General features: G+C 50.8%; 1 protein-coding gene across 2 annotated transcripts; it reads left to right on the forward strand.

The window, feature by feature from the left end:
• The first annotated feature begins 11,703 nt into the window (after positions 1 to 11,703).
• Positions 11,704 to 100,902, forward strand: CHST15 (carbohydrate sulfotransferase 15). Of its 2 annotated transcripts, XR_003508982.1 has the most exons (10): positions 11,704 to 11,939; positions 56,167 to 57,213; positions 57,820 to 58,159; positions 60,022 to 60,168; positions 63,416 to 63,572; positions 81,246 to 81,402; positions 87,815 to 87,962; positions 89,888 to 92,537; positions 96,235 to 96,991; positions 98,199 to 100,902. XR_003508982.1 is itself a non-coding variant. In XM_027529588.1 (8 exons), the coding sequence occupies exons 2-8, from the start codon at positions 56,668 to 56,670 to the stop codon at positions 90,076 to 90,078; spliced, it is 1,686 nt and encodes a 561-aa protein (XP_027385389.1). In that variant the 5' UTR covers positions 12,965 to 13,049; positions 56,167 to 56,667; the 3' UTR covers positions 90,079 to 92,274. The 2 variants fall into 2 exon arrangements, 1 of the variants encoding a protein (XP_027385389.1); XM_027529588.1 differs by lacking the exons at positions 11,704 to 11,939; positions 96,235 to 96,991; positions 98,199 to 100,902 and adding an exon at positions 12,965 to 13,049 and having other exon boundaries at positions 89,888 to 92,274.
• The last annotated feature ends 20,994 nt before the right edge of the window (positions 100,903 to 121,896 follow it).

Below are 121,896 nucleotides of genomic sequence, written 5' to 3' on the forward strand. Positions count from 1 at the left end.
ATCAGAGTCTTTTCCAATGAGTCATCTCTTCGCATGAGGTGGCCAAAGTACTGGAGTTTCAGCTTTAGCATCGTTCCTTCCAAAGAAATCCCAGGACTGGTCTCCTTCAGAATGGACTGGTTGGATCTCCTTGCAGTCCAAGAGACTCTCAAGAGTCTTCTCCAACACCACAGTTCAAAAGCATCAATTCTTTGGTGCTCAGCCTTCTTCACAGTCCAACTCTCACATCCATACATGACCACAGGAAAAACCATAGCCTTGACTAGACGAACCTTTGTTGGCAAAGTAATGTCTCTGCTTTTGAATATGCTATCTAGGTTGGTCATAACTTTCCTTCCAAGGAGTAAGCGTCTTTTAATTTCATGGCTGCAGTTACCATCTGTAGTGATTTTGGAGCCCAGAAAAATAAAGTCTGACACTGTTTCCTCTGTTTCCCCATCTATTTCCCATGAAGTGATGAGACCAGATGCCATGATCTTCGTTTTCTGAATGTTGAGCTTTAAGCCAACCTTTTCACTCTCCACTTTCACTTTCATCAAGAGGCTTTTTAGTTCCTCTTCACTTTCTGCCATAAGGGTGGTGTCATCTGCATATCTGAGGTTATTGAGATTTCTCCCGGCAATCTTGATTCCAGCTTGTGTTTCTTCCAGTCCAGCGTTTCTCATGATGTACTCTGCATATAAGTTAAATAAACAGGGTGACAATATACAGCCTTGACGAACTCCTTTTCCTATTTGGAACTAGTCTGTTGTTCCCTGTCCAGTTCTAACTGTTGCTTCCTGACCTGCATACAAATTTCTCAAGAGGCAGATCAGGTGGTCTGGTATTCCCATCTGTTGAAGAATTTTCCACAGTTTCTTGTGATCCACACAGTCAAAGGCTTTGGCATAGTCAATAAAGCAGAAATAGATGCTTTTCTGGAACTCTCTTGCTTTTTCCATGATCCAGCGGATGTTGGCAATTTGATCTCTGGTTCCTCTGCCTTTTCTAAAACCAGCTTGAATATCAGGAAGTTCACGGTTCACATATTGCTGAAGCCTGGCTTGGAGAATTTTGAGCATTACTTTACTAGCATGTGAGATGAGTGCAATTGTGCGGTAGTTTGAGCCTTCTTTGGCATTGCCTTTCTTTGGGATTGGAATGAAAGCTGACCTTTTCCAGTCCTGTGGCCACTGCTGAGTTTTCCAAATGTGCTGGCATATTGAGTGCAGCACTTTCACAGCATCATTTTCAGGATTTGAAATAGCTCAACTGGAATTCCATCACCTCCACTAGCATCATTAGTTGTTCCCATAAGCATCATCAAAAGTCTCGCACACAACTGAACAGGAGAGGTGGTCTTCATGAGCCCCAGAGTCCTTTGCCGTTTTTTCTGCTACGCTCAGGCATTTCAAAAGCTCTTTTCGAGTCTACAGAGAGCCACGGTTTGGCCTCCAGGGAGGAGCGCCCTGGTCCTGATCAGAGGCAGGCTCTTTACATGTCAGTCAACACCTGCATTGTATTCTAGCCATTTCACAGATGGGTACACAGAGGTGCCGAGGGGTCAAGACCTTGGCCAGGCTCATCGAGGAAAAGCGCCTCAGGGTGAAAACAGGAACCAGAAGTTCTGCTCCAGCCTTTGTAAATCGTGGCTGCACCCGGCCTCTGCAGAGAGAAGACGAAAGCCCTGCTAGACCCAGAGAGAAGGCAGCACTCCCCCCCAAATCATCCGGCATGAAAGGGACAGGCTTGGGATGACAGCCACACTTGTGGGATCTTCTCTGCCCAGCAGAGAGGTTCTGAGCGCATTTTATTAAACAGAGGACCATTCAACAATAAATATTTCTCTCACACGGCCAGAGAAGTTACCACAGTTGGCCCTTTCCCAGCCTGGCTGAGTCAGCAGGAAGTTAGCCAAGGTGCAGAAGACCTTGTGTTCTGTGGTGCCGGTGTGTTGATATTTTTGAACTACGGAGCTGGAAAGCAATGAGGACTGGAAAACACCCTCGAACACCACGATCCTCGTGTGCCCCTGATCCTGGAGAAATGAGTCAGGGTCCTAGGGTGCCAGGAGCCTCCCGAGGGTAGAAGGATGGGTGGGTGAATGTTACAGGGCGTTTGGGAAGAAGGGGCCCAGCTGTAGCCCTCTCAGCTACAGTTCCCTTATCTGTAAAACGCGGGTAGGAATGCATTTCCTCAGGGCTGCAATAAGGCTGAGATCTTCTGCCGAGTGAAGAGGGTTTAGTAGGGAAAGCACTGGCCTTGGACTGGATCCTTCCTTTACAGTTAGGACTGCTTAGCTGAGTCCTTGGGCAAGACCCTTTCTCTTTCTGAGTCTGTGTGTGCTCAGTCTTGTCTGACTCTTTGCGACTCCCTGGACTGCAGCCTGCTAGGCTCCTCTGTCCATGGAATTTTCCAGGCAAGAGTACTGAAGTGGGTTGTCATTCCCTCCTCTAGGGGATCTTCCTGACTCAGGGATCAAACTGGAGTCTTCTGTATTGGCAGACGAGTTCTTTACCACTGTGCCACCTGGGGAGCCCTTTTCTGAGCCTATTGCTTCTTCATATAAAGGTGTCTTAACACATCCAATATGGACCTTTAAGAGGTAGGTGTGGCAACCCACTCCAGCAGTATTCTTGCCTGGAAAACCCCATGGATAGAGGAGCCTGGCAGGCTGTAATCCATAGGGTCGCACAGAGTCGGACATGACTGAAGCGACTTAGCAACAACAATAGCAACAGCAGGGACCCAAGCGACTCATTGGAAAAGGCCCTGATACTGGGACACACTGAAAGCAGAAGACGACGGCAACGGAGGGTGCGATGGTTGGATGGAATCACCGATTCAAAGAACATGCACTTGGGCAAACTCTGGGCGATGGTGCGAGACAGGGAAGCCTGGTGTGCTGCAGTCCATGGGATTGCCAAGAGTCAGACACGACTTGGCGACCGAACAACAACAGGAACCCAAAGGACTGAATGAATGTGGAAGTGTCTGTGAACTGTAAAGCCCTAGAGAGACCAGGTATGACCTTTTCTTAGGTCCAGTTGTTATCGTGGCCTCTGCCTGGGGCACATCCTCACTGAGGTCAGGCAGCCGCATGTGGGATCTTGTTTATTTGTGTTAGGCTTTTAGTAGAGTCTGGGGACAGCTCCTTCATCAGGGCTTAATAGAAAAAACAACAACAACAACAACTGATTCTGTTGTTCCCTTCCCATAATTAATATTCCAAATAAGAATTATGTATTCACTTTATGAATATTTGATACCTCCACTCTTCAAATATCAACTCAGCTCTCAGGCTGAATTGAAAGAAGTAATTGTTTTTGCAAGAACTCCAATGGACCCTGATCACACCCTGAGAAGGGATGACTTAGTTTGGTTGACAAGACGTGTCATACAAACGTCTGAGTCATGGTCCCTGAAGCACCACTCAGCCCCTTTGAGGTGAACATTGAAGGGATGGACTTCCTGGTCCCGGGCCCTGTGAGGCAGGAGGGAAGCCCTGCATGAGGCTGGTTTCAGGGGAACCCCACGGCAGGGCATCCGGGACTCACAGAGACCCAGTCTCTGGAGGATATCAGTGGCAGTGGGTGAAGTGGGCGACTCATCTCCAACTCAGCCCCCGGTGGGCACCTGGGGAAAAATAGGTCCTCCTTCATCTTGGCACAAAGGTAGTGGATCCCCCAGGCTGAGGAAAGAGAGGACAGAAGGCTCCTTCTCCAGGGGATCTTCCTGACCCAGGGACTGAACCCTGGTCTCTTGCATTGCAAGCAGAGTCTTTATTGTCTGAGGAACCAGGGAAGGCCCAAAGGAAACTGTTATGTCTTCTTAAACCCATCTCAGTGAGAAAGCCCCTCTGGGTACTAGTCCTTAAAACTCTGACACTTGCTAATTTTCCTAAGAGGGAGTATTTACAGGGAGAAAACACCCATCAGTAACCTTGCTGAAATATGACCACTTTGCTGTCTTTTAATTATATGTACTTTTGGACAAATTTTTATGGTGAATGATAGTGGTTTTCCCATTTACGATGAAACACATGATCTTTTATAAATACATTTTCCCAATCTCTTTTTGCTGTTCAGTTCAGTTGCTCAGTTGTGTCTGACTCTTTTCGACCCCATGGACTGCAGCATGCCAGCCTTCCCTATCCATCACCAATTCTGAGCCTACTCAAACTCATGTCCATCGAGTCAGTGATGCCATCCAGGCATCTCATCCTCTGTCGTCCTCTTCTCCTCCTGGCTTCAATCTTCCCTAGCATCAGACTCTTTTCAAATGAGTCAGTTCTTCGTATCAGGTGGCCAAAGTATTGGAGTTGCAGCTTCAGGATCAGTCCTTCCAATGAATATTCAGGACTGATTTCCTTTAGGATGGACTGGTTGGGTCTCCTTGCAGTCCAAGGGACTCTCAAGAGTCTTTCAATACCACAGTTCAAAAGCATCAGTTCTTCGGCACTCAGCTTTATTCTGTGGACACGTCCAAATGCAGCCCAGAAATAGAGATGGGTGCCTGACATCCCACTCTCTAGCTCCAACCATCATCAGCCCACTCTTCCCACACTCCATTATCGAAGCAACTTCCAGCCGCCTTACACTTTATCTGGATATATTTCAGTATGTAAATTGCTTCTATGTAAGCATAGTGAAAGAACGTGGCAAATGAATCACTGTACAGAAGGTTCCAGATAAAGCAAAACCTGCGAGCAGCCTGGATGACTGGGGGTTGGGGACCCTTGTGCAGACCAGCTTCTTACTGAGTGCATGAAAAGCCTGCCCCCGCCAGGCCTCTGCTCTAGCCCTGGCATAGGCTTGGCACTTGGTTCTCCCTGTCCATGTCCTTTCAGATGGTGTGCCTCTAGAGGGCAAGGCTGCTGTTCTGAGAGCTCTTGCATGGTATCTCTGGACCTGCTCAGGAAATGTTCCCTGAAGAACTGATGCGGGCAAGAGGAGCTAACCTTTCAGATTTCCTAACAATGAAGTGTGGTAGGCTGAATTTTAAATGAACCCCATCACCTTTGTCCCTGGGGTCACGTCTATGAATGTGTAGGTTACATGGCAAAAGGAACCTTTGAGATGCAGTGAAGGTTACTAATCGGTCAACCTTATCAAGATAAGGAGATTATCCTGCATTATTAAAATCTTGGACTCTCCTTGGTGGGCTCTGTGTCATCACAGGAGCCCAGAAAGAAAAAGCACAGGGGTCCCAAGCATAAGGAGGACTTGACATGCTGTTGCTGCTTGGCAAATAGAAGGAGCCATGTGAGGAGAGGTGTCGGTGGCCTCTGAGAGTAGAGACCAAACCCAAACCAGCACCCAATGAGGATGTGGAGTCTCAGTAACCTCAAAGAAATGAATCCTGCCAACAACCTGAAAGGGGCTTGGGAGGGCTTTCACCCCAGGACCTGCAGGTAAGAGCCCAGCCCTGCTGTCCCCTTGGTTTTATTCTTGTGAGACCTAGAGCAGAGAATCTACCAGACTTCTGACCCACATTACCGTGTGGTAGTTAGAAGATGCTGTTTGAAGTCACTGGGCTTGTGGTCATTTGTTACGCAGCTGCAGGAGACTAATACAGGTAGAGAGCGAACCACCTTCCATCACTCCTTGTGATGGGTAATCAAGATGCTGATGACACCTTGGCTCAGTCCCAAGAGAGAATCCAGTTCCACCCTCATGTCATGGGCAGGGATGTGAATCCTGGGGAAGGGAAGGGGCCATACTCACACTGGATTGTAACGTCAATGAAGAAAATTGTAAGGAAGCGACTTTTCTCTAGTTAACCCTTCATCCGAGAGCAGATAGTCCCTGGGAACGCCTGGTGATGCCACTGACCTAGAACTCATCTCAGCATGACCATGTCTGTTGTCCCTGGGCCACTTTGGGGGGCAGTGTGAGCAGCGCTGATGGGCACGTTGGAGCTGGGAAGGGAGACAGCACAGAGAGGGGCCTTGGACCCTACCTGGCACTGTGGGCTGGACTCACCTTTGGGTGCAAGGGAGGCATTGTAGGTGTTTAACTGTGGGGCCGACATGCTCAGATTTGTGTGCTGGAAAAGATGCTGACTGTGTGTGTAGAAAGAACCAGTTAGTGGAAGGCAAGGAAAGGAGGCAGAGAGTGTAGATAGTTAGAAGCTGCTGAACGAGGCCCAAGGAAAGAGCGGGAAGAGGGTTGTTTAACATACAGATCCCCACACACCACTCCCAGAGTTTCAGATCCTCGAGTCTTACCCTAGACCTACTGAAGTGGAGTCTCTGGTTCTGGAGCCTAGGAATCTGCATTAAAAAAAAAAAAAAAGCAACCAGGCTTCTAAAATCAGCAGGCTTGAGAAGAAGATGATGTCTAATGGGAGATGGCGGTGGGGGGGGAGGGTAGTGGTATAAGGGCCAAGAGTTAAGGATGACACTGGGGTGCCTGCCTCAGGCCTCTGGGCAGGGGTGTGTGGGGAATTCAGAGAACTGGGGTAGTGAGGGGTGAAGCAGGTCTGGTCTGGGTTGGACCCAGCAGCAAAGGTGGGCAGGGAAGGGGGTGCAAATTACCACGACCTGCTAGGAGCCTCTGAGCGTGGCTGTGTCACTCCCCTGCATTAAATGCTCAACCGGGAAAGTGGAATATATTTAGAAGGCTCAGGTATTTCACAACTAGGGCAGGCAGTGCTGCTTTAAATTTACCAAATCAACAGCTAATTTTTGTGTTGGGTGGGTTGGAGATCTTATGACAGAAACAAGTAAGTGAAAATGCTATCGGCTGTAAACTTTATTGGCTAAGTGTCTATTATGCAGCTAAAAACATCCAGTTAATAGGCGATGCCCGTCAACAGCTGGTAGCGACAGAGTCTTAGACGGTGATAACAATGACATTATGTCTCTCTCATCACCCGTAGGTTCTTCGTATCGCCAATTACTGGCCATACGCTGACTCGTGGAGGATAAAGAGGTGATGACATTGTCATCACTAAAACTGCTTGGAGTCCTCTTCCGATTTTCCTTCAGAGGTTTCTGCCTATGCTTGTAGGATTCCCAGGCTTCATTGGTGGGGAAAGCATTTGATTTTAGAAAATAGTTTGGTGGATAAGTTGCTAATCAAGCCAGGAAATTCCAACTGGGGCATTCACCGGAAATTGACTGAGCGTGTCCCCTGCCTCAGGCTCTGAGCTAGGGGTTGGGAGACTTACACGACCCTGTTCTCTCCCTTAAAGGGCTTACGGTCTCTCAGATTTCCCTGGAGGGATCTCCAAAGTAGAGTTCTAAAGCCTTCAGCTATGGGAGCATCTTGAGAGCAAGTGAACTGACCCCCTGGGCCACCCCGTTAGAATAGGCAGCTCTTATGTAAATACACCTGTTCTGGTGTTTGTTTAAAACTGGCCTGTTGCTTTCTTCACTGAAGTTTTGAAACAGAGTTCAAGTCCACAGCTTTAAGGTATTTGCTCTTATCCTAAATCTGGTTGAGGTTTTGGATCGAGTGTAGGAAATTTTCACAAGAACCTAAATTTCACGTCGATTTGTGATGGATTAGCATACCAAAATTGGCTTAAAGTGCACTTAATGGATGCATTACTGCAGAAGGGATCTGTCTAACCGGAGTATTTTTAAATTTATGAAATTGAAATGCACTTCAGGTTACCGAGCAGTCTAAATTCGTCAAAGTCAAAGGGCTGGAGGCAGGTCGTTGCCGGTGGCAGAAAGCTGAAGCCACGTCCACCGAAACAAATTTGAGAGCTGGTGCACTGAGGCCCAGGGACCCCCATCGTCCCCGGGTGGCCCTCCCCAGCGCAGGAACTCTGACTCCAGTAGCTTTCCGCCCCACCCCCACTCTCCCCCACTCCAGGCTGTCCCTGTGGAAAGAGCCTCACATTTGGGAATCAAGTATCCCAGGCTCTGCTAAAGCGTTAACTGAAAATTAAGGGGTTAGGTGATAAGTAAGTCCTCTGACATATAAAAGGGGACATTCCTGGGACTTCCCTGGTGGTCCAGTGGCTAAGACTCTGCGCTCCCAATGCAGGGGGCTGGGTTCGATCCCTGTTCAGGGAACCAGATCCCTTGTGCCAAGACTAAGATCCTCATGCTCCAACGAAGAGCAAAGATCCCACATGCCGCAACTAAGAGCCGCTGCAGCCAAATTTAAAATTGAATAAATATTTAAAAATAAAAGGAGCATTCCATTCTGATTGGAGGATCTGGGGAGACCCCAAACGCTCTGGTCTCAATGCTCCTATAGTGCAGTGACCGAAAGCAACGTTGTGGCTGTTGAGTTGGGGCTTGTAATGAGCAGTGCCCATGGCCTGACCTTGTCTCCTTTCCCCCCAGGTGGTCTGTTCTTTCCGTTTTCAAGTTGTTGGGCCAGTTCCTGGAACTGTGATTCCCATCTCTTCATTCCTTTAAAATGAACTTCCAACAGCCATGCGTCTTGTATCAGCAGCGTTATAAGATCCCAGAGCTGCAGCTTTCAAGGTCCTTCCTCCCTCCAGGTGGGGAAAGTGAGTGAGAGAGGGGCTCAAGGTCTTACAGACAGCTGATGGCAGAAGTAGAACCTGGGTCTCCGAGCCTCAATATTTCCTGAGCAACTCACACGCACGAGGCCAGGAGACTGACACAGCTGTGTCCACCTCTTTCCTCTACTCTCACTGCGCTTACATGATGGGTGTGCCCGCCGTGAGCTTGAATTCACTGACACTAGTGCACACTGAAGGTATAGAGAGGCCTTTGGTCTTTGCCTGTGTGGCTTTGTTTCTGAGCCCCGGTCTCCTCACCTGAAAAATGGGGATTCAATAATAGTGGCTCACGAGGCTGTTGTGAAGGTCAAATGATACAGCACAGGGTGAGTGCTTCGTGGGGTATGTCACATGGTAGGGTGCTGTAGGTCCGCATTCTTAGGAGGGCGTGGAGACTTAACCGTCTTAGTAGCTCCCACCTTCACGCTAGTGTGTGGCCCACAGCAAGGGTTCAGGGAATGTCTGCCAGATGAATGAATGAATGAGTGAATGAATGTAACTTGGGGATCATGGCAGGTCCTCGGTCTTCCAGTTTTCTGATGTGCGTGCACTGTCTCATAGAATCTTTACTCAACTAATATTTGTTCATGAATTCAATTAACCAATTGAATAACAGTTCTCATGTGACTGTTACATGCAAAGCCACTTTCCATAGCACTGATTACTGATAATAGCTAACGTCCCTGAGCTCTAACTAGGGTCTAAGAATTGTGTTTGGTGTTTCTCAGTCACTGAGTCATGAATCTTCACACCAGCCCACTGAGGGCATGCATCAGTCAGCTACTGCCACGATAAGGCTGTGTAACAAAACTCCAGCATACACCTTGCAACACGCGTTTCCCCCTTGTTCATGTGTTTATAGGTCAGCTGAGGCAGTGCAAATTCCAGCTGTGTGGGGGAAATCACTTGGCTCCAGGCTGCAAGTTGAGTTGGGTCTGCTCCACGTGTGTTTAGTTTAGAGCCTTGCTGGAAGCAGCAGCGGCTTCTCAGGATGTGTTGGTGTTGTTCTTATTAAGGATTCAAAGCACAAGAGAGCCAGCCCAGGCCTGCAACACACGTCGAGCCTCTGATTCAGCCACATTCTTCACAATCTCATTGTCTAAAGCAAATCATGTGGCTAAGTCCAAGCTCAAGGGATAGGGAAGCATGTTCCATGAACTATGACGCTGTGACAGGATATCGAAGTGTAAGAACCTGCATGCGGTCAATAATTCAACTTACTGCATGTAGTGGCTGTCATAGGCCCCAGACGGAGGTGAAGAAAGAGGTGACTTGTCCAGTGTCCCTCAGCTAGTCAGTATCAGCAGTAGGGGTTGAACTCAGACAATTTAATTCCAGAATTATGGAGGCCTAAGTGTGCATCTGGGGAAGAGACATTTGTTTTCTTAAATTACATTTTTTTTTCACTCACTAGTTGCCAGTGTGATGCACCAGCCTCTCGCACAGACATGTATCCGTCTGTCCATCCGTCCACTCATGCACACATGTCTGGTATTTGGGTGTTCTCTCAGCTCTCCAGAGTAACAGACTCAAGGGCAATTCTTGATTGATTTTTTTTTTTTTTTTTGGAAATTAAAGTTGAGAGGAAAAACTGCCCTCCAGTTAATCTCAGGCACGTGTATAAATACCTTTAGAAAGTCCCTGGTGGAATCTGTATCAAAGCAGCAGCATGACTATACTTAGAAACAATTTGCTCCATGTCAACCGTGATTTCTGACACCTGAATTTGAAAGTGACCTGGGTGGGCCCTGAGCCATCTACGCAACAGAGAGATGTGTTTACTTGGAAGGAGGAGAGGAAAGACGGAGGGATGTGTGGCCGTGGAATAATGTTCCACACACCCTTACAGGAGGGGATTTCCTTCTGGGTGTTTCCACAGAACCTTCCCTGTGTTTGTTTAAACCCATTGCACACTCTGGTCTGACAGCTGCCTGGCCCAGGGCCTTCCTTGCAGACGCATGCACAACCAACCTTCTTTAACAGCACCCTGCTCTGTGCCCCTCCCCCCCCCACACAATTACTTGAGTATATAAACCTCACTGAAAGGCAGGCTTTTCTTGGGAGCTAATAAATAAGCCCCAAAGCCATAACGTGTGTAAGACCTTGAAAAATGGCATCATCATCTATTGGGAATTGTGAACCCTGCAAAAAGCAGCTCATTGTATTTTCAGAAAAAGCTTTTTGTTAAAAAAAATAATAATAATGAACAAAACCCACCAAGTGGAGTGTATATGGAAAAAGCAATCTAGTCTGAGATTCTAAGGCTGGTCTCTTTGCTGCATTAATCTCTCCGTAGATTTTATGTAAGAGGCATTATTTGCAGGAAAACAAGATACCGTTTTGAAGAATTCCCCTCTCATCCCAGCTTCACATCTGCAGTTATAATCCTCTGATTGTGACCCCCGCGTTAGTTGCCATGGATGCTGAGCAGAAGTTTATGACCTCAGGGTGGGCTACAGTTTCTGGGGGTGAGAGGAGCCTCAGGCAATAAAAATCATGTTTTTCCAGAAAGAGAGGAAAGGGTTGGGGTGGGGGGAGATACCCTCAGGACGCATCCCTTAGCGGTGTGTCAGCACTTGACACGGAGAATTTTCAGCCCCACTTCTGGTCGCTCCTAGGACAAGATGCTGGACTGTGGTCAAGGGGACTCGGCCGGCAAAAGGCTATGTGACCGAAGACAAGGATTTTTTTTTTTTTTTCCTGCCCCTTAGACCTGTTTTCTGAGAGGCTGGGCTTGAGTCTTTCCGAATTCAAAGTGTTTTCTTCAACTGGTTTATCTTCGGTGGAGAGTCTCCAGGTCGGCCACGGGTGCGGCACTTCCTTGACTTCAGGCAGCCCGGTGGTTTCCTGGAGCAGCCGCGCCCGGGGCCACTGCTCGGTGCGGGGCGGGGGCGGGGGGCTGGGGGGCGGGCTCCGGTCCCGCTGAACCTTCCTTCTCCGTGAAAGCAAGCAGGCTGGGCCGTAGAGCCTGAGAGAGCGGTCTCCAGTTGCAAAACCACAACAGAGGGCTTAGAACCCACCAGCGCCGTGGCCTTGAATATCAATGCACGGGCTGGCTCCAGACCACCAAGTTCGTTAAAAAAATGTCTCTGGCAGGGTGTCACTGGCAGACTTGAGGGGTTTCGGTTTGCTCTCATTCGGAATCACCGCCGCGCACATGCCGTGTTGACTTGGAACGGGAGGGGGCGGGAACCAAACCCACCGCTCGGCGCGCACGCCTTGGTCTCACATTCCAGACCCAAGCTGATGTGTGTCCGCGCGACATGGGGCGGGGGGGCGGGTTCTCTTCGGATGTTTCATTCGCCATCTGCACGTCACTCCCAAAACTTTTCCTCCCTGCGCTCGGGGAGTCAGGTTGACGCGCCCCGCATGCCGGGCTCCGGGCGCGGGGCTAGGCGCGCTCCCGCGGAGCCGGAGCCGCAGAGGCTGGGCTGCCCCCGCCGCCCCCAGGCTGGACTCCTGCTTCTCAGGTACAAGTTGGGTGCCAGGCGCGGCGCGGGGGCGGCCACAGGCGGCGGGTGGGTGTCTGGCCCCGAGCTCCGGCGCCCCTCCGCGTTCCGGCCGGGCAGCGCCGGGGTCGGCCCGGGCTGGGCGTAGGGAGTCCGGGCCGGCCGAGGCTGCGCGCAGCCTCACTCCCCACGGCGCTCTCCGCGCGGTGGCGGCGGCGGCGGCGGAGGCGACGACGGCCCAGGCAGACAATGAACTTGCGAGCGCGCGCAGAGCCCAGGCAGGTTTGGGCCCCGCGACCCTCGGCCCAGCCTCACCGAGGCAATCGGCGTCTCCAGCGGAGGGCGTCCCCTCGCCGCCGATCCCGGCCGCGCTCTGGGCGCCCCGCGCGCCGGGGACCCCGCGGGAAGGGATGCTCGGCGGCGGCGGCGGCGCCAATGGCTCGCACGCCCCCCTCTCCCGCTAGGGAGAATGCGATCGGAGCTCCGGGACCGGGGACTCGGCGGCGGGGTGGTGGCGCTGCGGACAGCTGCCTCTGGGCACGCACAGGCCGGCTGTCCAAGAGAACGGCCCCAGGAGTCGGAATGGGGGTGCGGGGGGCGCGCTCTGCAGGCGGAGGACCGACTGACCGACCGATTGGTGCTTTCTCCCTAGGAGCGCGCGTGGGGTGAAGGTGGGGGTAGGGATTCCCCAGCCAGGCGCTCCGCTCCGCGGCGCACTTCGGGGAAGTTTCCAGGCGCGGCCCGGGGCAGGTTGGTGTGTTTGCTGTCCGCCACTCTCTCCCTGACACGGGTTCGGGGCCACCTTCCTGCCCAGGCTCCAATCCCGCGGCCGCCCCGGGCGGGGAGGCGTGGGGTGGGGGATCCCAGGCGCGGAAGCCCGTGGGACCGGGTTCCGGGAGGGGGACCGCGTGGGCGGGCCTGGGAGGAGACCCGGGCGCGGCGAGGCCCGGAGCGGCCTGAACTTTTGCTCCCCGCCTTCTTCCTCCGGGCCCTCCGCCCCCTGTCCCCTCCCAGCGCCCCGCCGCAGCTCCGGAGGCGGTGTGACTCGGGAGGAGCCGGCGCTTCCCGGCGGTGGCGGAGGCGGCGGCGGCGTCCCCAGCCGGCCTGGGCGCGGCGAGCCGAACGCTGCAGGTCTGAGCCGAGCGGCGCTGAGGGGCGGCGGGGGCTGCGGGGCGACGGAGCTGCGGGGAGCCGGGGTGGCATCAGCCCCTGAGAGGGGGCGACGCCGCCGATTGGGATGGAGCGCGAGTCTGTTGGGCTATAGGTGCGGGTGTAGAGGACTCGGCGGCCGTGGGCTGATGGGGGACGGGTCGTGGCGCAGGTGGCCCCCTTGGAGTCCTCCTAAGATCACGGGATGGAGGCGCCCGGGAGAAGCGAACCTCGCCTTTGGGAGAATGAATGAAGCGCTGTGAAAGCGCCTTCCGACTCCCCCGGGCGAACGGATTGGCCGGCGTGCGCGCGCGTGTGTGCGTGTGTGTTTAGGATTCGGAGCCGCCAGGGTCCTGGGCGCGGCTGCTTGACCGCCCCGTCGCGGTCCTGGCCCCACGTTGCCCGTCCGCCCCGCAGCCCGGGTTGGCCCGCGGGGGCTGGAGCGGCGGGTACAGACTGAAGGCTGGGGCTCGGGGGCTGGCTGTTGGCAGCTGAAGTCCGCGCCTGGAGTAGGGAGGTTCGAGAAGGAGGCGATAAAGCCTGGGGCTGAGCCCAGCTTCCCCGCCCCCGGTCCGTTTTCCCATTCCCCGAGGCCCTTGCTACATTCATGTTGGGTGAGTTGATGGCACGGAGTTTGGGGGAATGAAGTTACATCTCTAGGAAACCCCAGGACGCCCCGCGAAGGGATGTGGCGCGCCGTCTTGTGAGGCTGAGCCAAGGGGTTTGCAGGGCCCCAGATCTTATCAGCTGCGGTTCTAGAAGGACATCCACCAGGTGACGGAGCAGAAAAGCAGTGGGGGGGCGCACCTCCTGAGGCGCCTGGGGGGAAACTGAGGCCTGGAGATTTGCCCCAATTTCCTCTAGAACTGCCCCCCTCCCGTTCCTCCCCCACACAGCATTTTCCATGTCCAGCTTTCCTTCTCCCCTTCCCCCAGTGGCAAAATCAGGAGCCCTCCCTTCCAGAACATGGTTCTTGTTAATTTTACCAACAGCATGTTGAATCCGGATGTCTTAGCATACAAATCATATATGATTTTGTTTAGAATAGCATGGGAATAAAATGCCTTTTAACTGCTGCTGCTAGGTAGTTTTTAATCAAATAGGTTTTTCAAATGGGTTTAATCAAATAGGTTTTTCTCTCTAACGCTCCTGAAAGATTTCCAGGAGAATGTCCTGCCTCCTGCTGGCTGGGGGAACTGAGCCAGCAGGTGAAGCAGCTTGCCAGGCTCTCTCAGTGCATAGGTGCGCAAGTGAGCCAGAAGTGGAGCTGCAGGGGGCTCTTCTCCCCCTTCCAGGTCCAGCTCCCTGGCCCTCCGAAGGGAATTCAGCAGTGTTTTTGTGTTCTTTCTCGGGTGTTGCATGACTGCAGTGAGCAGCATTAATTCATCCAGGACCTTGTGTTTGGAGGCAGGATGGAGAGGCTGATTTGTCCAGAGTGGATCCCCTGCCTGCCTTGCTGTTCTTTGATGATCAGATGGCCAGAGGTCCCAGCACTGTCACGGTGGTTGCTGTGAGGCCTCTGTGTCTGCACCTTTCTTCTTTTCTGTTGCTGTTGCCTGTGGCCAGGAGAAGGGAGGTGTTTGGTTTTCCCACTGGCCCGAAGAAGAGAAGATTAATCCCAGTGTGTGGAAGAGGCAGTGTTTGCAGGAAAGTTTGGGAGAGGTTGGGAAGTGGACTTTGCTTATTTGGTGTCTGGAGAAGGCGCAGAAGAGAAGCCCCAAGTTTACCATCTAGTCCACAGGAATCTCAGGCTCTTGGAACCTGCTCTAGTGGGTGCTTCAGGTTAGAGCTGGGCTGTGATTAGACCGTGGGTGTCCAAGGCCGCCTATGACCTGGCTGGAGGTTGCCTGGCGCACTGGCTTCCAGTTGAATCCCTGCTAGCTCCAGGGGATGGGGAGAGGTGGGGAGACTCCGGGGCTGCCCTGAGCAGGTGAGCACATGCCCTACCCAAGAGGGCAGCTTTGATTCAGCTTTACCCAGCTGGGAGAAAAATTGACTTGACAAGTCTTGTTAATTTTCAAGGAAATTCTCAAGCCTGAACATTTAAGTGTGGGCTCAAATTCTACAGGGAAAGGAGACGGTTGGGAGTGGGTGCTCTGCCAAGAAGTCTGAAGCTTGACATCTGGTCCTGAGTTTGCATATTGGGAAGGGTGTCCCACCATCAGAGAGGTGTAACACATGATAAGGATATGGAGACCACAGCCCCAGGCCAAGGGACTAGAATGACGGACGCCTCTGTGCCTGTGGCCAAGTGCCAGCCTTCATGTGCTGTGTGTCACGCATCCATTCAGTAGCTGTCTGATGAACTCCTGTCTCAGTTGGTAAAGAATTTGCCTGCAATGTAGGAGACCCGGGTTTGATCCATGGGTCAGGAAGATGCCTTGGAAAATGAAATGGCAACCCACTCCAGTATTCTTGTGTAGAGAATTCCATGGACAGAGGAGCTTGGTGGACTACAGACCATGGGGTCACAAAGAGTTAGACACGACTGAGGGACTAACACTCTCACTTGCCATATGGAAAGAGGCACTCTGCATAAAACTTTTCATATTGTTTCATTATTCAATAGTATACACCGATACCGGGATAAGACAGAGTTCCTGCCTTTCTAGGAAGGGCGCAGGCAAAAATGTCTGTGCCAGGTAGATAGTTGAGCAGTGAGCTGCATTAACAGCTGGGAGAGTAAGGCCAGGAAAAAGGCCAGTGAGGGATGGGTGGCCTGGGAGGAGTCTTTTCTTACCATTGTGAGAATTGAGGCTTGGAGCAGTGAGTCTCAAGTCACAGAGCCCAGAAGTGAAACATCAGCCCAGATCTCCAATGCTCTGGCTCCTGGGTCGGCTCTTACATCCCACCCTGCCAGGCTGGAGCCTCTTGGAATCTCCCAGATGAGTGGACATCCCCTTTGCTGGGCAGCTCTTGCTTCCTGCCCCCCAGATCCAGACCCTGTCCTGATCCCCAGGCGTCAGCAGTTCCAGGATTACAGAGGTACTGTTTGGAACCTGTTCATATGAGAGACGAGTTTCCTTGATCTATGAGTAAAAGCAGAAAGTACTTAGAAACCTAGCTGGCCTGGGAGCGTTGTTGTGTGAGCATTCCCTCACCAGGCGTCTCTTGAGCGGCACGTGATGTGGAAGTGATGCTTTCAGTCATCAGCTGGTGAGGATGGTGCACCACCACCTGAAAGCCGGGCTGCTCGGGACGGTGGCTGACTTCCGCCCTAACTGTGCCGCTTCGCTGCGATTCAGAGCCTGTCTTCTCACTTAGCTGACAGCATATCAGGGGACTGTTCTGACTTGCACAGGGTGTTTCTTTATTGTTCTCAGGTGCTGGGGTCTGATTTCCTTCCTGAGAGGCTCCTCTGTTAAAACGAAGTGCTAGGATGGGAAGATTTGTGTGTAGACCTGGGTCTTCACAGCGTGAAATGAAGCGCAGAGGTGGTTGTTATCTAGTGTGTGTATCCAGTGTCCACATCTAGGAAGAAAAGTAAAGGGTCTGTGTTCATTCGGGCCAATACATAATATTTTTAAGTACGGGCATTGGGGAGGAAGACGTTTGGTCCTAACAGCTGTCCTTTGCTGGGTCCCTACGGGTTCCCAGCTTGCCCTATGCCAGCCTGGTCAGACAGGTCTCCCTTTGTCTCAATCAGAGGGCGGGGAGGCTGTTGGAGACCACAGGGCCCAATCATTTAGCCCTCCGGATGTGCAAGAGGTCGGATCACAGAATGGCAGTGGAGGAAGGAGGGACTCGGGGTGGGGGTGGGGAAAAGCAGTCATGGCTCTCAAAGGGGAAGGCGGTGATGAATCAGCAAGTGGGGTGGGGGGGTGGCAAAGGAAAGCAGGTTCTCGGTCTCTGTTGATTTCGAAAGGGATGTGGAGGAAATGCGAGCAGCCTGTTTCATCAGCACCAGCCAAACGCGGCATTTATGTCTTCCTCCAGGTGCAAGCCCAGGGCCAGGTGCAAGGGGGCCACGAGGCAGAGCTTAGAGTAGTGGGCCAGGCAGAACTTGCACGAGTCAGACTATGTAACACTGCCCAGAGCGCAGCAGTTGCTAGGTTAGTGCGGCTCTGAGATTGGAGTGGCCTGAGAGCTGGGGCCTGAGAGCTGAGCCAGGTGTTATTCGCTCTGTTGTGTCCTGTTCTTTGCAACCCCATGGACTGTAGCCCGCCAGGCTCCCCTGTCCAAGAGATTCTCTGGGCGAGAATCTGGAGTGGGTTGCCATTCCCTTCTCCAGGGGATCCTCCCCACCCAGGGATCGAACCCAGGTCTCCTGAGTCTTCTGCATTGCAGGTGGATTCTTTACCATCTGAGCCGCCAGGGAAGTCCTACACAGGACACTTAATACCTGCTTGGAGTGGTGCCTAGCATACAGTAAGTGCTTAATATACATCAGCTCTAGAGCTCATTACTGGGGATGGGAGAATGTTTCTGAGCTCCCTGAAATTGCTTGCCCAGCTTTCTTTTTTTTTAAATGTAGCTGTGTATATTTCATGGTGGAGGAGGGGAGCATGACTTTTAGCATATTCTACCTCAGAGAGCTTCTCTGACACCCCAGGACGCCTTAGCTTCTAGTCAGGCTGATTGCTTCATCTCTCCCGGCAAAGAGAGGGCTACATCCACAGCCGCCCTCTGAGATGTTTCCAGCAGACGCCGTGGACAGGTGGCCGGGCGGTTTGGCTGTGCTCCTGTGTAGTGGTGATTAAGCCGAGGGCAGATCAGGGGATGTTCTGGGGAGGCCAGCTTTCTAATGTTGCATTCCTGAGCCCCACTCCAAGCTTCAAAGAGTTCTGAGCGGGTGTGCCGGGGCCTTCTTGCCCGGGCAGGCTCATCCTGACACCTATGCTATGTTTCTAGAATTTGTCCGGGTCCAGGCCTTCTGGGTCTCTGAAGCAAGAAAGGCTGGCAGATCCTCAAAAGCAGAGAGTGTCATTATAATGGAAACCTGGACCCTTTCCAGAACTGTGCTTGTGATAAAAATATTGAGACAGGCCGCCTCATCATCCAGGTGCCTGGAAAATACCCCAACATGGGCACATAATTAGATTACAGGGCTGTGCTATGCTCAATCACCTCGGTTGTGTCTGACTCTTTGCGACCCCACGGACTGTAGCCCATCAGGCTCCTCTGTCCACGGGGTTCTCCAGGCAAGAGTACTGGAGTGGGTTGCCATGCCCTCCTCCATCGGATCTTCCTGACCCAGGGATTGAACCCACGTCTCTTACGTCTCCTGTGTTGGCAGGCTGGTTCTTTACCCACTAGCGCCACCTTTCTGTTCAGATGCTCAGTCGTGTCCCACTCTTTTCAACCCCATGGACTGCAGCACGCCAGGCTTCCCCGTCCTTCACCACCTGGGCAGGCACAGTTGTTTTTTCCTATGACGGGTGGTTTCACATCTTCTCTTGAAATGGAATATGTGCCTGCTGACCCTTTTTGCTCCCTGTGATCGAGATGATATTGGTGTGACCTCAGAGGGGGAGAGGCCTCCGGAGATGGTGGGTCCCTTCCTCCAGGGTAGCCCTGGATCTCGGGGAAGTTCTGACCTGCTCTGCTTGCCCTTGTAGGGAGCTGCCCTGAGGGGGCCGGGGGCCCATAGCGCATTTGCTGTGAGGTTGGAAGGTGCATTTCAGAGTCTGAGAGGCCTGTAAAGCTGTGTTATTGTCTCACTCCTTGTTGAAAGGGGTCTGGACTGCTGTGTCTCCCCTTTGTGACATGCGTTAGCTGATTCGGGCTGAATGAGGCGAGTTTGACTAGCACCTTCATTTTCTAATCAACCAAAGGTTTGATGCCCATCACACGGATGTGGATTTAGCCTGAGTGTGGAATCCCTTGTCCCCTTGGAGAGGCAGCCTAGGTGGTGGGGTGAGCCTGGACGCCACGTGGACCTGGGCTTGAGTTGCTCCTGTGCTTCTGTGTTCCATTATCGTGACCCTGGGCCAGTGGTTACATCTGCTTGGTCATCAGTTTCCTTATCTGTAAAGTGGGGTTGATAATCTCTATCTTGTTTTTGTAGCATAGTTTGGGTACCAGGAGTACAAATGGGCTTCCCTGATAGCTCAATTGGTAAAGAATCCGCCTGCATTGTGGGAGACCCCGATCGATTCCTGGGTCGGGAAGATCTGCTAGAGAAGGGATAGGCTACCCACTCCAGTATTCTTGGGTTTCCCTTGTGGCTCAGCTGGTAAAGAATCCACCTGCAATGCGGGAGACCTGGGTTTGATTCCTGGGTTGGGAAGATCCCCTGGAGAAGGGAAAGGCTACCCACTCCCATATTCTGGTCTGGAGACTTCTCCATGGGGTCCCAAAGAGTGGGATACGACTGAGGGACTTTCACTTTCTTTTCACAGTACAAACTAGGGTCCAAGGGAGCCCCCCAAATTAAACCCCTCTTTCCTGGCCAAGTTCTGAACCAATGGAGAGAGGGGAGGAGAAAGATGCATAAAGAGAAATGCAGTATTTGGTCCCAACTGAAGTGGATCTTGGAGAATGTGATTGAACCAGTGGGCATGTGGGCATCGCATACCTGAAGTGAGAAGCGGGCAGTGAGGCCCACTGACCTCTCCTGAGTCGCAGGCCAGTGGGAAAGCAGCAGCCTCTTCCGGGGCGGCTGCCACTGCCCCCCTCAACCTGGTGCAGCCAGCAGGGGGCAGTGCCTACTCTGTGTGGGAAGAGATGAGGCCAGGCTCTTCCTTGCACGCTCCTGGGATGGTGTGGACCTCACCAGGTGGAGACACAGTGGTGGTACACAGGCAGCTCTGTCTCCATGAGGCAGGAAACATCAGGAGTGGGCAAGAAGAGTCCCCCGCGGCCCCCCACCTCCCCTGACCCCTCCATCCACCTAGAGCAAATGATAGGTGCTGAGCCCGGGGCCTGACCCATGGAGGGGTCTCACACATGGCACCTGTTAGGTGCAGAGTTGATAAGGACAGCATTAGATATGCAGTCGGTAAGGACATCAAGGTTAGGAGGTAAGCCTGTCGACTGTGTTGCTACCTGCAGAGCATGGCAGTGATGAGTTAGATTGAGGTAATGATCAGCCTTTGACCTCAAGGCTGCATTCTAACTGTAACACAAGGGTAATTTACAAGGAGGGGCAGAACCACTGGCAGACTGACCGCCTGGTAGCCTGAGTGTGAGAGCCTTTCTGCCTTCTCTCGGTCCCCCACTCTTGATTCCCCCTCTCGGCCTGAATCTTCATCCAGCCCCCTGCCCCCATCTCCTCATTGCCTTCTGGAAGTTTTGCGAGTAATTCTTAACCGTCTTTCCACATCCTTCCATCCAGATGTCACTGTTCTCCTCTGAGTGTCTGCAGGGATCCTCTACTGACCTTGACCTTGACCCCATCCTCCTTTTTACTATGATCTTTCTAGTATTCCTGGGTGTGGTCCACTCACCCCAGCCTGGTGAGCCTCTCAAGGGTGAGAGGCTGTCGGGGGGTCCGGTCAGTCGCTAGAGACTGTCGTTTGTTGAATTAACACATCAAGAACCAGCTTGTCCTGGAGAAAGGGCTGTGATGGATTTCGTGTGGGCCTCTGAATGTACACCCAAAGAAGACAGAAAAGTAACCCCAGTTTGGTAGCGTGGTGCAGGAGAGTTAGTGCTTATCAGTAAATTTCAGAAGGAGTCAAGAGCCTAATGTGCTAAACTTGGCTTTCCTGACATTAGGTTTTGGGCTATTACACAGTTTTTTTTGTGTGGCTGGAGAGTCTTGGGGAAAAATACTATGGAAATTTGTATTTCAGGAATAGAAGCAGGAGCCATTAACTCAGGCAAGAAATGTGGGAGCTGTTAGTGTTTCTTATAGCCGGTATAAATAGCTTGTCATTAAGTTCCATGCTCCTTTGTTTGGAATGTAAATATTTGCATTAAAAATATAAAGTATGTCCTGGAGTGTATTTATAGAGACCATAATTTCCAAACCGAAAATCAGACTATTGGTCTACAGAGGATTGTTCCCTCTGATTCGTGAACCTGTTTATATAAAGAGCCTTCCAAATGTACACACGCAAGCTGCATTTGCTTTGTGCACGTCAGGGATCTCCAGGATTACAAGAAAGCGGTGGCCCTGGGGAACTGGGCCAACCAGTGGGGTTTCCCAGTAGACACTTGTGATCATGCCATCTGTTAAGCTGCAGCCACCCTGGGCAGGGCGAAGTTTTGGCCCAAGTCCCGTGGGACCGGCCGGCTTCCCTGCCTTCAGTTTCCTGGACATCCAGGTGGGAGTTGGCTGCAGCTGGCTAGTCTCTGGGTCGTGTAACCAGACACTCGATTTCAGAATCGCTGTTGCTTTAAGAAGATGTGGAGAAGAATTCAGGATCGGTGGTGCTCTTTCCATGGTCTCGTTTCTGGTTCAAGGTTGAGGGCCTCCGTCGGATGTCATCCTCCGGCAGATTCTTGGGGCCGTTTAGCTTTTTCATTTTCCATGATGAACAGCGCAGACTTGTCAGACGTTTGCCGGAGACAGGATGTCAGCACGTATTTGCTCTTCTTTGGAATGAGAGACTGGGGGCTACAGTCCGGCTGGGCCGGGGCCTCTGCTCCTGGCATTGTGTGTGTGTGTGTGTGTGTGTGTGTGTGTGTCTGTGTTGGGACGGAGCGGGTTTATTCTCAAGGGGGCAGCCCTTGCTGGAAAGCCTCTCTCCAGTGTCTCAACAAATACAGAGTGAAGGTCGTCTGGTCGGTGGGAGCGGGCCGACCTGGTCCACAAGTGAGCTCTGAATCCAGGCTGTCCCCCACCTGGAAACCCCCTATCATCACAAGGTGATGAAGGACAAATGAGAGGGGATCCAGGGGGATCTTGGCAGGACTGGGGGTCCCCCCACTGCAGCCTCTGGTTGGCTGGTAGCAGCACCTCCTTTGCCTGGCATCCCAGGCAGCCCAGGACCCTTCTGTGGGGTGGGGGCCAACTCCATCTCTCCCCCCATGCGCTGTTGCTTTAGGACCAGGACTCGGTTGAAATGGCAGGAATCCTTCTCGGTCTCGTACGGGGCATCGTGTCCTGGCTGTAGGAGCTTCAGGCATCTCTCTGCTCGGGATCCCAGGATGCCAAGCCACACTCAGGGGAGCAAGTAAAACAGGGTGGTGATCTGAGGGGAGGGGCGAGGCGAGCCGAGTCATCAACCTGACCATGCCCCGTGCACCATCCAGGGTTAAGCACTCAACTTCCCCTGGTTGCCTCTTACTTTGACCCATCAGTATTTCTTATCTGAAAGAAATACCCTCTGGGCTTAGAAATGGTGAGTCCTTAGAGAGGACCATCTTCCTGTTTACCTGGATGTTCTTGAACTGTGGGACACTCAGAATTTCCCTTTCTGTGGTCATCTGTAGCCGGACCCACATGTTGTGACCTTCCCTTATTCTCTCACAATTCTCGATCAAGGTAATAGTTCCAGGAGGCCCCAGCCAACCCCATATCAGACCAGTAATCCAGCCGCGCTGTTTTGAAAGTCAGAGGAAATAGCTGCTTTTAGGACATGTTGAATTTGCTGAAGAAAGTTGTCAGGAGCGCTAAATGAGAGGATGAAAGAACGCTCAGAATAATGGAATTGGGATCAGCCTGACATCTGTGTCGCCCTAACTTTGAAAGCTATTTATACTTGTTCCGTAGCAGTTTCTGTGAGAAATTAGAAAGATACACAAAAGGGAAGAGGGAGCTTAGCAAATGTGGCCTCTTCATTGGAAATAGCTTCCAGGCAAAAAGAAAGAAAATCCTTTGCTCACCGGCTGGCTGTTGAAAATCCACGCATCTTTTGCATTCTTCACAATTTGTTTCTGAGAATAAAAATGATGTATTAAAGAGTAGATGAAACCTCAGTTGCCATTTCGATGGTAGAAAATAAATTTGCTTTTGGCTGTTAAAACTGAAATAAATCAATAGAAAAATGCAAGCCTGCCCACTTTGAAGTCAGCAGTTTTGTTTTTTTTTTTTTTTTGTGGTTTATGTACCTTTGGATCAGTTATGAAGCTGTGGAACTGTTTAGGGAGAATGTGTGTGTGTGTATGTGTATTTATGTTATGTATATTTACTTTACAATGTTCTCATCTGATTTATTTTTAAAAATCATGCAAAAGTTTTTTTTTTTTTTATTCAACCTATCCTTTTTATAAAACAGCTTTCAGTTCAGTTCAGTCACCCAGTCATGTCTGACTCTTTGCGACCCCATGAATCGCAGCACGCCAGGCCTCTCTGTCCATCACCAACTCCCGGAGTTCACTCAGACTCATGTCCATCGAGTCAGTGATGCCATCCAGCCATCTCATCCTCTGTCGTCCCCTTCTCCTCCTGCCCCCAATCCCTCCCAGCATCAGAGTCTTTTCCAATGAGTCAACTCTTCGCATGAGGTGGCCAAAGTACTGGAGTTTCAGCTTTAGCATCATTCCTTCCAAAGAAATCCCAGGGCTGACCTCCTTCAGAATGGACTGGCTGGATAATGAGATGTAATTCACATGACATAAAATTCACCATTTAAAGCATACAGTTCAGTAGTTTTTAGTAGGTTCACAGATGTGTGCAACCAGAACCGTGTTTTCTTTTAGAGCATGTCCTCATATTAAAAGGAAACCATACACCTCTTAGCTGTTAGCCCCTATCTCCCCATTCACCACCCCCACCCTAAGCAACCAAGAATCTACTTTATCTCTATTGATTTCTTTATTCTGGACCTAAGATGAATGGAATCACATAGGATATGTTTTTTGTGTGTGTCTGGTTTCTTTCACTTAACACCATGTTTCATGGTTCATCTATATGGTAGCTTATATCAGTACTTCATTCCTTTATATGGCCACATGATATCCCATTGTATGAATAGGCTGCGTTACATTTATCCATTCATCTGTTGATAGGGTGGTTCCACTTTTTGGCTCTTAGGGATAATGCTGCTATAAACATTCATTTATGAGTCTTTGTGTGGACATGTTTCCATTTCTAGGATTAATTTTTTTGAGCTATCTTTACTTGCTTTCCATAATTCATTTACTTTTTTGTATGCTCTTCTCCTGGCCCTAAAGGAGGACTGATTCTCAGATGAGGTTCTGATTCCCTTGGCTTGTCTGAATGTTAGAGCTTGCAAAGGCCTTCAGGGGAACATAGTCCTGCCCCATTTTGCAGATGGAGAAACTGAGGCCCAGAGAGGCCACACAGAGTCAGGATTGAATCTGGGTTTTCAGAGTCGACTCAGTTACACTCAACACTCTCCCTGAGCCCTTTTACTAAGCGGCAGGTCACCCTCTTGATTGGCTGGGGATGGTAAACGCAGGCTGGTTGGGCGGACAGGCGGTGACCGCCTGGCCCTCGCCTGCTGTCCTAACACCCTCTGACCTGCAGAGGCCCCGCAACAGCTCATCTTCCACCAGCTGCCAAGCGAGAGCTGCAGCTCGTGGCTTGTGGCGCCAGTGCCTCCCGAGTTCTTTCCCTGCAGCAGTGGGAGGCCAGCGCTTATCCGGGGAGTAATTAAATTAGGAACCAATTCAGAGAATGAAATTTTATCTGATCTGGCTGAGCCCATAAACACGGGGCTGTGCTTGTGACTCCAGGGTACATTATGAAGTTGATTTTTAAAGAGGCTGGGCCATAACAAGGAAGGAAATGCACAGGGCCAGCCGGCAGCTCTCCCGGGCAGGGGTGCTGCAGTGGCTGGGGGTGCATTCCCGGGTGTTGAGCCGAGTCCCCAGGCCAGCTTCTGTATTGTGACTGGAATGTTCTCGGCGCTTAGGAAGGCTCACCTGTTGAGATCCTCCTGGATGCATTTCACGCTCTTATTGTTGACACTGCAAGGCACCTCTATAACTACAATCAGAGGGAACTTTGCCGGAAGCTTGTTGGTTCTAAATGCAGGTTCTAAATCTAAAGCCCTCTGGGGCTTTTTGAAAGAAAACGCATATTCCACTTCTGTGTGAGCTCTTCAGGGGTGGGCCCCTGGCGTCTGTGTACCTGTGCGCTCCCGTGTGCACGCGTGTGGTCATGTTTGTACGTGGGTGCGAGCGTTAAGCTCTTTAAGATGGGACGTAGCAGTGATCACAGCTGTTCTTCTGAGAAGGATTTCCAGTTCTTCCATGGCAAAGATGGGGGCCGGTAATCTGCAGACATCTCAGGAGTGAGCCTCTTTTATCCTCAGTCTGTCCTTGACTGTGACTTTCTTTGGGTTTTTTGGTCAGATTTCCTGGATGTAACTAGCATACGTGTTCCTCACTGCAGCTTCCGTGGGATTTTAGCTCTAGTTTTCTTTTCTGCATGAATGGCCCTCATCTCCACAGGGGCCCAGCCAGAGGCCCAGGAGTCGCCTTTGGCCTTTAGCATGTCACTGCAGGAATTACCTCCATTCCGTCTCTGCCTTCAGAAGGTTATTTGTCCCTTTAGGATAGGAGGTGTGTCTTATTCAAGGTTACATCCCCAGGACGCGGGCCATGGGAAAGAATGGTTGGCTGGACGGACAAGTGGCTGAAAGGAGGAAAGGCAAGAATACTTTGAATTGCCCCTTGATCCTGAAACTTCGCTCATGAAAACCATTTGGGAGCCTGATCCTTCATCTTCAACTCTTCTGACTCAGGCTCTACACCCCCTTTAAGAATCACCCTTCAGTGATGGAGGACCTACTGTGTGCCCAGCGCTAAGAGCTGAGACTGTAGCAGTGACTTGACGAACAGGGTCCATCTTAGACAAGTTCATAAATATCAGAGAACAGACAATAATAAGTGCTATATGTTAGGGGGTGACTGTCTGGGTGATTGGAGAAGGCCTTTCCAGAAAGGTGACATTTAAGCTGATTCTCGAACGACAGGAAGGCACCATGGAATGTAGCTCAGAAAGAGCATCCCAGAAGGAGGGAACAGCCATTGCCAAGATCCCAGGAGGGGACCAGTTGATGGGATGGGATCGGGTCGGTCTGGGAGAGCAGGTCAGAGAACTTGGTTGAATGAACCCAAGTGTACTATTTGAAAGTACATTTTTCCTTTGAAAGTGTTAGTCGTTCAGTCGTGTCTGACTCTTTACAACCCTATGGACTGTAGCTCCCCAGGATCTTTGAAAGTGTTAGTCGTTCAGTCGTGTCTGACTCTTTACAACCCTATGGACTGTAGCTCCCCAGGATCTTCTGTCCATGGGATTTTCCGGGCAAGAACTGGAGTGGGTAGCCATTCCCTTCTCCAGGGGATCTTTCCGACTCAGGAATCAAACACGAGTCTCCCACGTTGCAGGCAGATTCTTTACCGTTTGAGTCACCAGGGAAGCCCACCAGGGAAGCTCCTTTACAGCTTCGCTTTCTCACTGTCTCATCTCTGGGTAAAGAACCCTTGCCCCCTGCTGGGCTGGCCTGCAGCTGCTGTGGTTTCAAAAGGTAGGGCTAGTGAGAAGCAAAACCCCCATCCTTTTTGTCTTCTCACTGAGGGTTTGGCTTGTGAGCAAGTTATTTTTATATAAGCACATGCTTGATGGGAGAAGTCTTGGGTGGGCAGCTGAAACCACACTCATGAAAACAGGACTGAAATAGTCCGTGAAATCCCAAAGGTGAGCATGTGGCTGTTCACTTGAGTTTGGTGTTGACTCCAGACAGCCTGGTTCAGGGAGAGGGCACCCTTTGGAGAGGGACCGGGGCATAGCAGTCTCCCCAGCTGGTGCGGCCCCTGCCTTGAGCCTTGCTTTCTAACCCTGACCTTGACCAAGTCCTATCCGTCCCTCAGGACTTGACGTCCTCTGTGCCCTCATGGGGAGGTTCTTCCCCCACCCCACCCATGGCTCCCCACACCTGGCCCTGATGTCTTGACATGTTGACAACTTGCCAGGAGTCCCCTTAATCTTTTGGCACTCCTGGATTCTGCCCATAATTTTATTTTAGTTTTTTAATTTGAAGTAATTTTAGACTCATAAGAAGTTGCAAAAATAGCACAGAGTTCCTGTGTACTCTTCAACCAGCTTCCCACAATGATAACATCTTACATAACCACAGAACATTATCAAAACCAGGAAACTGACACAGATACAATTCCATTACTATGCTACAGGCCTTGTCTTGCTGCCATCTAATTTCATTAAACCTAGGGAGCCTCAGCGCTTTGGAAGCACCTTAGAGTTTCATGAACTTCAGTGTTGTCATTTATCTTTTAGATTGTTTTTGGATCCCTCCCAATTGGCCATCAATTAAATCAGTTTTTATCAGATTAACAAATTCTGAAAGACCCATGGTTTATGCATTTCATGCCTCTGTGTGCCCACTGGGAGCTTTGTAGGTGCCTCATCCCTGGGTATGCGCACAGCCTTCTTCTCTAGATCTGAAAAATTCTCAGAGACAGTTCAGTTCAGTTCAGTAGCTCAGTCATGTCCGACCCTTTGCGACCCCATGAATCGCAGCACACCAGGCCTCCCTGTCCATCACCAACTCCCAGAGTTCACCCAGACTCACATCCATCGAGTTGGTGATGCCATCCAGCCATCTCATCCTCTGTCGTCCCCTTCTCCTCCTGCCCCCAATCCCTCCTAGCATCAGAGTCTTTTCCAATGAGTCAACTCTTCGCATGAGGTGGCCAAAGTACTGGAGTTTCAGCTTTAGCATCATTCCTTCCAAAGAAATCCCAGGGCTGATCTCCTTCAGAATGGACTGGTTGGATCTCCTTGCAGTCCAAGGGACTCTCAACAGTCTTCTCCAACACCACAGTTCAAAAGCATCAATTCTTCGGCGCTCAGCCTTCTTCACAGTCCAACTCTCACATCCATACATGACCACAGGAAAAACCATAGCCTTGACTAGACGGACCTTTGTTGGCAAGGAACCTATAGTATATAGAGAATAGTTTGGTGAGATGGAGAAGGCAATGGCACCCTACTCCAGTACTCTTGCCTGGAAAATCCCATGGATGGAGGAGCCTGGTGGGCTGCCGTCTGTGGGGTCGCACAGAGTCCGACACGACTGAAGCGACTTAGCAGCAGCAGCAGTTTGGTGACATGGGCTTCACTGGTAGCACAGTTGGTAAAGAATCCACCTGCAATATGGGGGACCTGGGTTCAATCCCTGGGTCAGGAAGATCTGCTAGAGAAGGGATAGGCTACCCACTCCAGTATTCTTGGGCTTCCCTTGTGGTTCAGCTGGTAAAGAATCCGCCTGCAATGTGAGGGACCTGGGTTTGATCCCTGGGTTGGGAAGATCTCCTGGATAAGGGAAAGGCTACCCACTCCAGTATTCTGGCCTGGAGCTTTCCATGGACTGTGTAGTCTATGGGGTTGCAAACAGTCAGACATTACTGAGCAACTTTCACTTCACTTTGGTGAAATAGAACCCAGGACAGGGAATTGAGAAACTTGAGTTCTGATAATAGTAACCTACATTTGGGTACTTAGTATGTGCTCGATTTTGCATTATTCCATTTACTCTCAGCAACCTTGCGACAGACATGATTAACATCCCCATTTTACAGATGTGAAAACTGAGGTTAGAGAGGGTCACCGTACCTAAATTTTCGTAACTTATGAATGATAAGAGTTGGGGCTTGAACCCAGGCAGTCTGACTTCAGAGGTTGCTGACTCTTACCTTGTGGGGCTGCCCTCACTTTTTCAGGCCTTTACACATCTAGTTCCTGTTCTCACTGACTGCTCTGTGTCCTCAGGCTGCTTCCTTGACTTCTTTGAGCCTCTTTCCTTATCTGCAACATGAGGGACTTGACTGAGAAGATGTTGTGTCCCTTCCATCTTTGAATGGTGAAAACAGGTATATCAGGAGAGGAGGAAACACTCCAAAGATCTGAAGGAAATTTCTACCCTGCCCCTCGTAGGTCATTTTAAGGTTGGGAAGATCTCTGCAGCCTCATGTGGTTTGATGGGGAAACTCCATTCCAATTGAATTATGCTCTAGTGCCTTATATTTTATTGTTTTTCACTGCACTGCATGGCATGCAGAATCTCAGTTCCCCAATGAGGGATTAAGCCTAAGCCCCTTGCAGTGGAAGTACAGAGTCCTAACCACTGGACTGCTGGGGAAGTCCCTTGCCCTGGTGTATTTTAATTACACCGCATACAAACGGATTTCTTCAAGATGCAAAATCCCCATGCAGCCTGCTATGTCTGAAGCCCCTACATTCAGCTCTGGGTCAGAGTGATGCTTATAATAACCAGAAGGTGCTGTGTGAAGCTGCTCCCGGTCAGCCTCACGGGCAGCATTAGTTACCAGATGCCACCAGCACGGGATGTGCAGACGTTATCAGCTGATACGTAATTGATTCGGCATCCTCTGTAAAGGCAGGTTAAAATTAAGCTTGTTGGTAAATGGTGTTTAAACCTTGGTGTCTGGGGACGAGTGGCAAAAACTAACGGAGCAGGGCACTTGTGGAAGGGCTTGATTTTTTTTTTTTTCCCCAGATTGTGGAATGAGCTCATCCCTCAACTACGGTAAAGATTTTCCTATTTAAAGGGGCTGGAAGCATGTAAGCTTCCGATCATAAATTTCATAGGAGGGGCCTCCACTTGAGTGCCTATGAGATGGCTAGACTGTGGGATGGCTGTGTAATCACATTAGCTTGATAAATTAAAGGTCCCCGTATTGTTTAAATCATCAGGCCCAGCTGTGTTAGAGAAGATACTGCGATGATTCAGAGCTATGATAAATGGGCTTGTGGAAACTCCTGGTATAGAATGGAAGGTACTAAGTCTGCAGTGATCCTGGAAAGGTCCCTGCTGAAACCAATGATGGGATTAAACCCCAGGCATCTTGCCATTTTCTAAGTATCCATTTGTATTGATATTTAATACTTTGGACTTCCCTGGTGGTTCAGCTGGTAAAGAATTCACCTGCAATGTGGGAGACCTGGGTTCGATCCCTGGGTTGGGAAGATCCCTGGAGATGGGAATGCAAACCTACTCCAATATTCTTGCCTGGAGAATTCCATGGACAGGAGTCTGGCAGGTTACAGTCCACAGGGTTGCAGAGTCTTAGCTGTTACGTGTACCAGGAATCAGAGAAGCTCTTTGGATGTGATTTCTTTCCCCGTTGTATTACTCTTTCATTAACTCCAGAACTGGCGCTATAATTTGTAGACCTCAGTACAACATAAAAATGCAAGCCCCTAAAGGATCTGCCTGCAATGCAGAAGACCTAGGTTCAATCCCTGGTCAGGAAGATCCCCTGGAGAAGGGAATGGCTACCCACTCCAGTATTCTTGCCTGGAGAATTCCATAGACAGAGGAGCTTCAGTTCAGTTCAGTTCAGTTGCTCAGTTGTGTCTGACTCTTTGCAACCCCATGAACTGCAGCAGGCCAGGCCTCTCTGTCCATCACCAACTCCTGGAGTTCACTCAAACTCATGTCCATTGAGTCAGTGATGCCATCTAGCCATCTCATCCTCTGTCGTCCCCTTCTCCTCCTGCCCCCAATCCCTCCCAGCATCAGAGTCTTTTCCAATGAGTCAACTCTTCACATGAGGTGGCCAAAGTACTGGAGTTTCAGCTTTAGCATCATTCCTTCCAAAGAAATCCCAGGGCTGATCTCCTTCAGAATGGACAGGTTGGATCTCCTTGCAGTCCAAGGGACTCTCAAGAGTCTTCTCCAACACCACAGTTCAAAAGCATCAATTCTTTGGCACTCAGCTTTCTTCACAGTCCAACTCTCACATCCATACATGACCACTGGAAAAACCATAGCCTTGACTAGACGGACCTTTGATGGCAAAGTAATGTCTCTGCTTTTTAATATGCTATCTAGGTTGGTCATAACTTTCCTTCCAAGAAGTAAGCATCTTTTAATTTCATGGCTGCAATCACCATCTGCAGTGATTTTGAAGCCCCCAAAAATAAAGTCTGACAGTTTCCACTGTTTCCCCATCTATCTGCCATGAACTGATGGGACCAGATGCCATGATCTTAGTTTTCTGAATGTTGAGCTTTAAGCCAACTTTTTCACTCTCCTCTTTCACTTTCATCAAGAGGCTTTTTAGTTCCTCTTCACTTTCTGCCATAAGGGTGGTGTCATCTGCGTATCTGAAGTTATTGATATTTCTCCTGCCAATCTTGATTCCAGCTTGTGCTTCATCCAGTCCAGGGTTTCTCATGATGTACTCCGCATATAAGTTAAATAAGCAGGGTGACAATATACAGCCTTGACATACTCTTTTTCCTATTTGGAACCAGTCTGTTGTTCCATGTCCAGTTCTAACTGTTGCTTCCTGACCTGCATATAGGTTTCTCAAGAGGCAGGTCAGGTGGTCTGGTATTCCCATCTCTTTCAGAATTTCCCACAGGAGCCTAGCAGGCTATAAATCAATGGGGTCACAAAGAGTCGGACATGACTGAGCAACTAACACTTTATGAAAAAATTATTAAGAACTTCAAACTGGGCTTCCTTTGTGGCTCAGCTGGTAAACAATCTGCCTGCAATGCGGGAGACCTGGGTTAAACCCCTGGGTTGGGAAGATCCCCTGGAGAAAAGAAAGGCTACCCACTCCAGTATTCTGGCCTGGAGAATTCCATGGACTATAGAGTCCATGGGGTCGCAAAGAGTCAGACATAACTGAACGACTTTCACTTTCTCAAACCAGGGAGAGCAGAGCATTAACCAAGTGCCCCTCTGGGCACCAGGCCCCGTGTGACTGCACAGGTGGTGGCCCATGGAGCTGGCGTGAGACCACCCACGTGTGTCATGCCCACCCTAGGCCACCTTGACCTACAGCAGCTTGTGTGCACCGTAGCTTGTGAGCACCAGGAGGGCCGGGCTGCGGCTGCATCACCTTGGTTTGCTCTGCGGGCTCTGGCGGGGTTCCTGACCCCCGTTCATGCTGAGGAAAGACTTGCTGAGATGAATCAGGACACAGAAGGATTGTCCTCATCTGCTAGTGGGATTACATGTGGCTTTCTCAGATTCCGTGCATCAGAAATCTGGAAAAATCCACCTTTGGGCTCTTCAGAGTGGATGGCATGAGGACCAAAACTCCTACCATCTGCAGCTCAACTTGGAGGAGAATGCAAAGCGCTACTGGACATCTCACAGTGGTTTATGTGTGTTTCTATTTGCAGCCCCGGGGCCTCGGTCCTTAGAGAACCAGCCCCATCCCTCTGGACTTTCATCTCTGGTTGTCCCTGACTTGGGCTCTGCCCTGCCAGCTGAGTGGAAGACCCCTGGAGAGAGTCCAGGATTCCAAGGCCTCCATAGGTCAGCCTCGTCATTTCCCAGCCCTGGAGTGAAGCCGTGGAGATGGGAGGGGGTGGACGGGGCATCTGGGCGAGGAAGCGGACCCCGGCTGCCGAAGCATCTCTCTTCAGGAGCCAGGGGCTGCAGGGCTTGGAAAAGCCCACTTCTTTGTGTGAAGTCTTTGTTCTCTCTGGCATGTTGAGCTGGGGCTTGTACGGGCTCAGTGGGTGCCTGTTTCCTCTTAGAAGCCAGTGGAGAAGCGGAAGGTAGCATCCCTGGGCTGGCTGCCAAAGGGAGGGGAGGTTCCAGCGGAGGAGAGCTGGGACTTGCTGGGTTTACATTGGAACCGGAGATCTTGAATGAGGATTAAAGTTATTTTATATTGAGGGAGGAGGCTGGGGGTTGCTCCACTCAGAATCCCTAAGGACAGCTCTTTAGAGCTGTGTCTCGGGGCGGGAGTTGGGGGAGGGTGTGTGGGGAGCTACTGTGGATTCCCCCCTCTTTTGTTCTCAGTTTGTACAGAGGTCACCAGGGGTGTGAGCTCAAAGGGAGCCAGGATGCCGTGCTCGCCTTTCATTGTCACAAGCCGCTGGGTCTGAATGGGGCTGCGACACTCCAAGAAAGAAGCTGTCTTTACTGCCCGTCCTGGCTGGGGTTTCAGAAAGAGCTGCTCAGCAATCAGAGTGGTTCTGGAGGCCACATCTACTCTTGCTGAGCCCGAGACAGTCTGCGGTACCTGGGTGTCCGGAATCACATCCTCCCATTCAAGGTTGTGCTCAGCCAGGACTTAACTCACTCAGGAAATGACACGTTATCGCACCTTGGTCTGCAAACAAAAGCTGGCTTTACTTATTTTCCTTGTGAAGACATCCGCAGTCATTGTTTTTACTTTGAAAAGAAAAATAACAGGAAGAAAAGCCCACAATATTTTTATTAGCTGGTGTGGGAGATTTAGATACCTTTAATGATAATGTTGGGTTTAAAACTATTGGGGAAAAAAACCTTGATGCATAAACCAAAAAAGAGAGAGAGAGAGAGAAACATGAAAGATGAACATGCAAAACCTCACAAATACCTCTTACCTCTGCAAAACCTCACAAACACTGAAGTGGCCAGGATCTTGTCTGTGGGGTCCACCTACTGTGTCTATGCCTCACCCAGCCACACTGCGTGGGTCCTGCTGACGAATGAATGAATCGCAGTCCAGATCCCTGTTTTGGGCTGTGAATTGGCTTTCTTGGGCGATGACCTCAAATGGAAGGAAACTGTAAAGATTGTGGTCAGTGCTTAACATAAGTCAGTCTCCCCTCCAGCCCTGAGAGGTAGATGACCGATCCTTGTTTATAGAGAGGCTGATAAAACTCAGACAGGTTTGGGCAACTTGCCCAGGGTCAACCAGCTGGCTGTGGCTGGGCTGAGATTTGGTTCTAGGACTTGCCCCATGGCTGCACGCCACTCTTTCTACAGAAGATGTCAGGGAGAGGAGGAAATGACACTGACGGACAGCCAGGTGTTGGAAATGCCTTGGTGTCCCCATTCTGAGCCTTAACCCACAGATGGACACAGACAAGGAAATAGACAATTGGCTACTGGGGAGCTGGTGGTGGCTAAGACATGCCTGGTTCCTGCCTGCATGGAGCTCAGTTTCTAGTGGGTGGACGAGATACAAACACTGAGTCAAGTGACTTATTTCAACAGTGATGAGTGCCCAAAGGGAGATGAAGGGCAGGGGTGGTGTGTGCATGCTCCCGTCAGTACGCTGAGCAAGCGTGGCCAAGGGTCCATGGAGGTGTCAGAGAGTTCCAGGGAGTGATGGAGGAAGCTGGGAGAAGAGTAAGGCACAGGAAGCTCTGAGCCCACAGAGGAGGGAGGGATGGCCTAGCAGGCCTCCTGGACGGGCAGAGTCTGTGATGTTGGGACAGTGACAGGGGTGGTCATGGTGACCTTGAGTGACATACCAGGACCTGGGGTCTCTCTCTTTAAGGTTCAGAATGTGGTGGGCTTCTTGTCCCCTGGGCACCAGATGGGATTCCATAGTGACCAACCCTCTCTAGGATCAAAGAGCATGTTCCCTTCTCACTTTAAAACTCAAGGGCTTCCCTGGTGGCTCTCTCCACCTGCAATGCGGGAGACCTGGGTTTGATCCCTGGGTCGGAAAGATCCTCTTGGAGAAGAGAATGGCCACCCACTCCAGTGTTCTTGCCTGAAGAATTCCATGGACAATGGAGCCTGGTGGACTAAAGTCCGTGGGGTCGCAAAGAGTCAGACACGACTGAGCAACTAACAGACACTTAGACCTCATGGCTGCCTGGCCTGCAGGTGGCTGCAGGGCCCCACGACACAGCCCAAGAGGACTGGGGCTTGCAGCCTCCTTGCCTCCCCGAGAAGAACCCTTTAAGACCTTGGAAACCCTTAGAATCTGGGAACTGGAGGTCATTAGCCTCCAGACTGAGACATGGGTTGTAAAACCAGCCCTGAGTGGTTATGAGCAGAGGTGACTTTGGTTTGGTGCCTCTGAAAGGAAGTGGGCATCTCTCTGAGAACATTGTCTTTCATGGTCAAAGCAAGAGAGCTGAATTGTATGGGCGCATTCATGCCCGAGTCAAATTCCTGTGTGCCCTCTGCTTCTCTCTTAGTTTCTTAGGGGACAGAAGACCTACCACCACCCATTCTTTCTTCTTTTTATGAACTTTTCCCTCCCGTGGAGGATAGCAGACCTAGCTGGTGAGCATCTGCAAAGGCTTACAGCTTGATGGACTTGCATAAACAGAACTCACCTGTGTACCCAGCATCTCAGTCAAGTGTGGAAACCATACCCCAGAATCGCCCAGTTCCATTCTACTCACTGACCACCCGCACCAGCCCCCAGTCAGGCAAGATCACCATCCTCATCGCCACTGCCTCTGCCTGTTCTTTATACTCAATATAAATGGAACTATGCGAATGTTCTCTTTTGTGTCTACTTTCTTGCGCTCAGTACTGCATTTGTGAGAGTCTTCCCTGGTGTTGCAGTGTTACTTTGACCTTACAGCTGGGGCTCTGAGCATCCTAATTCTAGTACATGGCCTTGAGCAGCATGAGGATGCGTTTCTGCTGGGCATGGACCTGCGAGTAGAATCGCTGGTCTTTGGGAAATAATGTGCTCAGTATCCGTACGTGTGGCTAGTCTTCCAAGCTTTTGTCCTGAGTATGGTTCCCACCAGCAGCATATGAGTCTCCTGAAAGATGAAATAAGAACCTGGAACAAACATACTGTGAGACTGACGCCCCTTTGGTCCTCTCCCCACAAAGGACCCTGAGGGATAACTGCTGACTGTCCTGCAGGTTTGCGTTGAATGAATAAACTGTGATCTGCATAGAGAGAGTCCCTGTGATGCCCCAGAGAGTTGTCCCAACCTCCTGGGATTCTGCACCCCATGGTCACATTTCACTGGGAGCCAATCTTTGTGCCTGAACTTGGGAATGGGGAAGAGCCCAGCATTTAGTCACTGCCCTTTGGGGCGTCTTCACTGTAGTAGAGCCTCTAGGCTGATCCTTGAGATGGAAGTGGCTGGCCTGGGGTTCCTTCCTCCTGGAGCAGGGACAAGAAGGGAGAGCTGCCACCACTTAGATTTTATTTGCAAATGGGTTCAGTCCCAGAACCAACCGGTTCTGCCCACTCTCTCCTTTTGTGTAGCCTGACCAGCCAGACTTTCCCCCACTGTGTTCAAGGCAGAGAAGGAACTTTTTCTTCCCCCAAGGCTGATGTTCAGGGTGACTGGGGGGTCTAAAGCAGTGAGAAGAGGCAGCTGGCATTTCCTAGGCCATGTTGACACCATGGACATGTTGTTGTCCTGTGTTGACACCATGGGCATGTTGTTGTCCATGGTATGGACAGGAAACAAGGAGAAAGGATTCTAGAAGTCCTTGAATGCAGAGTCCTATGGGGCCAGCCCAGGCTGAGTGCCAAGGTGTGAGTGCTGCCCTCATTCCATCAAATTCCTAATTCACAGCAGTGGCCGTGGCTGCATAAGGGAGGCTTGGAAGGAAGGAATATCCGTGGCCATTGGCTTGAGGCTTGAAAGTGAGTAGGAGAGAGTGCCCTGCCTGCAGTGGATTCTGCAGATCTAGGGCTGGGGTGAAAGCTGTTTTATCTTGTGCCCTACAGAGTCTTACATCCATTTTGGGAAACAGTGATTTCCCAGTGCTTTTTGTTGGGAGGCCAGGTAGGGAGAGGAATGAAGGAGGTAAGAAACAGACCTCCCCTCGGAGGTCCCTGGTTAGGCAGGGATGAGCTGGTGGGCTCAGGAGGGGCTAAGCTGGGCTCTGTGCTCAGGTATCCCTTGGCAGGAGCTCCTGAGGGGACACTGGTGTAATTGGTGGTCTTCTCTGCCTTGCCTGTTCAAAGTCGGTCACCCAGATTTCTACAATCTGAAACCATACACTCAGGAGTCCTGCGGTCTTGGTGGTCTCTGGGGAAACACCTGGCTCCCCCGCCCTCTGAACCCAGGCCTCAGCCCTGTGCTATGCTTGTCAGGGTTTCCCCTTCTGTCACGGGGTGTGGAGGAGGCACCCTTCAGCCCCCCAGAACCGCTGGGCTCCCCCGCCCAACCCCGTGGGACCAGCCCTCCTGACTCCTGTAGGGTCACACCCTTCACACCCACAGATGGTGTCTGAAAACTGCAAGGGTGAACCTGAACTTCACAAGACTCTTGCGTCTCCTGGCTGTCTGTATGGTCTGTGGGGCCTTGACTGGTGCTAGAGCTAAACTTGCAGAATTCAGATGAGCCCGATTCTCTCTGTGTTTGGGAGTCTTACGGGATGTGGGGAAGCAAGCGAGATGTTGGTTTGGGAGTGTGCACCTTTGCCTGGTGGAGCCCAAATTTCAGATCACTGCCTCCGAGGCAGGGGCCTGTGGGGTGCGATACACAGCTGAATGTCTGTGTAGTGACGTTGGACGTTTCGGCTCTGAGAGGCAGAGTCCCCACCCTGACTGGTCGTTTCCCACTCATGTCTGCTGGTGGCTTAGCCCAGAGAGGGGCGTGCTCAGACCTGTGCATACACTTTCTTCCCAGCTTGCATTTCTCCTTGCTCTGCCATCTTTGTGGGCTTGGGGCCCCAAATACCATCAGATCTAAGACGGAAAATAAAAAAATGATCCTTTTTTTATCGTTTGAATTTATGTTTCTTATTACAATGGAATGCTCTGCAGTTATTTGCAAGATAAGGTCTCTTTAAAAGAATAATTATTTCCTCTGCCTCTCTGATTTTTTTTTTGTAAGAGTAGGGCTATCAAGACAGGAGATATGAAAGCAGAATTTTTAATAAGAGCATAGTGATTCTTTTTCAACCAGCTTAGAAGACATTAAAATAAATGTAGGTGCTTTGATCTTCTCTTTCTGTACTAGAATATGAAGGATCAGTTGTTGCAACAGACAGCGAAGTAATTCATTTCTGATGCATTTCAGAGAGCTGGCTTTCCAGAAGAGGCCAGAATGAAACATGGAATGCCATGACACAGACCAGACCAGAGACATACCGACATGTTTACTAAACACAAGTCCTAAGAGCAAGTGGTAATAGGAATAATAGTAATGATGATGATAAATATAATAAAGGTAGTGACCAACCAGTCAAGCACCTGGGGATACCAGGCTTCTTGCTCAGAGCGTTCGATGGGCCATCTCAGTCCTTTGTGCAATTCTTAGACTAGACGTCATGATCATCACCCTCTCTTTTCAGCTGGGGAACTGGACTGGCCTTGGGGTCAGGCTGTGGGGCCAGGACAAGGACCCTCGTCGACTGGTTGCCCTCTGCCGGTAGCCACCACCCTGCTCCCCAGGAACTGCTCCTAAGTGGTGACTAGTCTCCACCACTGTTGGCTCTGCCTCTGACCCCCCCTCCCCGCCACCGGGGGGGTGAAAACTGGAGGCAGCTATTCCTGGAATGAGCCATATGCTCATTTTTTGCCTCAGTTATTTCAGTAATTGAGGCAAAGGTTCTGGGAGTTTGGACATTAAATATCTGGATAATTGCCTCAGTACATCATTTTCATTTTACATGTTTAGACCCAACCTTTAATGAAATTTGAAAACCCAGCTGTACCTGAAGCAGTATTACTTTCTATTTCTAACTTTGTTTGCCCAAAGTAGCTGATGGCTTTGGCTTCTAGTTATCAGCTTCATTGCCAACATATGACCTCCTCCAAATGCCCTGTTTGTCAGACTTAAAAATCAACCTAGATTTGGGGGCAGATTCCCTGACTTTTCCTTTCCTGGGAAATGAAGACTCTGAAAAGAAGGTCTCTCGGGTGCCTGGGGTTGGTTCTGGGGCTCTGTTCTGGTGACTTCTGTCCCTAACTGGATCACGGACGTGTCTCAGGAGGGCGGGATGGAAGTCTGCCTTTTCCTTCATCCCTCCTCAAGGCCCAGCACTGATGATTGAACAGGTGGGTCAGGACCAGCGTGAAAGTGCCCGTGTTTCCCTGAATGATGTGAATGCAAATTACCGGCCAGAAAGTATCCAAGGAAGATAAATGTCTAAGAGCTTCCTGCTACCTTTGAACATTTTCCCCCCTAATTTCTTCTTTGAGATCTCAAAGAGAATTTTAAAGAGACTTCAAATATGCTGCCTGCGAGTCCTGGCACATTATCGTAGTGTCGTCATATCACTAGGGGTCAGGGTCTGCATGCCCGGTGATATTTGAGAAGCCCAGCTAGTGACTCTGGGGCATGCAAACAACTCCTCTGCTCCTGCTGCAAAGCCCCTTTTGGGTCAGATCTCAGTGGGAGTGGGGGTGACCGGGGCAAGAGGAAGAGGTCAAAGCTCTGGGAGGTGCTCACACAATCCTACCCGAAGGCTCTGCCTGTTCTCAGCAAGCTGTGAGGGGACCAGGAGGGGCCTCGGCACTGGACCCCACCCCTCTGGGAGCGAGGTGACTGGCAGTCCAGGTAGGGGTCTCCGTCCTCCCCAAGCTGAAACGCCTCCATCTCTTTTTTCCATTGTAAAGTGAATGCTATTGGCCATTCATAGGGAGAAGCTTCTTTGGGGTTTGTTCACGATCATTCGTTTCTGCTCAGGGTTTTTCCAACTGCAGAAAAGGGTGTGAAAACCTCAGAAACACTGAGTTAACTAACCAAAGACGGCCCAGCAATGTTGTAAACTGTGTTTTGTCATCTGAAAGTGAAAAATAATCCCAGGGTATGAACAGTCAGGAAAAAAAAAAAAAGTCAACCCATATTGCTTTGTGACAACGTCAGCTTTTCTTGTGGCCAATTTTAGAGGAGGAGGTGTGGGTGCGGCTGGAGAAAGGGAGAAGTAGTGACAGGCCTGCGGAGGGGTCATTAAAGAGGCTCCAGGCTCCCCCCTGTCCCAGCCTGCTGGCACAGACTGGTTGGCACTTAAACCCATCCAGCCCTGGCACTCTGGAATGCCATGAAGAATTACTTTAACCTAAAAATCTGGTTTCTCCCGCCCATAAAAACCAGTAAATCCTTCAAACTGATTGAATGAAGGAGCTCATTTATTTACATAGCAATTGGTATTTTGTCTCTTTTAAGTATAGAAGAAGGGAAAGTGTCTGAGGAGAACACACTCCCCCCCTTCAAAAAAAAGAAGAAAGAAAGAAAGAAAAAGAGAAAGACAGAAAGGAGAAAGCTAATTTGGATTTTCAGTTGACTCTGAATACTTGATGTTTTTGAAACATTTCCAGATTTCCTTTACAGGAAAGGAATGAAAAGGATCCAACAGGAGGAAGAATTTTCTTTTTTCCCTCTTTTGTCCTGAACTCAGTCCTGGGGTTTTGTGGCTTGTGCTGAGAAACCGGGTAGGCTGAGTGCATTCAGAAAAATTTGCCTGAAGGGGTTGTAAGAACTGAAAATGAGTGAAAAGCGAAACAAAATGGAAAAAACAAAACTTCCGGCCACAGCTAAGAATCATGTAATTTGCTAAGACATATCATTTGGTGTTTTCTTGAGGACGAAAGCTAATTGGAGCAGCGGGGAGGTACACTGGAGGTTAGGGGAGTAAGATACAGCCTCGGCCCCTGGAGACCCTTGTTTCTGCTCCAGCAGAACTGAGGACGGGTAGGGCAGCCCCCTGGGTGCCCAAGCCTGGGGCCAGCCCACTGGACAGTCTCGCCCTTGAAACCAGCGTCAGCTGCAGGCCAGAGAGATACCAAGAAATGGCTTTTCAGTGCCATAGGGTCTAATCCTAGAGAAGCAGATTCTGAAAACCTGCAAAATTTAAAATCCTATGTTAAACATCAGCTCTCTCCCCTTCCCATCGTTGGGAATTCTCTGTTTGTGACTGTACTCTATTTCTGTATATGTTGACTGCTTCCTGCCTGCCTTTCCAATTTCCTTCTTCAGGAAATATTTTAAAAGTGAGCAGAAGAGACTCCTCTGCCTTGGAGCTCATAGTCCACTGGTCAAGGAAAATGCCAGCCCAACAAGCATATAGGGGCTGACTTGGTCTGGGGGCTGGGTTGAGGGAGCTTGGCTGATACTGGAAGGGGGAGCAGGAGCCCATGGGTCAATGTAGAAGGAGATGGTAGCCATCCAGGGAGGCTGGGGGAGTCAGATGGAGACAGAAACAGAGGTGGCCCCCGCCTGGGGCAGAGTCCTGCCCTTTCCTTGACTGGAGACTGTCCCCATTCACAGTGTGGCTGCTGACCATGGCTCAGAGGTTAGGGGGCCTGCCCAAGGTCACCTAGTCAGGGGGTTGTTTCAGGGCCTTGTGGTATAAGAGCCATCGAATCGGGCATGCTCCTGGTTAGCTCACCATGTGTCCCCGGGGACACCAAGTCCAGTGCCCGTTTGGTGCTCCAAGGCCTCTGCTGGGCCTTGCATGGGTGGACAAATCATCGCATAGGCCATTGGATTGTGTCAGGAGAAGTTGTTACTGACTTTGAGCTGATTCAAGGTCTGAATATCTATGTGCTTTGACCAGATATTTTTCTGAACCGACCCAGAACAGTTCTTGATAGAAAGTCAGCAACAAGGATTTTTTTTGGTCAACTTTTTAAACGTTTGAGATTTTTTTAAGCTCAGGAAGAAGTCTGCTGTCTGCAAACAAGTGCCAACCTTCATCATGACGCCTGAACACTTTCCAGATCTTTATGGAAAAATTCCAGTCTTCCACGGTTAATTCCAAGATGTTACATGTTTACGTAGAACTGAGTTCCCAGGGTGGCTCTTGCTGCACAGCTGTCTGCTTTTATACCTGTATCACTTCCTCTCCTATCCCCTCTCTGCTTTGTGTACATGTTCAGTCCCTGAGTTGTGCCCAACTCTTTGCAACCCCATGGACTGTAGCTCCCCAGGCTCCTCTGTCCATGGGATTCTCCAGGCAAGAATACTGGAGTGGGTTGCCATTTCCTTCTCCAAGGATCTTCCTGAATCAGGGATCGAACCCATGTCTCCTGCATTGGCAGGCAGCGCCTTTACCACTGAGCCACCAGAGAAGCTCCCCTCTCTGCTTTAACTCGTTGCAAAAGGAGACTAGTCCTCTCCATCAGCAGGGTGGGCGTGGAGGATTCCACTGAAACAGCATCTTACCAAGCTGTTCTCGGAGGACACGTCTTTGTTGTGATGGTTATTGAAGGTCTACCTCTCCAGCGTCAAGAATCAAACCTTGGAAAGATTTTTTTCAAAAGAAGTCATACCCCACCAAACACTTTCAGAATGTCTTTACTTAATGGAGAAGAGAAAAGAATTCTTTTCCTTTTCGATAGACTGATCTGTGTTCAGTGTCTGGGATGATGTGTCTATAAATAAATACTTACTTGACCTATTTATCTTACAGAGGTTGGGAATCTAGATTTCAGATTTGAGTGGGTATTAGAAACTGGGTCTCTTTTCTAAAAGTGTCAAGGATGTTAGAAGGAGAGTTTGAGACTACCACTTAAAATTATGTATTTATTGAATACTAAGGAATTTTGTTTTGCGATTATTTTAACTGGTACAACTACATGTATTTTGGTTGCCATTTACTTTTTTTTTAAAAGGTTATATTCCATTTATAGTTATAAAATATTGGCTTAAACTACCATGTTTAAAATTAGTTTCTTCTCTGGGTCTCTCCTTCCATCCAAAATCTAGGTCTTGGCTCCACGTGCCCTGGTGGGACCAGCATCTCTGTTGCCGTGTCAGCGAAGGAGAGGGCCTGTGTCAGTCAGTTTTGTTCAGATGTTGCTGACACGCAGCCTTCGCGACTTTCTTTCTTCTTGTCTTGCATCCAGGCCTGGCTGGGTCTTCGTACCCTAGGCGAGAGTCCATCCTGCTCAGCTGAGATCCTGTCTGCAGAGGTGGGAGGGAGAGAAGGACATGGGGGAGGTGGTGGGGATCTGGTTGCTGTTTGCAGAGCACTTGGAGTTGGCGGCCCTGTGGAGGCATTGTGCACGAGTCGTCTTGATCCTCAGCATTTTCTGGTGGGTGCGTAGCGCCACTGTCTCCCTTTGATAGATGAGCAAACTGAGGCACAGAAATGTGAAGCGGTCTGCCCAACGGCACACGGAGCTTCGCAGGTGGCGCTGGTGGTAAAGAACCTGCCTGCCAGTGCAGGAAATGTAAGACATGCGGGTTCGATCCCTGGGTTGGGACGCTCCCCTGAAGAAGGAAATGGCAACCCACTCCAGTATTCTTGCCTGGAGAATCCCATGGACAGAAGAGCCTGGTGGGGTATAGTCCATGGGGTCACACAGAGTCGGACACAACTGAAGCAACTTAGCATGCCAAGGGCACATAGTAACCTGATGGGTATGTGTGCACGTGTGTGTGTGTGTGTGTGTTCACATACTTCTAGGGCGTGGACTTCATCTTTAGTCCCAGCCACCATGCTTTGCCTTCCACGGGGGCAATGTGCCTGTTCCCATGCCATGCAGCTGTGTGAAGCAGGATCGGGGTCAAAGGAGTCAGAGGCTGATTTGGCCTCTGCACACCGTCAGTCACGCGACATCATCCTCTGGGGTCTCACTGCCCTTTCTGCTTGTGGTCCCTTGGCACTCTTCTGGATTGTGCATGTGGATGCCCACTCTAGGGACTTCTGTGGTCGGCTCAGGGATTCCCATGGCTGTGGCAGGGAGGGCAAGGGACATGGCCCTCCCAGGCTCACTCCCAGGCATGTCATTCTTGCTTAAATGGCAATCGGATTTGTTTTTTGTTTTTCGTTTTTCTTTTTTCTTTTTTTTAAAGCAATTGAGCATTATACCATGTCTGTTGGAGAGAAAAGATAACTTGAAAAGTGAGGGGATAAAGTGGAGCTTGACTGTAACTTCCCACTGGGCACTTTGCGTAAACCCCTTCTGTGCCGTGACACCTTGCCTCGTACAGCCCTGAGGTCTCTTTGCTGTTGCACCTGATCTGGGGAGAAGGACAAGAGTGACCCATTTTCAACAGATGAGGAAACTGAGGCTCAGAGATGGGACCTCATGTCCCAGGGACCTTGGCCCAGCCCACTTTCTATTTGCCACTCCCGTTTCCTCAACATGAATTGTCATTGTTGTTTCATCTTCCCCATCTTTGTGATTGTAAAAGTAATACTCTATGTGAGTAAAATTGCAAGCTGTTGATTGGAATCCATAATGTATGTGTGGGTCCTGCCCCCACGCCCCCTGTGAGAGGGGCAGTTTGGACTTCAGCTCATGTTTAATTCCAGCTCTACCACTTACCTGCTGTGTGATTTAGGACAAGCCACTTCACTGCCCAGAGCCTCGGTTTTCTTACCTGCAAATGGAGCGATTGCATCTATTGCTATCGTTTCAAAGGCAGGGTGCGTGAGAAGCACCTCGGTGCCTTCCATGATAGGTGTTCAGCTCCCGCTAGTTCTCCTCTCAGGCCCTGTATCAGTGCTCCTCAAGCTCGCCTCTAGGGGACCCTGAAGGCAGAAGATAATAAATTCTCACTGGAGTGCCAGGGGCTGTCCCCAGGCAGCTTGCAGAAGGCAAGACAAGCTGCAACTCTGCAGATTTGGTATCACTTAGTGATGTATCTGAGTATAACTTAATTTATAAACAATGTTTTCAGTGTTTAAACATGTAAAACCCAGAAGCTTCCAGTTGTGGCTTCCTGCAGCTCCTGGCATACCTTAGCACACTCCTGGGAGGTTGGCCCACACATCCCCACGGCTTTGGGGTCTACACATCCCACCTGGGAGCAGTGCAGGAGTTGCTCTCCTTGTCTCTTGCCACCCCTAGTAAGGGCTAGACCTGTCTTCGAGCAGACAGTGGATGTTCTGAAGAAATCCCGTTTCACCCTCATCTTGTTCCAGAACCCACCAGAGGATATTGCATTTCAGTCTGATTGCTCACTCTTTCCATCCAAAAGAAATCCCAAGAACTGTTGTCAGGCAGCTCTTGTTCAAGGGTTAACCAGATTCTTATTTCGCTTATCTTTGGAAATAAAACAATGTTTAAAACTATTCAGATCAGCAAGGCCATCTGGTGGGGAGTACGCAGCTGCTCCACATTCAATGGTTGCCACCTCTAATGTATTCATTGCAGAGCGCTGCCACGCATCTGCAGGGTCATTATTCGCCGTTGGTTTTGAATATGTGAGCTCTGTCTGGGCAAGACCTCTTTCCTCCGCCCTTCCTGAAGGACATCTGAGTTGGGTATCTCCTGACGCTTGGCAGTCTTTTTACTCTTCCTGAAACTGCTTCAAAGCAGGTGAGAGGGCTCCAGACACCCAAGTGAGGGGGGACAGAGCCACCCTGCTCCTTGGGGCCTGAATACCTAGTCTCTACATTATACTTGGGGCCACTTCTCTTTTTCATTCCTTTTCCTCTTTGTGGTAAAGAAACATTGTTGGAAGCTAGAATCTACCTCTCATCTCTGTGGTCTAGGTGATTAAGAGCCAAAAGGATCCCCTTCCTGAAAACGTGCACTCCCCCCTCTGCACTCACCCCCCCCGGTAGTTAAGGTTTGTTGTTAAAGATGTTTGAATCCTTGAAAGCATGCAAAAACATACCTCAGTTATCAGGTACCTGTGTTCCTGAAATCACGATGCATCATACTTTAAGAAGAAGAGACTGAGGGTCTAAGTGGTGCTGGGGTTTGCTTACAGTCCCGTGGCTGGTTGAGAGGGGTCCCAGGTCTTTGGATCCCTAAGCCCTCTCTCTCCTGTTTTCTAAGTCATGTGGAGGGTGGAGTGTATAGCATTAAATTTGTCTATAAATTGGACAACCACATGATGTTTTCCTCTTAGATCACCATGACGTGTAAACAGGATTATCCATATAAATCTCAGCCTGCTGTCTGGACACCAGAAAGCCTTCGCTAGATGTTAGCTCGTGTCACTTTTATTCTTGTCACTAAGTGGCCAGAGCCTTGCTCTGGATTTCTGCCAAAAGCTTGCTCCTTCACTCATTCATTTAAAAACTCTTCAGAAGATGCCCGCCCCTGTGCCAGGCATGGTTGATGTACAAGGAACTCCACTACCTAAGCTGATTTGATTTCAGGATTGAGCATCGCTGACAGTACAATGGCTCAGACAGTCACTGGACCGTAGCCACGCCTCTTTGCCTGGGAGCCAGGGTGGCTGGTGCGGCTGGGTGAAAGCTGACCTTGCCACTCCTTGAGCCTCGAGTTCTGGGCAGGTTTCCCCTAGCGTTACTCCCTTATGTGATGGTGAGGTGCAGAGAGAGGTCATAGGCTTTGCAGCCAACACACCTATGGTTGGATTGTGGTCCTGCCAGTGGCTACACGTGGGGCTCCGGGAATGTTTTTAACCCCGCTGTGCCTCAGTTTCTTGTATATAACTTGGGGGTCACAGTGCAGACCTCAGAGAGTTGCCATTAGGAAGGGAGCTTGCAGGCTTCGCTGGTGGCTCAGTGGTAAAGAATGTGCCTGCCAATGCAGGCAGTGTGGGTTCAATCCCTGACCTGGGAAGATCCCACATGCCTTGGGGCAACTAAGCTGGTGCACTGCAGCTACTGAGCCTGAGCTCTAGAGCCTGGGAGCTGCAGCTCCTGAGCCTGAGCACCACAGCTGGAGAGTACTCCCCACTCACCACAACTAGAGAAAAGCCCACGCAGCAACAGAGACCCAGCACAGTCAACAAGAAATAAATAAAATTTAAAAAAAAAAAAGAAAGGACCTTGCGTGGCAGGGGTTGGACCAATGTTTGTTACCTTCTCTTTTCATCATCCCTGGAGCCACTTAAAACCCTAAACTGGGCCGATGCTTTGAAGCATGCATCTCAGTCTGCACAAGGAGTGGTATTTCATTTCTAACGTCAAGTGTCTACAAACAGACTCCACTCGGCTTCCTTGACACGCTGTGCATTGTAGGATTGTCCTTGCTTTCTCGCCAAGAACCGTGGAGGTGGGTGGGTCCCACAGTACCCTGCTAAGCTTGTCTCCAGTAGGTTCTGCCCTAATAGAAGACCATCGCCATAGATGTGCAGCGTTGAGTGGAAAATCAAGCACCTAAATCTAGCACTGATTTGGATTACTACTGGAAATAATAAATTGAGCATTTAGGAACAGTTTCTCCCCAAGTTTGGTTCCAGAACAAGAAAATCGTGGGTTGTGTCACGAAGACCTTTAGCATCTCAAGCCTGTTGAGAGTCTCAGGCGATGGTTCAGTGTGAACATCTCACAGCCTCTTATCCACCCTGCCCCTGGCTGTCCTGTGCTTTGCAGAGAGACGGGGCCATCTGGCCAGTATCGTCCGTACATCTGGCTGTTGCATGAAGGAGCCGGAGCAGGTTACCCTCTGGGAGAGTGAGCGGTCGTGGAGGATGTTAGAAAGATCTCGTTTGATCTCCTGCCTTCAGCTGTTGGAGATCCCATGGGTCAGCGGGGCAGCCCTGTTGTTGGGGTGCTTTTTCAGCCCCCTGAAGTAATGCTGGTTCTCCCGGCTCTGCAGACACTCAGGGGCTGGTGAGCTTTGCGGCTGCCCTCGAAAGGGGATCTGTCATTCTGAGTGTGGGAGTTTTTCTGGAACCTCTGTCCTGGGGTTCATTGGGATGTTCCACAGGGGTGGACTGGCCATTTTTCATACTTGTAGCCTCAACAAACAGCGGTCTGCACACCATGGATGCTTGATAAACATGTGCTGCCCAGTGGGAACTACTAATAAGGAGAGAATACTTCGTGTGTTTGGGAATTAATTGTCCAGCTTTTTTGCCTGGCGTAAGGCAAGTATTGCACCAGGTTTTCAGTCGTTGCTGCAAAATGGTTGGCTTCTTAGTGGCCTGAAAACATAATAGATGATTATGATATGAGTATAATGATAATGGGCTTTTACTAGGGAGAAGTTCATTGCAAATCATCCATTCAGGAGTGTCAGGGCTGAAAGAGGTATTCCTGACTCCATATTTTCTGTACAAGATACAGGCTCAGAGATGCAGGGACTTGTCCAGGGTTATTGGCCAGGTGAGTGTCAGGTCTGAATGGTGACCCCTTGGGAAATCTCAGCTTTCAGGGGCCACACCCTGTGGCTTGCTGCCTTGTTGGAGACAGATGCTCACTCCAAGGGGCCTCATCTTTCCCCAGGGCGGACGTCCAGTCATCCCAGGCTCTCCAGGGCTCCTCACCCAGGTTATGGAAGCATCTGAATGATCCCAGTCAGCTCTGCTTTTTAATATCCTGTTTTGGCTGTAAAACTTGGCTGTTATTCTGTCGTCTGTGTGCCTGCCTCTAGCTGCCACCTGCCTCTTCTCACTCATTACTTCATATTAGTTGCAGATGGGAAAATGGGACACCTGTACCTAGAACTATATATACAGTGGAAGCAAGTAGCCTGGAATGACGAAGGCCTAAGGGTTTCTCCTGTAGTGACTCAAAGAATACGTATCACTTATTGAGGCTTGCTGTGTGCCAGTTGCTAGGCTAAGCATTTTATATAGATTATCTCATTTCCTCTTCACATCCATGCTGGGTGGAGATCGTTTTATTCCCATTTTACAGATGAGGAAATAAAGTCACAGGACAGTGAAGTTAGTTACCCGAGATCATTAAGCTGGCTCAGACTTGACTCAGATTGAAACGCAGGTCTGCCTCACTCCAAAGCCTGCGAAGCTTTGTTCTGACTTCTCAGAAAACATTTTTGCTCCCTCCCAACTTTCTACCAAGTTGCACATCATTTGGTTCCCTGGGCAGAGGAGGAGCTGGCTGTGTATTTGCAGAAATTTGATCTCAGAGAAAATGTCTCTTTCATATAGATATATTTTATGTAATGAAGGAATAGTTTAGAATGTGTTTTCTATACTGTAAAGCATGTGCAGTGGTCGTTATTAACAAATAAAAATTTGATGATGAGCTTAATACAGAGTCATTATTAACAAATAAAAATTTGATGATGAGCTTAATACAAAGTACGCTTTAAAAATAACTTTTAAAAAACTACCTGTGTGGATGTGACATACATTTTGAGTGAGCCAGGGAGATTCTGCAGGTCAGTTTGAGAATCCTGTCTCAAACAAAACACAGATGAGATTTCTCGGTCACCGGGAAAGGTGAAATCTGGCAAGGAAACCAGAAGAACAGGATGCAGGAAGAGCTTGCTCAAGGAGAGAAGCAAGGAAGAAGTTATAGTGACTGTAAAATAGGCAAGGGGGAAGTTTCTTCATCAGGGAGTAGGGAGAATGGGGTCAGTTGTTTGATTACCAGAACATAGTAGCTGTGGTTGTCATAAATACACATTTTGCCAGAAAATAACCTGGTGTGTGACATTTGGGTAGTTTTGTCTTGATTTGGGACCAACTGCCATCTGGGTTTTCAGCATTATTTTGGCATATCTACTTTTGGTGTTAGCCGAAGAATTCTCCAGGGCAAAAGCATTGATTCAGTTGATTCACTGGGTCTTCTTTGGATGAATTCAGTTCAGTTCTGTTCAGTAGCTCAGTCATGTCTGACTCTTTGCGACCCCATGAACCGTAGCACGCCAGGCCTCCCTGTCTATCACCAACTCCCGGAGTTTACCCAAACTCATGTCCATTGAGTCGGTGATTGATTACTTTGGCCTGAATTGCTCACTGAGATAAACATACTTTTTGAAACTCTTCAATGCAGAATCATATCAGCTTAACTTAGTAAAGTCTATTGTTTGTAACCTGTAGAGGGGTGTATTGGATAGCTTTTATCACACAGCAAGATACCCTTAAACTCAGTGACTTAAAACAGCAGCCACTTATTATTTCTCATGTGTCTGTAGACATTGGCTGGGGGTCAGCAGGGTATTGGCTACTCCAGGTGGAACTCAGCCAGGTGGCTCTGCTCCACGTGTCTCTTGCCCTCCTCTTGGCCATGCTGCTGTGTTCTTCCCACAGCGCCCGTAAAGGCAGAAAGGGCAGGTGGACACACTCGGCCCGTCTGAGGCCTGGGCTTGGGACTGGCCTGCTGTCACTGCGGCCACATTCTGTTGGCCAAAGCAGTTTCCAAACCCAAGTCAAAGGGTGGAGAAAGGTATTACACTAATTTGATTAGAAGAACTGCAGAGTCCTTTATGTGGTGAAGGGGGTGAACAGAGAGAGGAATAATAAGCTGGAACCAAAGGTCAAACTGCCATAACCAGTAGTAAACTGCTACTTTCCAATTAGTTCCTGTGGGCCAGGGCTGTGTGTTTAATAATAGCTAAGATGTATTTGGCACTTACTGTGGGCCAGAAATTCTTCTACACGCTGGACACACATGGGTTCTATGAGTGTTACGAGATTATCTCCAATTCACACCCAAGGAAACAGGAGAGAGGTTCAGTGGCTTGCTCAAGGTCAAGGTAGGGGAACCCCGCTCCAGCACCCAGTCTTCAGGGGACTATGTGATCTATGTGTCAAGGACTGCTGAGAATACAGAGACCCAGGTCACTTAAGGGACCTGTCCGAGGTCACCAGGTGGACACAGCTAAAGCCTGCTGGCCCACATGACTGCTGACCGGATTCTTCCCACTGTGCTATTGACCAACGTCGTGAATTGAGGAATGTAGCTTTCTTTATTCTATTTACTGATTGTGATGTGGCCAAAGGCATGAGATCCAGGTATGAGACTGAGACTGAGCATCTGTTGTTTGCACAGAATTCTCCCCTCTCCTTGAGCTAAATGTGAAAAATATTCCTGTTGCCACTTGTTGATTAATATTCCTTGGGAAAAAAAATGTATTTTCATACACATAGCCCGAAGAGAAATGTCAGCAGTTAGACAAAGTAGTCAGCAGAAGGCTTTGTGTTTTAGTAAAGGTTAATTAAGACCCATCAATTTTTTTTCTTTAAAACCTTGAAGTAAAAGAATGTAATTAGCTATTTTTTCCCCCCTCTATTCCCAGAGGGCAGATGTAAATGTTCTACCTAAATGAAGCCATTTATTTAAATTCATCCCGATTTCTTTGGAAGTTTTGTACATCTTTCTTCTGCTATATCAGCTTATAGCTACAATTATTTAATAAGGTTTTCCTAGGGTGAAATTGGATGCCCTTTATCGATCTTAACGCTGAGGGGGCATTCAATTACTTAATCTGAAGTGCTATATCTGGGTCTCTCGATTACAATTTTGTTATAAATGGCTTGCTAATGATGCTTGGGGTGCATAGGTTAATAGGGGCCATCTTAGCCAAGGCTGGGTAATTGAACGCTTTCTATTTTGGGACCGGTTATCTGATCTCTTACAGTGGTACTGGGTTCCCACAATTCCAGCCTGCACCCACAGGGCACAGCATTGAGCCCTGGCTGGAGGGCGATCTCACTGAAATGCATGCCTGCGGACCCTGGTTTAATACCCGAATGGGAGAGCCAGGGGTCCTGGCTAATCGGAGTCCACTGGCACCAAAACGGGGACATTCCAGACAGGTGAAGTGGATATCCATTGCTTATTTCTTAAGAAAGAATAACCTGAGTGTTAGGTTTCGGAATGACTGTTCTTGCTGTATAGAAAATCTCAACACAGGAAAAAAAACAGCAATCCATTTTCCTTTCAGTCTAGCTGCATGAGTTCCCAGCTATATGTATTTTAAAGATCCTTTTGAAAGAATCCAGAGTGTGCCTCCCTCTTTGTGTGTGGACGGATCCCAGCCTTCCAGGCCTTCCAGAGTCTGGTCCCTGCCTTTTCTCCCATCTGTTTCCCACCCGCTTCCTGCCCCATAATCCAGAGATCTGCTCTCCTGATGGTCCCCATGGTTTTGCTCTTCAGCTTCCCTTCTTTGCGGGATCTTTACTTCCCTGGTCCCTACATGACTGGCTTCCTTCTCATCAGTCAGATGAATCCACCTGAAATAGGTCTTCCCTGGCCATCCTCTCCACTTTACTTCCCCTTCTTCTAAGGCAGCAGTTCTCCCCGGGGATGAAGGTCAGGGATGCTGCTAAACATCTACAGTGCATGGAACAGGCCCCCACAACAAACCATCATCTGGCCCTGGTGCGGCACGGGGAGCCCCTGTTCTAAGGGTGTCATTGTTTTCTCCCTTTGTGTTTTCTTCCAGCATCTGAGACGATGTTACTCATTTGTGACTTTTTAAATTGTCTATTGTCCTGCTATTCCCCTAACTCCAGGTGGAATATAAGTTCCAGGTGAGGCAAAGGTCTCCCTATTATGGTTACTGCTGTACCAGTCCCATCCACTCGGACGAGGGTGGTCTGGAAACCTCAAAGCTCCAGGCCCTGTTCACAGCAATGCACTCACTACTCATATGGTCGTTGTTTTTAATCAAGTATTTTACATACTATATGCTGGTCAGATGTTTCGATAAAACATGTAAATGTAACAAACATTTTTTTTTTCTCAAACAGAGTCTCCCCGGGGGGATTTTGCCACACTGGCAAAATCTCCAACTCTCTAGATACCAGCTGGGTGTCCTGCAATTCAGTTGAATTCTTCTAGTAACTCCCTGGAATTAGCACAACTTTCACGGGTTAAGGGCTCAGTCCTCTGAGACTGGAGCTTCCCTGGTGGCTCAGCGGTAAAGAATCCTCTTGCACTGCTGGAGACTCAGGTTCGATCTCTGGGTCGGGAAGATTCCCTGGGGAAGGAAATGGCAAGCCACTCCAGTATTCTTGCCTGGGAAATCCCATGGACAGAGGAGGCTGGTGGGCCACAGTTTGTGGAGTCGCAAGAATCGGATGCAACCTAGTGACTAAACCACCACTACCACCTCTGAGACAGCCCCTGCTTCAGACCTGAGTCACAAGTCTCGGGTCCCCAGGCTACCCACACTTCTGTTTTAACGGCTGCAGGGTCAGAGGTTCCTACAGTCCTTTCTCAAGTTCCTTAAGTTGAATGATGCACGGTACTCAGAAAAGCACCTTCCTTACTATTATGGGTTCGTTACAAAGGAGACAATACAAGAACAGCCAAATGGAGGAGATGCACAGAGTGAGCCTTGGGGAGGGTCATGGACCTTCCAGGCCCTCTCTGCATACACCACCCTCCCAGCACCTCCACGGGCTCTCCAACCAGAAAGCTCTTGGAATCCTGTCATTTAGAGGGTTTTTATGGAGGGCCTGCAGCTCATGGGGTCGCAAAGAGTCAGATCCCCTGGAGAAAGAAATGGCAGCCCACTCCGTATTCTTGCCTGGAGAATCCCATGGACAGAGGAGCCTGGCAGGCTAGTCCACGGGGTCGCAAGGAGCCGAACACAACCGGGCGACTGACACTTTCAGACCTGGACGTGCACCTCGGGCGGCGCCCAGTGCAGGGTCCTCCTTCAGGAGGGATCTGGAGAATTAAAGGGGGAAGGGATGAAGGAGTGAATTATAGGAGATAACATTGGATCTGAGTGTTTAGGCTCTGCAGGCCTCTGGAATTGTGTCGCCAGTTTTCTGCTCCCATTTTACAAAGTGAGACTCGGAGTGGGAGGTCTGGCTGGAGGATGCAGCCGGCCCAGGGGACAAATCCTCTGGGCTACTGTGTCCCAGGCCTCTCTGTTGAGACTGTCAGCTTCTCTGACTACTCAGGTCTATTTATTTATTGTGCTTGTCTTAGAAAACCTTTGTTCTTGTTGAGGAATGTTTTGCCCATTCTGGTGGGTCCAGATTTTGTACATTTTTGTCTTGGAGCTTCCGAGACCATGTTTTGGAAAAGATCTAATTAGGCCTCCTACAGCCAGAGAGACAGAAGGGTGCAAACTGACTCCCCCCTGCGATGCTGGCTGGAATCTCATTTTAACCCCATTTGGCCTTGTCTTCGCTGTGTGAAAAATGTTTTCTTGGCTTAGTGACGGGGTTTCTGAGTAGGGGAGCTTGCCCTTTTGTTTCTTTGGTTTGGGAGAATTGTTTGTAGCAAGTGATGGTTCAGGGCTGGTTGAGCAAGTTGGAGGCAGAGGCCTGAGCCTTGAGGTTTCTGCCGAGTCCCTCCAAAAACTCTCAGGGATGAGGGGGTGGTGGAGCTTGAGATGTTGGCCTGGTTCCGGGCTGTTTGCTCCCACGACTCCCTCTCCTCTGTGCTTCTCAGAACTGCTCTGACCCCTATCTCAGCCTTTACTCACTAGCATTCCTCAAACTGCTTCCTTGAGACATCAGTTAGAATTCCATGGTCAATTATGTTTTGGAAATGTTGTGTATTATAGTCCTCTCTTATGGCTTCACAGTGAAAAGGTGAAGTCTGCTCTAAAGAAGTCTGTGTCACCTGGGCCATTCTACCTTTCCTCCAGGTAATTCAAGCCCTGAAGACCTATCGAACATGCAGAACATTTTGTGGAGGACGTTTTAGGAATACTGCATGGTTATTTCATGGTTATCATGTTTTGATAAAACATAGGCCTTTCTGTCCAAGGGAAGGGGATGTTGCTGCTGCCAAGTTGATTGCTTGGCCTCTCCGCTAAAACGAGGGGGGCTTTATGCAGGGTTAGTTAACACCACCTTCCCTGGGGACAGTAAGGATTGTTGGAGGGTGTGTGTGTGTGTGTAGAAGTGAGTCTACCACCTGTAGCTGATTCTCAGGCGCTAAGGAAAGACACTGTGATGGGATTGCCCATCTTTGATTCCACTTCAGACGTTCTTGGTATTTACTGACAATGAAAAACATAATAGTAAGAGTCATCGATGATGCTATCATTATTCATGTTATCTCTCCTTTATGGGATCTTAAACACCTGACCTGCCTCTTGAGAAATCTGTACGCAGGTCAGGAAGCAACAGTTAGAACTGGACATGAAACAACAGACTTGTTCCAAATAGGAAAAGGAGTACGTCAAGGCTGTATGTTGTCACCCTGCTTATTTAACTTCTATGCAGAGTACATCATGAGAAACGCTGGGCTGGAAGAAGCACAAGCTGGAATCAAGATTGCCGGGAGAAATATCAATAACCTCAGATATGCAGATGACACCACCCTTATGGCAGAAAGTGAAGAGGAACTAAAAAGCCTCTTGATGAAGGTGAAAGAGGAGAGTGAAAAAGTTGGCTTAAAACTCAACATTCAGAAAACTAGGATCATGGCATCTGGTCCCATAACTTCATGGGAAATAGATGGGGGAACAGTGGAAACAGTGTCAGACTTTATTTTGGGGGCTCCAAAATCACTGCAGATGGTGACTGCAGCCATGAAATTGAAATACGTTTACTCCTTGGAAGGAAAGTTATGACCAACCTAGATAGCATATTGAAAAGCAGAGACATTACTTTGCCAACAAATGTCCATCTAGTCAAGGCTATGGTTTTTCCAGTGGTCATGTATGGATGTGAGAGTTGGACTGTGAAGAAAGCTGAGCGCCGAAGAATTGATGCCTTTGAACTGTGGTGTTGGAGAAGACTCTTGAGAGTCCCTTGGATTGCAAGGAGATCCAACCAGTCCATTCTGAAGGCGATCAGCCCTGGGATTTCTTTGGAAGGAATGATGCTAAAGCTGAAACTCCAGTACTTTGGCCACCTCATGCAAAGAGTTGACTCATTGGAAAGGACTCTGATGCTGGAAGGGATTGGGGGCAGGAGGAGAAGGGGACGACAGGGGATGAGATGGCTGGATGGCATCACTGACTCGATGGACGTGGGTCTGAGTGAACTCCGGGAGTTGGTGATGGACAGGGAGGCCTGGCATGCTATTCATGGGGTCGCAAAGAGTCGGACACAACTGAGCGACTGAACTGAACTGAACTGAAACATGTGTAGGCATTCTGCAAAGTTTTCACATGCATTAGCTGACTTAGTACTGTTACACACTTGAAAGGGACATACTTTCATCCTAATTTTACTGGTGAGGAAACCAGAACTTAGAAAGGTTATGCTGCTGGCTCGAGGTCACACGGTTAGCTCATTAGCAATGTTCTACCACTGCTAGAAACCATATAGTTCTTTTTTGCTGTTTTTACAATGTCTACAAAGAAGTGTCACTTGGGCAACAATACATTTTATAACTGCAGACTTCTATTAATGGATTTTTAAGAATCATGTTTTCCCAAGCATGATGAAAGTGAAAAATTGTTTCAGGGTCTGAAGTTTTCTGTTACTTGGGGGAGTACTACATGTTGGATTTAATTGCTTAATAACTTAAAATCAAATTTTTTTTAATATGATACATTCTACTGAAGGAGAGAATCATTTCAGTGTTTCTAAATTTTCATTAACTTTTGCATCCTACACTGATAATGTTAGCTCTAGGTTAAAAGACTATTAGTGCTGTTGGGAGGGGACAAAATATTTTCTCTGCCTGCTCCCATCTTAACTATTCTCTTTGGATTTTTTTTTGTTGATTTAAAAGAGTTGTTATTTCAATTCATCCCTCAAATTTAGAGTGACTAACTGTGCATGAATCTAAGAATGATTCCAAGTTGGGAGCAAGGGTTCTAGTCACTTAGCTATGTCCAGGCACAGACATTATGGAATATGTGGGTTGTGTGAAATAAGAGGTGTTTAATAAGGTGCTGGTGGAGCTGGTGTTGGGGTCACATTTGGTGGCAGAGACTGAACTCCAAAGCCAAACACCAAGGACCCGACACTTCTCCCTTCATCCTATATGATTTTCGGTAACTTGCTTGTGACCTAGCCAACGTGGCTGAAACTTAGAAGTGGAAAAGAAGCGGGAACTTCTCTCCTTGGAAGATGTTCCCAGGGTGATTGCTGTCATCATCTAATGTAATAAAACCTCTTTTCTTTGTTGTTTAGGTAATCTGACATCTTGAGGATTTTGTTCCCCATGAAGAGGAAACATTTCAAAGGAACTTTAGGATGTGAAAGAAGAAATCTCCATGGACTCTGCGTGGATGGTGCGTCTGTCCATCTCTCATTGAGGCCATGAGATCTTCTAATCCCTTGGGTGTTTCCATGTTCTCCAGCAAGAACACTTCCACTTCATTTGGTGCCATGGGAAAAACCTGAAGGTCAGGAAGAATTGCTCCTGATCTTGTGGCTTTTTCCAGGATTACAGAACATGACAGTTGGACATCATTCGTGTTATCTTTCAGAGGCAAACCAAAGAACGTGATCCCTCATTCTCTGGTGTTTTGGCACCTGCTCATTTTTACTCTTGTTTCTGTTGCTTGTGCCTTCTGATCATCTTATGTGATCACTGAGCCATCCTTCAAGTTTCACAGCACGACTTGCAGGCATCTGGACTCCTCAGAGGCTTGCTCATGGCTCAGTGGGCCAGCATCCAGGGGCATTATCATGAGGCACTGCATTAATTGCTGCATCCAACTGTCACCTGACGACGTACAGACACAGCAGGTCAGCTGCCGAGGAGGCTCACATCACGGTCGCCAGGAGTGCCCAGTGTGCAAAGCAGAAAACAAAATTGTGTTTCGAGTGGACGGTAAGCAAATGAACTTGCTGGCTGTTCTCGAAGTGAGGGCTGAAGGGAATGAGAGCTGGGGTGGGTTTTTGCGCTTCAAGAAGGGGAAGCGATGCAGCCTCATTTTTGGATTGATAATAATGACATTGGTGATGGCTTCTTACATCCTTTCTGGGGTCCACCAAGAACTTCTGATCTCATCGCCTTTCCATTATGGAGCCTTCCCCAGCAATCCCAGCTTGATGGAGGGCGAAAATCCGAGTGACGCAAAAGAGCATCATCACCAATCCTCTGTAAATAATATTTCATACGTGAAGGACTATCCAAGCATTAAGTTAATTATCAACAGCATCACATCCAGGATTGAGTTCACCACCAGACAGCTCCCAGACGTAGAAGATCTCAAGAAGCAGGAATTGCACGTGAGTAGCCCGATGCGCATCTCCGTTGACTGATTTTCCTATCATCACCTTTGGCAGGAAAGTGACCAAAAATTTCCCAAGTGTAATAGTGGTAATTTGACAGCCTTATGGATGAGGGTTCACTGAGAGGGCTGTGTCCATGCTGTTAATGCCAACAAGGGAACTCTGTATTAAATGGCACAGCTAAAACGGTTGAAGGAACCCCCCTTTCTAATAATTCCTTTCTGGGATGTTTTGCTTGAAAGGTGGTCCTGGCAGTTAAAATTACTTTTGTAGATCACTCTCTAGTCTGTCCTAAATCACAGTGTTTGTCTCTAACGGCCACTTAAATATACAACTATATAGTCGTGTGTGTGAGTAAAATAAATCATGGTAGAATGGATTTTGATGGAACTTGTATTTTCATTCTCTTCATATTTTATTTTTATTGGGGTTTTAGGAAAAGCATGGTCATTGTTTACCAAGTTTACTTTTAGTATTTAGTCATCATCCAATAATACTTCCCATGCGAACGTTGTAATAAGCCTCAGTGTAGGATCATATTGAGGACAGAGTGTGTTTTCCCCTCTCAGTGTGTCTCTCCGTTTTGGTCTCTTTTTGTTGCAGATGTTTTCCGTCATCCCACACAAATTTCTTCCCAACAGTAAGAGCCCCTGTTGGTACGAGGAATTCACAGGCAGGAACACCACCGACCCCTACCTGACCAACTCCTACGTACTCTACTCCAAGCGTTTCCGCTCCACCTTTGACACGCTGCGCAAGGCTTTCTGGGGCCACCTGTCCCACGCACACGGCAAGCACTTCCGCCTCCGCTGCCTGCCGCACTTCTACATCATTGGGCAGCCCAAGTGCGGCACCACCGACCTCTACGACCGCCTGCGGCTGCACCCGGAAGTCAAGTTCTCTGCCATCAAGGAACCGCATTGGTGGACCCGGAAGCGCTTTGGTGCGTGCCGCCATGTCCCCACGGCAAGGGTGCTTCAGGCGCCTTCACTCTGTCACTCCTTCCGGGGTCAGGGGAGTGGGAGCCCTGAGACTGACCTGAGCGGGGCATTCTGGGAGGTTCCAGGAGGAAGGCAGGTGGGGAAATGAGAAAACACGCTGAGAGGCGGAGATCAGAGAGTTCTGTGGTTTAGAGATCCCCAGGCAGACACCCAGCAGGACTGAGTACCCAGCTTCTGATCACCTGGTGAGCATTTATACAGTGCCGGCAGTGTGCAAGGCCAGTGAAAGGGTGCCGGATGGGCACTCTTCTTGTCCTGAAGGGCCTTGGGACATGCATCATCCAGGTGGACGTTTGTTGGGGCCTGTCCGCTCCCAGCTCCCAGCTCAGTGCTGTTCCTGCTGGAGCCTCCGCACCCACACCCCTGCACTAGGAGGAGGCAGGAGAAAGAAAGGCGGCTGTGTCTGGCCAGGTTTCAGCTTCCTGCTGGAGCATCCCAGGACCTGAGCCTGTCACTGAGCTGCTTCCCGCCTCTTCTCTGACGTGCCTGCCCCTTGGGCCTCAGAGGGTCAGAATGAAAGCCCCATGAAGGTAATTCTGCCCCCCCCCCCCGCCCCGCTCACAGCACCCCTTTCCCAGGAGGTTGACAGTAGCCACCACCCCATGACTCCTGCAGGCTGGTTTCTGCTCCACCCAGCCCTGAGCCAGCCTGAGCCACCCCCTCAGCCCCCAGGGTCACTGTTTCCTCTCCTCAGCCTTTTCCCTTCTTCCAGGAGACGTTTGGTCACTGGAGCTAAGGGATGACAAATGCAAAAGTCTGGGTGAGCCTGGAGGGCGGCTTCCATGGAAAGGACCTAGGTTGCTTGGAAAGAAATTTTGAAAGCTTTTCTTAGTACAACCTAAGTTGAGATCAACTCTTAGTGTGTTTCTGACAGACGTTTGACTTAATCCTTTTGATGTTCGTCCCAAAGTGAACAGAAGTGTAAATATGTCTTTTGTGGTTTGGCAGCGGCAGCTGTGGAAGCCAGAGTTTCTGTGCTCATCTTTAGGGGGCCCTCCCCTGCAGAACTCACTGTCTTTCCCTGTGAAAACCAGGTTCCCGCTGGTCAAGGGGAGAGTCAGGGGGGCATGCAGCCTCTGGAGTCTGGTGTCTGGTATCACCTTGAACCTCTTGCTGTTTTGCCTGTGGATACTCTCTCTCCACTTTCCATTAGCCTTGGTGGCTGTGGTTTGGGGCAGTGTGTTGTCAATACATTTTCAAGGAAAATTTTCCCACCTCTCAGGCAAGGGACAATTTAGGCTGCTTGTGGCTGATGCCAGAATCACTCAGGTGTCCATCTAGGGACCATCAGTTCTCCTTATTGTTTGGAGAAATGGATAGACTTCCTGATGGAAAAGAACCTCTGGAAGGTGCTGGGGAGCCCTGACAAAAAAAAGATGAATCTGAGCTTCAGAGGATATGGCTCCTCTGATAGAAGGTGCTTTCTTGTGATTCGTCGTGTGTATTCTGATGCCATTGCTGCCCCGCCCCTGGGGGACCTCACGTGGTGCCCGTGTTAACCAGCCCCGACCTCTCTGGCCCTCTAAGTAGACCCGATTATAGTTCTTTGAACAGGTGTGCCATCCTTTCAGGGGCTACTGTGCACCCGAGTGGTGGTGTGTTCCATCCCTCAAAGCACATACGGCTCAAAAGAGGGTGGCCGGTTTGCAGACATTCCTCCATCTCTTGTAGCTCATGGGGTCAAGCCTTGGCTGCTGCAGTGGGGCCCTCAGACCTTTCCATCCGTCTGTGGTCACTCCCTGGAGGCCACCAGCCCAGCGTGGTAGCTTTGTCCTCAGTAACCCCTGCTTCCTGGTTCTTGTAGGAATCGTCCGCCTGAGGGACGGGCTGCGGGACCGCTATCCCGTGGAAGACTACCTGGACCTCTTTGACCTGGCTGCACACCAGATTCATCAAGGACTGCAGGCCAGCGCTGCGAAGGAGCCGAGCAAGATGAATAGAATCATTATCGGTATGGCTTCCGTGGAGCTCCTGCCATGGGCCAGGCCGGGCTTCACTGCACCTGCAAGCATTTGCATGACATTTGCCCTCAGCTGCTGAGTGCCTATTTCCTCAGTGACTCCCCCCACGTCTCTCCCCCTGTGTAAAATGTTCATATTGTTTGTGCAATTTTCCATAAAGCAAAAGCGTTTAGTAGACTCTCTAGTTCGTGGAGGCTCAAGTGCACCTGAAACGGCTTTTTAAAAACGTTGCCGTTTCTTGCTTTTATTAAAGTTAAGCTTGCATACTGGATTTCTTTTCGTGATACGCCCATCTGAGTAAGTTTGGACAGGGGATCATGAATGCAAAATGAACCAATTAGTCATCGGTTTAATTCTTGTGGCCTCTTCTGGCCTCTGGGACCCTGTGAAGATGGAGGTGGCCTCTCCTGAAATAGACACATCTCTCGTGCATCATGGGTGACTGATTGCTGTTGGAAAAGCTTCAGTCTTGTCAGCCTAATGCCTTTAGACATTCAAAATGAGGTGGTTTGATTAGCAATCATTTTTTTTTTAATTCACAAGGATGTTTTATAAAAAACACATCTGTTCACGCTCTCTATTGGCTTCAGCTTAAAAGACATTTATCCACTTACACCTCTGAGAGAGAGAAATCAAATCACATATTTTTCTTAAATTGGTTACCTGAGGCAGCGATCTATTTTTTCGTTTTAAATCTATTATATTTTGATTCTCTGAATTCGGTTACACTATCAGTGACTAAGAAGAATTGTAATCAACCATCTGAAAGACGGCTGTTTACTTATATGTCCCATGTCCAAGGGGACAGACTTACATGCTGAAGCTCTGATTTATTTATTTTTAACTCGAAGAACTCGAGTCCTAGAAGCCAGATGAGAGCATACCCTCTTACTCAGTCCGAACTGGGTACTAGCTGTTTTCTTGCAGCCATGAGTTAACACCCAAATTACAAATCGTAACTAATATTTGACTGCGGCTCAAACACACTGTGGGCTTCGCTGGTGGCTCAGTTGGTAAAGAATCTGCGCAGTGCGGGAGACCCTGGTTTGATCCCTGGGTCAGGAAGATCCCCTGGAGAAGGAAATGGCAACCCACTTCAGTATGCTTGCCTGGAAAATCCTATGGACAGAGGAGTCTGGCAGGCTACAGTCCATGGGGTCACAAGAGTTGGACACGACTTAGTGACTAAGCCACCACCACCCTTACCATATACCTCTGGGAAAATATCATGTTCTTGTGAAAGAGCTAAAAGTCTATACATCCTAAGGTTGGGAAATAGAGCCTAAGCTAATGAATAAAAAAAGGAAGGCTTTAGTTTGGTTTTCTCATTTTATTTACTTCTAGATTTAGAAATGAAAACTAAAGAATATATCCATGCTCTGATGTTTACCTGAAGCAGAGTTTGTTGAGTTTTATGGTAGATGGAAAGCTGGCATCTAGCCCGGGCTGTGCCACCAGCGAGCTCTGTGCCATGAGACAAGTTGGTCTTTGTGTTCCTGAACTCAGTCTACTCATCTGTAAAATGGGTTTGTTGGACCAGATCAGTTCTGGGTTCCTCCAAACCCTGAAACTCTGCTTCAGCTTCTTCTGGTTAGATCCCTGGAAGAAGCTTACTGGTCTTTCTTCATCTTGGCCAATGGATCATAGAGAGCCCTTTCTCCGTCGTCTGGGCTAATGGCTGGAGTCAGGAAGGACTCCAGTGGCTGGGTTCTCTGGGCTGGGGATCAATACATGTGGAAAGGCTGCTGCCCTCTCTCAGGGCTCTCAAGGTCCCCTGCTCTGCCCTGTCAAAGTGCTCAAGTGAAGCTCTGATGGTTTATTGAATTATTGATCTTCTCCTAGGTTGTAAGGTTTGAGATTAAAGGGGATTGTCTGTCTTGTTTCTGTCATCTATCTATAGTGCCAAGCACAGTGCTGGGCACATTTTAGACACCAAATCAGAGCTTTCTGCATGGATGGATGAAGGATGGGTGAATGATGGATGGAGGATGAATGAAAGATGGATGGGTAGATGGACAGACAGATAAATGGACAAGCATAGAACCAGTTCATTTATGAAATTGACAAAATTTGTGCCAACTTAGTTCTAGGTACTTTCCTTGACCTAATATTCTCTTATTCATTGTGAGTAGAATTTTCAAAGGACTTCAGATTGGCTTGTTTTTTTCTGTGTTCTACGGTATTACCTTTTAAAAAAAATAGAAAGAAAGAAAGGTCAGAATAGAAATACTCACCTGGACATGATTGCACATCCAACAGAATAAATAGGAGCCTGCTAACTCTCCACATAACTGTGATGTGCTCATCAGTGATCAAAGAGACTCAGTCTTCAAGCTCAGATTTTCCCTGAATAAATGACTTTGAGACGTGTCATACAGTCCCGTGTACGATGTCGGGAAATCAAATGTATAATGAATTGATTGATTTGCCTTTCTTTCTGAATCTCTGAAGACTATTCTTTAAAAAAAAAAAAAAAAGGAACCAGTTCAAGTCTATGAGATAGAAATGCTGAAAGGTCTGTGTGTTGGCCTCACCCCTGGCCTAGAATGTGCTTAACTGACCTCATCATGCTTCAGTCATGCAGACCGTGATCAAACAGGCTAGAACCAGCTTCCCGTTCACCCAGCCAGCACCGAGTGAATCCCAGCTGTGTGCCAGGCCATGGGGTGGGTGGGCACGGAGGACCAAGGTCCCATGAGCCTTCCCGCAAAGCCTCCCTCTTCGAGTGTGCTTGGGGACTGACCCTTGTGATTTCAAGGGAAGATTGATGTGGATTGCCTGCAGTTTCCTAATGAGAGTCAGCTTGCCCGAACTCCTCCTTCACCCCTGATGCCTTTTGAAGGAAACCATCTAATATATTCTCAGCGGGCCCTTAAAATGCCATGGAGCTGTGCGCCGTAGGCAAAGTTAAACATCGTGAAATTGGGAGGCCAGATGCTCATAGAGGTTTTTCTGTCACATCCTGGAGAGAGGAGCTGGGAGGAAGAGGGATGCTCAGTGTGGCTCAGATCACCTTTCATCTCCAGATGGAGGTCCTTGCGGGGAGGGGGTGACGGTGTGGCAGAGGGCGGTCATCAGCCTCCTCTTCCCAGAGTCTGGTCTGCCCGCTTCCTGGACCAGCTCACCCGTGCACAGCTGTTTTAGACGGCATCACAGCCGGGTGTGGCCCCTAGTTTAGGCCGCTCTGCGGGAGCCCGTAATTCAGCCCCACTCACTTGCAGCGTTTTCTGTTTCTAGGCGAGGCCAGCGCCTCCACCATGTGGGACAACAACGCCTGGACGCTCTTCTATGACAACGGCACAGACGGCGAGCCCCCCTTTCTGACCCAGGACTTCATCCACGCCTTCCAGCCAGACGCAAAGCTGATTGTCATGCTCAGGGACCCTGTGGAGAGGTGAGCAGTGTATTCGTGGGTTTTTTTGTTTTGGGAAAAGAAAAGGCAGTTTTGAAGGCCAGTCTTCCTTCTCATCGCAGGCAAGATTTTCCTGCTTCTTCTTTAAATAAACAGGCTTAACATGTGATGTTACTGCTGTTTCTTATGTAAACGTTATTCTTGGGGCAATCTTCACTGCTTCTAAACAAACTGTGGATTGTTTCCTTAGCCATTCTGACCCTAGCCTGAGGGCCTTCAGCCTCTGCCAGTCTGGCCTGGGGATGTGGGACTGCCCCTTGAGTGATGTCCAGGCGTGAGGAATGCCCTTGGAATCAGGGGTGTCGGATTTCTCTGTAGGGTTTAACTCCTATAGTTCTTTGTCCTCTGCCTTGATTGATGCCTTTATCCTGTCGGCTCTGAAAGTGCCAGCTGCACCTTTCCGAGAGGAAGAACACGACAGAGCTGCTCTGTTGTGCAGTGTGGCAGCTGCTCAGTGTGGATGAGGCCAGGCTAGCGTGGTCCCGAACAGACTGGGTGAGGCTGGCGGGCCAGCGCTAGGCCATGCTGATGTCATTGACAATGGCTGTGTGCGTGGCAGAATCTTAGGGCTGCCAGGACTTAAAATCATTTAGTCCATCACGTCCCCTCTGGCCTGACCAGTACCCCTGCCCCAGAGACAAGAGGCTCCATTCTGGTCCAGGAGTTCCCATCCAGGACAACCCAGTTCCGCTTAGACAGCCCAGTGAGAGCATCCTTCCTACATTGACCCCAAGGCTATCTTTTGGGAGTGTCTACACTTTGGACCCATTTTTTCCCCATAGAGCTACATAGATCAGGTCTAATCCTTCAAATGGGAAAGCCTGCAAGATATAGAAGATGTTGTCAGGGCCCTGTGTCTTCTTTCCTTTGGACTAAATGCCTCTTGTTATGGGTTATTATAGGGGCTTCCCAGCTGGCACTAGTGGTAAAGAACACGCCTGCCAATGCAGGAGACATGAGATGTGGGTTTGATCCCTGGGTCAGGAAGATCTCCTGGAGGAGGGCATGGCAACCCACTCCAGTATTCTTGTCTGGAGAATCTCATGGACAGAGGAGCCTGGAGGGCTGTATTCCATGGGGTCACAAATAGTTGGACAGGACTGAAGTGACTTAGCACACAGCACAAGGGTTATTATGCCCCACGCCCCCACACACGCCAAAGATGTGTGTGAACTTGACCCTGTTGGGAAATAGAATCTTTGCTGATGGACTCAGGTTAAGATGAGGTCACACTGGAGGAGGGTGGGCCCTAACCCAGGAGCTGGTGTCCTTTTGGGGAGAGGAACTGTGGGGCCCGGGATCCACAGACACAGGGAGAAAGTTGCATGAGAATGAGGCAGAAGTGTGATGCTCCCAAACCCCCGAGGACCGCCAGGGATGGCCGGGACTGAGGCCCGGAACAGACTCTCCTCGGAAGCCCCAGAGTGAACCAGCCCTGCTGACACCTGGACTTCAGACTTCGGGCTTTCAGAAGCGTGAGAGAATAAATTCCTGCTGGAATAAGCACCAAGTCGGCGGTAATTCATTATTAGCAGTCCTAGGACACTAACCGGAGAAGGCAATGGCACCCCACTCCAGTACTCTTGCCTGGAAAATCCCACGGATGGAGGAGCCTGGTGGGCTGCAGTCCATGGGGTCTCGAAGAGTCGGACACGACTGAGCGACTTCACTTTCACTTTTCACTTGCATGCATTGGAGAAGGAAATGGCAACCCACTCCAGTGTTCATGCCTGGAGAATCCCAGGGACAGGGGAGCCAGGTGGGCTGCTGTCTATGGGGTCGCGCAGAATCGGACACGACTGAAGCGACTTAGCAGCAGCAGCAGGACACTAACACACCCCTGGTTCCTTCCTCAGATGGCAGACATTGCTGGCCCTGTAGCCTTGTGAATGATAATCGTTTTAAAAACACCTATAATCTCCCACCCAAATAATCGATATTTTTATTTTGGTTTGTTTTCTTCCAAGCTAATACTTATCTATGCAGAGAAGTGTTGTGTGTGTGTGTGTGTGTGTGTGTGTGTACAGCTGTGTGAATATACAGTCTCACATCTTGCTTCTTTCGTTTCGAACTCTTGGCTTACCTCTGCGGGCCCCATGTGGGTCTTGGAGTGAACGCTGTGCCCTGCAGTGATCTGGTCAGAGAGCTGGATGGCCCCTGCCCCGTCCCCACCCCTGCAGACCCCCTGTGGCGGCCATCTGGATGCTGCAGATGGTTCCACTCTGCCTGCTGCACCTCCTCCAGCCTCGGGAGTCCCTCCATGCTGGTCCCGAGGCTGCCCTGACCTCGGGGCAGCTCGCCATGTCCTGCCTGCCGCTTCCCACACATCGGGAGACAGGAATTCGGCCCTTCTGCTCAGGGAGTGGGCTGGCGCACCGCCCCCAACCCAGCTTGAGAACAGTTGACCCAAACCAGCGGTGCTCTCGTGTGTACGTGATTACATAACCGTCAGCCTTGAAAGGCCCGGTGACTAAGTGACCCTGCACTGCCCGCAGAGGTGTTTCCACAGCTGCTCCCCCAGGCCACCCCCGCTGCGGCTCACGAGCCTGGAACATTCTCTCAGAAAGAGGGGGGTAGCACACTGCTTGGCCAGTGTCTTCCCGTCACATCTCCCTGTTCCTCATTCTGAAGAAGGTCACCTGCCTCGACTACAGAGGGCCGAGAAGGTGAGACTCGGCTCTGTCGCCCCCTGGGCACAGAAACGGGAGCCTGGGGGACAGGCTGCTCATGCCAGCTGCAGGCAGACAGGTGTGGGTGTTGCGGTCTGCAGTTCAGCCAGGGCTAAGGGGTAAGTGTGGCACCCAAGAGGGAAGGAGCAGCTAGTGGAGAGTGCAGAGAAAGGCCTTTCTGGAAGAGCTGAGGCCAGGCGGGGTTTTGAGGGCTGAGTAGAAGTTTGCCAAGGAAGGAGCGAGGGACATAGTCAAGGGGAAGGGGCAGGGAGGATGGAGAGCGCAAAGGAAAGGACTGCGTGTTCTCTCAGAGAGCGGAGCCAGCTTCTGTGGGCGCGTCCGTCTCCCCACAGCTCTCATTCCACCTCTGGGGACATGGGAACCATGAAGACAATCTTTGGACAGCAAGGGCCATCATGCTGCCCGGGTTCAGACATGGAACCAGGGGCCAGACCTGCCCGACTCACCTCTCAGACCCCAGCCCATAGTTCCTCTTTTAGTAGGTGGCCATCCCAAGGAGTCTTGTCTCCTTTTTTTTTTTTTAAAGAACAAATGCTCTGTTTATACTGGAAACTGAAAGTTCTTGCCTTCCTGCCACTCACTTAACAGAAGGAGTTCATCAGTTACAATGTTCACTGATTCCCAGTCACATGCTGGGCACTCCTCTTGGTGCTGAGCAGGCGCATATAGACGCCTGCCCTCCAGGAGCTGCACTTTGTCAGGAATGAGAGGCACTGATCCTCACGCACCTGTGATGGTGTGGAGGAGGGCAGGATGCCATGGCAACACACAGCCTCCTCAGGAAGCTGACCCTGCCGAGGGACTGCTGACTGTATTTCTCATCAACTGCGGTGTCACAGATCACCCAGCAACCTGGCAGCTGAAGACAGCACACTTAACTATCTCACACTGTCTTCCATGGGGCAGAACCCAGCACAGCTTTGCTCTCCCAACGCTGTCATCAAGGTGTCACCAGGGCAGGGTCTCATCCGAAGGCTCGGTAGGGGAAGGATCTGCTGTCAAGCTCATGAAGTTGTTGGCAGAATTCAGTTCCCCAAGAAGTGTGGGAAGAGGGCCACAGTTCTTTGCTGGCCATTGGCTAGAGGCTGCCCTCAGTACCTTGCCACTGAGCCACCCCGTCATCAGAAGCTGCTTGCCCCATCAGAGCCTGCAAAGGAACAAGCTGCTGCCAAGTTGGGAGCCTCCATGTTTTGTCATCTGAGCACAAGAGTGACAGCCCATCTCCTTTGCCACATTCTCAATGAGAAACAAGTCACGTGGTCCAGGACACAGGCAAGGGGAGGGGACTGCAGGGAAGAATCCCAGGGTGAGGAGAGGATCTTCGGGACCATCTTAGAAGTTACCTACTTCTCTGTGCGGCTCTCTCGCTCCTCTGGGAAACCACGCCCTTACAGCCGGAAAGAGAGGCGGCGCCGGCACAGCGCCGTGTGTGGGGGCGGCGAGCCACGTGCGCAGGGCAGTGTGTGCGCGTGTCCGTCTTCTGTGGGGGTTACTGACGGCAGCAGCTGTTCCATTGCTTATTAAACGTTGATAAAGGATGGAACAATAGGAATTTCTTCTCTTTTGAGCCCCGTGACTCACGGCCTGTCTGAAATGGCTGGCTCGTTTCCCATCGCCACCAGAAAGGATGATAAATACTGGGTGTTTAGGTCACTCTTGAAGAAACAAACAGTTGGAGCCATGAGTCTTAACTGGGTCCCGGGCTATCAGCCACTTAAGCCGTTCTGTGACCTTGTACTTCTGCAAGTGGGAGATTCCCTGAGTTTCTCCCTGCCCGTGGGATTGGACCGAATTTTCTTTCCTTGTACAAATAGGCTCGGAGAGGAGTGGGGAAAACCTTCATTTCTAGTTTAAATTCACATTTAGTCTTTATGTCTATAATTGATCAAAGGCAGAGAGTTTGAAAATGTTGGAATTGTAAGCAAAATCAAATCAACCACTTTAAAGCTTCCGGAGAAGCAAGCCCATTTATCTTTCTGGCGAGGAAGAGAGAATAGTGGAATGTGGATGGGATGGTTCTTTAGGGCCAAAAGGCCAGCCAAGAATTCCTGTTGCAAGTTTCTCTATGTAAGAGATAATGACAATTTAAAATTCAAGTTTCTCGGCTAAATCGTCCCAGTTAATTAAAAAGAAGCCAACAATTACAAGCAGGGTTTTCCTTCATTTAGTTCAATTCTTAAGTAAGACTTCTTTTCAACACTGCCCACATTGGCCGCCTGCCTGTTCATTTGTGAGACAGTTGATGGAGTTTGACTCAGTGCAGAGGTGGTTACAGTCCGCAAGAAATGCAGAAAATGGCTGGGAGGTGCCCACCCCTTCAACATACTTTGTTCCAGGGATGCTTGGAGAGTGGTCCTGCACCATTATTCATGGACTTTACCATCCCTGTATCTTGGGCTTGATTTTTCGGGTGCTCTTCCCACAGTGCATGGTAACAACCACCTCAGGAGTCTTTGGTTTTCACGTTTTATGGAGAGAGGTCAAGGCAGAAGGAGAAGTCAGCTCCATAAAGGGTAGAACTTGATTTTGACCCCAGTGCCTTGAGACCCAATGTCTTGTCCCCAGAGCCGTGGAACCTGGGGAGTTATTTTCTTCATCTGCTTTTATGAACTGATTTTCTTAACAACCCACTGGGCTGGTTAAATAAATTACTCTCTTCATGGCGATCAGCTAGGAATGGAAGGAATGAGGCTGCTAATGAAATGAATCCATTTATGTGCAGTTTTTCATTCGGACAGAGAGTGATGAGCAGGAGGGAACCTTTCGACTGAAACCTTGAACCTTTCATGAATGTCATTCCATCTCCAGAGTGGCCGTTGGGGTGTGTGGGTGGTGAACAGGGATCCAGGATCTTTGTGATAGGGATGCAGCCTCAGGGACCAGAGGGTCTGTATTTGAACCCCATCTCTGCGGCTCTCTGGCTATGTGACCTTCAGCAGGTTATTCAACCTCTCTATGTCTTCTTTCTTCCTCATTGATGGAGTGAGGGGAAATAGTCCTATATTTGGGGCTTCTAGGGTGGCTCAGACGGTAAAGAATCTGCCTGCAATGCAGGAGACCCAGGTTCCGTCCCTGGGTCGAGAAGATGCCCTGGAGAAGGAAATGGCTACCAAGTCTGGTATTCCTGCCTGGAGAATTACATGGACTAGAGGAGTCGGGTGGATTACAGTCCGTGGGTTTGCCTAGAGTCGCACATGACTGAGCAAGTAACACTTTCACTTTCAGTCACGGGTCTTGGGTTGTGAGGATGAAGTGACTTAATATGTGTAGTGTGTTCAAAAGTGCTGGGCAAATGGTCACTATTATATACTTATTAGTTACTATTATCAAGCCACAATAGTAGCAGGTAATAATAACAATATCTAGACCAAGCGCTCAAATACTCAAGGAAATGTTTATCCAGCCCTCTTGATATGCTAGATGCACTGCATACACTGGAGAGCCAAGTCCTTCCCGTCTGCCCTCCTGGAGTCTTCTCCAGTGGGGAGGTGGCAACCTAGCACTCACTGATCACTTTCTTTAGCCTGGTTCAGTGCTAAGTCCTTTTCAGTCTTTGCCTCCTGTGAACTTTGCAAGCAGGTGAGAGGGCTGTCTTGACATGTCACAGCTAATGTGTGTGGGCTCAGTGGGGTTAAGTCACCTATCAGCTGTCACCTGGTTAATAAGTGGCCGGACTGGGATTTGATCCCATGTCACTTGGCCTGAGGGGCCAAGCTTTTCATCTCTGTCATAGGTCAGTTATTGGGAGGCCGACTGTACGGCAGAGGGTACAGGAGGTTTATCAGTTTATCAGACACGCTCAGTTGTGTGTGACTCTTTGTGACCCCATGGACTGCAGCACACCAGGCTGCCCTGTCCTTAACTATCTCCCAGAGCTTGCTTAAACTCATGTCTCATCCTCTGTCGTCCTCTTCTCCTCCCGCCTTCAGTCTTTCCCAGCATCAGGGTCTTTTCAAATGAGCCAGTTCTTGGCATCAGATGGCCAAAGTATTGGAGTTTCAGCTTCAGCATCAGTCCTTCCAATGAATATTCGGGACTGATTTCCTTTAGGATGGACTGGTTGGATCTTCTTGCAGTCCAAGGGACTCTCAAGAGTCTTATCCAACACCATAGTTCAAAAGCATCAATTCTTCGGTGCTCAGCTCTCTTTAGAGTCCAACTCTGACATCCATACATGACCACTGAAAAAACTATTGCCTTGACTAGACAGAACTTTGTTGGCAAAGTAATGTCTCTGCTTTTTAATATGCTGTCTATCTGGGTCATAACTTTTCTTCCAAGGAACAAGTGTCTTTTTATTTCATGGCTGCAGTCACCATCTGCAGTGATTTTGGAGCACCCCCCCTCCCCCCGGCAAAATGAAGTTTACAGGGCTTGCTTTTGGGCCAGCCCCTGTGAGGGGCGACAGGGCAGGACCGACAGAGGGAGAGGTCACAACAGGGGTCTCAGCCAACCACTTCCTTGAAGCATCTCCCATCCACCGGCCATTGGCTGTGTCTGCCCTGGGGAGGTGTAACCTTGGGTGGGGCAGGTCTTTCGGTGAAGGGACTGAACCTGTGAGCCATGAGCAGGATGGAGGCTCCCCACTTGGGCAGAGTTCTGTGATCAGTAAGGATGCCAGTCTGCGTAGATGCCTAAGCCTGGACTCAGCTCCTTCACTTGTGTCCACACGGGTGAGAGCAGGATCCTGACCCAGGGCGTGGACCAGCTTGTGGAGCAGGGAGATGAGCCGGATTGACGCTTCTGAAATTGTCGTGCGCCCATACTACTGATGAGCGTCTCTCTGGCAACTCAGCCGCTGCTGAAAACCTCGCACCAGCCCAGCTTCTCCAGGTCACTGGAAGCATTGACTGGTGTGCGGTAGACGTGTTCTCAGGCAGAACAGGAGCTCTAGCATTCCAAGGCTGAGGGATGTTTTCTCTATAGCAGATTTTGCATGAAGACTGAAAAGCAGGCCGTTCCCTAGCACTGACAGATTAATTTTTAATGTAAACGAGCTCAAAGGGAAATTAGGAGAACTCCCTTGTGGGCAAGAGATGGAATCCGGTGGAGGTGGGCGTGGCGCTGAAATGTACAGGTCATGACACCCGCAGCATCACGCAGCCCCGCCACCTGAGGCCTCGCCCTCCTCCCTTTTCCCTCTTTGAGACCTTGGAGGTTTTGAAATCCCAGGCAGCAGTCTTCAGAAAGACTGTAGCGGAGTGTCCTAAGCCGCGGGTTAATTTCCTGGTGAACTTGGGCGTTCTGCTTCTCAGAAGCTGCCTGTCTGGGTGTCACCGACATACCTTGGTATGGGCCCTAACGGTGACACCAGGTCCCTTTGATCAGGCTGCACTGTGAGCTGCCAGGGAAGGGAGAGGGAGCTGGCCGGCTCTGGGTCAGGGCCACAGGCCCCATCCTCTGAAGGCCGTTTGGGAGTGTCCATCCGGGGAGGGATCTCATCTTGTTACTGGTGGGAGAAAAGCCATCGTGCTGAAAACCCCCATGTGTTTAACACTGTTTATTTTTTGGGGAAGTTTTTACAAAGTCATTGGCAGTCCTCAGTATTCCCACATGGACTGTTTGCAGAAGGAGGCTCTGTGTGCCGGGGAGCATGGGGAAGAAGAGCCTGCTGTGTGTCTGTCTGCAGAGATTGGAAGCTGGTGGGGGCGTGGGGTGCCGACGCTAGGCTGCCAGGAGGAGTTGGGGGCCTCTCCCACCCAGGGTGTGGGGGCTGACGAGTGAGGGTGGCCCATGTCCCGGACCGGCCAGCCTGGGTGGGGATGGTGGCCATTGCTCCGCGGTGGGGTCTCCCACCTGGGGGTCCCGGCCTGGCCTTGCTGCTGCTGTAACCTGGGGTAGCCCAACCATTCTTGGCGCCTGCCTTTTCTCTTTTCCCCTGGTCTCAGGGTCTCGGGCACATTTCCTGTGAAAGTGCTTTGTGAGCCACATGGGACTCGTGGGTGGAGGGCTGCTGGCATGGCCTCCACCCACAGAGGTTCACCGAGGCCCCGCGACTGGATGCACAGAGAGAATCAGAGCTGGGTCCAGAACGCTGCTCATGTTCAAGGGGAAGAGAAGGCCCAGCCCGGGCAGCCCTGCTTCCCTGTGGACCCTTTTTAGGCCCCAACCTAGTATGTTTTTCTCTGGCAGAAAGTGAGCTTCACCAGCATCGCACAACCTGGGTGACTCAGAGGTTTTCTCCGAATAAGCTGGTCTGGCCAGTCCCGCTTCACCGTTCCTCACGATGAGGTGTTCATGGTGCGTGAGTCAGCGGACAAAGGGCCTCCGTCCCAGCGATATTAAATGGCTGTTTTTTTCCTCATAGGAAAAGTACATATTATCGTTATTGATGACACTGTGTCAAAGGTCGGGAAGTTATCGATCAGGAATTTGGGTCTGGGTGCCAGCAAATGGACAGTAATGACGGGCTGCTCTGGCTGGCACTGTGGTTACCACGTGCACGAGACCCTCCAGGAGCCGCGGAACCCTGTGCTCTTATGGGGGCGGATTGGAAGACATGAGTGTGCCCACTCTTGGGGGCTGCCGGGGATGAACTGTGACCCTTCACATGTGTGTTGCTGGCTGGCACGCACTTCAGGGGCACAGAAGGGCTGGGGAGTGCTTGGCCCAAGGTAGGCCTGTCCAGGAGCTGTTGGTCAGCTGTCTGCAGCTTTGGCATCTGCCTGGGGTCTTTCCACCAAGCATGGCTCTCTGTGATGGCTGAGGGGTGAGCAGTAGTAAGCTGGAAAGAAGAGGAGCTCCAGGCCTCTGACGGTCTGCACTTGGCTGGATGGACCTGACACCAAGGCTCCAGCTTCTGTGGGCCTTTCAGGCTTGGGGATCTGAGTGATTTGGGACCTGGGTCCCTCTGAGGACTGACCGGTGAAAACCAGCTCTCCCTTTGGGTGATGAAAATGTAGAATTAGATGGTGCTGGTGTTTGCACAAATTTGTGCGTTTACCAAAAACTACTACATTGTTTGCTTGTTTAAAAAGGTGCATTTTATGGGTTGTGGATCATCTCTCAATTTAAAACATAGTATGAAAAAATTCACAAAAGGAGGAGAAGCCAGCCACAGGGGGTGGTCTCACCGTAGTAGTGACGTTTGAGCTGGAACCTGCGGAGTCTGCACCTAGAGGAAGGCCATGTCATGGTCTCGGAGCTAAGTGGTAAACTGAAATGAGCTGTTTGCCGTGGCCAGTGAGTATCAGCTCATCCACGGGATGAGAGATCGGGAAGTAGGGACGGGAGCCGTGAGGTACCTGGGCCTCTGCTGTGCTGGGATTTCCAGTTGCCGAGCACGTTTTCTCTTCCTGGTCATCAGGTTTCACCCTGGGTGTCTGCTGCTGTGTTACAGGTGTGATTGCGTTTCAGTCTCCTGTAACTTATTAAGTAGTTCTGTGACAGAACTGACTTTTGCTTGCAAATCACTCTGCACCTAAAACAGCAGACTTCAAAACCAAAACCCCCAAACCATCAGATGGCTAGTCCCCAACTCGGGCCAGCTGCCGATTTGCAGCTCCGTCCCTAAAGTATGAGCCTGGGGCCAGGTCCTGTCGGGTCACTGGGCTTTGGAGTTGAGCAGGTCTGGGTTGTTTTGGACCCAGCCCTGGGGCCTCCTGGGCCCCGTGACCTTGGGACACTTTGCACGATTGGAGAGGACAGAACACATCCCAACGGCTGGTTGTGAACAGGGAGGGAGATTGCACGTGTAGTGCTGAGCACAGGGCAGGCCTCAGTAGCCAGGTGCAGCCATGTAGCAGGTGGACACCAAGAGGATTCTGGGAGGCCAACCTATACAGCTCTGGAGTGAGCCTGGCTGGAGGAGAGGCCCAAGAGGTAGTGGCCACCCTTGTTTTCCTGACTATCAATACACCCAACTCTGCTCACCTGGGCTCAGAGGAGTGCCCTGCCGTTGTTGGATGAATTCAGCTGTGACCTTGGGGTAACCATCCAGATTTTGCATGGTGAGACCTGTGAGCTCACTGCTGGCCACTCTTTTGTCCCCCCTGGAAAGAGACGTGGTTCTTTCCAGAGGTACCAGGTTCAGGGAGCCCCTGCCACCTCCACTCCTATGCCCCTCTCCAGGAGTGCTGGGGTCCCAGGACCCCTGTCCTGCCCAGGAAAGACACCTCACACCCATGAGCAAGCCTGTTGTCCCAGGGCCGCCCCAGCAGCCTTCTAAAATAACCGCAGCACAGAAGGCACGGAATGTCTTATATTTGGAATAGCTGTTGGAAACAGTTCTGGCCAAATGTAACACCCATCTGTTTGGGAGGGTCTAGAGTCAGAAAATGAGGTGGTTCAGCAGGAGGGGGCTTGGCAGCACCAAAACTCAGGGCTGAGGGCAGGGATCAGGGTCAGCTGGCCCTCACTCGGCCTGGGAAGCCCTTACCCCTGCAGCCTGGACCACACCCGTTGTGCCAGACGGCCCCAGATGGAGAAAGGTTCCCCCGTATCAAACCCGGCTTTCTTCCTGAACCTTCTACCCAGGGGTCAGTCCTTCAGGAGTCTGGGACCTGTCCCCTCCCAGCTCTGAATAGCCTTTTAGCCGTTGAAGCTGGCGTCCTTCCTGCTGAGTCTCGCTTCTCCAGATGAAGTGACTCCTTCCCCTTCGCTGTCTGGCACCCGGCCCTGAAGGCGAGTGGCCTCTGGGGCTCTCACCTGGCCGGGTGGCACAGAGCAACACCCTCCCAACGTTCTCAGTGCCATGCCTTTATTAAAGCAGCCTGAGGTGCTTGCGTCCCTGCCGTTCTGTGATGATTCATTATGCACTTACGTCAGCTAAACCCCTCGTGCAGTTTCCAGGCTGGCCTCTTTCCCCTACATCATCATTGCACAGTTGGTTTTTAAAGAGTAAAATATGAATATTTAGGTTTATTTTGTTATGCTTCCACTTGTTATTTGAGTGTGCCTGTAACCCAAAGAGGGCTCTGGCTGCTCGCTGCTCAAAAGCCAATAAAGAGGCAAGATTAGTGGAAAGGAAAGTTTATTTTGGATGCCGGCATCTGGGGTGGGGGGAGTGGGTGCTTCTCCAAAGGCTCACTCCCCACCCCCTACTCCCTCCAATCAAGGGGTAAGAGCTTTTATAGACGGAGGGAGGGAGGTACGAGCAGAAACAGCACAGTCATCTCTGACAGTCATCTTGAAGTTGGCCATCAGTGATCTCACCAGCGTCATCTTGAATGTTTTAGGTACAGTTAATCTTCAGTTCCAGGGTCAGTTTGTCTCCATTTTCTTGAGGCCAGTGTTCAGAATTCCAGCAGCTTACGTCATGGTGATGGTCTGGTCATCATGTAGTTAAATTCTTCCACCTGGTGGGGGTTTCAGTATCTACATGACAGCTAACAGGGTACGGCTCAGAATATTATCTACAGCCCTTGAGGAGGAACTGAAGGTCCTTGACTTAACGATTACATTACTATTATCTAGTCTTGTTGAACTAGTTTCCTTTGTCTCTGCATTTTCTCACTTCTCTGATTAAACTTATTCTTTGGCTAACGTTGTCCCACAGACAAAGGCAGGTGGAGGACATGATCCATAGTGTCCTGCTCCGGTGTTTTGAGGTGTGTTTGGAGCCTTATTCTTGATATATCGGCTCTCCTCCTCAACGTTTTTTGAATGGTCTTAATGCATCCAAGTGACTGGCACTCTTCCAAAATCATTATCTGACTTTCTCCCCAGAGAGTAATTGTGGGGAATCACACACTCGTGTAAGTCGCTTCAGTCGTGCCCGACTCTGTGCGAACCCGTGGACTGCAGCCCGCCAGGCTCTTCTGTCAGTGGGATTCTCCCGGCAACTGGAGTGGGTTGCCACACCCTCCTCCAGGAGATCTTCCGACCCAAGGATGGATGCAAGGTCTGACTCCTGTGTCCCCTGCATTGGCAGGCAGATTCTTGACCCACTAGCACCACCTAGGAAGCCCACCTGGGAAAATCATAGTATTGTTTATCCAAGACAGTCTTACCCCTGATTCTTCATGGGTACTCAGATAGTGCCCTCTGGGGAAGTAAGGGTCTTGTGTTGCTCGTCCTCCTTCTTATTTCTTTGTGGAGGAGCTGGCCACATGGCCATCATCCTCCTGCACACGCAGGTTACTCTTCGAGGGTCGCAGGGTGAGAGAGGTCCTGGCAGAAATGACTCCTCAGGAATTTGGTTTCGGGACTGTGTTAGTTTCTTGGGGGGCTCTCGTAACAAATCATCACAAATGCGCTGGCTTGAAAAAACAGACATTTATTCTCATTGTTCTGGAGGCTAGAGGTCGAAGTTAAGGTGGTGGTGGCGAGTTTAGCTCCTCCTGGAGGTTCTGAGGGAGGGTTCATTCCACTGGTCTTCCAGCTTCCAGTGTCTTCCGCAGTCCTGGCATCCTTATCTTGTAGGTAACACTTCGGTTTCTGCCTCTGTCTTCATGTGGCCTTCTCCCCATGTGTCTGTGTCCTTGCCCCTTACAGGGATGCCAGTCCTTAGATTTCGGGCCCACCATAAGCCCAAGACATTCTCACCTGGAGGTCTTCACCATAATGACATCTGCAGAGACCTTATTCCTGAAATAAGATCCCATTCGCAGATACTGGTGGTCAGGAGTTGGGCATCTTTCAGGACATCTGTAGACTCCAAACGGGCGCAGGGAGGTTCTCGGCTCAAATAGCGTGTGAAGGACTTGGTACAGACATGCATCTCGGCACGTGTGTGGGCTCCAGGGAAGCCCGCTGCCCACCCTGTGAGCAGATCCAGGGTCCCTGGGGGACTGAGGGGAAGGAGAAGTCTCCCCTCACCCTGCCGAGGAAGTGGGCCTGGCCTGGTGCTCAGGGCCATGAACCCACCTGATTCACAGCAGGTGGGGCCCTGAGCTCATTTCACTGCACCCCAGGCAGATGGAAATCAGTCTTCTCACTTGGGCGGGGCTGGACTGGCGCGGCTGGACCTGAGGACATGTCCCAGTTTGTCCGCTGGAGTTACTTCTGGATCTCTAAAGAATTGTATGGAGTCAGCAGATTTTTCATGAAGTTACTTTGTGTTTAAAACTAAGCCAGGTTTTAGAGACTCTTGTTTTATTTATGAGCCACCCGTCTACAAGAAATGTCATCACCACAAAATAAACTCACTGTGGAAAGCCTGAGCCCAGGGTTGGGATTTTAGGTGGCAGTCGATGTGATAGCATTCCAGCTCTACCAGCTGATTTAGATGGTTGTGTGGGAGGCCTTGCTAACGACTCTAAACTTGAGCTCCCTATTAGAGTCCAGATTCTGATGACAGTCTCAGAGGCATCGGTCACTTCCCCCCCGGCATCTTTCCTGGGCAAAGCTGTAAATTGGCAGCACTCACAGGAAACGGCATGAGCCTGGAGGGGCCTCCAACAGACTCGCTGCTACAAGGTGCCCAGGTGTGTGCCGCCCAACTGCACTTTGAGCTGCACGCAAATCTGATTTCGGGCATTTATCCATCAGCTCTTATGCTGTGACTGAGCCTGCGGTGACAGGTGCCATGTCTCAGTCTTGATGGAGGTCCCGTGTTTGAAGAGGGAAAGCTGCACAGCTGATGTGGGGGCCGCTTGTAATCGACAAGCACAGTGTCATGGGGTCATGTACGTGGCTGGACATGGATCTGGGGGAAGATCTACTTGCCAGTGCTTGAGCATCTCTCAGGACTAGTCTTGAAGCAAGTCCTTTTGGAGGCGTGGCTGACCAGGCTGAGACGTACGAGCACTCTCCTTCCAGTGTGTGTGCATCGATTCTAGGCAATCTGTGGGCAGATTCCAGACACCTCACTACTTCTCCAAGGTGTTCTCTCTGGACACTGGCAGTGGGTGATTTCTAAAGGGCCATGCAGAAGGCACTGTACCAAATGCCAGAGGAGAAGACGATCAGTCCCTGAGAAACTGCTCTAGTTGTTAGGAAATCTTTGGATTCCCTGGTGGCTCAGATGGTAAAGCATCTGCCTACAATGTGGGAGACCTGGGTTTGATCCCTGGGTTGGGAAGATCCCCTGGGGAAGGAGATGGCTACCCACTCCAGCAGACGGAGGAACCTGGTGGGCTACAGACTCCAGCGGACGGAGGAACTTGGTGGGCTACAGTCCATGGGGTCGCAGAGTCGGACATGGCTGAACGACTTCACTTTCTTTTCTTTTCACTAGTGAGTGGGGAGGGGTGCTGGAGAAGGGGTGTGTGCAGCCCACCTGTGCCCCCAGGGCACTGCTGTCTCTGTAGGGGGGTGAGGGTAGCCAACAGCCAGAAGGAAGCCCTGGGTGCAATCAGCGGTGCACAGCTACAGTCCCCAGACCTGTGAGACCCTAGTAAGATCTGCTGTTTCCTTCACTGGAAAGAGGGAAGCCGGGTTGGAGATGCTGGGAGGATAGAAAGTATGGAGCCGAGAGGGACAGAGGCATGCCACTGCCTAGCAGGGAGCCAGTCTGCATCTGCTTGGTTTCCAGGCAGCCCCGGGCTGAGTGTGTGTGAAGGGTGTTGGGCATGGGGCGGGGGCGGGGAGGGGGGCAGGAGGTGTGTGTTGAAAAAGGCATGAGACAGAAACAAAAGGGGAAGTGTTGAAAAACTCAAAAAAAAAAAAAGGGGGGGGGGGAGGGGGGGAAGACTTAAGCTCTCTGCCAGCAGAAAAAGGAGGAGAGGTGAAAAGAGGTGTAGAAAACTCTCAACTTGGAAATTCTATTAAAGTAAAAAATTGCTGGGTCATTTCCCAGTGACCTAGTGGTTAGGTTTCTGGGCTTTCACTGTCGTGGCCCAGGCTCAAACCCTGGGTGAGGAACTGAGCTGCATGGAACTGCAAAAAAAGAAAAAAGAAAAAAGAAAAAAAAATTACAACAGTGGAATCTGTTTGTGTTTGGCTGCAGTGTATATATTATCTTATCTACTTTTATGAATGTCCAAAATTCTCCCTAATTAAATAATTAGAGAAGTGCCATAAGAACAGATATATTATCTGATCCCATCCAATATAACCTGATACGTCTGTGTTTTTAAAAAATATAAGATATGCAGATATATATTTGAGGGTGCACTGAAAATTTCTGGACAGATGTATGAGAAACTGATAACAAGGCTCACCCTTGAGGTTTATATGGATTACCTTGTCGTGAGGAAAGCACAAGGAGTTTTCCTGTTTTACAGATGAATTTAACGCTATACCCATCCTTCCCACCATGACTTAGAGTATAGGAGCTGGGGATCAAAAGTTAAGGCCACAAGGGAAATTGGGGCTGAGGACTTTAAAACAAAGGTGTGCTCATTATAGTGTTATAATTTGTTTTGTTTTACTTTTATTTTATTATTTATTTTTGGCTGTGCTGGGTCTTCATTGCCGCTCAGACTTTTCTCTGATCACGGCGGGTGGGGGTTACTCTCCAGCTGGGGTGTGCGGGCTTCTCACTGCAGTGGCTTCTCTCCCTGTGGAGCTCGGGCTCCAGGGTGTGCAGGCTTCTCTAGCTGCAACACGTGGGCTCAGTAGATGCGGCTCCCAGGCTCTGGAGCACAGGCTCAGTAGCTGTGGCGCATGGTCCAGTTGCTCCGGGGCATGTTGGGATCTTCCCGAACCAGGAATTGAACCTGTGTCTCCTGCATTGGCAGGCGGATTCTTTACCACTGAGCCATCAGGGAAGCCCATTCTTTTGTTTATTTGATAGAAGAAAAGAATTATCCCATCATCAAAGGAAATATCTATCTGTAGTGTTAAAGTACAATACAATATATTTGGAGAAAGTGAAAGCATAGTCACTCAGTCATGTCCGACTCTCTGCGACCCCATGGACTGTAGCCTGCCAGACTTCCTTGTTCATGGGATTCTCCAGGCAAGAATACTGGAGTTGGTTGCCGTGTCCTCCTCCAGGGGATCTTCCCAACCCAGAGATCGAACCCAGATCTCCCACATTGCAAGCAGATTCTTTACCATCTGAGCCACCAGAGGACTCCCTGGTGCAAAGGATTTGTGGGAAAAGAAAGAAAGAATCGTTATTCTGACTCCTGTTAAAGAATGATAAGGTGACTATTGAGGGCTATAGGTGTAGGGACCACTGAGGTGGGATCTTGCAGTAGGGGAAGGAGACCGGGGTCAACTCCAGATACAGCAAGAAAAGGTGGGAATTTGTAGCCCAGGAGGATGTGGGTTGGCGGATGGGAAGCTAACTAAGAGGAAACAGCAGGGTTAAGGGGAGAGTCTGGCTAAATGGCTAAATCGAGCTGGCAGGATTCTTGTTAAAACTGGGGGATGCAGAGACAGACAAGGAAAGTCTAAGAGTCAAGGCTGAGCTGGGAAGAAGGCCCAGAGGAACCTGAGAACAGTTTGGTTACACAGAGACACTGTCAGGTCCTGTGTGCATGCTGTGGGATCTGGGTGAACAGCTCCCATGTGCGTGGACACGTGTGGAGGTCTACTGGTGTCTGCATGCCGTTAGACCTGGGGTGGAGATGTTTCTACATTGTGTTAAAAATAGATTCCTATCAACCTAGAAGGATGCATTTCATAATTTTGCTTTAACTTTCCGAGTCTGGAATGGGCTAGGAATCTCACACAGAATTGTAATACTGGCAGAGCGACAGCTGTTCTGTTATTGTTGCCACGAACAGGGGAGATAGGAACCGGAAGGGGCATAAAATTTTCATGGCCTCTCTGCTCTTGTACAGTCTTTGTAATCTGGTGTTGTTTCAAAGTTCACTCATTGTGAAAACCGCCTTGGCCCAAGGTGCCTAGAAAGGACCAAAAGAGAGGAAAGCACAGAAAAAATGAATGGGGCTTGCCTGGGGCCGTGTAGACCGTGCCTGCGTCCAGGAGAGCGTGGGTGGACCTGTGAAGGGTGGGGAGATTGGCCGGGGCAGGGGCGGTTGGAAGCAGCTCGTGGGCTAGGGAAGAAGAGAGCTGTGGTGTCTCAATGAACTGAACGAAGTAACATAATTGCTTGCTGATTTCCATTGTCACGCAGATAGCGCGATTTCACATTCCTGGGGGTAAAAAGATCCATCTGTTTTATTCACAGGTTGTACTCCGACTATCTCTACTTTGCAAGTTCGAATAAATCTGCAGATGACTTCCATGAAAAAGTGACAGAAGCTCTGCAGCTGTTTGAAAATTGCATGCTGGATTATTCATTGCGTGCCTGCGTCTACAACAACACCCTCAACAACGCCATGCCTGTGCGTATGCGGAAGGGCTGCTCCGCGGTTATTGTGCCAGGGCATTGTGGATGGGGATTTTAGCATTTAAACAGAGAAGCGTTTTAATGTGCAAATGCCTCTCCCCATGCCTTTGAGCGGTGGCTAATGCCAAAGAAATATTCATGGATGTAAAATCTATAAAAGCTGATGGGCCCTTTCAGCTGGCACCCTGCTTTCTTCCTCGCTGATGGCTCAGTTGCAATGCTCACTCCTCCCCCCCTGCAAAAGAAAGAGGGTGCATTTAGGAAGATTATTATTTAGCAAGGCTCGGAAACACACCCTGCAATTAGGACTGGCAGACGTGAGGACCCAACTCTCTGATTGTCTTAAGAGTGTTCTCTCTAATGCTGGATTGTTTTGTTGGTTTAAAAAATTACCCACCAGTGACTTTCAGTGCTTCTCCGACTGAGTCTTAATGCAAAATTTTTTTCCATCGATCCCTCTTTTTTTGCTCTCCTTTGCCTTCAGGAATATAGCTGTATGTTTCTTGTGGTTGCTGCTGTTGTTCAGTCGCCCAGTCGTGTCCAACTCTGCTACCCCATGGACAGCAGCACATCAGGCCTCCCTATCCTTCACCATCTCCTGAAGTTTGTCCAAGTTCATGTCCATTGCATCAGTGATGCCATCCAACCATCTCATCCTCTGATGCCCTCTTCTCTTCCTGCCTTCAGTCTTTCCCAGCATCAGGGTCTTTTCCAATGAGTCAGCTCGCTGCATCAGGTGGCCAAAGTATTGGCACCTCAGTTTCAGCATCAGTTCTTCTAATGAGTATTCAGGGTTGATTTCCCTCCAGGTTGACTGGTTTGATCTCCTTATCCCCTCTTTTTTTCCCCATGTAAAAGAAGCTGTTACTGGTGACTTCAGCATGGTGTAGCTAAGGGATGGTTTCGCACTGCACAGCACCCTGGGTTGTCCCAAGTGCCTTCTCAGCAGGCTTGCCACAGTGGTAAGTCTCCTTCAGCCCCCGAGTGTGGTCCACAGGCTTGCTCCCCGTGGTGGATCTGCTTGAGGTGGGGGCCGGGGAACCCCCAGGTGTGATGGGGTTCGAAGTCAAGAGGGTTCCCTCCCTTTTCTTTGTTGTCTAGACTATTTTATCTGACAGCGTTGCAGGAAGGGGGCTCTTGTCTAACTTGGAAATGAATTGTCCAAGGAGACACACATGCAGATAAAGCAAGAGACTTTATTGGGAAGGGGTGCCCCTGTGGACGGAGAAGGCAATGGCACCCCACTCCAGCACTCTTGCCTGGAAAGTCCCATGGATGGAGGAGCCTGGTGGGCTGCAGTCCATGGGGTCGCTAGGAGTCTGACATGACTGATCGACTTCACTTTCACTTTTCACTTTCATGCATTGGAGAAGGAAATGGCAACCCACTCCAGTGTTCTTGCCTAGAGAATCCCAGGGACGGGGAAGCCTGGTGGGCTGCCATCTCTAGGGTCGCACAGAGTCGGACAGGACTGAAGCGACTTAGCAGCAGCAGCAGCAGCCCCTGTGGAGAGCAGCAGGGTAAGGGAACCCAGGAGAACCGCTCCAACAGGCGGCTCAAAGTTTTAGGTTTCGTTAGTTTCCAAGTTGTTAGGGGTTAGTTTCCAAGTTGTCTCTGGCCAATCACTCTGACTCCATCCTAGCTGGTGGTGGGTGCATGGCTCAGCCAAGATGGATTTCAGCGAGGAGGATTCTGGCAGGTTGGTAGAACATATGGATTGGCATCTCCTCTTTTCTTGACCCTTCCTGAATTATTCTGGTTTGTGGTAGCTTGTTAGTTCCATATTCCTTACCACGTGTTCCTGACCTGTTGTTAAGATAGCTCATGCAAGTGGCTCCTACCTTGCATGGCCGGGGTAGGCGGTTCAGTCAGCATCTCCCCTAAGAGCTGGCTGCACAGAGGAGCAGGTAGGATCCCAGGCCGCCCTGCTGGCGTGTATAGTTTTGCAGGGAAGACGCACACAAAGGATCAACACAGAATCTGGCCCCTGAGCCCGGGAGCCGGTCCCGCCTGCCTGCCCTCCTGCTCCCCACGTCCCATCTCCCTCTCCATCACTGCTCTACAGCCGAACCCTCCCCTGCTGGGTCCTCTTGCCTCAGAGCAGGGATTCACAGGTGTGGTCCGAGACCAAGAGTATCGGCATCCCTGGGGACTTGTCGGGAACGCATACTCTCAGGTTGAGTCCCAGACTCCAGAATCAGGAGCTTTGGGAGGGGTGGGGGGCGGTCCATCTGCCTGTGCAGCAGCCCTCCAGGGGTTGTTTTGGGCGCTCGTCTTGGGGACACCTGGTTCCAGAGCCTACCCCACGCCCCTGCCTGATACGTGCTCCTCATCCTTCGGGTCTTGCTTTAATCTTGACTTCAGTTCACTTTCTTTCCACACCTTTCATTTCCCCACAGCCTGGATCACAGTTGGCCATTACAGATAATTGTTCTTCACCAGTTTAGCTCCACCTCCACCAGATTGCAAGCTCCACGTGGCCAGGGGCCATGTCTGTTACATAGCAGCACATCCCCGTTGCTTAGCATGTAACCTGGCATGCAGGATGCACTAGAATATTTGCAGAATGAATGAGTGAATGGGTAGTCTGTGAAACTAGTGGAGAAGCCGGGTGGAGAGTTCCAACTGATTCCCTAATGAGGAGCAGAGGGGTTCGTGTGCTCTTGTCAGGGGAGACCCTGCACCGCACTCCTCAGCTCTTTCCCGGCCTGGGATGGGGCCACAGGTCCCCAGGGCGAGGGCCCAGCTTCGGGACCAGGCTCTGGTGGGTGTTCTCCAACCGACCCTGGCAGGCTCCTTGCCTTCCCTGGGCCTCTTGTGTTTCCACCCAGAGCCGGCTGAAGCAGATAAACTCAAAGGCCTCTCTCAGCTCTAATGTTTTTAAATTTTAAACATACTGGGCACTTCTCCTAAAGACTCTTTTTTATCCCCATTCCACTTTGATTCTCTGATCGGTACTGGGGAAAGATGAGGGGAGGGGTGGTGTGAGCCTGTCTTGGGTTGTTAGCAGTGATGCTCCGTGAACCAGAAACTGTCATTCGAGGTGAGCAGCACTTCCTTTGACTGGTAAGGGGGTGGGGGTGGGGGCTGAGGGGTTGGAGTGAGACAGGAGTGTCCAGGATACCGGGAGGGCTTGCCCACCCCTCTGCCCCTGCAGAGCCCTCTCAGGTTTGTTTCCTGCTTGCCCCAGACGGTCCCTCTGCTGCTGACCAGCCCTCCTGGGAAGACAGACTCAGTTGCAGGAGGCCTGCCTGGCCAGTGCGGGGGGGTTCCGTCCATGAAGGCACAGACGCACTTCCAGGGAAATGCTGTCCCCTGTGGCCGGGTCTAGGGACCACTGCAGCTACTTTAAAACACCCCCGTCCTGCCACAAAGGCAGGAGCTTCTAGAACCTTCTAGAAGGTTCTCAGGAGCGAAGGCAGGTTCTCTGGAAGAGATAAACTTGGTCAGGCTGGTCCTCCTTGGAGGGACAGACAGGCTGAGAACAGAAAGCTCTCAATGATTTAGCAAGAAGCCGTGCTCACAGTGGTTGTCTGTGTTGGAGGCGACACATGTGTTTATTTCTGAGGCTGGCACGTTCCTGTTTTCTCTTTATTTCTGGCCCAGCTTGAGGTCTTTTTACGAGCTGGTGTCTGAGGTAGCTGCAACCTGAGGGCTGCAGGCAGCTAATGAATTCTGAAGACAGCTTTCCTCCCTCCAGTTGTTTTTCTTCCTCCACCACCTCCCACACAATTAGAAGAACAATGAAATGGAAAAAAAGAATAGCGAGAGATGAAGCCACTTAGCGTCTGTACGTATTTTGTCAAGGTTTCACCGTCTTATGGTCGTCAAGGTGTTCAGCGTGGGAGTGCCAGGGGGCTTGGCCTCATGCGGGATGAGGGGATGACGACTGGGATCCTGGTCCCCACCCTGGAGGAAGGAGGTCAAGGTCGAGCTGGGAGGGAGCGGAAGTAGGAGGTGAAAGTCTGCGTCAGGAACCAGGATTGCGCACTGAGAGGTGCTCCACGTGGGAGGGGGTGGGTTGGGGGTCCAGCCAGGCCAAGGACTTTGCACACAAGGAGAGCCAGGTGAGGCCAGGCATCAGTGTGGGGAGCTTACCCTCAGAGACTCGAGGTGGGAGCACCAGGCAGGGGGCTGGGACCGTGCCTGAACAAAGAGACGAGGCACAACCAGAGGCCGGACACAGAGTGGGGTCCCTGAGTGGGGGGCACGGATGGGAGTGCTGGAGAAAGGGGGTGCCTCAGAGCAGAAGGGGAAGGGTTCACTGTTTTTCCGGAGCTTTGTAAAGCCAACTGTGAAGTCAGAGGGAGCAGTCCCCAAGACCACTCTCCCTTCTGACACTGTTTGCAAACTGGGGGACGTCCCCCAAAGTACCATCGTGTTCAGTAATTCACTGGAAGGAATCCCAGAGCACACGGTTGGCTGTTACACTCGTGGTTACGGTTTACAGCAGGGAAGGGACACGGATTAAAGTCAGCCAGGAGAAGCACGTGTGATGGTACACGCAGCATACTGCCGGCCGGGGACGGCCATCCAAGCCTTTGGCGTCTGCAGCGTTTCTCGAGGCTCCATCACTTACTGCCCACCTGGCTGACCTTTACCCGTCCAGTCCCTCTTGGAGGTCAGACTGGTCCTGCGAGGCCCAAAGCCCCCATCCTAAGTCATGCTGTTAGACTGTCCAGTGGCCAGACCCACCCCCCCGCCCCCCTGGCAAGCGAGATACTCTCATCAGGCAGGACTTCCCAGGTGGCTTTAGGTGGCCTCCCAGGAGTCAAGGACCAAGGCCAGACATCTCTGTGGGTCAGGTTAACGCTTCACCACAAACGCTTGCAGTTTGGCATGGGAGAAGGCACAGGAGAAGGACAAGGACCCCGAAGTGCAGGTGGACAGGAAGGGCTTCACACAACGCTGCTCAGACTGGGATGTGCACACACATTGAAGGTCATAGACCTCCATGTGGTGCCTGGCATTTGGCGGCTCCTCTTGTGGCTGGTTGCTGGGCATTTGCAGGTGTTTCTCACGGCTGTTGCGTGCTGGGTATAGAAGCAAAGGCAGCTGGGTCCTGTGTAAAGGAATTCCATGCCACTGGTGGGCGTAACCTTGGCCTCTCCCTTCACCCAGGTCCTCTCTATGTCGTGAAGATACCTACAGGGTGGTTCTAAGGATGAAACGAGACCCTGAGTGTGGGAATCCTTTGTGCATGGAACACAAAGGCCTGCACAGGGCAGCAAGCGCGAGTGGTGTTGAAAATCCGGCTTCTGGGGACGTCCCTGGTGGTCCGGTGGTTGAGACTTCGCCTTCCAATGCAGAGGGTGGAGGTTCAGTCCCTGGTCACAGAGCTAAGATCCCACATGTCTCTTGGCCAAAATGTAAAAACAGAAGTGGTATTGTAACAAATTCAATAAAGACTTAAAAAAACACTTCAGTTCAGTCACTCAGTCATGTCCGACTCTTTGCAATCCCATGGTCTTCAACACGCCAGGCTTCCCTGTCCATCGCCAACTCCTGGAGCTTACTCAAACTCATGTCCACTGAGTCGGTGATGCCATCCAACCTCTTGTCCTCTGTCGTCCCCTTCTCCTCTTGCTTTCAATCTTTCCCAGAAGCAGGGTCTTTTCAAATGAGTCAGTTCTTTACATCAGATGTCCAAAGTATTGGAGTTTTAGCTTCAGCATCAGTTCTTCCAATGAACACTCAGGACTGATCTTTAGGATGGACTGGTTGGATCTCTTTGCAGTCCAAGGGACTCTCAAGAGTCTTCTCCAACACCACAGTTCAAAAGCATCAATTCTTCGACACTCAGCTTTCTTTATAGTCCAACTCTCACATCCATACATGACCACTGGAAAAACCATAGCCTTGACTAGACGGACCTTTGTTGGTAAAGTAATGTCTCTGCTTTTTAATATGCTGTCTAGATTGGTCATAGCTTTTTTCCAAGTAGTAAGCATCTTTTAATTTCATGGCTGCAGTCACCATCGGCAGTGATTTTGGAGCCCCCAAAAATAAAGTCTCTCACTGTTTCCATTGTTTCCCCATCTATTTGCCATGAAGTGATGGGACCAGATGCCATGATCTTCGTTTTCTGAATGTTGAGCTTTAATCCAACTTTTTCACTCTCCTCTTTCACTTTCATCAAGAGGCTCTTTAGTTCTTCACTTTCTGCCATAAGGGTGGTGTCATCTGCATATCTGAGGCTATTGATATTTCTCCCAACAATCTTGATTCCAGCTATGCTTCATCCAGTCCAGCATTTCGGTCCACATAAAATTTCCAGCTTCTGAAGGTACTTGTTTGCTGGGATTCCTCCCGCTGTTGGTTTATAATGTGTAGTGCATATAGAAAAGCATCTACGGTTTTGGAGGAATTACCCCTGAACTAACGCCCGCCTTCTTGCTCGGTCCTAGGTGAGGCTCCAGGTTGGGCTGTATGCCGTGTACCTTCTAGACTGGCTCACCGTCTTTAGCAAGGAGCAGTTCCTCATCCTCCGCCTGGAAGACCACGCCTCCAACGTCAAGGACACCATGCACAGGGTCTTCCAGTTCCTCAGCCTTGGTATGAATCTTGAGCCGGACACCCACAGAGCAGGGCGGGAGTTCCATGGACACCGACCTGCCGGGTCCCAGGCAGACTCCGTGAGCCTGGGCAGGGTGGGCCTGGGCGGGGAGAGCCACAGATTAGCGCCTGTTGGTGAAGCACCAGCTCCAGATGGGGCCTTGTACGCAGTGTAGGGAGGCGGTCTCCGGGGAGGAAGAGACAGCCACTCATCTGGGAGCTTATGGTCCAGTGGAAGGAGAGGAGGAAGCAAGGCTTGAATCACCGAGTGACTGATGGTGACATGGGCGAGGAGTGATTTAGTGTCCTCATACACGTGAAATCCTTACATGTGACTTGGGGGTCCCAGCTGCTGAAGGGATCTTGGAAGGAGTGGTGTGAGCTGCGCCATGAGAATGGACAGGGTGTCCTGACTGCTGGAACTGTCTTTCAGAGGCCACAGGGCCTGGGGGAGGGGATGGGCAGGTCATCGGTTGTCCCTGCTTTGCTGGGACCCCTGGAGGCAGAGCCACGTGGCCAGGTTTGGGCTCCTGGGCCTCCAGGGTGAAGGACCCTGTCCCCACCCAGAGGAGACCGTCCCCTCGAGTCCCTGGTGGCACTTTGTGGTGGCAGGCTAATTCGCTGGCCCCAGTGACGGCTGGTAGAGGCGTGTACACGGGTGCAGAGGGTCCCCGGTGGGCAGCACCCAGGACCCCTCGAGAGGCTGGGCCGGCCTGCACGTTCCTCCCCCACAGCCACCCAGACGCCCCCGCAGCCCTGTCTGATGAGCTTGCCTGGGAGTTTTGTCAGTTGAATATTTCCTGAGATCCATTTGCCCGCCGCTGGGACTCAGGGCCCTTTTGTCATTTGATTCCTGTCTCCTTCTCGCGGAGACCTGGTAATGCAGTCGAGTGTGATTACCTTTTCCTTTTAAGGCCTGGAACCGTTTTTCCTTTGACTGGGCCACCTGCAGACTCTGGCACATTTCAGTGACTCGTCTTTGGTCCCTAAGATGGACGCTGGCAAAGGCCAGTCCGTTCCTTCCCTGTCACGTAACCCAGGGACACTGGGGTGTAGTTTCTGTGCATGGACTCAGGACTTCAGCCTGACCCTGAGAGCCCTGGGGCGCAGAGGCCGAGTGGGGATCCTGGAGGTTGAGCCAGTGAGAGGCTTCAGGTCCTGCGGGCTGGGGGTGGAGGCCGCACTCTTGGGAGGCAGCACCTGCTGGTTTGTTCTTGGGCCTCCCCCCACGGACACCCCTGCTGCAGGTGGAGGTTCAGCCAGTGGGGGGGTCCCTGGGCACGGGTGGCCCCCACCCCTCCCCCCGTGGTGACTGCACAGCAGGACACACGGGGAGAAATACGGCTCCACCACGAGGCCCTCTGCAGCGGCCTGGAGTGGAAATGGTGGAGGCAGAATTCGAGTGGCTGGTTGCAGAGCATCTCCGTGCGGAGGCCGCGTGTGGCAGGCCACAGCTCTCCAGGCACAGGCCGGCTCCTCTTTACGGGGCTTTGGAAGTGAAACCAGGAGGCGAGGCTGCACCCAGAGACTCAGCTGTGCTTCCAGGATGGCAAACACACCAGACCACGTAGAAGGCATCTGCTTACAACGCAGGAGACTTGGGTTCGATCCCTGGGTCAGGAAGATCCCCTGGAGAAGGCAATGGCAACCCACTCCAGTACCCTTGCCTGGAAAATCCAATGGACAGACGAGCCTGGTAGGCTACAGTCCACGGGGTCACAAAGAGTCGGACACAACTGAGCGACTTCACTTTCACTTTTCACTTTCCCTCAGCAACTCCGAAATGAATCCAGCCAAAGAATCTGAATCTCCATACACATTCTTACAGGAACCTCCTGTCTTCCCAGGAAGCATGGCCTGGATTCTCTCATTAGGGTTTCTTATGCCCCTCACTGGCCTCACAGGCTCTTTCCTTTGCGTTCTAGGACCCTTAAGTGAGAAGCAAGAGGCCTTGATGACCAAGAGCCCAGCATCCAACACACGGCGTCCTGAGGACCGGGATCTGGGGCCCATGTGGCCAGTCACCCAGAGGCTTCTGCGGGACTTCTACGGGCCTTTCAACGCCCGGCTGGCGCAGGTCCTCGCCGACGAGGCCTTCCTGTGGAGGAAGACGTGAAACCGGCTTCCCAGCGCCAGCAGGGCCGCGGTTTCTGTGACTTCCATGGTCTGAAGGTCTCTCTTGGGGAACCCTTGCACTCAGAGCTTGGAGGAGACCCCCCTCCCTGGGCCCGTGTTTGTGGAACCCGGTTTCGAATCCTTTGTGACGTCACGCAGCCCAGCAAGGACCCATCACCAAGCCTTGGATGGAGGCTGTTGGAGATTCCACTTGGAAAGGGGTCCCCTTCTGCTCTGAGAGTGTCCAGGCTCCGGGACGAGGCAGGCGGGCGCTGGGTGGGGTGCAGGAGGGTGCTGGGTGTGGAGTCTGGGCTTTGACGATTCCGAGATCCACTGGAGGCCCCACCCCAGGGAAGGCCAGGATACACACTACACATTCAGTTTCACAATCCTCTGTTCAGGTCACTAAACCTCAGGATGGCGGAGAATGGAGGCTCTTTCATTTTTTTTTTTCACCTTTTACCCCAAAGTCAGCCCTTCTGTCTCTTCAGATATAAACCCCATCAATTTCACTATTTACGAGAGAAAAGACACAAGTCAATTTTGGGTAGCATGTTCCTGTCTCGGACCTCCTCCCCTTCTGTCCTCGTGGACTTTACTTATGTTTAAAAAGAAAGCGAATGTATTTAAAACAAACCACTTTCTGCATTCACTGGCTGGAGCTCTCTTTTTCTGTCCACGTAGATGTTTTCTCAAGAGTTTTTTTTTTTTTTTTTTTCAATTTCTAACTGGAGATATAAATTCAGTTTAAAATCAGAAGGGAAATGGTCGCTGTTAATGCCAGACTGAACACCTTGAAGGAATCGATGGAAAAATCTGTGCACCTTGGCCCTGGCTGTGCCCCCGAGGGCCTCAGAGAGCTGCCTGCGCTGGGAGGTTTTAGTTCTGGGGGCAACAGGCTCCACTGCTCTGCCTTCCTCTGTGGTGAGCTTGTTACCACCTTCTCCTCCGTACGTGGCCAGAGGGCCTTCCTCACCCAGCGAACTGCAGAATGCCCGTTTCGGATCCAGAAATAGACATGTGAGCTCTGCCTGGGCCGGACGAGCTGTGCTGGGATTCCATATAAGAAAGCCAGGAGCAGATCCTTGACAGAACTTTCTGGGCCACTTGGCAGCTCGGTTTGCTGTCAGATGCGCTGACGGTCTTGCTGTTTCTTGGAGGTGATGGGAAAGATTGAACGCCGTTCTTGCACACAAGCCCCCAGGCGGGACCCCCAGCTAAACTCTGCACACGGTTGTCAGTGGAAGGTTCTGCGAGTCAGAGGTCTCCAGGTCGAGGTGCCAGGCACACCACCAGTCAGAAAGTGCAAACGCCTCCACGGGCAGCCGCCACTCATGGGGCTGAGGATTCACTCAGCTGTCCCATCCCTACTGCCGTTGGAGGTGGGATGCTCTGTCCACTCGAAGGCGCGCGGCAGGCTCGCCCGGGCATGGCCAGGCTGTTTCTGCTGTGGAGCAGCCCGGGTCCCGAGCACCCACTTTCAGGGACAGGCTCCCTCTTCCTCTCTCCCCGTGGCACTTGGAGCAGCAGCGCACAGGAGACCTGTCCTGAGCGCGAGGTTCTGTAGGAAGATATCACTGGCGCATACGTGTGTATTTCTTTGCAGTACAGGGGTGCGTGTGTGGGTGTGTGCGTGTGTTTCTCAGCAGGTTCCCTTCAGTTCTGTTGCCTGTCAGCCCCCTCTGCTCTGGACTCAACCCCCATTCATGGGTTCATTTCTCTGCCAGTTCTTCAACAGCTCATCAGTTTCAGCCCACGTTTTGCTCCTCGGCCCCAACCGTGGTCACGAGGACTTTGCTCACGCACCCCCTGCATGTGAGCAACATGCAGCGTAATTCTACTTCTTACAGAAGTGTTAACCGAAAGTCTGAGTTCCAATATTATTTGGTTTATTATACAAATCTTTCTACAGACGCAGGCCCATCCGTGGGTGCCAGTCAGCACCGTCTGCACGGACACGGTTTCTCCAGGGGCCTTTCTCCAAAGGGCTGGCTGGCTGTCGCCTTTGCTTTCCTCTGCTCTCTTGTGTGCGAGGCCCCTCTCCTGGTGACAGCAGAGCTGCCATTTCGAGCGGTGGTCCTTGAGCCCATCATCCCAAACCAAAGCGAATCAGAGCCTCTCTCACTACCCAGGTTACTGTGTGTCCCCAAAGCTGTGCATCCGATTGTATTAAACTATGCCCCCTTCGTTGCGTTAAGGTGTGTTTATGAACCATCATTGTGCTGTCCTTTTGTTAATACTGATCGTAATTAAACGTGGACCCCAGAGGGCACGCCCTTCCTCCTTAGCCGTCACAGCACCCATGGAAGTGTGTCCGCTGAGTGCAGGCGTGTGAAGGAGCCACAGGAGGAGCTCAGCGTCTCGCCTGCTGCACTATGAACCCTGTACCCAGGGGACCTGCCACGCGTGGTGACGGTGAGAGAGAGGACGTGGACGTCCCCAGGGACTCCGGCGGATGGTGTGAGTAAGGGCGGTGAGGTGCAGCCCTGTCCAAGACGGGCCTAATGTCATCTTCAGACATTCAGGTTTCAAGCTTGGGTGATCAAAGGTCCTGCTGCTCCCAACAGGCTGCTTTCCTCATGTCTCAGGCCTGCCTGGCCCCTGGGGGCTGCGACTTTGAGGTTCCTGGTGTCACTGTGTGCATGTCATTGTCCCTGGACACCCCAAGGCCCCCAGGTGCAGCCAGGGCAAGCCTGAGGGAGATGAGGTAACCTCAGGTCTGGGGCTGCGGGAGCCTGGGTCATCCTGGAGGCAGTGGGAAGCCGGGTCGGTTCCCGAATTCTGGAAGGACCCACTCTGGGTTCTCCTCTCCCCAGCACAGCCCCCAATACTGGTGTGTCGGAGGGGAGAGGTGGTAGCAAGGCCGGGCCTGCCAACGAGGAAATCCCCAGCTCTTGATGGCAAAGCCAGGAACAGCTTCACTCAGCAAGGAAGGTGCTGGCCCTGTGAGAAGGGGCGGTGGGAGACGGGGATGGGGGCAGATGGGTGTGTCTGGAAGGTGGATCCCAGGACCCCCTCCCCCGGGGCCTGTCCAAAACCCCCGCTGCTGTGAGGCCACTCCCACCCCCACTCGGGACCCAGCTCTCAGGGAACATTCTGATGAGGACCATCTATATCTGAGTGTAAACTTTCTCTCAGATTGAGTGCTCAGTCTCTTCAGTCGTGTCCAACTCTTTGTGACCCCGTGGACTGTAGCCCACCAGGTTTCTCTATCCATGTGGACTCTCCAGGCAAGAATACTGGAGTGGGTCACCATGCCCTCCTCCAGGGGATCTTCCCCACCTAGGGATCGAACCGGGATCTCTTAAGTCTCCTGCATTGGCATGCTGGTTCTTTACCATTAGCACCACCTGGACTCTGGGCTACAGGATGCTAAAGCTGGATCAGCTTTCCTTCTCATCTACAGGTCACACCTGCAAAGCCCATTTCCCAGGTAACATGACATATCTCTCGGTTCCAGGAATTAGGATGTAGGCATCTTTGGGAACCTTTATCCAGTCAGCAACAGGGGGTGGTTCCCTGAGCAGATTGGCAGTCAGAGGATGCAGGGGGTGCCCACTGGCCTGCCCCTTTCGGACAAGCAGGTCTGAGTGGGCAGCGTCTGCCTAGCAGAGGGAGGCCCAGCTTCCCAATGTTCTGTTCTGAGACGGCGCCTGTGAGAGGAGGGAGGAGACAGGGCGAATGGCGAGTGGTTCCTTCATATGTTTCTTCCAAGTGAGCCTTGCTGTGGTCCCAGGGGGACCTGCAGAAGCCACACGGGCACTTCTGAGTTTCTGAAGTTCAGCTGCTCTGAAGTGAGTCATGCTTCCACGGGAGTCGCTTTTGAAAACCACACAAACGGTTAGAATGTTTTCTGGCCCCCGAGGGGCTCTTGGGGACCCACCGGCCTCCAAGAGGGAAGCCTTTGGAAAGCAACCACCAACCTCGCTGTCAGCACCTGGGCCTCGTGGCCCCAGGCTGACCTCCACTCCGTGACCTTGGCTCCGTCCTTGCTGCTGAAGCCCTGCCCTGTCAGCATGGCCTCGCCCCCCTCGTGTTGCCTGCCTCTGCCCCTCATGGTGCCTGGCCCCACCCCCTCGTGGTGCCCATCCTTTGCAGAACGGCTCTTGCAGGTCCCAGTGGGCAGGGCGGAGGCTGGGCAGTCCTGGGCCTCTTTGACCTGCAGGTGGCTGTCCCTGAGAGCCTGCAGGTGACGAGGACACCACAGAGACGGAAGTGGTGGCACCTCAGCATCTGCAGAGGCCCCACCGGAGGAATAGTAGTCGTTCCCCCTTGTCTGCCACTTGGAGCGGCTGGGTCCTCCCGCCAGGGGTCGGGACCAATCGGTTGCACCTGCGTTCATCACCCGCGCACTTGGGCAGAGCAAGAAGTAGGGCTGTCCATCCTGTGTGAGTACCCTGCTCTGTGGGTGCCCGGCTTCGAATTTGGGGCACAAAGGAGAGTAGAAGGGGGCCTCAGCCCCCACAGTGGAGAACCCCAGCTGGGGGTAGCAGGGCAGTGAGCATGGGGGGCTGCCAGGGCTCCCAGGGCTTTCTGTCCACCTCCAGCTCTGAGCGGGCCCTTTAAGGTCAGGCCCAGGTCAGATCTAGAAGCAGGCTGTCTGGACCCTGGGCCTCCCGAGTCTCAGGACTTTCCCAAGACCTCCGTGAGGTAGTGGGGGACCCCGCCTTTCATTTCCCTGAGAAATTCCCTTCTCCCAGAGCAGAGAAAGCCCGGGTCCTGGGAATAAGGCTGGAAGGTTTCCAGCCTCTTCTCTTGGAGTCATGGGCCATCTTTCTTCACCATTCTTCCCCTGAAAGGCACAGTCTGACTTGCACCCACCAAATTTGGCCCCCGAAGAGGACAGTGTGGGGAGGGGGTGTGGGGCCAGCCCCGGGCCTGGAGCCAGATGAGCTGGGTTCAAGGCCGGGGCTGTGTCCACCCCATCTCCTTGCGGACACCACAGGCCCCGGTAATGGTACATGAAAGTATAAAGTGAGGATCCGAGAGCTACCCGTCTACCTGAGGTCCCACAGTTCCGATCTCTGGAAAGAACGAGCAGAATGTCAATTCAGAAGTTTTCCTTTGTATCTTCCAAGTCAGAGCTCTTAACCATGCTGTAGCGTACATTCCCCACTCCTCATCAGCCTCCCCCTCCCCAGCTGCCTGTCTGCATTTCACATGTCAGCCCCATCTCTGATACCCTTAGGCATAGGGCAGCAGTTTCTGGGTCTTCTGGGCAGAGGTTTCTGCAGACCTGCCCACCTAGGGGTCTAGGTGGTGACCAGAGCTTCTAGGGGAAAACAAAGGGAAGCAGACACGGCTTTGTTCGGCCAGAAGGGTTTTGCCGCTGAGACTCGGGCCGGCAGAGGAATCCTCCGAGTCCTGGGTCGGCCAAGCCTCCCACTCACAGGACCAAGAAGACTTTAGGGGGCTGGCTGTGGGGGCTTTGGAGTCACAACATAAACGGACAGGCTGTCCCTGGACTCAGCCCTGCCCAGTGGCCTCAAAGGCACCAAGGGGACACCCAGCTAGAAAGTCTGCAGAGTCCGCATTTAACTTCTTAGCAAGGGTTTTCTGAGCATCTACTTTGCACAAGGCTCTGGGCCGGGCATTAGGGTAGAGGGGAGGCTGCTCGTCTGTTCAGTGACTGCTTCACTGGTTCTTTCACCACGTATTTATGGGGCCCTGACTGTGTGAAGTGGGGGTGGGGGAGGGCAAAGGTCAGAGGTCAGAGGCCCGGATGAGGCCCAGAGCTGTGTCCACGGTAGGCGGGATGGGCTGGGTGAGGTCAGAATTCTCGGAGCATCCGTAAATCCTTCTTAACCACATACACGTCTTAAACATTTGATTTTTACTTAAAATATTTAAAGTACATTCATGTATCTGTCTTCTGATATAAGGGCCAAAGCCTTTTGCCCAAACATGAGTCTGCAGATTGGAGTTTCGGTCGTCTTTGCGGCTGAAACCACATCGTTCTGAATCAGCACTGGTTTCTGGTTTTTGTTCTCTAAAGGCGTACGAGAACTGAAAGGCCCTTGTGAAGCGTCAGAAGGCAGAGTCCTTCGTCATACGTGTAGTTACTCCCCTCGTGTGTGCTGGGACTTACCAACCCTTCCGACCTGGTTTTCAGAAAGTGACTCATATTTTCCACTCGTATTTCATTTGTTTACATCAGCGGTTCTCAAGCTGTGGTCCGAGGATGCTGGCGACCCTCAAGACCCTTTCAAGAGACCCACCAGGCAAAACTAAGACTCATGACCATACCAACGTCGTTCACTCTTTACCTTCTCATTTCCTCTCGAAAGTACAAATGATGAATTCTAGAGGCTGAAGCCTGCTCTGATAGCTGATGGACTCACGCTTGTGCATTCATGGGCTTTGAAAGTCTTTCAACCTTAATTTCTCCTGTAGGGAAGCCTGGTGTTCTGCAGGCCATGGGCTCGCAGAGTTGGACACAACTGAGCGACTGAACAACAACAAATACTGATAGATGTGAACCATATAAACAAAAGCTCTTTGGGAATATTCAATAATTTTTAAGAGTGCAAAGGAGTCTGGCTACAAACAGTTTGAGAACTGCTAGTTTCTATATTTATTAAATCACACATTTCTGATATCAAGCACAATTGGCATAAGAAAGACTTGGGAATAAGCGTAACTGACTTGCAATAAATAAACACAGAGTTGACTGGAGGGCATTTTGCAGAAAGGCCAAGAGCACTAAGCCTGCCCTGAGCATCGGCTAGGATGCTGCGGAATGAGGAGATGGGCATCTGTCTGCGCGGAGGCAGACGAGAGGCATCCACGGTACCCGAGGCGACGGAGTGACAGCGACGTTGCTGTTACGGAACACGTGCTGCGCGCCAGGGCCTGTGCTCAGTGTCTCCGTGGAGCCTCACCACCACCCTGAGAGAGGGCTTCTGCTTATACAGGTGGGGCAGCTGAGGCTGAGAGGGGCCGACACTAATAAGCCCGAGACCACCCCCCTGCCACCCAGCTCCTGAGGAGCAGAGTTAGGCCTGGATCTCAGGTCTGCTGATCTCCAGGACCTGCCTCTTAACCAGCTGTCCTCACCCCTGAGTCCCTGAAGTCTCCCCAGTTTCTAAGGAGGCAGGTGGGGCGGGCAGTGAAGTCAGGTGGGTACCCGTACCTTCCGCACAGTCTGGGCCGGGAGGCCGACACAGGCAGTGGGGACTGAGGTCAGGACCAGGTGGCCTCTTCAAGTCATTTCCTTGTGGAAGCAGCAGAACGGACATGAACGGTGCCCCACCCCCTCTTCCGTGCACCCCATCAGTTGGTGCCAGCCTTGTAGGGGCCTTTGGGCAGAGCCTTGATCCTGGCCTCTGCCCCCTCTTTCTGCCTCCCCTCTGTGTCCCACACCCATCTGGAAGGGAGGAAGCTGAGCTCTGTGTGTGCTGAGCCCCTGACTTTTTAGGGGATCGAACAGGAGGGACCGGCTGCTCCAGGGGCCCTTCCATCTCATGGTCTGAAGCTTCCTCAGAGCCCAGGAATCCTGGGTTGCCCCCATCCTGCCAGTTCTGAGGTTAGTGAGGGGCCCTCTGTGTTCCCTGTGGGCAACAGCTCCTGCGGCCCTGTGGGTTGGAGTCACGGGTGAGGAATGGGGAGTGGCCGCTTCCCTCCTCGGGGCTGGCCTCCCCACGGTCACCATGGAGATCGTTTGTTTACTCCCACCTCCACATGAGATAATCTGGAGAAACTGCCATTTTTCTACACTTTCAACATGATGTGGAATTCAGGCAAATTCCAAAGCCACGCCAGCCTCCAGTTCCAAAGGCAGCCTACACGGACCTTAGGGTGCCGGCCAACTTTCCCTAAGAGGGCACACACCTCACCTCTGCTCCACATTGTCTGTCTCCCTGCCTTTGCTCAAGCCATTGTGCCATCAGGAGTGCCCACCCTCCCCATTGTTCAACTGAGTCAACTTCATCCCCCCTTCACCCCAAGGCCAAGTGCAAACATTACCTCCTCCTCCATGACGGCCTCCTGGGTTCCACCCTGTCTCCCACCTCCTGACCTGCTTGAGGACTCTTCCTTCCTTGTCTCACCTCTGTCTAGCTTGGCCCTGATTGCTTTCTACGTGACTCAGTAGTCACTCATGTGTTTTTGTCTCCCCTCCAGACAGTGGATCCTGGGGACACACAGGCTGTTCCTTCCTCCACGCTTAGATACCAGCCGTGGAGTGATGTTCCCGAGAGGGAGGCCGAGAGTGCCTGAACTGGGAGTTTGGTGATCTGGACGAATCTGAGCAAGTGGTTTGACTTCTCCGAACCCCGTTTTCCCCAACTTCTGAACAGTGTGAGGTACCTGGAGGATTGCAAGGGGCCTTTTCAGATCTGCATTTCTCTTTGTTGCCTTTTGAGAACTCACCACATTCCCCAAGCTGCTTCCATGCCCAATGTGTTTTGCAGACAAAGTGTCTGGAGAAGGGATTGGGGCGGGTGTGGCAACCCCCTCCCCATTCTTCAGGGATTCCAGGAAGCCGGACCTGGGAGTAGGAGGCTGTCACTGACATGCAGCCCTGTGCTGCCCCCGTGTGACCTATGTGGGCACTGCACCAGGAAAGCCTTTCTCACCAACCTCTCTGAGGGCTACCCTGACAGATGCCCATCACCAACCTGGCTGGCCCGCTCAACCTCCCGCTGTCTTCCTGCTCACCTCTCACCTGGGCCAGGGAGCTCCTGGCGACCAAGGATCATCTTAGGATGAGGACGCCCCAGGGTGGAAGGACTAAGATCTCCGATCAGCCAACCAGGCGAGTTGTTCTGTGTGGCAGAGAAGGGATTACAGGGGCCTCCAGAGGTGCTCACATGTGCTTCTTGGTCTCCAGGCCCTTCCCAACCCCCGTCTCAGCTAAGAGGCTTGCATGCCATGTAGGATCATGCTCGTCATGCCTTTAGAGAAAGGGAGGCTGGGAAAGGGCCAGACTGACTCCCAGTCCAGTGGTCCATCCGCTCCATCTGGGGCCACAGGACACAGTGCCTGATACACTGAGCTGAGACCCTTCTGTCCTTTGGGACTGGTGGTGGTCAGACACACACACTCCCCCACCAGCCCCTCCCCATCTCAATCCTTCCCACATGGATGCCTCCCCTTCTCAATCTTGACCGCCCACCCACCCTTCCAAGTACCCTGTCCTGAGCGGACCTGAACTTGGGTCTCATACACCCTCCCAGGCTCAGGAGAGCCTGGGGGAGCCCTGACCACCCCAGGGGCCCCTCAGAGGTGGGAGTGTAGGTGATGAGGACCAGGCTAGAGCTCCTTCCTCACCCATCGTTGTTCTGCCGTCTCCACTCCCCACAGCATCCTTCCTGGGCTCTCCTGTCTCCTTGCAAAATGGACCTTGAGGCCCCCGGCTCCAGGGCCATCTCCATAAGCCAGGCTCTGTGGCCTCTAGCCCCACCCAGGCAGGCTCTGATACCCTTGTCCTTCCTAGATGTGAGGGGACAGAGCTCGGGGGTCCAGGGGGAGCCCCTTTCCCCAGGGGCTCCTTTGCTGACACTTGTCCTGCCTTAGTGTAGGCACACTGAGGTGTTGGGCTTCCACGTGGCAGCAGGTACTCCTCCTGCTTGACCTGACCTTCCTTCCCTACTGCTTGCTCTCTCTCCTGCAGTGAGGCATGTGCTGAATGGAGCAAAGCTGGCTGGGCTGGACTTGGGTTCCAATAGGCAGGTCTGGAGACATGGCCACAAGGCAGCTCTGGGAGTGTCTAGGGTGTCAATGACAAGCCAAGCTTGGCACAATCCAGAAGAATCGCTGTGCCCACGCTGCCAGGACATTCAAAGACACACTGCCTAATGAGCAAAGAAAATGACCGCGCTTTACCAGCAGCTGCTGCAAGACACGTTTGAAGGGTCCAGTTTGTTATCTTCCCTCCACTTCCTCACAGCTGTCTCCCTCGGGCTCCTCAAGCTCCTGCTCATCTGTCCCAGTTGCTCCAGGAGGCTTCTCCCCCGCCACCTGGAGACTGCCCCTTCCAGAGCGTGTGACCTTCTCAGCACCCCCATCAGCTGAGAGGTGATCTGGTCCAGGCTGCTCGCATTTCAGTGGCCAGAACTCGTCACGTGCCCCCTCCAGCCATGGGACAGGCAGTCTGCCAGGAGCTGGAAGGAGAATTGATGTCAAGGGTCATCTCTAGTGCTCCCAGCTCCCTCAGAACCCCCACGGGTTCCAGTCTGGCCCTTCTTAGTCATTTTCCCACCTCTCAGTCACTTTCGGATTTTCTGCCTCTTTGTACCTGCACTGCATTCTGTGAAATTCCCTCCCATTTATGTCTCAGTTCACCAAATCTTTCTACTTCTCTATATCACCAACCCTGGTCTCGAAATTATTTTCATTTTTAAATGACATTTTTGGGTCATTTTCAATTGTAGAATTTCAGTTTGGTTCATTTTCAAGTCTGTATTTTTTTCACAAAACTTTGTTTTTTAAATATGGGTTTTGTTCCTTCTTTATGTCTTTAATCATTCTAAACATGATTTATCATTTCATTTGAACTGTTCTGTTGTTATAAGTGCTTGGAGGATTAATCATTCTGTTTTTTTTTTTTTTTTAATCTGCTGGCTTCCCTTGTGAATTGTTTCCATGTGTAGTTTGTTATTTTAAAAAATCATTATGAGTTTTCTTGGGGTATGTCACCATTTTTTTCCCTAGGAGATTCCCACGTGCTCTTGGATTGGAGACCCTTGCAGAAAGGGCTTTCATTTTTGCTTTGGTCTGAAACCAAAGGTCACTTCTCTGGAAACAAAGTTTGCAATCACTTTTGGACTTGGGATGCCCTTGCTTTATAGGAGGTATAAATTAAAGCTGTCTATGTGATTGGGAAGGGTTTCTTTTTGTTGTCATTGTTTGTTTATTTGCTGTTCGTTTTCTGTTTTATTCTCAAAAAAAAAAAAAAAAAAAGTTTTTTTCTGGAAAAATCCGACACAATTTATCCCGCTTCCTAGGCTAGGAATTAGGGGACATTTATTTAAATATTTTTAATAGCACCCAAGCAGTTTGATGTCCTTTGCAGCAGAAAACATGAAGCAGCGCTTGGGCAGCCAAGCTGGTCGCCCTTCCGCGGAGAATGGACCGCAGGGGCCTGGGAAGCGACCGCGAGGAGGGAGCCGGCGGCCGCGCGTCCTCCAGGGGGCGCTCCTGCCGCGAGCCCAGAGCCGTGGGCGCTGTTCTCCCTGGTTAGCTGTGACTACGGGACGCTGAAATTCAGAACGAAAGGAAAAATCCTTACCACCCGTCACTCCTCAAATACATCTACGTACATTTGCATCTATTGGACTGTGTTTTTCAGCATTTGCAGTGTTTTCCTGACTATTTGAGAGATTTGCTGGACTGGCTGGGGAACCAGGACGGGACACACGTCCCACAAGCCCAGCTTGTGTCTTCTGCTGTGACCCTGCTCGGTGGTTCCACCGCTTAAAGCAGTGTCAGTGTCACTCTCCATCAGACTCATGACCAATACTTCGTATATTGCCTCGTGTTTAAAAAATGCACACAGTCAGGCAGAGCTGGGTTTTCAGGCTTTCCAGTCTCCCGGTCTAAAACCCTCGGGCCAGGACTGAGAAAGGGAAGAGGAGGAGCAAAAAATGGTGAAAATCTTGTGAGTATGTGTGTGTGAGTGTCTATGTGTGTGAGAGTGTGTGCGTGTGAGAGAGTGTGTGTGAGTGCATGAGTGTATATGAGTGCATAAGCGAGTGTGTATGAGTGTGTATGAGTGCGTATGTGAGTGCACGTGTGTGTGTGAGTGCATGCATGTGTGTGTGAGTGTAAATGAGTGCATGAGTGAGTGTGTATGCGTGAGTGCATGTGTGTGTGTGTGTGTGTGTGTGAGTGTGTATGTGAGTGAGTGCGTGCTTGTGTGAATGTGTGTGTGTATGTGTGAGTATGTGGTGATATCTTCTACTCTCAAGGCTCCTGGGCAGAGCATGCAGCCTTCAGGAAGGAGGCTCCTTTCTGTTAGGGTCCCCAAGAGCAGCAGTGACCACCTGGGTCCCTGGGCCCTGCAGTGGGACCTGCATTCACCTCCGGGACACTCTGGCCGAGGAGTAGCACCTAGGGGAACAGGGCAGAGAGAGGCCTGTGGGCTGCGTTCAGCCACCGCAGGCCCACCAGGGCTGGGGATGTGGCAAGACCTGCCGTAGAGGAGGGGATGCTGTCCTTGGGACGGGACACCACTGTGTAAGCGGCAGCGATCATGTCTAGGGCTGCTGGGCGCTACGGAAGCTGGGAGACGGGTGGCTCGGGGGAGGAGAGCTGGAGTAGGGGTGTTACCTGGACATTTGTGTTGATGAAGGAGGTGTGGGGGGCCAGACTGCGGGGGAGAGAGGACAGGATGGCACCTGGGCTGACTTTTAACCTCAGTTCACGTGTCCAGCACAGACTTCTCTGCAGAGCCCATCTGCCTCCTGACCGTCACCACAACCCAGCACCACAAACCGGCCTCAGGGGCCGACACCCCCATCCTCCCCACAGCCAGGGCCCCAGGCCAGGAGCTGTCCTCAGCTCTCTCCCACGCCATTCTCCTCTGGCCTGGGACCCCTCCGGCCCATCCCCTAAGACCAGACTTAGTTAAGACCCCTTCTCATCATCTCCACGCTGCCCCCCAGTGGCTGGGCAGTGGTCTGCCTGCCCTCAGCATCCACGCTGGGTCTCTTTACAATCAATCAGCCAGAAGGAGGCTTGCAGGTGTGAGCTGGGGGCTGTCACTCTGCTGGAACCCTGTCAAGACACGCCCTCACCCGGACAACCACTGAGTCCTTCCTGTGGTCCCGCAGGCCCTGAGTGATCTGCTCTCGTCCTCTGCGACCTCAGTTCCTGCCATATCCCCTCCCTCCTTCCTCCAGGCCCATGGGCCCCTGGCCAGTCCTCGGTGCCCAGGGTCTCTGCACTGTTTATCACCCTGCCTGGCGCTCTCCGGTCACCTGGCAACAAGGCCACCCTGGAGGCTACATTCCAGTCCCTCTGCCTCTGTGTCACTCACTTTTCATCTTCCGTGTGATCATCTCTCACTGATGAACTTGGCTTACCGTTTTCCCGTTTCCCACAGGGCTTCCCTGGTGGCTCAGACAGTAAAGAATCGGCCTGCAATGCAGGAGGCCCGGGTTTGATCCCTGTGTCAGGAAGATCCCCTGGAGAAGGAAATGGCAACCCACTCCAGTATTCTTGCCAAGATAATTGCATGGACAGAGGAGCCTGGCAGATAGCAGTCCATGGTATCTCAAAGAACCAGATGAGACTGAGCAAATAACACTTTCGCTAAGTAGCACCATAGGAGGAGGAGTTTTGACTGTAACTCCCTGCTATTTCCTGTCCCAAGCTCCCAGCTCAGTGCCCGGCACAGGCTGGGACTCAGTAGATGCTGTGAATGTTGGATGAACAGGGAGGCTGGCTGCTCACTAAAGGAACTGGAATTTTTTTCTGGTTACCAGAATAGATGATGAATGAATTTAAGCTAAGATGTGATGTGAGCTGGGAGGGATCAGGGGCCACAGAAGAAGAAACATCTCCAGAACTGGGACACGGCTCCTCCCTGACCTAAGCTTGAGGTGATGGATTTCTGTTTGCTGTTTTTAGGTAAATAGCGACTTGACTCTCCAGGTAAGTCCAGGTTTAGAAAACTAATAACCAGGGTGCTGGCCGAGGGGACGCCAAGCTAGACTTTCTTCCACAGCTACTCAGATAGTAGCAGCTGATTGGAAACCAGTCTGAGAGGCTGAGGTTTCATTGGTGATTAAGTCTGGGTCATGAAAAGATGCGAATGAGAGGCACTTCTGATCCTCTGTAACTGTCCTGTGAGATCAGAGAGGGTTTGTAGAGTTTGGGGAAGATGGAGCCAGACTTAAACAATGAAATTACCAGAGGGGGAAAACATCTCTCCACCAGCAATGTGATGTTTCCTTAACAGACTGTCACCCATCTTGGCTAAGCCCTGAGTCAAGAGTCTGGGCTCTCAGGTCTCGAGTGCCAATGGCCTTGGAACCTGGGCCACGTCTTGCATCACAAAGTCTCTTACTAAGAATCTGCCAGCAGGGGGTCAGGTGGCTCTAACTTTGAAACCAGAGCAATACTCTTCTTTCCATGGAAGCTTGAATGGACCCCGACACACTGGTGGCGAGGGTTACCTGGAGCTCAGATCTCTATCCCCTGCTCCTCAGCCCTCCCCTGCCCACCCCCAGCTGTGCCACTCACACATTGTATACAACTCAAGCAATGGTTTCGTTGACAATGGCAATCAACTGAAACTTCCAGCCCAAACAAGTGGTTAGTTAGAATGACGATGGACGCGTGAGCCGCACTGCTCTGCGCTTTTGTGCATCGTCGCTCAGTTTCCGAACCAGGGCCGAGGCCGGGGCTCTGAGAAGGCTCCCGAGGATGCAGACTGCTTCCTGGTCCCCCGACAGGCCCAGCAGAGGGCAGGCTGCAACTGGAGATGCGCTGGAGCCGCTGGGAGTGAGTGGCTGTGGCTTGCTTCCCCGCTTCTGGGCAAAGTCCATGGATGCAGGAATCTGACTCCCTCCAAAGGCCCGCTCCCAGCCCGCTGGCCCCTGCCTGGGCCCGGTTTGCTCTTCATCAAGGAGATAGTCTCTGAGGGTTCTCAGCCAGGTTCCCTCCCGTGTCCTACAGTGCCTGCCCAAGTCCACCCACTGGTCCGGGCTGGCTTGGCCCTTGGGGGCTGGGGTACTGGGCTGGGGGCTGGTGAGAGGGCTGTCCCCCTCCTCCCTGCTGTCCTTCTAGGCCAGCTCACCTAGTCACCACCGTGTCTGCGGCTCTTAGCCAGCTCCAGGCACTGAGTCCACTTGGCAGCCCTGAGCCAGCCCTGTTGCCCACCTCAGCTCCAGCCCCGGGCTACATAGACAGCCAGGCACAAAGGGCAGAGGCTGGGCTCACCACCTGGCTCCACCAGTAGCCGAGGGACCTCAGCTCCCCACACCTTGATTTTCTCATCTGTAAAGCAGGACTAAATCAGTTAATATTTGAGAGACATTCAGGAGAGTACCTGTTATGTCATGCGTGAGAGATGGACAGATAGTGTCAACCGAAAAGAAAACACACAGCCTAAAAGCTGGGAATTATGTTTCATTTGGCAGGACAAAACTGGGGACTTAATTGATGCAGCTTCTCAGATTGCTCAGATGGACTGCTTCAAAGAGGCGAGGGAGGAGCCGGGTTATACAGGGGCTTTTGCACGAGAGACCGAGTAGTCGGAACATCAGAAGATTACTGTTAATTAAAAGAAAACCAAACATCTCAAGCTAATGAATTTAACACTTTTCTGTGTATGTGAAGATGCAAGAGGCTGGGCTCGTTGACGTCATTCCTTGCATATGCGCTGTGGCCATCTGGGGCCACTATCCGGGGCTTTCTCATCCCGAGTCCTCTCGGGGCTCCTTGTTGGCGGGGGTGGCTTACTGTGGCTTGATGGCGGCAGTAATCCTTTGTTTACTGATGAGGGAGGCAACACTTTTCATTCACAATAGATATAAAATTTTCTTAAGCTGTAGAACACTGTCTTTCCACTTGACACTGTGAGCCAGGGCTGACCCACTCACCAACCAGCACCCTGCTTTGCCTGGGCTTTGCCAGCCCACGGCCAGAGCAGGTGACCCATGGCCCCTCCTGGATCTCTGGGCTTCTCGGTCCAGGGCAGCTGATGTGTTTCCTTTGAGGGGATTTTAAACTGCAAAGCTCTTGTCCTGGTATGCTGTGGAAGGAAAGGGGATGGAGCTTTCCTCTTATTGCTTTTCAGAGCTCAGAGGTTGAGTTTCCCTCCCAGATGCTGGAGAAGTAAGGAGACCCTGAAACTGTATACAGGTCTGGATCATTCCAGAAGGCCCCAGAGGTTTGCAAAGTTGCTTAGCGCTACCGGGAGCTGCCAGGCCTCCCCTCTGACCTCCCTGACATCCCGAGCACCCACAGAGGTGCTCTTCCGGGCTTGGTTGTGGCCAGAGGTGGGCAGGGCATGGATGAGGCAGAGGAGGCTGTGATATGGGCACCACCGCCCTCCATTTGGGTCACAGCACAGGAAACTGGACCCTGCATGAGGCCCCTTTAATCGCCTGGGCTGGTATTTATTCCTGGGACCCCGACCCACCCCATCTCGTCCTGGGCAGGCCAGTCTTTCCAACAAAGTTCCCTGGAAGCAGCTCCTGTTCCCTCTCTGCTTAAACAACAAAGACTGGCCTCTGCTCTGTCTGACCACGTTTCAACACGTTTTTATTGTGGAATAATCCCAGGATGTGTGCACCATGTGAGTTTCAGTACCAAACCTTTCTGGTTTCATCATCTTCATTCCGTTTGGTTTCCTCTGACTCATATAATCAGGTGAAATATTAATTACAAGGGGAAGGCTAGACGCAGAGAGGTGGACATGATTTGGCCTGGCTGTTCCATTTAACAAGGAGGAAACCCGCCTGGGGTAGGGGTGGGGAGTGACTTGGTTCATCCGGGGCCTCCTGGGCCCCATCTTGGTCCCTGGGGCTTCCTTCTTTTTCTCAGCTGACTTGATCCGATCTGTGATACTGGTTTCCCAGCAAGTGGCAAAGCACCAAGATGACCTATGCCCGCAGGAAGCGTCTGGTTAATCTGGAAGCCTCCGCGGAGGGGGGGGCGGGGGGAGCTGGACCCTCTTGGAGAGGAAGTCTGGGGTGGAGAGAGGCCACTGTTTGAAATGGCTGTGGGACAAGGGGGAGGCACAGATTCCCACCTTCCCTGCTTGAGTCATTCATTGCAGGGACACCCTGGGCTCATGGGTGACATGGATGAGGTTCCCACGTCATGGGTGATGTGGGGATGTTAAAATGGCAGTTCTGCCCTCAGATTCCATAAGGGAACCCACGCTGGTGGCTGGGGCACATGATTGGGAGGCCGGCACGTACGCAGGGCCAATCACAGCATTCACAGCATGTAGGGGCAGGGGGTGGTGGTCCTTGGGCCAATTAGGACCCGCGTTTCCCATCCACAAACAGAAGAGGGGGGTCATGTTGCAACTTGTTTCACCCTGTTGTAAGGATAAGATCGCTGAGGTTTCTTCCCAGTTGTTTTAGCACAGCATCCACCCACAGGTCCAGCCCATTTGGGTGGTTAGAGTGAGAAATTAAAGGATTATGTCACTGATGTAAAAGTAATTAAACCAGGAGGCCATGGACTGAGTGGCTCTGATGCCTGGTAGCCCAGGTAAGCTGGCTGAAACCTCAGCCAGGTCAACGCACTGGAATCCAGGAAGATACACACATAGGAGCAAACAGCCAACTAACTGGTCCCCAGTAGCGCAATGGCCTAGGCCCCGATGTTTCTTTGTTTTGTGTCCACATCTTTTGTATGAAAACCTTTCCCCTTATTCCTGTTGGTGGCCAGCTCCTAACCATCTTTGATTTTAATCAATGTATACTCATATGGGGGCTTCTCAGCAGTGAAGAGTCTGCCTGCAGTGCAGGAGTTTCAGGAGACAGGGGTTGGATGCCTGGGTTGGGACGATCCCCTGGAGGAGGGCATGGCAACCCACTCCAGTAATCTTGCCTGGAGAATCCCATGGACAGAGGAGCCTGGTGGGCTACAGTCAATGTCACAAAGAGTTGGACATGACTTAACAACTAAAAAACAACGGCAACAATGCTCAAATAATCTTTTGAAATTTCTAAAGTGCCTCCATTTATCTCTTACCACTGAGCACCTTTGGGCACAACAAGACTCCCTGGGGAGACGAGGAGGGTCTGCCCAGGCTCAGAGCCCTAGAGGTTCTCAGCCCTGGACACACACTTCCAGGAAATTCTGTTGGTGCCTCGGAGTAGCCGCAGGTAAAGCTTCGTGGGTGCTTCCCACGCTAGGGTCCCTCAGGGCAGGAGGATCTGTGGTTAAATGTCAGCATAGTGAAGGCTGGGAGATTGGCTGGCTGGTCCCTTCCTTCTGAAATCTGAGGATCAGGCAATGTTTTGTTATAGAGTTCTCCAGGGCTGTCCAGGAAGTAGACTCCAAGTATCTGAGGGTGGAAGTTTCCAGGGTCGGGACAGGCTAGGAGCCATTTCTAAAATGCAGGGAGAATAGACCCAGAATTGGACTGAGGTTTCATGTGGCGAGGACTTGAGTGCCAGGTGGGAGCATGCTGGCCTGCTCAGTTGCTCGGTCATGTCTGACTCTTTGTGAGCCCATGGGCTGTAGCCTGCACCTCTGTCCATGGAATTTTCCAGGCAAGAATATTGGAGTGGGTTGCCATTTCCTTCTCCTGGGGATCTTCCCAACCCAGAGATCAACCCCCTCATCTCCTGGGTCTCCTGCATTGGCAGGCGAATTCTTTATCACTGAGCCACTTGGGAAGAAGGCAGATACACAGAAGAGCATGGACACCCAGCAGAGACCCAAGAACCTCACCACGTGCACTGAGCATTCTTCCATCCGATCAAACCAAGCCACGGACAGTCAGCATCCTGAGCAGTGGGGCTGGCCTCCCTTAAATAGCCATGGCTCGAGTAGTGTGTGTGTGAGGGTTTTGGGGGGTGGTATCTCGGAGGTGGGGTTTGGAGCACATGGATTATTCCAGATTTAGAAAGCAGGTGTGTGGGAGGATGTCCAGAGCACTGAGAGAGGGCGTGGGCTGGTTCATCTCAGGGACTCTTTTGAAGGAGAACGAATTCTTCGTCTGAGCCCCACTGTTTCCAACCATGTGACCTTGGGAAAGTGTTCTCTCTTGAGGGTTTGGTTTCTCATCTGTGTTGTTAACCAACGTCGCTGCAGAATCTCTCCCAGGGCTGGGGTTTGGGGTGAGAGGGGACTGCCGGGCTTCTTGGGGGCCAGGTGGGGTGGATGACATCAGAGGAGCCCTAGGGTCCCAGCTGGTCCTTAGTCTCCCAGGGCTGCAGAGTGGAGGCGAGGCGAGGTACAGGCTCCCATCCTCTGTCCAGTGGAGGCGCCCAGCCTGTCTCCTCAGTGTTCTTTTTGTAAGCTTTCATTTGTATAAGGACCTTGCACTTCTCTCTATCCTTTGGAAACCCTTGGAGCTCAGAAGGCTCTCCTGACTCTAACATTTGATGATTCTGCGACAAGCCTTTGTTCTAGGACACCAGATCTTCCTTGCTTTCTTCGTGACCCAGAGTTTCCTGGACGAGACTCTCAGTGCTGAGACTCGGGGTGTCCCAGGCAAGTAAGACGAGCCAGCCATCCTGTCACGTTCCCACGGTGCTGCTTATCTTTCGAGCCACGCTTGCTTTGGAAAGCCTCTTTGATGCCTGCATGCCAAGAAAAATGGGATTGGGAATCCGATCCAGTAGTAACACTGGATGAGAGGAGAGGGAGGCCCACCCCATCTCTGTCCGGAAAAAAGCAGCATTTACTTTAATTTGCAAACCACAGAGCGGAAGCCAACAGGGACCTTAGACTGGTGTGACTGATGGGAGCCCAGGGGAAGGGGAAACTTTAAAAGGGAGAAGAATTTCACACTGAATCTCTTAATGTGTTTTTACAAAGAGGCTCATAAAATCTTCAAATATAGACCTGGGGTCGTCATATTTATAGACACGGCATCAGCAGCAATGGCAGTGCTGGAGTGTGACCAGAGACTCTGCAGAAACACAGCAGGAGCGACGTGGATTAAAGTGACAGAACCACCTCCAAGCAGGGGAGGCGGGTCAACTGGAGCGTCTCAGTCTGGCCCCCTACTGTACGGAGGAGGCTGAGCGACAACCTAGTCTGAGGTTCAAGGTCACTGACTCTTTTAAGAGCTCGGTCATGACCATCTCTGCCAAGTTCACCTGGGGAGGGGAAGCAGCGTAGGTCTGAGTAAGGTCCTGCCCCCTGAGTGTTTATCTTCTAGAGGAAGATGAGTGATGTTGACATTTGCTCTAGACCAGCAGACACTCGTGTGATGGATGTGCGCTGGGATGAAGAGGCAGGGGAGGCTGGCTGTGTGGAGGGAGGTCCCTGAGGCTCCCTGGGGGGAGGACCTGAGCAGCGCCCCAAAACATCCGGGAAGGTGCAAAGGGGGGCATCGCAAGCAGGGGACAAGAAGAGCTTTTCGACCAGACTCGTCTGGGAGAGAGGAACTTGGGAAAGAAGGTGCAGGAGCGGTGCCTGCCCGGATCAGGGAGTGACCTAAGCCCACGGAGGCTGAGCAATCAACACACTCAAACAGAATTGGAACGAGTCAAGTCCAAGGGCAGACCTTTCAGACCTAGTTCTCCTCCACTCTTTCTATGTGTTCCCACCACTGCCCGAGGAATCTGGGCCTTGGCATGACTCTGTTAACATAGCGGCTTTTTAATTTTTTCCTGTTATGTGCATTAAAGAAGTGATTTCCAAACATTGAACTATGTGGAAAAAATGAAGAACCAAGTGTTCCCTGCTCTAAGGCGAAATGTGAAAAATAAAGAAAACATAATGAGTTTTTCATAAAGGTAAGCCGATTCAGCTTAAAGGGATCCCCTCCGCACTGAAAGAGTGCTGTTCCTCTTTTGTCGTTTGGCTGACACCCTTTGTTCTTTAATGGGGTCGCGGTGACGGGTGAAGGGTGAAGGGCTCTGTGGTTGTTGTTGCTCTGTTTTGTTTTTTGCTTGTTTTATGCTGTCAACCCAATGTCAGTCCCCAACTTAACTTTAAATGAAAAGTACTGGTTCTGGAAATCCTAAAGGCTGGGAATGATTTATTAGACTGCCAGCTGTCTCCCTGGCTGGAGTATATGTTGATATAACGTGGGATTTTGACATACAGGCTGTAGGCATCAAGAAAACAGCAGAGTCTGGATATGGGAGACCAGGATTAAGTAGCTGTGCTGAAGAACATGGGATGTTCAAATAGAAGGTGGGTCCCTAAAAGGCGAACCCCACAGCTTCCCTCCTGCCTCCTTGGTCCTGCCCCCTGGAAGGTGTGCGTTATCACGGTGATGGCAGATGGGGATGCATTGTGAGGGGTTTAGAGATACCATAAGATGGTTGTTGTTGGAGCCATTCATCGGACTGGCTGGGAAATCAGGTCAGGACACGCTCCACATGAGCCCAGCTTGTGTCCTCTGCTGTGTCCCTGCTTAAAGATGTGTGAGTGTCACTCCTCATCACACATCAGACTTGTGATCAGCACGTAACATGCTGCCTTGTTATTGTTCCGTCGCTCAGTCGTGTCCTGCTCTGTCAGCCCATGGACTGCAGCACGCCAGGCTTCCCTGGCCTTCATTATTTCCCAGAGTTTGCTCAAACTCATGTCCATTGAGTCAGTGATGCCATCCAATCATTTCATTCTCTGTCATCCCCTTCTCCCCCTGCCTTCAATCTTCCTCAGCATCAGGGTCTTTTCCAATGAGTTCACTCTTTGCATGAAGTAGCCAAAGTATTGGAGCTTCAGCTCCAGCATCAGTCCTTCCAATGAAGATTCAGAACTTTAGGATTGGCTGGTTGGATCTCCTTGCAGTCCAAGGGACTCTCAAGAGTCTTCTCCAACACCACAGTTCAAAAGCATCAGTTCTTCGGAGCTCAGCTTTCTTTATGGCCCAACTCTCACATCTGGACTTGACTACTGGGAAAACCATAGCTTTGACTAGACGGACCTTTGTTGGCAAAGTAATCTCTCTCTCTGCTTTTTAATATGCTGTCTAGGTTTGTCATAGCTTTGACAAACTGTGAGATTGGAACCAACAAAATCTTTGTGAAAGTTGGTTTATTCGAGCTGGGGATGGGGAAGAGTTTTCTCTCCCTTGTCCCAGACACAAGGCAGGTCAGACAGTGTCCTGAGAGGCTGAGAGCTGGCCTGCTCTGAGTCTTCTGTGTTACCCCTCCCTAGCCTTCCTCTGGCCATGTCCATTCCCAGAGGGCCAAAGAGTCCAAAAACCAAGTTGACATGCCCATCTGGAGCTTGTGTCCCCTTCCCTCTGGGTGAGACTCTATTTCTCAGAACCCTGGAATTCTCTGTCTAAATGGCTCACTTCCAGGGCTTGTACTGGCCTCCTTCCTGAGTCCATCTCCCCCAAGTGGGCCTTTGGTTGGATGAGCATTTCTAGATGCACAACATGGCCAAGGAAGGCTTTTTGCAGGATGGGGGACTGCTTAGAAGATGAAGAACTTAGTGGTGATCATGTGATGAGAGGTGGTCCAGGGTAAGCCAGGTGTGGGGAGTGAGAGAGAGATGAGAGTCTGGGGCAGCTGTGACCACACTGCACATCCCAAGGAGGACTCTTGGGGATTAAAAACATGCTAGAATACCTATGGCTGATTCATGTTGACATTTGACAGAAAACAACAAAGTTCTGTAAAGCAATTATCCATCAATTAAAAAAAATAGATTTAAAAAAATGGGAAAAATACAGGTACACAATCCATAGAAGAGTCCAAAGAAATTAGAAAAATGAAGGAAGAAAGGAAAATGGGGAAACAAAGGAAAAAAGAAAAGGAAATTAGCAGGTCAAATTAGAAAGTCTAATGTCTACAGAAGAAAACCAGAAAGAGAAAAGCAAAGAAAGTGGAGAGAAGAAAAGTGTCAAAGAAATAATTCTCAGATTTAGCTGTTAGTATGATGCCTGCATTTGGGTGAGAGGAAGCATGTCAAGACAGCAGCCAAAGCAGGGCTCTGAACCGCCCCCATCCTGCTCCCATCGGTAATTCCCTCCAGCCCAGCGTGCGCCCCCTCTGATGTCTTGAGGCAAGATGGGCAGGCCCAGGAGATGGAGAAGGAAGGGGAAGCCACGCCTTCTTACCGTTTTTTGGTCCTTGACCACCTTCCCAACTCAGAGAAGTGCTGCAGGTGGGCGGAGTGGACAGCCACTCTTCTCTGGCATGAGTCATCGGTAGAGTCACGGCTCCAGGAAAAGGCTGGACTTGATTAGATGCTTTTATGCCTTTTTTCCTACTCAAATCTATTTTTTCAGGAGATAGCTGAGCCCATCAAGCTGAGTGACAATCAGAAAGGAATCCACATAAAACTTATGCACAGATTCAGCAAGAATGCAAACAGGAGGAAAAGGATATGAGAAAAAGTCGGGTGAATAATATGCTTCTAAAGAGGGGTTTTTCTTCTCTTTCTTGGAAGGAAAGCTATGATAAAGCTAGATAGCACATTAAAAAACAGAGACATCACTTTGCCAACAAAGATCCATGTAGTCCACTACGGTTTCTCCAGTGTCATGTTGGGATGTAAAGTTGGGCCATAAAGAAACCTGAGCGCTGAAGACTCGATGCCTTCAAATTGTAATTGTGGTGCTGGAGAAGAGGAGATCCAACCAGTCAATCGTACAGGAAATCAATCCTAAATATTCATTGGAAGGACTGATGCTGAAGGTGAAACTCCAATACTTTGGCCTCCTAATGCGGAGAGCTGACTCATTTGAAAAGACCCTGATCCTAGGAAAAGTTTGGGGCAGAAGGAGAAGGGGATGACAGAGGATGAGATGGCTGGATGGCATCACCGACTCACTGGACATGAGTTTGAGCAAACTGCAGGAGACAGTGAAGGATGGGGAAGCCTTCAGTTCGCAGGGTCTGCAGTTCATAGGGTCGCAAAGAATCAGACACAACTTAGGGGCTGAACAACAACAAAGAGCAGTTGCTCAAAAAAGGATGGGGAGAGATCAAATGAATCCCGCACAATCCAAAGCAACTACAGATACGATGAACTGAAAAACTGAGCTCCAAGGACATCTGTGAGCGTTTCAAGGAAGAGATTCTATAATGACAGAAAGAGATGAGAGGCAAGTTGATGAAGCTTAGGAAACAAGTGGGGAAAAAAAAATAATAAAACACTACAGAGAAGGAAACTGCATTCGGGGCAACAAAAACCTGAAACATGTTTGACAAAATCATGCAAAACAAACCTGTGCAAAGATGCAAAAATAATAGTGGCAGTGATTTACATGGAAGGGAAAGGATTGTGGTACTTCCAAAGAAGAGAACGAAATGAAAGGAAAATGAGACATAAACTCACCAGAAGGACTCGAATCTTCTGTTCAACAAAGTCATTATATGCCAGTAAAAAATGCACAGTGATCAATTCTGAATCATAACCTTGTTTAGCTACTGAACACCACGACAAAGGCAGAATCCTATAAACAAAAAAGCCAAATGAGACAAAACAATACAAAAATCCCCCCACAGCATCCGGTGCCTGAGAACGGTGGCTGGGATCTAGGGTTTGGCAAGGAAAGGAAATGTGACCCAGGGCTCCCTGGGTTGTAAAGACAAAGGACATTTTAAAGTATGAGCACAGTGTTCCTAAAAGCCTTTTTTTCTTTTTGAGAGAACCCTGAGGAATCACCTGGTGGCTCATAGGTAAAAAAGTGCCTGCAATGCAGGAGATGTGGGTTTGATTCCTGGGTCAGAAAGATTTCCTGGAGTAGGAAATGTAACCAACTCCGGATTTCTTGCCTGAAAGTGTTAGTTACTCAGTTGTGTCTGACTTTTTGTGAGCCCATGGTCTGTAGCCTGCCTGGCTCCTCTGTTCATGAATTCTCCAAGCAAGAATACTGGGGGGATTCCCATGGACAGAGGAGCCTGGTAGGTTACAGTCCATGGGGTTGCAAAGAGTTGGACACAACTGAAGCGACTAAATGGCAACAACGACTGAGGAGTCAAGCTCCAGATCTCAGAAACAAGGCACCATCCTCAAAAGATTGGTGGCGAGCACAGGATTCATTCTACTCTGGAATTAAGACTCAACAATTCTTGGAATGATGTTGTAAAACAGAATGAAGGTGTTAGAGACCTGATCCATGTAAACAATGATGCATGGAAACATACTATCATATCAAAATATAAGAACCTCAAGCTCTTACCCATTTATACTCCTTCTTCTCTTAGAGATCTTTTCTTCTTTTATATATTGCTTAGATTTTGAAAAAAAATGATCATGTTTTAACAGCAGTAACAAAAAAGTCATTATTCCTAAAACATTTCAAGTTTTCTCTTTTCCATCTGGTTTGCTTCATTCAAGGAAAAAGAAGAAAGAATTTCCATGCCTTTGGAAGGCTCTGGGCCTAATTCAACATCCCCAGGGCAAGGGAGGAGCTGAGGGCTGCAGATCAGAGCCGGTGAAGGGTGGTTGGGGGTCTCCTTGCTTCCTTCTGGCTGGGGCTCAGGGGCTGGGAGGCTCCGTGAGCACCTGGTCTGAAAAAGAGTCGATGGCCTGGGGGGCAGATTCCTGAGCTGGGATGGGGCCCGTTTAGTGGGGCAGGACCCAGGGAGGTGGGCAAGGAGAGGGCCACCTGCAGGCCTTCTGGGGGAAGTTCTGGGCCCCTCCTCCTGCTCCTCCCTGATTTCTGTATCAGTGGGCCCTCTGCCACTCTGGACCAGGTGTGTGGCTTGGGCCTCAGACTTGCCCTGAGCAGCCATCCTGCCTGCTGGCCCCCTTTCTTTCCATTTCAACTGTGCCCCCCTTCACCTGCAAACTGGAGCTTGTGCAGAGAGAAGCTGGGGGTGTGTGGGAGGGAAGGGAAGAACCTTTCCTTTCTTCTTTCCTTCATTCCTGCACTGAGCAGCCTCGTGTACAGCCCTTGCAGTCTCTGAGGACTGAGATGGCTCTGACACTCTCAGGCCTAATGGCACCCCTGCCCAGCATGAAGAGACCCTCAGGGAAGCCTTCCCGTGGGACTCAGGGCCCCGAGGGAGTTGGTGGGGGGTGGGGGTGGTGGTGGTGGTGTGCCAGGCACTGTTCTAAAAGTGAGCAAGATGGTGGCTCCAAGCTGGTGGAGGGTGGCTTCCCTGGAGGACGGATTTCTCTGCTGGATCCCAGAGGGTGACAGTGGAGTGGGTCACACTGGGTTTTTTCCTGGCTCTTCCCTGGCAGAAGTGCCCCTAGGGCCACTTCCAGCTTCCTGTGTCTCCCCACCTCCAGGCCATGCTGATTGGCCCAGTGCCTGGAGCACCTGACCTGCTTGGCCCAATCAGACTGGAATGGCACCAGACTCTGGTTCAGATTCCAGCTCCCTGACGGATTGGTTGGTGAGCTTGGGTAGCCAGAACCTGCTCTGTGCCTCAGTTTCCCAGTATGAACATTGGCTTTCAGGAGGATTAGGTAAGATAAAGCATGTGGCACCACACTTGGCGCCTGGTAAATGATGGCACAGGTGCATTCGGAGAATTGGAGGTGTCCTGGGTCCCTAAGGGCGCACCTGGCCCTGGTTCTGATTCTTCCAGAAGCTCAACTTGTCTCTAGTTCCTGAAGTTCATAATCCAACCTGTGTTTTTATGATCAGTTCCTCTCTTTGGCGATGGTGATGGTGGAGTTCTGTCACTTGCAGTGATGTCCCAGATCGGAGGGTGGGGGTGTGCAGGGGGTGTGGGCTGTGGGATGCTTTTTAGGGTTCGATGGGCAGGAACAAAGCTGAGCAAGTTTGGGCTCACACCATTTACCTGGAGCGCAGAGTACTGGAAAGGGCAGCGACATCAGGACCAGATTCTGAGTGTCGGGCTTGACACGCGGTAAATGCTCAGTAAGAACTGGCTTCCAGCCAGCTGCGGTCTGCGTTCTAGTGAGCCTCTGCATCCCCAGATCAATCTCAAAGAGAGATGATCTCCAGGACCATTTCCAGCCAAGAAACCGAGTTCTCTGGGGCAAGTGATATATTTAGTGTATGTGCTGTGCTAAATTGGTTCAGTCGTGTCCGACTCTGCAGCCTCATGGACTGCAGCCCGCCAGGCTCCTCTGTCCATGGGATTCTCTAGGCAAGAACACTGGAGTGGGTTGCCATTTCCTTCCCCAATATTTAGTGTATACAAACTATAAAGATATAAGAGTGTATGAGCTGCTTATCTAGACATTCCTGCACAAGCATCATTGAGTTTCATCCTCATATTCTTATGCCCATTTTGTAGATGAGAAAACTGAAGCTCGAGAAGTGAAGTCACTTGCCCAGTAGTAGGTGGCAGAGACATTTGTACCTGGGCTTTCTAACTCCACATCCCTTGGATTTAATCAATATATTCATTTGCTCCTTTGTGACTTTTTAAATAACAATTATTTTTTCCTTCCAACTGGTGAATAACAAGGTATCAAAGGGGAAGAACTGCTTCCCAGGTGGCTCAATGGTGAAGAATCTGCCTGCCAATGCAGGAGACACTTGTTCCATCCCTCGATTGGGGAAGATCCCCTGGAGAAGGAAATGGCAACCCACTCCAGTTTTCTTGCCTGGGCAATCCCACGGACAGAGAGGCCTGGTGGGCTGCAGTCCACGGTGCTGCAAAGAGTCAGACAGGACTGAGCACAGCATGGCACAGCAAAGCAAAGGGGAAGAACTAGTCAATTCATGCAGAAAGGAGAGCCGGCAGGGAGGAAAGGAGCTCGTAATGAAGGGCTGTGTCAGAGGGGAGCTCTGCCAGGGCCATTTCCCCTTAATTGAGAGCGTGTTTGGAAAATACTCCCCTCTCTGCATAATGAAAGACTGGAGAAACTGGCTTATTTTAAGGGACCATGAGCTAATGCATATGCATGCAAACCCTGCTTGTACAAGCTTGTGTTATGTCTCCTTTCCTTTTGTTTTCTCTGGATGTGCCTGCATTTAATATACATAACAAAATGCCTCCATTGTAATCTGTTTCTCATTTAAAGGAAAAAATGAAAAAAACAAGTTAGAAACCCAGTATAGAACCAAAAGCTTTTAACCCAGCAATTCCATAAAAAAAAATAAAATCAAATTATTAAATAAGGCGGCTGGTCCCCTAAAGAAGAGGGTGTTATGACGGTCCTGGCCAGCTCCCTCTGTGTGCCGCCTTCCCCATACCTCCCCGCCCCCCCCCCCCCCCCCCCCCCCCCCGCCCCCGGCTGTTATTACTTGTTACACAGAGCCTTCTTGGCCTGAGCTCTCAAGTGGGTATTTGCTGTGTGGATACAGAAGAAACGAGCTCTCTCCTTAGAGAGATGCCAACGATCTGACCTTTTGTACCAGAGACCCATCTGGAGAACCGTAATCATTCCGGCAGAATTGCTCTCGGGTGATCTCTATGACAGCTTTTTAATCTCCGTGATTATGCGGTTTGATTATCTCTCATAGGTGAACAAGGATGCCATCTCTGAGCTGTTCATTGCCAGTGCGGGAGCCAGTGCCCCGTGGTCCGAGGAGAGGATAGTGTGGCTCCAGCTGAGGCTGTTTCTGCATCTCACTTCAAAGGAACTGAACTGAACACTCAACTTTGATTCTTTCAGCTCTGTTCTTGTTGCTGAGTATTACCCTGACCTTGCTGGGTCCTCTTAAGCCTGCCCTCTTTCCTGCTGGCCAGTGGAGCAGCCAGCATCCACCTGCCCATATTAACCCTCTCCACCCCTGACCCCTCCCAGGGCACTTCTACAGGTGACCTGTAGGCCCTGGGTGAGCAGGGGATGGTGGGCATCGTTTAGGAAAGGCTTGGGCAGAGATGAGCGGTGTGGTGGGGAGGGGACGGGCAGTGGACACTTCCAAAAAGAATCTGCCATCTTCCCCAGTGCTGACCTGCCTTTCAGTCTGCCTGATCCAGGGCCCTTGCCCTGACCTCAGTTTCCCTCTGGCTTCCCTCAGCATTTCCCTCGTGGCCCTCCTGCTGGCTGAGGTGGAAGCATCTGTGACTCCACCTCTGGCTCCTCAAGGGACAGCCCCCACCCCACCTCAAATCTCTGGGCACAATGACTGTCCTCAGGGAGCTCATGGGACAGTCCCCAGGGGCCCCAAGGAGCACAGAGGACTGAATGAGGCAGACAGAGGCGGTCTTCTGGAGGACGGGATGCTGAATTGAGCTTTGAAGGGTGAACGGGAAACACCTGAGTGAGGAAGAAATGGTATGGACCTAACAGAAGCAGAAGATATTAAGAAGAGGTGGCAAGAATACACAGAAGAACAAGAACTGTACAATAAGAGCTTCACGACCCAGATAATCACTATGGTGTGATCACTCACCTAGAGCCAGACATCCTGGAATGTGAAGTCAAGTGGGCCTTAGAAAGCATCACTATGAACAAAGCTAGTGGAAGTGATGGAATTCCAGTTGAGTTATTCCAAATCCTAAAAGATGATGCTGTGAAAGTGCTGCACTCAATACGCCATCAGATTTGGAAAACTCAGCAGTGGCCACAGGACTGGAAAAGGCCAGTTTTCATTCCAATCCCAAAGAAAGGCAATGCCAAAGAATGCTCAAACTACCACACAATTGCACTCATCTCACACACTACTGAAGTAATGCTCAAAATTTTCAAGCCTGGCTACAACAATATGTGAACCGTGAACTTCCTGATGTTCAAGCTGGTTTTAGAAAAGGCAGAGGAACCAGAGATCAATTTGCCTACATCCACTGGATCATTGAAAAAGCAAGAGAGTTCCAGAGAAACATCTATTTCTGCTTTGTTGACTATGCCAAAGCCTTTGACTGTGTGGATCACAATAAACTATGGAAAATTCTGAAAGAGATGGGAATTCCAGACCATCTGACTTGCCTCTTGAGAAACCTGTATGCAGGTAAGGAAGCAAAAGTTAGAACTGGACATGGAAAAACAGACTGGTTCCAAATAGGAAAAGGAGTACGTCAAGGCTGTATATTGTCACCCTGCTTATTTAACTTATATGCAGAGTACATCATGAGAAATGCTGGGCTGGATGAAGCACAAGCTGGAATCAAGATTGCTGGGAGAAATATCAATAACCTCAGATATGCAGATGACACCACCATTACGGCAGAAAGTGAAGAGGAACTAAAGAGCCTCTTAATGAAAGTGAAAGAGGAGAGTGAAAAAGTTGGTTTAAAGCTCAATATTCAGAAAACTAAGATCATGGCATCCAGTCCCTTCATCTCATAGCAAATAAATGGGGAAACAGTGGAAACAGTGGCAAATTTTATTTTTCGGGGCTCCAAAATCACTGCAGATGGTGACTGCAGCCATGAAATTAAAAGACGCTTACTCCTTGGAAGGCAAGTTATGACCAACCTAGACAGCATATTAAAAAGCAGAGACATTACTTTGCCAACAAAGGTCCATCTAGTCAAGGCTATGGTTTTTCCAGTAGTCATGTATGGATATAAGAGTTGAACTATAAAAAAAGCTGAGGGCCGAAGAATTGATGCTTTTGAACTTTGGTGTGGGAGAAGACTCTTTGAGAGTCCCTTGGACTGCAAGGAGATCCAACCAGTCCATCCTAAAGGAAATCAGTCCTGAATATTCATAGGAAGGACTGATGTTGAAGCTGAAACTCCAATACTTTGACCACCTGATGCAAAGAGCTGACTCGTTGGAAAAGACCAGATGCTGGAAAAGAGTGAAGGCAGGAGAAGGGGACGACAGAGGATGAGATGGCTGGATGGCATCACCGACTCAGTGGACATGAGTTTGAGTAAAGTCCGGGAGTTGGTGATGGACAGGGAGGCCCTGCGTGCTGCGGTTCATGGGGTCGCAAAGAGTCTGACACGACTGAGCGACTGCACTGCACTGAGTGAGGAAGGGAGGCGGGAAGAGTTCCAGGAGGAAGGGACAGAGCATGGAGAGGTCTGGAGACACACGGCTACACAATCGGAATTCCGAGCGGTTAGACAGAAGACTCCTGTCAAAGATGGCGACAGGTGAAGTCAGAGCGATTTGGGGCCCAAACGCCTTGAAGGTCTCTCTGTGTTAGCCCAGGACTGCAGGGACAGGTGTGTGGGCTGTGCACTGCACCACTGTGGCCACCTGAAGGGCTGTAAGCAGGAGAGAGACCTGGCGGTAAGCGTGGCTGTGGAGCGTGGGATGGGGGAGGCCCGCGAGGAGGCAGGGGCCAGCAGGGTTGGGAGCCTTGGTAATTCAGGTGAGGCGTGCTCTCAGCAGCGCTGGAGAAAGTGCGGGGGTGGATTCTGCTGTTGGAGCCTGACAGCATCAGTGCACCAAATAAAGAAAACACCCATCCCTTGTGAAAACCTTCAGTGAACAACAGGCCTGTAAAATTAGCTCCCGTTTGTCATTGCTTCTGCCCCAGGGACTTTCCAGGATTTTTCTCCTCCACAATTTCAATGATGCTTGAAAAAACTTATTTGGCTTATTGCAGATAAAATGCACACTTGGAGGCATTAAAAATTTTTTTTGTTGATGTATAACATATAAATTACAGATTGTATCAATACGATATAATGATTCACAATATTTAAAGGTTATATTTCATTTATATTATTATAAAATATTGGCTATATTCCCTGTGTTATACAATATATCTTTGTGGCTTGGAGGCATTTCTTTGTTTCAATATCTCTTCCACACTAAGATTCAATACCTTTTCTCTTTTGTGACTCAGGGTGTTTCATGATTCCTACTACCCTCATGTCATATTGATTCTGGAGCTGCAGGAAAACATGGATGCTTGAGATGGAAAAAGGCAGCAGAGTTTGGTAGAGTCTGACACCATGAATCTTCCACCCCCCCTCACCCCATACAGGGCTCAGTCCCCCACCTTCAGCACCCAATGGAATAATTTCCTCACCTCCTTTTCTCTCCCAAGGCTGCCCTGGAAACAATCTGCCATGCTTAGTCATCTACGGACTCGGATGCTCTGCATGGCTGAGAAGTGTTGGGGGCCAGAGTGAGGTACTCCCCCCACCGCAAAGCTCATGAGGAAGGAGGCTCGACATACGCAAAGGTGGGATCGAGCCTCAGGAGTCCCCCTGGAAATCCTCGAGCATCTACCCCCATTAACCAGAGCCTGCCTACTTTACTACTTTGTGCTCTCACCTACACCTCTGACTTTACGGGGGGCTGTCCCCCACCACCTCTTTCGGAAAAGGAGTTAACTTAGAGCTCCAGTTAATAATAATTCCTGGGCGTGATAAGAGTGTTTTAACCTACAAACTCCTCTGAAGGTTCTCTAGCCTGCCTGACAGGCTTGTCCGGCCACATGTGATTGCTCACAGCCTCCCAACCGTGAGAGGCACGAGATGCT

The sequence above is a fragment of the Bos indicus x Bos taurus genome, chromosome 26 (genome assembly GCF_003369695.1).
Source record: "Bos indicus x Bos taurus breed Angus x Brahman F1 hybrid chromosome 26, Bos_hybrid_MaternalHap_v2.0, whole genome shotgun sequence".
In the NCBI taxonomy this organism is placed as follows: Eukaryota; Metazoa; Chordata; class Mammalia; order Artiodactyla; family Bovidae; genus Bos; species Bos indicus x Bos taurus.

Coding starts and splice junctions, on each gene's coding strand:
- CHST15 (XM_027529588.1), top strand. CDS start 56,668: ATGAGGCACTGCATTAATTGCTGCATCCAACTGTCACCTGACGACGTA. Junction 57,214..57,819: donor TCAAGAAGCAGGAATTGCAC/GTGAGTAGCCCG, acceptor TTTTTGTTGCAG/ATGTTTTCCGTCATCCCACA. Junction 87,963..89,887: donor CTTCCAGTTCCTCAGCCTTG/GTATGAATCTTG, acceptor TTTGCGTTCTAG/GACCCTTAAGTGAGAAGCAA.